The sequence below is a fragment of the Saimiri boliviensis genome, chromosome 18 (genome assembly GCF_048565385.1).
Source record: "Saimiri boliviensis isolate mSaiBol1 chromosome 18, mSaiBol1.pri, whole genome shotgun sequence".
NCBI lineage: Eukaryota > Metazoa > Chordata > Mammalia > Primates > Cebidae > Saimiri > Saimiri boliviensis.
The window spans coordinates 13,228,455-13,350,350 of NC_133466.1; the positions used below are offsets into that span (position 1 = coordinate 13,228,455).

Sequence of the window (121,896 nt, forward strand, 5' to 3'; positions counted from 1 at the left end):
CACTGGGTCTTCAGGAGGGGACTTCCCACTGGCTAGCATGGGACACCAGCCAGGCCCTGTGGTGAGGGAAGCAGAGCTCCCGCCTTGGGACATGGAAGCCAGTGGAATTTAAGGGCCTCAGAATTAAGGAGGTATGCAAACTTGGTCTGAGAACTTGCATTTTAATTTCAACTATCCTCTCTAACTGAAAGCGAGCATTTTTTTGAATGACCCACATAGGCCGTACAGTTCAGTAGTATTAATAGTGCCTGTGACTTTGAAACCGATAGAAACTAAAGGCATATTTTGTATCACATTACAGTGAAGACAGGCATCTCAAACTATTTCTTGAGCTCATCACCATGTTAAAAGTACAGTAATTATGAGGCCTGCATATGACAGTTTAAAATCTTTCTGGTAATTGTCTTTCAGTAGAATGGTGCATTTTGTAACCCTCTGTGTTTTAGTTTATGAATTTTATTTCTTTATTTAAATTTGTTTAAACGGATTTAGGGTTACATGTGCAGTTGTGTTATATGGATGCGCTGTGTGCTGGAGAAGTCTGGGCTTTTAGTGCGGCTGTCACCCAAATAGTGTGCGTTGAACCTAATAGATGGTATTTCATCCCTCACCCCCTCCCAGTCTCCCACCTTTGGAGTTTCCAGTGAGTGTTTTTCCACTCTGTATGTCTGTGTGTACCCATTGTTTAGCTCCCACTTATAAGTGACAAGTTGCGGGTTTTGACTTTCTGTTTATTCGAAGTCATTGCTCTAGGAATAATGACTTTCTGTTCCACCCATGTTGTTGCAAGACATGATTCCATTCTTTTTTATGTCTGAGTAGTATTCCATGGCATCCATATCTATATCTACTACCTACTATATATATATATATATATCTCATATATATGGAATATATATATGATATATATATTCTCTCCACCCAATATATATCATATCTATAGGTGATATATATATGATATATATGTGATATATATCATATGATATATATATTGGCCAGAGAGAATATATACACACATATACTGGCTGGAGAGAATATATATATATATATTTTCTCTCCAGCCAATATATGTATATACATATTGGCTGGAGAGTGGGATCATGAGAAAAGTGGGGTCATGGAATCCATAGCGCCTGGCCTAGATTTATTTTCTTAAAATTATGCAATTCCAGAGCTGGTTATAGTTTTAGCATGATCAGATCTATCCATCTATCCACGTATCTTTTCTATCATCTATCGTCAATTTATTATATCAAGCACAAATTGCTTGAACTTTGGTAAAACAGAACGAGGTAATTTCTCTTTGGGCTGAAGCATGTGAGTTTCTGTTTACACTGCTGGCTCAGGATCTAGCCGTGCATTTCTGATTGTAATTGCCACGGCAGGAAGTACCTACGGACACAGTCCTTTGTCCATGAACTCTTCAGGATTCGGGAAGCCTTTTCTCCTTACAGTTAAGGACAGGACTGTCCCTGGGAAACAGCACCAGGAGCCCAGGGCCTGCCCTCCTCATGCCCTTGCCTCTTGCTGCCCTGCCTGTCCCTGGCAGTGGCTCAGGGGACAGAGCATCGAGGTAATTGCTTCAGCTCATGTTAAAATAAAACACAACAAAATGAAAATGTGAGGCAGATTCTGGGCATGGAAGCTTTGCTGTCTTCCCTCATTTTTCATGATCAAGAAATGAAAGTGTTGACCCTCTGTTTTCTCATGCGCCCACAGGCAGCCTTTGATGTTGATTTTAATCTGATTTAATCAGGCAAACAAGAGATGGGGATAACGGTTAACCTCAAGCTGGGGACGCAGTTATCTGCTCAGTGACATCTCATAGCTCCTAGAGGCAGCCGTCGCAAAGACCGCCAGAGCTCCTTAGGTGGGCCACGTGGGTGACTGCTCCCACCTTGCAAGGGGTTGCTCCTATGAGTGGATTGTTCAGCGGAGCTTGGGTGTTTGGCTAAAAGAGGAAAGAGTTTGGAGGCACCTGAGATGGAGTGGGGCAGCGGGGGGAAGTGAAGCATTGATATTCCTGCTGTGATTCCCCTCTGCTCCCTGCGGATGGACAGCCTGATGCCTCTTGGAGGGCAGGGCCAGGGCAAGAGGCTGAGGGAGATGAATCCACAAGCGGCCACGTGAGACTGTAGCACAACCAGATGCTGGAGTTGGAAAGGGGGCTAGTCTCTGACCTCCCTGCTACGACGTCAGTGTGGCTTTATGGCCTGGGGGTCCTGGGCTCTCCAGCAGAATTTGCCAAGCTCCTGGAGTGTGGGGGGTAGGGGACAGATGGAAAGGAGGACTCATGTGGAATCCAGGAGGGAGACCTGAGTGACATCGTTCCTAAGCAGAGGGGAGACGCAGCCACCCGAGGAGACCCCAGGGCAGGGTTGGGGTGGGGCTGTGGTTCTGCAGCCGGGCTGGAGGGCCTGGCATGAAGGTCCCTATTACGGCATTTGCACAGATATCCACAGGGCAAATGCCAGACTGTTCGTCCAGTCCTGGGGCTACCTCTGGGAACAGAGGGGACTCCACTGGAGTGTGTGCCTCCTAAGATGGGGGCAGTGGTGGGGGAAGGCGTGCATGACACATCTGGCTCCTTTTTGCATATTCAGTATGACTGACAGTGGCAGACAAACATCGAGGTGTCCAGGAGCAGAAGGAGGTAGAATTAATGAATGCAGACTTCCCAGGTTGGGCTGAACTGGAACAGAGAGTGGGGTGCATCTGGGCTCATGAGTCCACTGAGTCCAGAAAGCAGGATACAAGCCCAATTCAGTCAGCACCATGACTGATGGCATCAGCATTTGGTGAGATACCTTCCCTTCCTTCCAGTGGGTTTTATTCTACTCCATCTTCAAACATTTGTGCCACCTTAGAATGAAGGAGAAAGAGCATGGGTAAAAGGGGGTAAGGGGAGATCGTTTTTTTGTAATCTTTTTGTAGAAATGGGGTCTTGCTATGTTTCCTAGGCTAGTCTTGAACTCTTGGGCTCAAGCAATCCTCCCACCTCAGCCTCCCAAGTGGTTGGGATTACAGGTGTGAGCTACCTTGCCCAGCCAAGGGCAGGAGTTTTTTTTTTTTTTTTTTTTTTTGGAGTTTTGCTCTTGTCGCCCAGGCTGGAGTGTAGTGGCACGATCTTGGCTCACTGCATCTCACTGCAACCTTCGCCTCCTGCCGATTCTCCTACCTCAGCCTCCTGAGTAGCTGTTATTACAGGTGCTCGCCACTGCACCCGGCTAATTTTTTGTATTTTTAGTAGAGATGGGGTTTTGCCATGTTGGGCAGACTGGTCTCAGGGCAGGACTTTTATGCTGAAAATTTGAGGTGGATTTTGGGCTGTGGGATACAGTAAATTTCTGTACTTTCATAGAGAAAATATATTGTAGGGGCACTGGGAATTTATAGTGCACTTTAAGGTGTTCATTCTTGCATTATCCTCTGGGCATTTATTTGATGAGCACTTACTATATGCCAGGTGCTGGCTGGAATGCAGCCGTGAACAAGAGATAGTTCCTGCCCTCCAAGAGCCGAGAGCCTGCTGGGCCAAACTCAGGTTACACATCCAAAATATAATCCGCCCTGTTCCTTCTTTCTGCACATCTTCTGCTTCACTTTCAGGGAAAGCTGTGTGCCTCCTAGGATGGGGGCAGAGGTGGGGGAAGGTATGTATGACACATCTGACTCCGTTTTGCATATTCAATATGACTGGCAGTGACAGACAGACATCGAGGTGTCCAGGAGCAGGAGGAGGCAGAATTAATGAATGCAGACTTCCCAGGTTGGGCTGAACTGTCGTCAGTCTAAAGATTATTGAAAACTCTTCTCATAGCTTCTCTGCCTACTTGTCTTCCACATGCAGAGAAGCCACAGTCGTCAAACAGTCACATGCCATCTGCTCCTTAGTCCCCTTTGTTAGGTCCCATGGTTAGCTCACTTGACAGGAGCGGCAGGACCCCACCCTCTTCTGAGACAGTGTGCTTCATTGCTATGGAAGTTTAGGTTCTAGAAAAATGGGACATATGGGGGTTTAATACGTGGGCATCTTGTGTTTGGTGTTTTTTAAAAAAAATGTGTCCTTATAGCTGGAGACCACAGGCTTGTCCTAGCTCCCATCAATTGCCTGTGAAATTTTGTGGGTAGGTGGGCGTATGCATTTGAGGGAACTGTGTACTGCATCAGATTCTCGGGGTGTCTGTCAGGAATGCTCACTACCACTTCTCAAAACACAAAGGTTTGGAACTATCTAATCATTGAGCATCTTCCATTTCTTATTTTTCTCTGTAGAACAGAGGTGGGTGGCACCTTTAGCTCCAGAAAGCTTGTGCAATACCCTTGCATGCAACTGGTATGATCATGCCATGATAAGGGAAGCAGGAATAAGAGGGAGAGAAAGAGAGAGAGATTGAGAGAGAGAGAGAGAGAGAGAGAGAGAGAGAGAGAGAGAGGGGAGAGAGAGAGGATGCTGCAGTTGCTGTTTGCATCTCAGGAGAGGAAGAAAGTGAAAATAAAGTAGTGGGAAAAATCAATTTCACTATCTCACGACCCTTGGGGGCTATTTGAAAACAACTGAGTTTTCTGTGGCACATGGTTATGTTCTGTAATTTTCACATTTGCTGGTGGATCCTTAGACCTTTGTAGACCAAGACTCAAGGGCTGGGTGGAGGAGAAAGCGAGGGTGGTTCCTTGTGTATTTGTTGGGTAACTGCTCAGGGCTGGGTCCTGGGCTGGGAGCACAAAGAGGAAAAGACGTCTCTCCAGGTATCCCAGAGTTGGTGCGGAGAGAAATACACACAGATAACTAAGAATGATGTGGAAGGCAGTGACCTGCTGGAGGCAGAGGATGACAGGAAGCTCCTGCAGCCTGTGGTGATCTAGGAGGACCACCTGCAGGTGGCAGTATTGAATATTGGAGCTGCATCCTAAAGGACACCTGTGAGCCAAGGGAACTGTTTCCGGGTGGGAAAGACAGAGAACACTGCATGACAAAAGGTAAAGGGATGGGAGAAACAGCAAGGTGCGGAACCTAGATCATAGCGAAGTATAAAGCATGAAGCATGGCGGGGAGTAGTGGTGCACACCTGTAATCCCAGCACCTTGACAGACCAAGGCAGGTGGATGGCTTGAGCCCACAAGTTTGAGACCAGCCTGGGCAACATGGTCACAAAAATCATAAAAATCAACCAGGCGTGGTGGTGCCTACCTACCCCAACAAAGTCCCAGCTACTTTGGAGGCTGTTGTGGGAGGATCATCTGAGGCCAGGAGGTCAAGGCTGCAGTGAGCCATGATCATGCCACTGCACTCCAGCCTGAGTGACAGAGTGAGACTCTTTTTCAAAAATTAAATAAAGAAAATAAAAAATAAAATGAAATATGAGGCAGGGACTTCCCAGGCACAAGGCAGGGGAGTTGAGCAAGGACCACGTCGCCAAGGGGCTTGAATGCCTCTTCTTGTCTCCATTCTGGCACTCCTGCACACAGAGGCATGGTGGTGGCATTCCGCACACAGTCTGCTTCGCCATGGCCGCTTCCACTCTTCCATGAGGTGACAGATGGGGGAGTTTATCCAGAAGTGCCACTGTGGGTGGTATTTTAAGGGGGTCTTACAGACAGCCCAACCACAGAGAAACACGACCTTGAGAAAATTTCTGCTTCCTTCTTTGAACACATCTTGACCTTTATAAAAATCCTTTGATTGGGAACTGAGATCCATGGATTTGGTGGCCTCTGCTGGAAGACAGTTCTCCACGAGTCTCTTGCTTTTGCACATCAGTGAACAAAGGCACTCACTGCCTTGTTCTACACTCTCTTTTCATGGGCGTGTGTCCAGTGGACACCCCATCTCTGATCATCTCAGGCTACAGGAGACACCTTTCTTTGTGCTTCCTGCCATCCTCTGTGCCTACCCTGTCATTGCCCTTCCACACTGTTCTTAGTTATCTGCATGCATTTCTCTCCACATCCGTCTCTGGGACACCTGGAGTAATGTATTTTCCTCTTTCTTCTCCCAGCATAGGGCCCAGCCTTGAGCACTTACCATCAAGTATTCACTAAGGGAACAACCCTCACTTTCTCTTCCACCCAGCGCTTGATGTCATGAGTCTGAGTTTATAAAGAACTAAAGACAGAGTTAGTGTCTTTCTCCAGGGCAAAATCCAGGCATGTTCACTACCCACTAGGAAAGATTTGGGTTTCCTAGATCCAGGTTTCCTCTCTTTCAATGTAACTGGCTGTGTGTACAGGTGTCATCTGACCTTCTTTGTGTCACTCTGTGGGAACTGAGCTTGGAGAATCCGTACAAAAGCTGATATTCTGGCTATTGCCAATGCTGTGAGTAATAAAGTCCTTTGTCTCTGACCCTGGTGTCTTGTGTCTTCTGCCAACACGCATGAAACTGTGGCTGGCTCTCTTAGTTTGTGCTGCAATGCAGAATACCACAGACTGGGTGGCTTAAACAACAGACATGTATTTGTCTCAGCTCTGGAGGCTGCAAGTCCAAGATCAAGGTGGCGGCATGGTTGGTTCCTGGTGAGGGCCCTTTTCCTGGCTTGCAGATGGCCACTTTCTTGCTGTGTCTTTGCATAATGGAGTGAGAGAGAGAAAGGGAGAGAGAGAGAGAGAGAGAGAGAGAGAGAGAGAGAGAGAGAGAGAGGGAGAGGGAGAGAGAGGGAGAGACAGAAAGGGAGCTCTTTGGTTTCTCTTCTTGTGAAGACCCTGATCCCATCGTGGGGGCCCAACCCTCACGACTTCATCTAAACCTAATCACTTCCCAAGTGCCCCATGTCCGAATACCACCATGCTGGGATTGGGACTTCCACATATGAATTTTGTGGCATTCAGTCCATAATGCCGGCTAACCTGTTAGCATACAAATAAGGTAAAACCTCAGATCCTTTATAATTCTGGACAACTTCCTCTGTTCCTCCGAGGAAGAAGGGATTTCCTCATCATCTCCCACCGTCTACCACTTTATGCTTCTTCCTGTTAGAGTTCAGATCCTATTATGTAGATTTATCATGTGAGAGTCTCATCTTACGGTCTGTCAGCTTTGGCCTTAAAGGGATGGACTTATGTTCCCAGAACACGTCCTATTATGGGGCACGTAGTGGATGCTCAGTAAATATGTGTCCAATCCATCGAGACAGAAAGCATGCATATTGTTTCTAGAAAGAGATGGTAACCAAGAGGTGAATTCCCCCATCCCTCTGGACCCAAGATGACTAACTGGCTTCATGCAGGTGAACCCCAAACCCAAGGTCACCTGCTAAAAACGCTATTCACTCCACTTTCTGCAGACCTTGGTGCTGAATCATCCACAATCAGCCTGCCACCCTCCTGGCCCTTGAATTGATTTCAAAATACGACTCTGGCAGAAGGCAAATGTCCCAAGTTCAAGCTCCAGGAAAATAAAAATAAGTAAATAAGAATTCAACACCAGATGGCCCGAAAGGACAGAGCTGGAGTGGAGGATTAACTGGCTGGTAATAAAAGCTGTCATTACAGAGTGTCATCGTTGGCGGGTTATTTATTAGCCGTTCCCTTTAGATACCAAATGTCAAATGTGTTAACGTGCAGAAACCAAGCCTTCCCCTCCCGGCTGCACTGGTGTCAGGCTACCAGCTCCATTGTCCCCTTAACAGGAACTGCCAGGAGTTTAGCATGTTATGCAGACCATATTGCACTTAAAAAAGGCCAGATGAGGCCAACTCAGCCTAATAATAATCTGCCTGTCAATCATGCAGCTGCATTGTGCAGGAAACTACTTTTCCCCGAACCTTTGTTCTCAGTTAGAATGGGCTCTCTCTGAGCTCTCTGCACCAGCCAGGAGCATATGGTTTACTTCGCCAACCATTGCCTTGAATCAGAGGTATTTCTACCCATTCAGTGCTCATGGAGGCTTAGGGAGGGCAAAACAGCTGTAATGAGAACCATTTTGCTCGCGTGAATGGTACTTTGTTTAAAGACTGGCCTTCTTGCTCTTCATTTCTTTCTCTCTCTCACTCTTGCTCTCTCTCTTTCACCACCCCCGCCCCCAGTTAGTTATAGATGTGTCCCTCTCTTCTTTATTTTACCTGCAACTAAAGCATAAAGTTGAACCTCAAGTAACAAAATACCATATTACATAATTAAAAGCAAAGCTGAATCTGATGTCAGAGTTTGGAGCTCTTTCCCACTGTTAAATAAGTCGAGCTAACAAGTGTTTCCTGAGCACCTACCTTGGACACAGCACCATGCTACTAGGGAGAAGAAAAGAACATAAGGACTATCCTCAAGGAGCTGGCAAGCTCATGGAACATGTGAAGCTAGCAGGCCTGTGTTCTGTGTCTGCCGTCTTCTTCTATTTCACTCATGAGTCAAGGCAAAGTTATTTGGCACAGGATAGACACGTTGTCAGAGAACAGAGTCTCTGAAAATCTCTCGAGTCATTGTGAACATTTCCCCATTTGTCAGATAGCGTTCAAAATGTCAGGAGTTAAAAAGGACCATGCCAGTGTGGCCTTGTGCCACAATTCGGACCTTCACATGGTCTGGGGTTGAGATGAGAAGGTGGGAAGCCTCCTGAGCATTGTCAGGAGCAGATTCAACAGCCACCCAGAGCTTACCTTGAGAAAGACCCTGGGCAGGTGCTGCAGAGGGTAAGCGTGATAATGAGGCTGAAGGGAATGCACCTGTCCTCAGGTGCAACTTACCAGGGAAACAAAACATAAACAGGTGAGACTGCTGCACCAGAATGCAGAATGAAGTTACTGGAAGTAGGATGTGGCGGTGCACGGTTGCCAAGTGGTGAGTAGAGCCAGGAACTGTGAGTTCAGAGGGAGGGGAGGTGGCAGGGGCCCAGGGAGGATTCAGGTGATATCAGACTTTAGGAGGGTATTGAAGGTGGGTGAGAACTAGACAGCACGAGAGGTGAAGGCTGGGAGGGAGGAATGAGAGGAGCAAGACCCAGAGGCAGCAAAGTTCCAGGGATGTTGGTGTGTGAAAGGGCACCATCAGGAGTTCTTCTCCCTGGGGTTCTACACTAATTGAGAATGAATCAAAAGGAATGTCGCACATGGGAGTCCAAAACTACGATCACTTTTATTACTGAGAAATCTGATATTGGAGGATGCATGCCACAGTGACAGGGAAGGGGGTCCCAACAGCATCCCAGGTAGTCTGGGAGCACCACAGACCTCCCCATTGGAGCATCACAAGCCTCCCTGTGGGAGCACTCCCTCTGAAAACATGGCCTGGAGAGCCCCATGGGTTGCTCAGCTCCCAAGGTAAAGAGGGAAGAGAAAAATGCTGGGTCGGGAGTGCCCTGTTCCTTCTCCCAAACTAACCCGTCAGATAAGTCCCTCCTGGGGAGAAGTAAGTGAAGGGGAGGGGGACCAGGTGTTTATGAAAACTGCCCCAGGTGGAAACCAGCTGTAGGTGAGATGGGATCGCCTTTAGTAAGCATGCAGGGAGCAGCGGAGAGGCCCCATCTGAATGGGTAAGGTTAAATGGGGACTACGTGAAGAGTCTCCTGATTGACAGAGAGGGGCTAGGGTGCTGGAGGCAATGGGAGCCATGGAAAATATTCAGAAATGCTTTAAGCAGCCTTTGAGGGAGATGAATCTATGACAGACGTGAAGTGGATTTCCCCAGAGAAGGGACAGTATGAGAAAGACTGTTGGGAGCCGGCCCTGAGCTAAGGCTGTAAGTGCCCTAGTTCGGGACTTGGCTGTGGTGGCCGAGAGCCACAGAGGAGGCAGAATCACCAGGACCTTGCGGCTGGTTGTGAGGGACAAGGAGAGAGTGGCAATGAGCAGTCGAGGTTTCGTGCCCAGAGGACTCAGAGCAGGATGCGACAGAAACAGCAACTAAGGTGTCAGCAGAGGGAGCCCAACTTGTGGTGGGCGGGGACGAGCGCGCATTTGTGCATTTCAAGCACAGAGAGCAAGTGGGACATCTGTTGGTCGTAAGGGACTGGGACACAGGAGGGTGCTGTGCAAGTGAAAAGGGGCACAGGAACCAGAAGGAGGTGGGTAGGTGTCACATGTCAGGGACATTGGGTCAGAGGAGGACAGATTGGAAACCATTAAGGGTGATAATTGGGATGTCTCAGGTGACCTTTCCACAGCCCATGTAAGAAAGAACAGAGATTGTGAAAAAGTTTCAAATGTCCTATTTCCTAAAGAAGAGTCCATGTAACCTGGGTCTGGCATTTTCTATTCAGTTTGGTGGCAGAATTATAAGTGAGTCAGAAGATGACATTTGGACATTTCGTTTGTCGCTTCCTCTTTTATCTTCTCAGTATGGAAGCGAGATCCCGGTTTGTCGCTTCTCCTGAGGATGTCTTTGAAAATGCCCTGCCTCGAGCCTCAGCCTGTGAATAGGCGGCTAAACAAGCAAATCCTGTCTGGAGGGCAGGAGCAGAATCTGCAGAATTTCTTGACCCGGGATGATAAACAGATGACATCCCAGTCATGCTCAGGTGGCAGCTGTGATGCTGGGGGCTTTCTGAAGTGGCTATTTTGACACAGTCACTATAATGGGAGTCAGGGAGAGGGTAAGGCTGAATGGGTGGAGACAGAGTGGGGGTTTAGAGACCTCCGTGGAAATCCCTGAGACATATATAATTTGGTCATTTGAAAAACCCAAATGAATGTCCTTCCCTTAAATACAACCTCCTTAGGCAGGGCGCAGTGGCTCACACCTGTAATCCCAGCACTTTGGAAGTCCAAGGCCAGTGGATCACCTGAAGTCAGGAGTTTGAGATGAGCCTGGCCAACCTGGTGAAACCCCACCTCTACTAAAAATACAAAAAGTAGCTGGGCGTGGTTGTGGCCACCTGTAATCCCTGCTACTCGGGAGGCTGAGGCAGGAGAATTGCTTGAACATGTGAGGTGGAGGTCGCAGTGAGCTGAGATGGCGCCATTGCACTCCAGCCTGGGTGACAAGAGTGAAATTCTTTCTCCAAAAAAAAAAAAAAAAAAAAAAAAAAAAAAAAAAAAAAATCAACCCCTTTAAGGATGATATCAACAGATCCTGTGTGCGCTGCCCAAGTCTAAAACATCTTTGATACTGCCCATGAGGAGCTGCCTTCAGACATGGTGCACTTTCTCTGGTAACCTGAGTGGTGGACCACTTTCTTCCATAAAGGGTAGATTTGGGTTCTGGACAACAGCAAAGAGCATTCAGAGGCAAATCTCTATAAATGGTTTTTGAGACTTGAAGTGAAGCGAACTCTGTCATCCTGATGGATCTGGAAATACTGTTTTGGATCTAAAACAAGGCGTGTTAGCAGCTGGGATCCAATTTCCTTCTGAGACTCCTTCACTGGCTCTGAAAAGCAGTTTCTAAGGAGAAGGGCCGGAAGTGATCACAGGGTGTCAGTGAGGACAGCCACTCCTGAGAAGGAGGTTGTTTTGGAAAGGGACACGTCTCACGTGAGAGGAGCTGGATGGTTCTGAAAAGTCATTCATACGAGTTTGTGCTCATAAATCATTATATATTATACTTGTTGCATGAGGGAAAAGACACGTGCAAAATCTACTATGGTTTTGGGAAATTAGCATGATATTTTCAGTATAGCTGTTGGCAAAAGAAATCGCACATTTGCTTGATGTATTACTAAAACAGACTACGTAGCTGTTGTTGTCTGGGTACTTCATGTATGTGTATTCAGTGGATGCTTACCTCATGGTGAGGACTTTAACAGTTGTAGTGTTAATATCAGAAGTCCATGATAGGCACTAATTTATACCTTTGTTGAAATATGACATTGGTTCAATGGACTAGGAAGTTGGTGTGTGTGAGTACAGGTGTGTGGGTCAGGGTGGATGGGGGAAGAGATACTAAGACAGGAGCAGCTTCTGCTCCTGAATCAGTTTTTCTAATTCTTGCTTTCCTTTAATATCATCTTTCAAACTGATAAACCCTTTGATCATTGTGAGAAACTACTCCCCAGGAGAAATGGGGCCGGAGTACTGGTATTTCTGAAGGATCAAATTTTGCTTCATTGATATTCAGTTGTTATACTTTTGTCTTCTATGTTGTTAATTTTTGCTTTTGTCTTTATTATTGCCTTCCTTCCACTTTCTTTTGCTTTATTTTCCTGCTGTTTTACAAATTCTTGAAATGGATCTTTAGACAGCTGATTTTTCAATCTTTCTTATTTGCTAAGATATATATACTTTTAAAGCTATAAATTTCCCCTCTGAGGACAGCCTTAGCTATAACTCGCAAGTTTTGATAGGTCATGCTTACATGATCATTCATTTAAAAATGGAATTTAAAAAAATAAACAATACAGATTACAAATATTTGTAGATTTCCTAATGATTTTTAACGATAGTTGTACACCACATAATAACACTTTGCTCAATGATGGTTTGCATATACAGTGGTGGTTCCATAAGATTATAATGGAACTGAAAAAATTATATCACTTAGTGATGTCATAGCCATTGTAACATCATAGCTCAATGAAAGACATACTGGTGTAAACAAACCTGTTGGCTGCCAGTTGTATAGAAGTACAGCACATACAATTACACATAGTACATAATACTCGATAATGATAATAAATGACTGCTATTAGTTTATGTATTTACTATATTGTACTTTTTAGTTACTTTAGAGTGTACTTGTTCTACTCATTTTAAAAAGTTAACTGTAAAACAGCCTCAGGCAGGTCTTTCAGGCGGTATTCCAGAAGACAGCATTGTTATCACAGGACATGACAGCTCCAGGCATGTTATTGTGTGGAGACTTGCTGTTGGGAGGAGATGTGGAGGTGGAAGACGGGGGTTAATGATCCTGCTCTGTGTGGACCTAGGCTAATGGGTGTGCTTGTGTCTTAGTTTTTAACAAAGAAGTTTAAAAATAATTTAAAATAGAAAGGCATACGAAACAAGAATGCAAAGAAAGAAATCTCAACCCATGCAGATCCCCCTCCACTATTAGCATCCCCCACCACAATCTCATTTGTTGAAATTTGTGACACTTCATTAACACATCATTATCAGCCCAAATCCATAGTTTATATTGGGTTCTCTCTGTGTATTGTACATTCTATGGGTTTTTTATAAACTGTATTTATTTAGGTAGAAGGAATGAGGTCTAGTGTTTGGTAGCACAACAGGGTGACTCTAGTTAATAACTTTGCAGTTTTCTGGGGCTGTGTTTTTTACCTCCCCCACCCCCTTGTTTTTTAATGGAGTATGCTGGATGTCTCTATAGTTTTGTTCAGATGACTACAGAACCTGGAAAAGCTGTTGCTGCTATTGATGTATAGCATACTGCTATTATTGGTCTTTTTGCATATATATGTATACAGGCACACACACACACACACACACACACACGCACAATTTGAATTTTTAGAAACTTTAGCTGTGCTATCACCTTCGGAAAAAGTTTCCCAGTTTACTGTGTTGAGTTGGCATTGTACAGAAATTAATAGCCATATTTGTTACTGGTCTAGAAACATTAAACTTATTTTTTTTTCCATTTGTACAGGGTAACACACTGTATTATCTACATAGGTAGATAGTACCCATGGTCTTATCTACATGGGTTTGATTACAGAAACTAATACAGAATTCTGTAAATAATGAAAAAAAAGTGTGCTTCTTGAAAGGTTTGAGAATTCCTGAGTATGCTAACGCCAGTCATTGAAGATAGCTGCAGGGTGGACTGGCTACACTAATACTAGCTCTGCAATTCTCTCTATCCCCCATCTCCCAGCTTCCCAGCACCTGATTAAAATCTGTGCAGGATGCTTCATATTCCCTACCTTGTTGACCATTGCTACGATTTGGATATGGTTTGTTTGGCCTCACCAAATCTCATGTTAAAATTTGACCCCAATGTTAGATGTGGGGCCTAGTGGGAGATGTTTGTGTCATGGGGGTGGATCCCTCAAGAATGGCTTGGTGCAGTTCTCACATGGTAATGAATGAGTTCTTACTCTTAGTTCTCACAAGTACTTGTTGTTGAAAAGAGCCTGGCTCCCTCCCACTCTTTCTTGCCTCTTCTCTCATCATATAATGACTTCATCTTCCACCATGAGTGGAAGCTTCCTGAGGCCTCACCAGGAACAAATGCTGACCCCATGTTTCTTGCACACCTCTTTCCACCCAGCCTCAGGTATCCCTTTATAGCAACACAAACAAATGAAGACAACTACCATGTTACTTCAATTACAAAAAAAATTGCCTCCTTTAGACCTCTAGATTTTAATCCAGAAATCTTTTTTTTTGTTTGTTTTGATCTAGAAATGTCCTGCCACTTAATTTTCCGTCAATGCAATAGTGGCCAACAAGAATCTTGGGGAAGCAATAGATGTAGCTTCTCCAGTCATGCAAATGCTGAGATGAAACAATCTGAGAGGAAGGACATCAGTTCCTCCAGTCACATCTAGTATGTAACCTGTAGGAGGGGATTTCCCACTTTTCTTGGCTCCTGTGTCAGAGGAAAGGCAGAACAGTCACGTTGTGGATGCTGATGTAGAAAGGAAATGCAAGATCATAACCTTGTCCTGGGTTGACCTGCCAAACTCGAGGCCACCAGGCTCCTAAGCACTAGGTGTCAGGGTTAGTTTCCCAGTGCTGTGAGAATGACTCTTTCTCTGATTGTTTTCTAAAGTGATGGAAAAGAACCAGAAGGGGTAATGGAAGATGTGAGAATCACGATACAGGAGGATTCAGCAGGAAAATTGGGCAATTTGCTTATAAATGTATCTGTAGCCTCAGGGATGTATCTACCCAGCAAAATATGAAGTGGAAATTTGGCAAACATGATCATTAATTATCTAATTTGGCTGTTTATTCCAATCAAGCTAATTGGTTAACTGCCAGGTTTCCACTCCACTTTGAATTACTCAGGGACAGCAAAAGTGAAAGGGGGAGGAAATTAAACCATGCATCTGATTCTTCTATACATAGCTGATGAGAATGTCTTTGTGGAATAGATATTTGGCCTTTAAGATAGTTTACGATGGGACTTTTCCTGTATTTTCATTGCAAAATGACAGAAGAGGCTCCACTGGATTTCTGGCTCATTAACTCACTTAGATACTGAGATTAGGCCTGTTCTTCACTCTAAGGTCCTTGACGTTATTCGTTCATGGATCCAACAAGATACATTTAATAGCAAGATGGAAAACTCCTGGAGAGACTGGCCATGTGCCCCTGGCTTTGGAGGAGAAGGGAGTGTGGAGGCAGTATTCAGTTCATTTTCAGGAGCTTTATGTTCCTGCGTGGAAGATTGTTATATACTCTTCCGTATTTGTTCATTTACTTGTTCATTCTTTCACTCATTTACTGAACACTGGTGATGTGCTAGGCACTCTACTAGATATGGTAGATATAAAGGTGAATAGGAAAATGTCCTTTCCCAGAGAAGTTCCATGTCTGATTAGAGAGTGAGAGCTCTCCAAGAACAATGTCACTATGGTATGATCAGTACAATAATAGTAGCATGTACCGTGAACTAAGGTGTACAGAGTTGGGAGGATGAAGTCCACTTGTCTGGATCAGAGGTTTGTTTCATAGAATTAGGAGTTGAAACTGATGGGCGGAATATAAATAAGATCCCCTGTCTCCCACAGAGGGGTAAGAGATGAGAGAGGAAAGGTGTTCTAAGAATGACAACAGCATTTACAAAGATCAATGAAGCAGTGTGCCCATTAGGGGAGTGGCCAGGGGCTTACCATACCTGGAGTAGGAGCATAGCTAGGAAAGTGGGAGGTGAGGGTGACAAAGTTTCATTGGCAGTGTCGGAGAGGCTTTGGAGAGTTTCAATGGGGGAGGAATCACTTGGTCATCTTTGAGAGCTCACTGCAATGGTAATGGTATGGGCAGAAACTCTAGAGGCAGCCACAGTTGGTTCAAACCGCAGGCCACTTTTTCTCTGTGTAGCCTTGCAGGAGATGCCCTGGATAACTCTGAGCTTCATGAAAACAGGATAATAATATATTCCTTGAAATGTTGTTGAGAGAATTAGAAACAATGTATATTATGTTAACTAGGACAGTTATAGCTGTTGCTATAATTATTGTGAGGTTAATATAATCCGCTGGAAAGTAGAGAGTTTCTGAGTCAGAGTCCTGGGTTCTGATCCTAGTTTTGCCTCTAATGAGCAAGGTGTCTTTTGACACATTTCTTAAACTTTCCAAATTCATTTTCTTACAGGTAAATATTCATTTACTCAAAAAATGTTCATCAGAAACTTCCGGCTGGGTGTGGTAGCTCATGTCTATAATCCCAACACTTTGGGAGGCCGAGGTGGGCAAATCACCTGAGGTCAGGCATTCGAGACCAGCCTGGACAACATGGCAAAATCCCATCTCTACTAAAAGTACAAAAGTTAGCTGGGTGTGCTAGTGGGCACCTGCAGTTCCAGCTACTTGGGAGGCTGAGACAGGAGAATCTCTTGAACCTGGGAGGTAGAGGTTGCAGTGAGCTGAGATCAAGCCACTGTACTCTAGCCTGGGTGACAGATCAAGATTCTGTCTCAAAAAAAAAAAAAAAAAAAAAAAGGAAAGAAAGAAAGTAATGACAAAAACTGCAAATACTTTTGCACCAACCTAATAAGACATTAAGTTCAGGAATTAGACCTTATGTAATGATGAGAGGGATTGGGGAGGTGAAGGTAGTTAAGGAGAGTTAGAGGGCTAGAGATGAAGTCATTAACCAGTCTTCCTGAAGCACTGGTGTTAAGTGGATAAGTTGGAGCTTTGAGGAGAAATCTGATAGACCAGTACATCCAGCCACCAAGTAGGACCATGCAGTGGGGACATGTTGATGGGAGGCCGCTGCCTGAGCACAACCACCACTCTGTGGGTCCGCCACCAAGAGTCTGCTGGTGGCCCCACAGCTGCTGTTGGTCTGTGGATCTATAGTCAGGAGGATGTGCTGGGCGTGGAGCAGCGGGGAGCAAGGCCAAGCTGGGATCCCTGGCACCTTCATGTCACTGTTTCTGCATGTGACCATGATGCCCTGCAAATATGATGTTGCTTCACTTCTGCCTCCAGATCTTTTCTAGTTCCCCATTCGGCCGATTTTAACCCAGAACCATACAGAGAAGAGGATTCTGGGAGTGAAATTTCCAACTCAACCAAGTTGTCAATAGGACAACCTAACAGTCTATACCAAGCTTGCCCAACCTGTGGCCTGAGGTCTGCATGTCGCTCAGGACTGCTTTGAATGTGGCCCAACACAAATTTGTAAACGTTCTTAAAATATCATGAGATGTTTTTCTGCAATTTTTACTTATTTATTTATTTTGAGATGGAGTCTTGCTCTGTCTCCCAAGCTGGAGGGCAGTGGCACGATCTCGGCTCACTGCAACCTTCGCCTCCCGGGTTCAAGTGATTCTCCTGCCTCAGTCTCCCGAGTAGCTGGGATTACAGGCATCCGCAACCACACCCGGCTAATTTTTAGTTGAGATGGGATTTCACTACGTTGGCCAGACTGGTCTCGAACTCCTGACCTCATGATCCGCCCACTTTGGCCTTGCAAAGTGCTGGGATTACAGGTGTGAGCCACTGTGCCTGGCCTGCAATTGTTTTTAAAGCTCATCAGATATCATTAGTGTTAATGTATTATATGTGTGGCCTAAGACGATAGAGAAGCTAAAAGATTGGACACCGCTGGACTCTATGTCAACTTGGTATTCACACACACCTTTTTGAACCATTACCTCCAAATAAGGGCAATACAAAAATAATGCCTCCACCTAGCATGATGCACAGCTATCCTTGAGCACCAAAACATGTCATCCTCTTCCCAAAAGAGGATACACCAAGTTTCCTCTTACCCGCTTTTGTGTGATGCTCATTTCTCTTCTAGCTGAGTCCCTTTTTGAAATTACTAATCATCATGACAGTCTTTGTTTTCTTCAGCTGGCCACATGGTCATGGCTGACACTTACTACTTACTTCTTCCCCTACCCAGTCCATGTTCTCTTTGTTCTTAGCAAGCTCCTCAGCAGTCATGCTTTTCATCATTCCTGAAAGTTCTATGCCACTGGCAGTCCCATCTGAACTGGCTTGTTGTAGTTTCCTGCTAACCTTTATCACAGGACATGGGAGTGCTGAGAGGTGTCCAGAGGTTCCGCTATGGTTCAGACATATATTCATCTGCCCTCATGTGAGGTCACCTTCCAGTTTCCACTTGAGAGTCAGGATTGAGCACCCTAGTCAGTGCAATAACCTCTTTCTCCTTCTGTTTGTTCATGGCAAGAGAAATACAAAGGAGCCAGGTGGCAGGCTCAGCTTCCAGTTTAATAGAACCACTGTCACGTCCTCTATCAGAATCAAAGACCTCTAGACAAGCAGAACCTGAAATCATGGGGACAAAAGGTAAAAACTTTGCTTATGAATTATTAAGGGAATGGTAAGAGAAATGCCTCTCTTTTCCACTCCTTGATTCCCAGACATTTTAATTTGGGCTTTGAGAGAAACATCACCCTATATGAAGTTAGAGCAAGTATCACATCCTGGAGGCCCATAAATATTGCTACCCAGCTGACACTACAACTGAATTTTCAAAAGGCGGTGCCATCGTTCTTCCAGGCCAGCTGCTTTAGGATGATTGTCAGACTTGGGCATTCTGTGAGTATGAGTCCATTGTGACACTTCGTATGCTGTGATGAGCCCTCCCATCAGCAGCAATGCTACATGGAGTACCGTGGCACCAAATAAAGCACTCTGTGAGCCTAGAGATGGTTTTAGCAGAAAGTTTGCAGGCAAGAAAGATAAATCCGTATACAGAATAAGTGTCTATTTTGGTGGGACCAAAGTGCTATCTCTGCCATATGGAAGTGATAGAATGTAAAAAATATGCTACCATGTGCCTGGCTGATTCCCTTGGGAATGATGACTTATCAGGAGCTCATTGCTGATCTCTGCAGGTGGCTGGTTGGGCACCCAGCAGTGGCTGTAAGTGGATCAGCCTTGATAAGCAAAAGCCCATACTGTTGAGCCCATGTATAGTCTCTAACCCTGCTACCATGTTCACTTTGTTCATTAGTCCATTGGACAAAGACAGGGAAAGGTGGCAAAGAGACTGATGTCTACAGAACGGGGCATCTTGTCTATTAAGATCTTCCCAGGTAAGTTTGCTCTTTTGCAAGCGTTCATGTGGCACACAAATATCTTTGTCCTCTGTGACTATTCAGAGGAGCCCATCCACATATCCACATATCTCTTCCCCAGATCTTCTTGTCACTAATTTCCCAATTGCATTTCAAGTCCCTGACCATCTGGCCAAAGCGTTCTCCATTGCCCATAAGCCAGTATGCATAAGTATCTCTGACCACTTCTCCTTCCAGGCAAAATGAACAACAGGTACATTGCTGGAATTCTTGCCAACTGAGAGAATTTCTGTTCACCCCTGTCCTTCAGTGGCAATGAGTGTTGCAGCTGGCCTTTTCTGGTATACTGTGTAGAAGCATCTGTAAATTAAACCAAGCCCAGGTTGTTTCTTCTTCAGTCACCACATCTGACTCTAAGCCTTCAGGGAGTAATGGTTACTGCTTCCTTTCCATGCCAGAAATACCATGGACTTCCCTTTCGTGTTCAACTTTAAATGGAACTCACATAGGGAAGGAGTGATGTAGTTCCCAGTTATGGGGTTGATAATATTTAGACAGATATTTGTCATTGCTGACAGTTTATTCCTTCTTAAGGATCTGATTTTCCAGCTTTTCTTATTTCTCCTCAACTTATACTTTTTCTTTTATTTCTGGTAGTGCCATTCTGTTAGCATATTCTGTTTTCTTTTTATCTAAAAATAGCTTTATTTCACCTTCATTTTCGAAGAAGCGTTTCCCTGAATAGTTGGCAGGTGAATTTTCTTTCAGCATTGTAAAGATGTTATTCCACTGTCTTCTGTCCTCCAGAGTTTTTAATAAGAAGTCAAAAATCATTCAAATCTTTGTCTCCTGCATGTATTATATCATCTGTCTTTGGCTTCTTTTAAGGTTTTTCCCTTTTATTTTTATTTTCGACACTTAGCTATGATGTCCCTAAGCATGGTTTTCTTCTTATATATTCACATTTACCTTTCTTGGGGTTTTCTGAGTTTCTTCAATTTGTAAATTGATGTCTTTCACAGAATCTGGGAAAATTTCATCCATTATTTATTACAATTTTTTTTCTGTCCCAATCTCTCTTATCTCCTTTTGAGGCTCCAAATGCATATATGTTAAACTTTTTAAACTGGTTCCTGAGACTATTATTTTTGTCTCCCTTTTTTTTAAAGATTAAATAATTTCTATGAATCTATCTTCGAGTTTACTGACTCTTTCCTGTATCGTTCCCATTTTGCTCTCAAGCATATCCAGTAAATTTTCAATTTGAGATGTTGTTTTTTTCAGTTCTAGAATTTATATTTGGGTCTTTTTGTAGATTATATTTCTCTGCTTAGATTTCCTATTTTTTCATTCATTGCAAGCATATTTTCCTTAAGTCAGTGAATATGGCTCAAAGGTGCTTTAAAACCCAAGTCTGCAAATTTCAGCTTCTGGTTTTGAGCTTTATTGATTGTCTTTTCTCTCAAGAATGGGTAATATTTCCTTGGCTCTTCATATGTTGAATAGTTTTTTATTGTACCCTGCACATTACAAAGTTTATGTTGTAGAATTCTGGATTCTGTTATGTTCTTTCACAGAGAGGTTATTTATGTTTGCTTTCTTTGGTGTAGCATTAATTAATTCAATTGAACTAAAACTGCAAACTAAACTTGAATGCTTCCAAGCCCAGGAATTGTCGTTCCCGACATAGCTGTTAAATTACGTGGCAATAATAGGTTTAAGTGTGGATCTTGCTCCTGCTGTAAGCTTCTCAAAGGCAGTGACTGGGTCTTATTTTTGTGCCCTCCAAATCTTACTTATTCTCAGCACACAGTGTACCTGCCATCGTGCTGAATGCACAAATAAGCTAATGAGCCATGTAATTCAGGAAACATCCTCCAAACAAGATTCAGGCACCAGGAGGGAAAAGATGGAAGTCTAGTGTATATAACAGCTTCCACCTTCCTTTACTTTGGTATAATTTTTACTTGGTACTCCACTAACAAGAATCTGGGCCTCAACCACATTTAACTGTTAATATTTGCGCCCTGATATATTATTTCCATCAGAGTACACCTTATAGCAAAATCCCACTAAAATAAAATAACTAAAATAGCAGATGATGATTGTTCCAATGGTTACGTCAGCTGCATTTCTATAACATGAAAGTAATTCAAAAGGTATAAAGCTGAAGCAAATGGAAGTCTATAAGATAATCCTACTTTATTTATTCATTCAATAAACGTTTGAGCACCTCTGCTGTCATAGGTTCCAGATTCCAGAAGTATGGAAATCAATACAATAAGCAGATGGACAAATCTCTGCCCTTAAGGAACTCAGAATTTCTCCAGAAAACATTACCTCTAGGAGAGTTTTTCCTGTGTTGTAGTCATCTCAAGTACGGCTCTCCCTTTTCTTTTTGGCCTTGGCCTCTGCAATACGTGCCACCAATTCATATTTTATGTGTCCCGCTCTTTAAAAGATTAAATCAATTTAATTTAAAAGGAAAGATTATATCACAGATTGGATAAGCTAGTTATGTTCTTCAATCACATTAAAATAAATGCATAATTATTAAAGTGCAAAACGACAAAATGTAAAATATCAAGTATTACATGTCCTGTGCTTGGACATACACTGCTTAAGCATGTTAAATGTTATAAAAGAGGTGTTCGTAAACTGCAAATAGTATAATGGGAATCTAAAAGGAGTTCTTAATCCTGTTTGTGTTTTTAATGAAGGCTTTGCAAAAATGTCTCCTTAGGGGGAATGACAGTATTCCCTTTATCAATGGGTCCTCTGTGGTGGACAGAATAACGCATCCCCACAAGATGTCCGGTCCATGTCCTAATCATGGGAATGTGTTACATTACATGGCAAAGGGAAATTAAGATTGCAGATGGAATGAAAATTGCTACTCATCTGGCTTTAAAGAGATCATGCTGGATTATCTAGGTGGACCGAATGCTTTTAGACAAGGGTTTGGACAAGGGTTTTTAGAAGTAGAAGAGGGAGGCAGTGAGAGAGTGATGTGGTATGTGAAGGCCCCTATTGCTGTTACTGGCTTTGAAGATGGAGGATGAGGCCAGGAGCCAAGGAAATTATGGTCTCTAGAAGCTGGAAAAGGCAAGAAAACCAGTTCTCCCCTAGAGCCTCCGGGAAGTTATGCAGTCCTGCTGACACTCTGATTTTAGCCTGGACTCATGCTGGACTACAGAAAGATAAGCTAATAAATTTGTGTGTTTTTTTTTAAACCATTAAGTTTGTTATAGTATCCATAGGAAACCAAAACACCCCTGCAGTGCCCAATAACTCGTAGTCACTGGTTAAAAACAAACCAAACTGAATGAGTGCTCCCATCTAGGTTCTCTGAGGCCAAAGACCCTGACTTTTCCTCCCCTGTAGCTCTAGTGTCTACCGCAGCCACAGCCACAGCCGTAGTATCTTTTCCTCACCCACCAAGGGGGTGCTTGGCTGACACCCTCATAACAAAAGACAAATTAACAAGATAAAAGCATAGCAAATTTACTTACGCATGCTTTTCGGTGACATGAGAGCCTTCAGAAGTGAACAGTTATGCCAGGTGGGGTGGTTCAAACCTATAATCCCAACACTCTGGGAAGATCGCTTGAGGCCAGGAGTTTGAGACCAGCCAGGGCAACACATCGAGATCCCATCTCTAAAAAAAAATTTTTTTATTAGCTGGGTGAGACAGCACGTACCTATAGTCTCAGCTATTTGGGAGGTTCAGGCAGGAGAATTGCTTGAGTCCAGGAGTCGAGGCTGCAGTGACCTATGATCACACCACTGCACTCCGGCCTGGGTGACAGAGTAAAACCCTGTTTCCTAAAGGCTTAAAAAAAAAAAAAAGAGGCTGGGCGTGGTGGCTCAAGCCTGTAATCCCAGCACTTTGGGAGGCTGAGGCGGGCGGATCACGAGGTCAAGAGATCGAGACCATCCTGGCCAACATGGTGAAACCCCATCTCTACTAAAAATACAAAAAACATTAGCTGGACGTGGTGGCATGTGCCTGTAGTTCCAGCTACGTGGTAGGCTGAGGCAGGAGAATTGCTTGAACCCGGGAGGTGGAGGTTGCAGTGAGCCGAGGTCGCCACTGCACTCCAGCCTGGTGCCTGGTGACAGAACAAGACTCTGTCTCAAAAAAAAAAAAGAGTAAGTAAAGACCTAGGGAAAACTATATTTTTATGCTATGTTTCATGAAGAATGGACAGTTACGTAGAAGTACGAACAGACAAAAGAGTTATGACCTAATAATAATACATTGAGGGGAATTAGTGCGGCCTGTTTGTTCAAATTCTTCTTCTGTAGCATTCCTCTCCTCCGGGTATAGGGCAGGACACCTGTCACATAGGGCCTTGTGACCTACTTTCAGAAGAGGTAGGTGAGAGGATTCCTTTACGGCCAGCTCTCACACAGAAAGGTGGATAAAGGCCAGAGAATGACCTTTCTACTTCCGCTGTTTTCTTAACTTCCAAGATGCCATGTTTTGGGGTATTACATTTCTGAGCCCCAACCCCACCATCACACTGAGCATGGAGTTCAATAATTATTTTGAGTGCATTTTGAATGAAGGCACTATCTGAACTGTGTTACCAGGCACGGGCAGAGGCATAGAAATGGGTCAAGGAAGGGCTTTCGATCTGGGAGCTGTTTGGGCAAGGACAAGGCTGTTGATGGTTTGTTTAGAGAAATGAATTATCATCTGGGAGAGGATAGTGTGCTCAGGGAGCACGATGATAACGATTCCGGGGCAGCGACAGGGAGCAGACCACACAACGAAGGGCCTTGTGTGCCATGCCAAGGAGTTTGGGTTTGGGTCCCAAGGTCCCCAGGAGTCATGTGTCAATCTTCTGTGTGGCATGAAAGGGGAGACCACCTTGGCTTTTTCGTAAGTTGAGTTCTCCAATCATCCGCTGGAACCTTGGATTCCCGGAACCAGGATCCTTGCCATCCACACAGATGTTTCAGGAGAAGGCCTGACCTTGTTGGGCTGGGTTCTTGGGCTGGGGTCAAGTGTTGCACATTATGAACAGCCAGACAGAGGGAGCCAGCGTCCCGAGCAGCCTGGTGACTTGCAGACTCCCTTGAGCTCGCTCCTTCCTTGCAAGAGTCGGCAAGCTGTCAAGATTTCCGTCATAAACCCCACGCTCCATGTGTTTGCAATATGGCCACAGAGATGCACAGGGGAGTGGGGTCTGGGGTGTGAGGGCTTAGTTCTGGAGTCATTGCTTCCTCTCTTTTCCTGTGCATTTGTGAGAGTGCTTATTTTGCTTTCTTAAAGTTATGGCGTGGAATAAAGGGACAGTAATGAGTTCCAGATGCTTTTATTTTTCTCTTTCTATAATTGGAAACAAAAATATAGCATGGCTTTTAAATTGAAAGTGCCAGAGAGGGGTGATGCTTTTAGCTCTGGGGTTTTAGCCGTGATTTAGAGCACAGCAAGAGGCTGTGGCCGTCACCACCACATGCTAACTGGCTCACACTGCTTCCTGCAGATCCAGCTCAAGGCTTTATCTTGGAGCCCGAAGGAGGTTCAAAAGTGAGTCTTACATTAAGAAACTCTTAATACATGAAACCCAAACGTACAAAGCAGACAGATTGGGGCAGGGTGAGCAGCCGCGTAGTCAAAGGATGATTGTTTTGCAGAAGGTCTCGGAGCAGGCCTCTTTTAATTAGAGCTCCCCTGGTGCATCTAAAAGTTTCCCCACACATCATTAATTTCTGAGGGAGGGGACAAAGAAATTCCAGCTGATGTGTTCCAAGTATGAAGTGCCAAGTGAAGATCAATTAAAAAGTCAAGAGGCCAGAACCTTGAAGTCTAAAGCATCTAAGGGAGAAAGGCTGCTTGCGTTACCACGGACTTATCAGGAGACCTTAAAAGCAGTGATGTGACGACCTCCGACCTGGGATTGGGTTAGCTTCCTTGTGAATTACACAAGCAGGTCATCCTAAACCTGCAGGAGGAGACACCTATTCAATTTAGACTGAAAGCTTTCAGCCTGTCTCAGAATCCTTCATTCTCTTCCCCTTGGCCGATGGCTGTTACTAAACAGAATGGTGAGGAAGCAGGATTCAGATTTAGACTGTGGGAAGGAAGTTGGCCTCCACCTACAAGACGTATTAATAGCAGATTACATTCCCTCTAGGGAGATAATCTTTAACACAAAGCAGACCCCAGCCCTCCAGTCCAACAGCAGGCCAGGAAGGGAAGATAAAGGTAAATGGTCACTCAATCCTTAAATCATTTGCACAGCACACCGGTACAAATAGGAATTCTGGATTCCAGGGCCAACATTTAAGGCTAGCCCTGCACCTTCTGTTTGCTACAAAACAAATAGCTCCAGTTCTCTTCTGATGCCAAGACTCTCAGGTCAGATTTGACAAGCAAGAGTGACTATGCCATACTCTTCCACCACCTGTTCTTCCATTCTCTTTTATATTTCCTCTTGTGGCCATGCAAGAAATCAATTCTCATCATGTTAAGTTGCTGTTTGAGTACCTACTGTGTGGAAGCCACTGTGTAGAGGTATACTACTGTCCAGTTTTATTCCTATTATCCAGGCCCTCAGATCGATCAGTCAATTCCTAAGCCCACTGTCCTTCCTTTACACCATTCCTTGTCATCTAAAGCAATTACTCAGTGGTTTCAAAGCCTTTTGAAGTCTTACCAACATTGACGTCCTACCCTGGGCCTGTTAAGTCAGAACTGCTGGAATCTAAACACCTGTGTCTTTGCTCACTGTGATCCGGATGCATGGTGAAGCTGAGAACCTCTGTAGGAGCATCTTAGGTGATGGAGAGTTTTGGGTTCGATGTGGAGAGCCAGCCCCTTTTCCGGGAGCTCCTCCCTCTGCCATGGCTGCTACAGCCTACCTGCCACATCTCCTTGAGTCTGAAAGAACAGCTAGGAAGACAGAAGCCAAAGGCATGTTCCTTACTCCTGGCAGGGCTTCTGCCCTGAGTCCAGCTCTTTCCTGACCAGCTGACTTGGGCTGGATGGTCCAGAAGGAAGTCCTAGGGTTCACCACCTTCCTCCATGGAGCCCAGAGCCAGGCCCTTGCCCCGCTCCTAGACCCCTGCTCCAGTGAGTTCTGAATAACTGAGGGGACCCCAATAAGCCATTTCTGATGGAAAGGGAACCTTGACAAGCTCTGATGCCAGTTTAAACCAGTTTAAAAATGGCAAAAAGAAGGAGAAAACTTCAGACTCCCCACTTCTTGCAGTGCAGAGAGAGGGAACGTTGGGGGTATTCTCACCTCACCTTCTTCTAATGGCGAACTCACCTAGTCTCTTGATCTTTCCGTTTTTCTGGTCTATCCATTGCAATGGACAAGGTCCGTCTCTCCGGGGAGATGGAGGCAGAGACTCCACACTACTGTACTCTTCTGGCAGGTCCGGGATTCTTCCAAGGTGGGGCTCTATCTAACTCCATAGCCCACAGCAGTTGTCTAGAAATTGCTGGAACCAACATGTAAGCACAGCCGAGCCTGCTCTTCCTCTGTAGAGAACTTAAGCCTACTTCAAGTCAAGGCCCCCTTAGAAGGACGAAGTGTTCTACAATCATGCTTGTCTTCTTGGAATTCAGTTTAAGCTAATAATTCAAAATGCGCTCCCAGAACTAGCTATAAGAATGCTCACCGTAGCACTGTTTTTACTGGGAAAACTTGGAAACTAGCTAAGTGGCCAATCACAGTGGATTGGGTAAATGAATCGTGTAATAAAACTCACGGTGTATGCTCTTCTCTGGAACAGGGAAGGGTATTTATTATATTTTAGACGCCAAAAGTAGACCACAAAACAACGTGGACAGTATGATCTCATTTTTGCATCTGGAAAAATGCATTGCGAACCGTTATTAATAGCTATCTCTGGGTGGAGATTAAAGGTGGTTTTTATTTTCTCCTTTGCTTGTCTGATTTTGTAATAATAATAAAGCATGTGTAGTCCTTGGGTAATTGCTGCAAACCTAATGATGTGTTTGAGTGAGGGTGGGCATCTGAAAGCGAGACAGACTCGAGAGGGATCTTAGCCCCCACCCCCACCCGCTAGAATCTCCAAGGCCTTCAAGGTCGCGTCCTCATTTGCATCTCTCCCCAGCTCCACCTCTAGACCACTGTTCACATCAACGTGCATTACACGTATTACTTGGCAACCAGGCTGTCGTGTGTTTTCATTTGGCAGAAGCGAGAATAGATGCTCCTGGCCTCGACTGTGACTTCAGTATGTATGAAGCTGCCTGAAAGAGTCGTAGGTCACCAACAAACAGATCCAACCCCAAAAACAGCAGAACTGAGAAACGGATCCTTCCTTTACTGTTGGGGTTGGCCGGGGCTGTGGCCAATGTCCCTAGTCCACCCGTCCCAGTTTGGAGCAGAAATGTGCAGATGGAGTCACAATATCACTTCCATTTCTGACAAAACTAGGATTGCAGGCCATAGTTAGTGCTCTCAGCCAAGTGGGATTGCTAATACCTCACCCCAATCAGGCTGGATCGTAGATCTGTTTCTGCCAGCACTGAACAGCTTTCTGCCCCTTGTAGAAGTCCCACACCCTTTGACTTCCAGCGTCATGGAGCACTCTGCATTCAGGCAGAGCTTCCCAAAGAGGGGTTGGTCTAACCTCTCCAGTAGAACCTGTCAGTACCAACACCCTGATCCCCTTCCCACCTCCCCTAGGGAGGAATAAGGAAGGGAGAGGCCCAGAGTGTTATTCCTTTTTTTTTTTTTTGTAGACGGAGTTTAGCTCTGTCACCCAGGCTGGAGTGCAATGGCGCTATCTTGGCTTACTGCAACCTCTGCCTCCCAGGTTCAAATGATTCTCCTGCCTCAGCCTCCTGAGTAGCTGGAACTGCAGGCACCCACCACCATGCCCAGCTAATTTTTGTATTTTTAGTAGAAACAGGTTTTCAATGTGTTGACCAGGATGGTCTGGAACTCCTGATCTCATCATCCACCCTCCTTGGCCTCCCAGAGTGCTGGGATTACAAGTGTGAGCTACCGTGCCCGGCCCGGAGTGTTATTCTAAAGTGAGGTCTGCCAGCTACTCCCTGTGGGTGAAATGTATCTCATGCCTGTTTTTATAAATGAAGTTTTCTTGGAACATAGCCACACTGGTTGATTTACACATTGCCTAAAACTATTCCAATGGCATAGTTGGATATTAGTGACTGGATATTATTCGTCTGTTTTCACGCTGCTAATAAAGACATACCCAAGAATGGGCAATTTACAAAAGAAAGAGGTTTAATTGGACTTACAGTTCCATGTGGCTGGGGAAGCCAAACAATTGTAGTGGAAGGCAAGGAGGAGCAAGTCCTGTCTTACATGAGTGGCAGCAGGCAAAGAGATACTGAGGAAAACGCAGAAGTAGAAACCCCTGATAAAACCATAAGATCTGGTGAGACTTATTCACTACCGTGAGAACAGTTTGGGAGAAACAGCTGCCATGATTCAATTATCTCTCACTGGGTCCCTCCTACAACACATGCGATTATGGAAGTACAATTCAAGATGAGATTTGGGTGGGGACACAGAGCCAAACCATATCAGCAACCAACACCATTTGGCCTGGGAAGCAAAATAATGTTCATTTGGCCTTTTACAGAAAAAGTCTTCTGGCCTCTGATCTAAAGGATGCCTCTCTAGGAAAACTAGAAGACAGGGCATGCATCTCCCATAACATTGCTGGCCTCCTCTCTCTCCGACCTGGCCTGTCGACAACTTTTGCCCGTGCTTGGATATTGAAGTTCAGGAGGCTTCACTCCTGGACTCCTCCTCTTTTCATTCTAGATTCTCAAAATCTTCTCTCATATGTCTCAAAGTCCTTTCAAATCACATAAGTCTTAGCCTACAGTGACTGTTTAATGCAGGGGTCCCCAAACTTTTTACACAGGGGGCCACTTCACTGTCCATCAGACCGTTGGAGGGCTGGCCTATGCAAGGTGTGACACCCTTCACAGCCAGCGCTGCTGCCTCCACTGTCCCAGACAGCGGTATACAGTGTCACAGGCCCAGCACCGCCTCCAGTGCTGTATACAGGGATGGCGGTGATCAGCCCGTGACACTGTGTATACAGCGTCCTGGACATCTGCAGCGGCAGTGGGCCTCTTCTATGGGAAGCCCACTGCTGCATGTTTCCCCTATTATAAGACACCTCCTAAAAATAAGACAGCCCTCATCTTTTGGGGATAAAATTAATATAAGACAGGGTCTTATAATAGGGGAAACACAGTGTGTAGTAATGTGGGGGGAGACTTTTGGGCAAAGGGAGGTTATAGGGGCCATTATGTTGTTGTACATTTGGGGGAGTATGGGGGCCATTGTACTGTGTAGTAATGGTTATAGTGCTTTGCCTTTCTTCCTACTTCTGCTGTTATTTCACACTGCTTCCGGTGATGTGGGGCGCCACAGCCACAGATCGAATGTGCGTCATATGACGTGCTTCCAGAGCCGTGAGGCGTGCATCCCGCGTCACCGGAAGTAGTACCGTACTCGAGCAACGCTGCGCTTTGTGGAGCCGCCACATACAATACTCCAGGAGCACAGGATGTGGATGCATCACTGACCACCCATGAAAGAGGTGCTCCTTCCTGAAGTGCGGCGGGGGCCGGATAAATGGCCTCAGGGGGCTGCATGCAGCCTGCAGGCCATAGTTTGGGGACACCTGGTTTAATGTATTGGTTTAAACCAGGGCATTTTTGAGAATAACAAATTTTAAACAAAACCAGACCAGACTTTGCGATGACAGGGGATTGTCCCTGGAAAACTGAGATCCATCATTATTCCAGATGAAAATACTAGTTTTGTTTTCTTTGCCCAAATCTGAGTCCTTCTTGAGTATTCTCAGTGGCTCCAGCACTTCTGTCCTGGCTGTGGTACAACTGAGAAACCCAGTTTATATCCTTCCTACCACCCACTGCCAACCCATCACCAACTCCTTTGGAATCCACCCACTTCCCATCTCAGCAGTTCCCATCCTAGTACAAACTGAAATGGGAAGAGTTCCCTTATCCCCTTCACAGGGCGTGTGACAGGGCTGTGGCTCACTTCTTTGGTGCCCTGCTGCTCAAACCCCTAGGGGAGCATGCGGATGGGTGGGGCAGGTTGTGGGGAGTGTTTTTGGGCTCCGGCCCCATGGCAGTGTCTAGGGGTGAATGTTTACAGCTCCCAAAGCCCCAGTGGGTATATGTTACAGTGGGCTCTTTCAGTTTAGCCATCCATAGGCAGCTTGGGTTAATCAACTCAATTAGACCTTCTGCCTTACTGCAAGGACAGAGGGCTTTCTGTATCCTGGGATTCTTGCCTGAGTGAACTGGAAAAATCAGATTGCACGTGGGCTTGAAGGATTAGTGCTAGGTTTTATTGAGTGGTGGAAGTAGCCCCCGGCAGATGGACAGGGAGCCAGAAGGGGACTGGAGTGGGAAGGTGGTCTTCCCCTCGAGTGGGCCGCTCAGCAGCTGGACCCTCCTCTGATTGCCCCTGACTGAATTCCATGTTGTCCTGGTGTCGTTGGATTGCCAGCGTCTGCTCCTGTTGGCATGCTCTTCTGTTCCTCTTGATGTCCAGCTGTTTGTGTCTATGGCCACTAGGGTCTCAGGGTTTTTATGGGCACAGGATGGGAGGTGTGGTAGATCAGAATAGCCTTGGACAATGCAACATTTGAGTGTGAAAACAGGAGTGCCTGTTCTCACTTAGGTCCATGGGCACAAGACAGAGGATGGAGCCCTTGCCAGGGGCCCTGCCCTCCTCTACCCAGCACTTCCCTGCCCTCCTCCCATATCAAAACCACCACCATCTCTTGCCTGGGCTTCTCAAGAGCCTCCTCACTGGTCTCGGCCCACTCCCATCTCCTCCACAGCCAGACGGAGCTGCTGGAAACTTTCATCTCATTGGGTCACCCCTCTGCATAAAACACTTGGCTTCCCCATGTCCTAAGGAAAGACACTGAAATTCCTCAAGAGAGGGAGATGCATCATAGTTACTTCTTCCCAAAGGAGCCATTGGAATGGTTTTGTTGTCTTTTTTCCAGTGTCTTGGGAAAATAGTGTTGATATAAAGCATCATTCTATTTACCAAGTAAGTTCCCTGCAAGAACTTTGCCTTCTTACAGCTGCGGAGTCTCCAGCTGCCTTTCAAAATAACAACAAAATCCTCCCCAGACCTCTCGATCACCATGCACCTGTGTCTCTGCACTTCTCAAGTTCTTTCCTTTTCTGATTTTCCCTTTCACTGCACCGGAGGCCACCGGCTATTTTAAACCACACTTAGAAACTGGTCCTTTGTGCCAAGTACTGTAGAGAGTGTCTTTAAAAAGGCACAGGTTTCTAAAAAAATAAAATAAAATAGAAAGTACACAAACACGGAGGCTGGGCCAGAAATAAATGCTACTGTATTTTTAGAAGCTGAATTCTTTCATTCTTAGGTAATGAGTCTAATTCAGTTTCTATAAACCGCAGTCGTGCTTCTGTGGTCTCAGTTCCACTGAGCATCTCGGGCTTCGAAGCAGCCTTCTGAAATGGCAAGGCTACTTATGAGGGAGCATCGGTGTGAGTTTCTGTTTTTGGCAAAGGGTAAAAATAAGGAATGTTCTTCTGAGTGGGCTGCTCTGAGAATCCAGCCCGGCCGCTTGGTTGGCTCTGGGCACATGTGCGCAACATATGTCAGTCTTGCCTCTGAATAGAGGGCATGAATCACTCTGCCTGGCTCTACTCAGTAGGGATTTTTAGATCATGCTGCTTCTCCAACATGCAAAGCAGTGTTTGATTTTCTGAGAGGGGAGTGATGAATATTTTTCTCAGTAAAATATGAACAGTGAATGTAGTCAGTACCCACTGTGAGGGCTTACAGAAAACAAACTAAAAGATGACCATTAGACAACTTACCCTCTGCAGGGAGCTTCCAGATTCCTTTCCTGTGGGCTGCAGGAGGGTGGCAGCCTCGTGAGAGGGTGAGATCATTTCTTCAATCAACAAACGTTTTTGGGAAGCCCCCTATGGGCCAGGTACTCCTGCAGGCACTGAGAAAATGCTGGGGTCATGTAGCAACCAGAGCAAGCTGGGATACATAGTGTGTGCTTGCTTCTAATGAAGTGAGCCACTCCTAGCTCCTTGAAAATCAGAATTCTAGCAGCAAACTGGTTGGTGATGACCCAGTTCAAGTCCAGCAGCAGTGTCTGGGCCATTGCAGGCACCTCACTCCCTCTCCAGAGGGCCAGGTGACACTTTGGGAACCCCAGGTCTTTTCTAGAGGGGTGAACAGTTAAGTTAGACTGAATTCCTGGAACCCCATTCTCCAGAAATCCTCCAAGTTTGAGCTCGAAGCTATTTCATCCTCTGGGGGTGACTATGGGGTGTCTGAAGTCTCAGTGGACATCTGAGGTGCTGAAGCTTCAACCTGCTGTAGAACTCTGAGTGATTTTGAGCGGTTAGATCGTTGGGCACTGGGGTAAAGAAAAAAGTGGGTTGGTCTGAACAGAGTCACAAAACAAAAGGCAGGAGGAGGTCTCGGACAGATGTGCCATGGCCTGTCCCCTCCCTCAGAGATCTGAAACGTGGGAAGCTTTTGGAGTTGTACTTGCAGGGCGTGCAGAGCGAGATGTCACCAGCTGCCCACACAGACAATGCCAGAGGGAGATTGGATGCTGGAGAGGAGGTGGGGAGAGGAGAAGAGGCCAGGAGACTCCTCCTGTGTTTATGTGATAATTTTGCTCCATTACACTGAGATCACAAAAGAGGAATAATGTATGTAGACAAGGACTGGGCAGACAGAAGTGCCTGTTCAGGGAGGGGGTGTAGAGGGAAGGGAGAGGCTGGGAGGGTGGGAGGGAGCTAAGTGAGGAGGAGCCCCGGGAGGAGCTGAGGCTGCTGCCACTGTCCCCAGGGATCCTGCAAGTACGGGGGCCATGGCGGCCGGTGGGAAGGGAGATTCCAGGGAGATGCTATTAGAGACACTGGTCCACAAACCGGCACCTCCTGTTGTGCTGTAATCCCAGATGTTTGTTTGTTTCGAGATGGAGTCTTGCTCTATTACCCAGAATGGAGTGCAGTGGCGCGATCTTGGCTCACTGCAAACTCTGCCTCCCGAGTTCAAGCTACTGTCCTGCCTCCACCTCCCCAGGAGCTGGGATCACAAGCATGTGCCACCATACCTGGCTAATTTTTGTGTTTTTAGTAGAGACGGGGGTTTCACCATGTTGCTCAGGCTGGTCTTGAACTCCTGACCTCAGGTGATCTACCCACCTTGGCCTTCCAAAGTTCTGCCATTATAGGCATGAGCCACTGTGCCCAGCCACTCACAGATGGCTTTAACACAGCCCTGCCACCTACTCCCTAGTGCTCGTTCTTCTACATTCTGGTCTCAACTGCTATCTTCACTATAACCCAAGCTCACTAAAGCAATGAAAAATCAAAGATGTTTCATGAAAAAGGTAATCAGCTAAGTTTTTCCATCTTTGGAATGGGTCACAAGCAGAGGCCCGGCCTGAGGGTGGGAAGCCCGAGCTCTCTTCCCAGGGAGGGTGGCTCTGCACCCCTCTGTCCCCATGAGATCCCTGCCAGGATCCCTCATCTCTGCCATCACATCGTGTTTTTTAACTCCCTCCCAGAATGGCCAGGAGTTCAAGACCAGCCTGGCCAATGTGGCAAAACCCCATCTCTACTAAAAATACAAAAATTAGCAGGATGTGGTGGCAGGTGCCTTAGGCTCCTGTGAAATTTTCTAGAACGTAACAGGCAGACGAATGAGACCTAAGTGGACATTTCTCCAAGCATAGACTAGAAGGGCCCCATGCCAGCATGTCTTCTTTCTCTATTCAGGCATTTAGTTAGATCTGATTCAGGTCCGAGCTGCCTTCCCAAGGACACCTTCCAGAGCAGGCATTTTCCTGCTGGATTCCTCGCTCCTTCATGTCCTTCTAGAACCCACCAATGCTGCCTCAAGAAAGGTACAGATAGGCTCAGGATCAAGGGGTCATCCTCTTGCTGCCTGCAGGCTGGACTGACTCTGAGTAGGGGTTTCTGGACTGGTCCCTTCCCTCTCTCCTGGGCATCCAGGGAATTGGTGCTGTTTGTTTGTTTGCTTGCTTTTAACGGAGTCTTGTTCTGTTGCCCAGGCTGCAGTACAGTGGCATGATCTCGGCTCACTGCAACCTCTGCATCCTGGGTTCAAGCAATTCTCCTGCCTCAGCCTCCCTAGTGGCTGGGATTAAAGGCACCTGCCACCACATCCTGCTAATTTTTGTATTTTTAGTAGAGATGGGGTTTTGCCACATTGGCCAGGCTGGTCTTGAACTCCTGGCCTCAAGTGATCTGCCCTTATTGGTCTCCCAGAGTGCTGGGATTACAGGCATAAGCAGTGCTGCTTTTAGACCAACTGTCCAGCTGGGAATTTAGGGGTGACAGGAGAATCAAACTGTGAAGGTTCTCCCAGTGAAACCCTACCTTTGTTTACACACAGCTTCCCATAAATATGTCCACATTTGTTTAAGACAGGAAGTAGTTAATTCTCTTTACTGACAAGATATTAAACATGAAAATAGAAAAGAATAGAAATGTAAGCACCAGGCACACACTGTCTTCTCTGGTTTCATTTGTATTATTAGTGGTATAGCATACGGTATATTCTTAGCTTAAATGTATTCTTAAATGCCCACTGTTAATTTCATGATAAATTCGCTTCATGAAGAAGGTCTGGGTGCCTGGGTCTGCCTCTTCCATGACAGCCAGTCTTCTCTTTCTGGAAGAGTCTGGAATAATTTTTCTCATGAAGCAAATCCTTCAGAGGCAACACAGTGCATTCAAGGAAAGAGCCCTGTTTTGGGAGTCAGAAAGATTTAGGCATGAATCTTAGTTCAATTCTGTGTTCTTTGGCAAGTTTTTTTCTTCTCTGCACAGTGGTCCCACCTAACTCCATTGGCTACTAGCTGTGTGACTTTGGGATAGTTACTTAACCTCTCTGGGGCTTAGTTTTCTTTTATCTGTGAGATGGGAGACACAGTGACACCTATCTTGGAGTTGTTGCTGATATTAACTAAGTTACTTGCATAAAGTGATTAGCACAGCCCTGGCACACAGCATAGGGTGATGATTTGCAATGAGACTGATGATGGGTTGTGTGAAGCCTGGGGGACATGGACCTGGTGCATGGTAGGTACTTGTCTAACCCTCACCCCTCCCCACTCCTCCCAGCACCCTCAATTTCCCTTTGTGGTTCTCACCTGGGAAAGGTTATCAGGTGCCTCTTCAGAGCAGGCCTCACACGTCTGGTCTTTGTCTTTGCCAGCCTGTCCTGTGCACTGCCCCCAAACCGTGTGTCTGCGCTGACCTCAATATCTCCTGTCAGCTTGGAGTGCTGTCTTTGGGCCGAAGCTGAGTGGATGACTCAGTATTACTCTTAAAGAGGTCAGTCCCCCTCTTCAGCCTAAGTAATAGTCAATAACAACAATTCTCCTTGAATACAAGCATGGAAGGTTCAATATTGCCCTAAGTGTTCAGCAGCTCAAGAAGCAGAGTCTATTTTCTCACTCTTGGAAACGTGTGACTTTCTTTAACAAGTTGAATGTGGTAAAAGTGACATTCTCTGAATTCCAAAGTTGGAACGTTGTCTTGTGGATGTCACATCAGGAAGCTAGCGTCACCTACTAGAAGATGAGAGGCCACACAGGGATGAACTGAAGTGCCACAGGAGAAGCCACACAGGGATGAGTTGAGGTGCCACAGGGGAAGCTGGTGCCAACAGCCACACTGTGAAACCTCTACCAAATCCTCGACACTCACAGGGTCCGTGTCCCTTACTAAACCCCACCAGTACCATAGAATGTGCAAGTTCAGTAGATGTCTTCAGAGAGAATTCTTTTTGGAAAAGGTATTCCATTCAGCGTACTTACCTTGAGGTCATCTCAACGGAGTTTTGGGTGACAGGAATTGGCATATGCAGGCCTTGGTACCGGGAGAGTTCATCCAGGGTTGCAAAGCCCTTTCAGGCTTCAGCTGTGACAAGAACACCCCGAATGCAAAATGTTCCTACTTTAATTGCAGAAGGGATTGGCATTGGAGAGGTACACACACATTTTATTATTAGGTGAATGAAATGCTCTCTGGGAATAGGTCCAGCTCCGTGACTTCACCTTGACTCAGTTCTGCACATGTGTGGAAAACATTGGAGCCGGGAGAATGGAGATCAGAGCAAGGTTGCACCTGAGTTTCAGGTGAGATCAGAGTTTCAGTTGCCACCGGATGTTCTTTGTTTTGGGGCAGGAACTCTCTCAACTTAGAGTCCAGAGCTCAGAGTACAAAGGAAAAGCCACCAACATGGGAAAGAGATTTTACAGAATCTGAACAGGAAATCCAAGACTTTCCTTAAGCCTGGAGGAAGTGTCAGATAAAACATGTAAAACAAGAGTATGGTGGTGGGGGATAGGATAGGGGTTATAAACGTGGCCCTTGGTGGCAAACAGATCTAAATTCAAGTTCTGCTTTTGCGATTTATTAGCTAGGTGTAGCAGTTATGCTATTGTGTAACCACCTCCATGCTTAGTGGCTTGAATTAACAACCATGTATTTGTTCAAAAATTCTGCACTTGGGAGGGATGGGACTCAGCTGGGAGGCTCCTCTGCTGATCTTTGCAAGGGTTACTTGTGTGCCTGCAGTGAGGGCTGGTGGGTCCCAGCAGGAATGTCTAGAATGATTGGGACAGGTAGGCCTCTTTCTCCATGTGGTCTTTTCTCATCCTGGTCTCTCACGTGAAGGACTTGTGAAGACGAAGTTTCTTCTCATGGTGGAGGGGGGGACTATTTCAAAAAGAGAAGCCCCTTTGTAAGTGCACATGCATTTATAAAGCCTTTGTTTGCATTACATTTGTTGATGTCTCATTGGCCAAAGCAAATCACATGGTCAAGGTCTGTGTTAATAGGAAAGGGAGGGTGAATTACAGAAGGATATAGATGCTGGGAGGTAGACTTCATCAGAGATCGTTAACATAATAATGTACTACACTGGCAGCCCTGGCCAAGCTCTTAATCTCTGGGTGTTGGTCTTCTGATCTGTAAAATGAGAATAATCTTTAACGCATTACTTGGGAATAGGCTGGATTCACATAATTTAAAAACCTCAACAAAGTATGGTATGAATAACTGAGGATTTTTCCCCCCTCATACAACATGATATCTGGGTTTGGCATTTCGTAGTGCTTAGTTCAGAGTCTAAATAACATCAGGGTTTAAGTCTCTGCAAGTCCCTTGACTTTTCTCCCATGGTAGAAAGATGGCTACAATAGCTCCAGCCTTTTCATTTGTTTGTTTGTTTGTTTGAGACAGAGTCTCACTCTGTTGCCCAGGCTGGAGTGCAGTGGCACAACCTCAACTCACTGCAACCTCTGCCTCCCAGGTTCAAGCAATTCTCATGCCTCAGCCTCCTGAGTAGCTGGGATTACCACGCCCGGCTAATTTTTGTATTTTTAATAAAGACGGAGTTTCGCCATGTTGGTCAGGCTGGTCTTGAACTCCTGACCTCGTGATCCGCTGGCCTTGGCCTCCCAAAGTGCTGGGATTACAGACATGAGCCACTGTGGGCCCAGCTCCAGCCCTTTCAGTGCCTTATTTATTTATTTATTTATTTATTTTTTGAGATGCGGTCTCGCTCTGTTACCCAGACTAGAGTGCAGTGGTATGATCTTGGCTCACTGCAGCCTTTGCCTTCTAGCAATTCTCCTGTCTCAGTCTCCCACATAACTGGGATTACAGGCACACACCACCATGCCCAGCTAATTTTTTGTATTTTTAGTAGAGACGGGGTTTCACTATGTTAGCCAGGCTGGTCTCGATCTCCTGACCTCGTGATCCACCCGCCTTGGCCTCCCAAAGTGCTGGGATTACAGGCATGAGCCACCCTACCCGGCCTAGTACTTTCTTTCTTTCTTTATTTGAACATTTCCTTTATGCCTTCTATACATTAGTTACTGTGTTAGATACAGGGGATTAAACAAAATTAACAAAATATGGTCTTTGTCCTCATGAAGACAGACCTTTTAACAAACACTTTGACAATCCCAACAATAAAGTACAGTTAAAGTATGATGAATTACCCATTGGTTAGGGCAGTAGGACGCTATAGGAGCCCAGAGTAAAAGCAGCTACTATACATTTTTTAGTGTTCGAAGATGCTGTTAGAACACATTATGCTGGGATAACTAGGCCATTACCTGGGGCTTACAAATATTTTGGTTACACATCACTTGGATTTTGACGGTAACCAGATTTGACTTGTATTTAGTGGCTGCATTTTCTCGGGGTTGAAAAAGAGGTCACATCTTTCAGAAATGCGACTTGACAGCGAGTAGCATTTCTCTTCTGTGAACCACTTGCGATAGGAGGGAGGACCATCACATGCCACTGGGTATAACTTGGCTTGTTGTAGCTCGGCTGATGGGCCAAGTTGTTACAGTAATGGAGTTAAAGAAATTAATCTACATTTCTATCAGAAATATATATGGACCTAGTTTAAAAAGCCAAACAGTATTAAAAGGCTGATACTGAAATAAGAGTCCTCTGACCCACTCCTCCTCCAGCTAATTCCTCCTTTACTGAGGCAAACACTTCCAAGTCTTTTTTTTTTTTTTTTTTTGAGATAGAATCTTGCCTGTTGCCCCAGGCTGGAATGCAGTGGTGCGATCACAGCTCACTGCAGCCTCAGCTTCCTGGACTTGAGTGATCCTCCAACCTCAGCCTCCCAAGTAGCTGGCACTTCAGGCATGTGCCACCTGGGTAATTTTTTTTTAAATTTTATTTATTTTATTTTTTTTTTGTAGAGACAGGGTTTCACCATGTTGCCAGTCTGGTCTCAATCTCCTGGGCTTAAACAATTCTCCCGCTTTGGCCTCCCAAAATTCTGAGATTACAGGCATAAGCCACTGTGCCCAGCCCCAAGTCTTTTTAGATGCTTCTTATGGTTTTTACCTCTGGGTTTCTCAATGACACATGTATACTATCATTTCTTGATTTCTTGATGCTGGACACTTTTATACCAGACTCACTCCCCTAATGCTCACCCATACTTCCTCTACCTTCGTAGCCTTCTGATATTGTCATATAACAATGTTTGGTCAAATCAACATTCAGCATACAAGAAATAGAATGAAAAAGACCTGCTATTTGATAGCACACAGGGTGACTCTGGTCAATAATAAATTACTTGTACATTTAAAAATAACTTAAAGAGTATAATTGGATGTTTGTAATACAAAGGATAATGCTTGAGGGAATGGATACCCCCATTCTCCATGATGGGATCATTATGCATTCCAGGCCTGTATCAAAACATTTCATGTATCCCATTAATCTCTACACCTACTATGTACCCACAAAAATTAAAAATTAGAAAAATGAGTATCCAGGTGTTGTACTGTTTTCACCATGTAAATACATTTTTACCATGTAGTTGACCATGTTTCTTTCTCACGCAAAGCTTTTGTTTTTCTAGAATTAGTAATAGCCTCATTTTTCTATTTAGTTAATTTTCTTTGTATTTACACTAATTCATTGCCTTTACCAGATCTTAAAATTCCTTTGAATACCAGCATGTCAAGTTCCATTTTTGTCTTAGATACATATCTCCTGGACCATTTTTGGATTTGCCTCCAGAAAGACTCCAGATTGCAATTCTGTCACTTCCCTTTACTCATCTTAGGATTCCCCTTCATTACCCTAGAAACTCTAGGGATTCCTTTTAACTCTTCCCCATGTTGAATCCTTTTTATTTTTTAGTGTGGAGTCTCGTTCTGTTGCCCAGGTTGGAATGCAGTGGTGTGATCTCAGCTCATTGCAGCCTCCATCTCGGGGTTCAAGCAATTCTCATGCCTCAGCCTCCCAGGTAGCTGGGACTACAGGTGTGCACCACTGTGACTGGCTAATTTTTGTATTTTTAGTAGAGATGGGTTTTCATCATGTTGGCCAGGCTGATCTCAAACTCCTGGCCTCAGGGGATCCATCTGTCTCTGCCTCCTAAAGTGCTGGGATTACAGGTGTGAGCCACTGCACCAAGCCCCATGTTGAATCCTTTATTTCCTTAACTTCATATCATCTTGTTTTACAAATTTGCTTCCTTGTTTTGATGGAGCATATTAATTAATGGAGTTCATAAGTGTCTGAAAATAACTTTATTCTACCACCATGACTGATTACTAGATTGGCTGGTGTAAATTTTAGTTTAGACATCATTTTCACTCAAAGTTTCAAAAGCACTGTTCCATTGTTTTCCAGATTCCATTCTTACTATTGAGAAGTTTGTTGTCATTCTGATTTCAAATCCTCAATACATGACCTATGTTTTTTTCCTCCAGGAAATTTTAAGATATTTTCCTATGCCAGCTCTTCTAAAATCTTACAGTGAGTCTTGGTGTGAGTCTCTTTTTCATTCTTTGTGCTGGAAAATCAGGCATCCCTTTCAGTGCAGAGACCAATGTCTTCAGTTTAGGAAGTTTTTCTCGTATTTGTTCTTTAATAGCATCTTTCTATGTTCTCTCTTCCCTCCCTCCCTCCCTCCCTTCCTTTCTTCCTTCTTTCCTTCCTTCCTTTCTCTTTCTTTCTTTCTTTCCTTCTTTCTTCTCCTGTTATTCAATGTTGACACTTTTAGACTGACTCATAGATTCGAATTGTCTTGTCTTTTCTTTCCTATTTACATTCTTTGTCTACTTTCTGGGTGATCTTCTCAACTTCTAACTCTTACATTTAAAAACAATCTTTCCTGTAAGATTTTTAAAATTTTCACTCATATACTTTGAATTTTAAGAGCTCTTTTCCATTCTATACATTTTACAAATATATACCCCCAACACTTTTGAAGCATTGGTTTTTTATTTCAAATATGCATGCAATGACTTCTCATCTTTCTGAGGAGACTTTTCAGAAGTTTTGCTTTTTAATTTTTCTTCTGCTCTTCTCACTCTCTGTTTCCTTTGGGTTCTTCCTGTGTGTTGTCTTTTTCTGTTTGTTGCTCATGTCAGAAGCTTTTCCTCCGATGTTTGGTGACTGCTGGTTTCTCACAGTGAGAGGTGAAGCACAGAGGTTTCCTTCTAGAGTGATGAAATGTTTGGACCTAGATAGAGGTGGTTGCTGCACAGCATTGAGAATGTGCTAAATACCACTGATTGTTCACTTTAAAATGATTGCATTTATGTTATGTGAATTTCACCTCAATACAAATAATTTTTTTTAAAGCAAAGTGTAAAACTGCATTGAGAGTAAAATCTCCATCGTGTATGGAATGCCCACCCATTGACTGGTATACCTGGTCCTGGGAGATTGCCCAGGAACCCTGTTATTTCACTACAGATAGCTAAGTGTCAGTACCTATAGGCCTTTCCCACTAGGCAAGACAGTTTAGTCTTGCTGGCAAAGGGTATTCTTCTGACTAGGTTAGTGTATAAGTCTGGATCCAGTGTTTGGGAGCTCAAGAATGTACAAAAAGCATGCCAACCTTCACCTACTTCCCCTATTCTTAGTACAGCATCTCATGCCTCTCGAAGTACTCGTAATGTCTCTGAGGTCAAAGGCACTTGGGTTCAGCCTCTCCAGGAAGTAAACTCTGCTGCAGTTTTCTAGCAGGTTAGGGAGGAACAGTCTCCTGGCTGCATAGATCTGGGAGCTCTAGGTTAGGGAGGGATACAGTCCCTGCACTGCATAGATCTGGGAAGATGTAGCTATTCCTTGCACCGATCCTATTTTTAGTTCCACCCACCTCCCTGCTGTCCTGGGTTCTTGGACCTCCAAATCCTGAGACTGCAAATTTCCACTTTGTTCCTGATACTCAGTTCCTATTCTTACCCTGAGACACTTAGGTTTCATCACTCCACTGAGCAGATTGTGTATTGCTTCTTTCAAGCACTAAGATGCCATCTTTTGACTGAAGATGTTCCTCTGGGAGGTTGCTTCTGCAGTACCATCCCCTGATGGAGGGCAGTGTGGTAGGACACATAAACACAGGTCTGCCAACTTCTGTGCCCAAAGAGCCTCAGCATCTAATCTTCACCATGGCATGGACTGGCTGTTTGGGCATGAATATGTTATAGAATCTCTCTGTGCTCCTGATTTGTACATGTTTCCTGATCTGTAAAATGATGGGTTGAAGGCAGATACCCTTTCCAGTCCTCAAATCCATTGCTTGGGCAGAAGCCTTTCAAAGATCAGGTGTCGGCCCCTTTGGGAGTGGAGAATTACTGGGAGCCCTTTGAAACCTCTTGTGGTCATTTAATCCTGCCCGCATCTTTGCAGCAACATTTTCAGCCAAAGGTATAAAACCCATGAAAAGTAAGCAAATACTTGAAACACAAGATAGTCCCTAGGGGATAGAACTATTGAATAGAGCAGGTGACTAGAGCTTAGACTGTTGGCTGAACTTGATATACTTTAAATTTTCATGCATAAAGCATGGCTAAGTGCTCACCCTTATCCTCCTCCACTCAGTGACCCCTTGCCTTCCTCAGATCAGCTTCTGATGCCTAGCATTTCAAATTGTGGTTGAAACTAGAGTATTGGCAGAACTCATTCAGCAGTGGCTCATCAGCACTTTAGGAAAGCCAAAACAAACCAAAGGAGCAAAACAAATACTAACATTGTAAAAGAACAGAAAAGGCAGCCTCTTTTGCAAATGGAAGCTGCTATTGGAGAGAGGAAGAGAGAGGCAGTTTTGCCTCTCTCCAGATCCCCTTTGGACCTTAAGGAAATGAAGATTCCTTTAAAACTGCATTCAGAATCTAGGCTACTTCTGAAGCTCTGCTGTTAATTTTAGAAAATAAGAATTGAAGACAAGTTTGTGTGGTTTTGGTTTCAGAGCTCTTGAGAGAAACTTCTCTTTTATTTGTGATTCTCAAGTGATTCCTTTCTCCTCCCTCTTCCGTCTCTTATTTCCCCCTTGTCTTTCTGTACCTGTCTGTTTCATCTCTCTCCCCTCCCTTTCTTCTCTCCACAACCCTCGTCCCATCTCTCTCCCTTTCCCCAGTGCCTCTGAGCCCATTCTCCACACTGTTGGCAGACCTGGGGGTAGCAGGAGGTGGGAGACCTCCATCATCTGCCCTTTCTATAACCACCCAAGGGGTTCACCTTGCCTGCTGCCTAGACAGATCTGATTTGTCAAGACAGGGGAATTGCAATAGAGAAGAAGTAATTCATGCAGAGCTGTGCAGGAGACCAGAGTTTTATTATTACTCAAATCAGTCTCCCTGAGCATTCGAGGAGCAGACTTTTTAAGGACAACTTGGTGAGTGAAGGAAGCCAGTGAGCCAGGAGTGCTGATTGGTCAGAGATGAAATCGCAGGGAGTGGAAGCTGTCCTCTTGCACTGAGTCAGTTCCTGGGCAGGGTCCACAAGATCAGATGAGTCAGTTTATCAATCTGGATGGTGCCAGCTGATCCCTCAAGTGCAGGGTCTGCAAAATATCTCAAGCGCTGATCTTAGGAGCAGGTTAGGGAGGGTCAGAATCTTGTAGCCTCCAGCTACATGACTCCTAAACCATAATTTCTAATCTTCTGGCTAATGTTAGTCCTATAAAGGCAATTCTTGTCTAATCCCCAGGCAAGAAGGAGGTCAGCTGTGGGAAAGGGCTGTTGTTGTCTTTGTTTTAAACATCTTCGTTTTAAACTATAAACTAAGTTTTTCCTAAAGTTTGTTCAGCCTATGCCCAGGAATGAACAAGGACAGCTTGGAGGTTAGAAGCAAGATGGAGTTGGTTAAGTCAGATCTCTTTCAGTGTCTCAGTTTTAATTTTGCAAAGGTGGTTTCACTTCCCTACAGCCCCTGACCTCGTCTGCTTGCTCCAGGCTCCCAGAATCAATCCCTTTGGGTCCCGGTGTTTATCTTCCCATTCCAGGTTGAAAGGAATGCAGCCCAGAGTGAGGCTGTGAAGCTGCTCAGGGGAAGTCCCAGGTGATGACTTCCCCTAGGCCTGCCAGACACCATCCACTGCCCGTGGAAGGGCTGTGACCCTGGGCTCAGCACTCAGAGGCCAGGCCTCCAGTGTTTAACAAGCCCGTGAGAGCAGAGGGCTTGCTCTGCATGGGCTGCCCTGGTTTGCTCACGTTTTCTCTAAAAAATCTAATTTCCCTTCAGTCCGTTTTTGCTTGATTCTGTCTCTTGTCTCTTTGGGACGAAGTCTTAAATCCCACGTGTCTGTTTTGACTGAGAAGGGGCTTGGGGAGGACAGATGGTGAGATGATGAGAAAGAAGCTCATAAGGTGAAATTGCGTTGTTCTGCGGCATTCTAGAAAAACCTCTGTGGTTTTAGTCTGATATGTTTTAAGTTGCCTGAAAGGTGGGAGGGGAAACTCTGTTTCTTTCGATATGTTAAATAAAGTCAGCTTTTTTTTTTTTTTTTTGCCATTCTAGATAAATGATTGGATGCATAAGCTCACTTTTGAAAAGGAGTGCGTTTTACAATGTACCTGCGCTCAAAAGGACGCTGGAGTGCGTGTTAAAAGTGACACAAAATCCTGAGCCCTGGGACAAATGGAAATCCAACAGGTCTACCAGGAAAGATCACATGTCATCCTGAAGCCCTGAGATTTCAGGTGGGAAAGCACCAGGGAGGCGGGCAGGTGCACATATGTTTCCCAGCTGATTTGCTGTGCAATTTTGAGCCATTAGTCCCTGCTCCACTATTTCCTTATGTGCAAAATCTGAAAGCACAAAATAAATCCTGAAGTGAACTTTTATGGCATCTGAGGTCTGACGGAGAAGTGTTTTGCAGTCGATACAGATCATGCGGAGACAAGGCGGAATCAGCTGGAAAGTCAGTCTTGGGGCTGGCTCCTCAAGATCTGGGTGCCTTGTTTTCTCCATTTGCTCATCTTTTGTGATCAACCTTTCCCAACAAGCAAGTTGGAAGACATCTAACATTTTTATTTTTGATTTAAATTATTCCTTTGCTACATGTAATATCAGCCTGTGACATAGCTGTTATTATTACAATTGCTGTTTCCCAGCTGAAGAATCTGAAACTCAATTAAGTTGGGTGACTCACCCAACATCACAGAGCTGGGGACTGGGAAAGTTTTCCCACCATCTGGGTTTTCTAATTCCCAAATCCAAGCGCTTGCTTTTCTCCAGACACAAAAATGAGGTGTGTCTCTAGCTTTAAGAATTATTGGAGCAAAAAAATGTTACTGTCAGGGCTGAGTAGGAAAGTAATTTTGATAAATTCTTATTTTTACCTTTAACGAACAGGGAAGATTTTATCTGCTAAAGCAGGAAGGCACCAACCCTTATTATGTAATAGTGGCTGCATTTCCCAAGATCACTATCTTAGCAAAATCTCAGCTTTGAGAAGTACACTGGGAATGGTCTGTTAGATATTTTGGGCCAGATCTATACCAAGGGAAATAATCTGAGTGACTTGGAAGAGCTTTTTTAAGCCCACCAAGCACTGTGATAAGGTCATGCGTCATCAGAAATGTTACTTGCTTCTCTCAGAGGCTCTCCAAGGCTCCCATTCTCATCAGCAGGTCTCAAACTCATTGGCCATGGGGCCAAAACAGGAGCTAAAGATCTAAGAGCCAAGAGATCCTATCATTAAGCCAATGTGTGCACACACGCACGCGTGCATGCGCATGCACACACACACACACATACGCACGGCACGAAAGAGAATTTGAAGTGCTCAGGGATGTTCCTCTTGGATTGCCAGAAAGTTTCACTAGAGGTTAATGACAGTGTATTTGAGATGATTGCTGTTCTTTAAGAAATGATTCAGGGCTGGGTGCGGTGGCTCACGCCTGTAATCCCAGCACTCTGGGAGGCTGAGGCTGGCAGATCTCTTGAGGTCAGGAGTTTGAGACCAGCCTGGTCAACAAGGTGAAACCCCATCTCTACTAAAAATATAAAAATTAGTTGGGCGCAGTGGCACATGCCTGTAGTCCCAGCTACTCGGGAGGCTGAGGCAGGAGAATTACTTGAACCAGGGAGGCAGAGGTTGCAGTGAGCCAAGATTGCACCACTGCACTCCAGGCTGGGCAACAGAGCGAGACTCCATCTGAAAGAAAGAAGAAAAGAAAGAGTGGCACATATACACCATGGAATACTATGCAGCCATCAAAAACGATGAGTTCGTGTCCTTTGTAGGGACATGGATGAACCTGGAAACCATAATTCTCAGCAAACTGACACAAGAGCAGAAAATCAAATACCACATGTTCTCACTCATAGGTGGGTATTGAACAATGATATGACACATATGACACATGTCATATCACTGTTGCTTGCCTTTCTTGGCAAGAGCAAGTCACTATGTCAAATCTGATGTCAGTGGCGGGCAGGGGGTAGGAAACTGTCCTCTCCTTCAGGAAGGGCCAGAAAATGTTTTTGAATGATGATACCATCTATGACAGTCTCAAAGCATTAAGCCCTTGAGGACAGACAAAAATTCCACCCCTAGCACCATGACCCCCCCCAAAATGTCCTTGCCCTTCATTAGAATGCATCCTAGGGGGTGGAGGGAAAGATAGGGAAGTGGGAGCAGAGGGGAGCCCGCTGGAGGCCAGCAGCATAAATTAGAGATGAAAGGAAAAGGGGACAGCTTAAGCTGGTGACAAGGGAAAGTGCCCTTGGCCTAGGGAGGAGGGCAGGTGCAAAGGAGGTCTGTCCACTCCCAGCAGGCGGGACTTGCTCAGTGGCTCCCTAAAGAGGGCAGAGAGGAGGGGAACTCTGGCACTGCCTGAAGCCATTGTCTGGTTAGAAAATGGAACAACTATGTCTCTATGACCCAGTTTTAACACTGTGAGTTTGTAAGGAAGCTGGGGGAAACCAACTTTAATCTCTAAAGAAGCTTAACTTCTCCAAAAAGGAAAAAAAAAAATCTTCTCTACAAATGAGTGCAGTTCAGTTCAGTCCTAGAATAGAAAAAGCTCGTCAGAGAGGGGGCCACAGGGAGCATCTTGGAGGAAGCAGTCCCCCATCCCCTGAGTTTAGACCTTCCTGAGTTGGCAGGCAGAAGACCAGAGGGCAAAATGACACGAAGGGATGACAATCAGCTGAGGAGCCCATAGGGACTGCGACCACATTTCTCAACAAAAACCATGGCACACACACTTACAAATACATTTATGGGATCTGGGCCACAATAGTTTAAATTAGAATTGTCCTAAAAATCTGAGATATAAGGTCATAGAGCCCACAGGGCTTCTAACAACTCCCCAAAACAAGGTTCTCTCTGAGGGTCCCTCTCTGAAGGCAAATCACTCTGAATTGACTTTGCTATTAGCTGTTTGAGAATATGAACATTTTAAAAGGGTTCTGGGTTAACTCCCTGTATCTAAGAAGCCCTTTATGAGAAAGTGGTGTATGGTGTTTATAGGCTGGAAAAAACAGTTACCATGTGAGCAAACCTTTGATGAAATTTAGCATTCAAGTTTTTTGAAGACCAATATACATGCAGGATAATAAGCAAAGTCACAGTGCAAAGTAATTATTGATCCAGTTTGTGTATGTTGGTTCCGTTGTTTTAGCAGAGATAAAAATAAGAATGACTTAAACAAGATTGAATGTTGATTTTTCTCCTTTAAAGTTTGAGCTGTACCAGGCAGTTTTGGGAGAGAGGATAGGGGGCAGCTGTTCTGATCTGGCAGGCATACAGGGACCCAACTTCCTTTCATTTCACTGTTGCACTATTCCGTTTGGCTACATCCTCATTAGGACTGGTTCATTACCCCAAGTCCACCTTCCAGCATTGGTAAGAGATGTGGAGGGTAAGCGGCTTCCTTGGCAGCTATACACACATCACTTCCACAGCATCCCATTTGCTGGAATGTAGTCACATGGCCATTGCTAGGCGTGAAGGGAGCTGGGAAATGTAGTCTGAGTGGTTCTAGGAAAGAAGCATGAGAGAGAAGTTCTCAGAGGAGCACCACAGTCAGCAAACAGTAAATCATCTATGTTCCTACAAATTCATAAACAAAAATTGTCTTAAAAGGCCCTAAACAGGGTGCTATAACTGATAACTGCCCTCGTGAGTTTTTTTCAAAGCTAAAAGGGTTTATGCATGGTCTTCAGCCCTGGGGCATCTCTGTGGCACCTCCGAAGGCTTCATAACCGTTTACTCACACAGCAGAGCGAGATGGAAGGTGCCCTTTGTGAATCTGCCCATAGGCCATGTGCTGACTGGTCCAAAAGTCTTCCACTGAGGGCAGCCAAAGCCTTCAGAGGCCCTGAGCTGCACCATGACCCAGGGAAGAATTGAGGAGAAGAGCAATCTGAGATTGGCTTCCTCCACTGTGGCATCATCTGGGCCCCTGGGATGGCCGAATCTAAAATGCTCCTTATTAAAACCAAGCTTCCTGCTGCTTCTTGTACCTCTCTTCACATTAAGGAATCAGGCCCCATCCCCTCCTCCATCTTTCCATCCCTCTTCCTACAGCTATCTCTATGGACAGCAAAAGAAAGCCCCATGCAACTGAAAGGTAATCCCTTTAAATGTTAGTTTGCGTTTGTGCTGCTTCTATCTCCTCTTATCCTCATTTCGGGCAGGTGGCCAGGCTTGGCAATTTCTCACTGGAGAAGCAAGCTGAGGCCCAGAGAGGGCCCCTTGCTGCAGAGTGAGTGACGTCACTCAGATCACAGATCAGAGAGACCTCACTCAGGTGGTTGACCACCATTCCTAGCCTCTTGACAGCTCTCCCAGAACCTGCCCAATGGTGGGTCAGAGTCCCCACTGGAGTCCTTACAGGCCCTCAGGTTTCCACGGAAACTGCAGCATTGTCCTCAGCTGTCCAAGCATGTGTCTCACAATGTCAAAAAAGCAGGCTGGCGATCAGCGGGTGGTGAGTGTCCTGTGACAGCAGGGAGGGAGCGCCTAGGCACTGCCTGCAGCTCTTGAACGGCAGCCGAGGACCAGGGCAGTGTCCCTGCAAGTTAGACTGCTGCTAAAAATGGCAGCAGAGACAAGGCTCACAAAGCAGAAGGGCATTCAGATGGAGGAGGCTGGCCTCCTCCCTTCCCTAGGGCCCATGGAGCTGCTTGCAAGCAGCCAGCTGGCTGGTGCCATCCTATGCAGCCTGGCATTCCTCATCTGTGCACCTCACTGGGGGCCTCCTAAGGGGAGGACATATGGAGGGGAAGAGGACATGTGGGCAGGAGTAATGAAAAGAAGGAAGAGAGGGGACAGGAGAGAGGGAAGGAAAAAAGGAAGGGAAAGAATAGGAAGGGATAAGGGAAGAAAAGAAGGGAAGGAAGGAAGGAAGGAAAGAAGGAAAGGAGGGAGGGAGGGAACCGAGGAAAGGAGGGAGGGAAAGGAAGGAGAAGAGGAGGGGCAGGACAGAGGGAGGGATTGTCTCCTTAGCCCAGTTTAGGGGGCTCAGGCATTTCCAGTTCACATTCCTCATCATCCCAAGTGTTCTGGATTAAATTGTGCCTTCCTCTAATATGGTTTGGCTGTGTCCCCACCCGAATCTCATCGTGAATTCGCACATGTTATGGGAGGGAACTGGTGGGAGGTAATTGAATCATGCAGTGGGGCAGGTCTTTCCCATGCTGTTCTCATGATAGTGAATAAATCTCACGAGATCTGATGGCTTTAAAAGGGGTAGTTTCCCTGCACAAGTTCTCTCTCTTTGCCTGCTGCCATCCACATCAGACATTTCTTTTCCCTCCTCGCCTTCCGCCATGATTGTGAGACCTCCCCAGCCATATGGAAGTGTATGTCCATTAAACCTCTTTCTTTTGTGAATCGCCCAGTCTCAGGTATGTCTTTATCAGCAGTGTGAAAACAGACTAATACATCCTCCCTGCCAAAAAAATAAAGAGCCCTAACCCTCAATATCTTAGAAAGTGACCTTATTTGGAAATTGGGTCACTGCAAATATAATTAGTTAAGGTGAGGTCATTCTGGAGCAGAGTGGGATCCTCATCCAATATGACTGTTTTCCTTGTTGAAAGTCAGGGTTGCAGGGAGAAAGCCATGTGAGGATGGAGACAGACATTAGGGTGAGGCTACCACAAGCCAAACAATGTCCAGAGCTACCAAAAGCTGAAAGAGGCCCTTCCCCTACAGGTTTCAGAAAGCCCGTGGTATAGAGACAATTGCTTCTTGACATGTACAATAAACTTGACTGAGGAAGCAGCTAAGGTTTCTTCTTCAGTTTGGAAACCGAGGTTACCCTAAAAACTCAACTCCAAACCAGAGCTGTTGGTCTTGCAGAACTCCTGAATGCTCAGATGATCACAAACCTCATTGATCTTGAGCAGGATTGCCTATCTTGCTAGCAACAGGACTGCAGTTAAAATGTGAGACTCATGAGAGAGTAGTGCAAATCCTACTCTTAGGGAGATGGCAAGAAGAGATAAAAGCACTGAAGAGTCAAAGAGTAGTATGGTGCAGATTGGAGAAAGAAGTGCATCTGTGTGTGCTCAAGTTCCTGTGACGCCTCTGCCTGGTGAGCTAGCTGCCCCTGCCGTCTTCACCCAGAGTTATTCATAATGACAATGGCTACCACTATGGAGGCCCACCGTATGCCAGGGACTAAGTGCAGACTTTCACAAATAGATTGTAAAATGCAAATCTAATTACATCACTCCCCTGCTTAAATCCTTTTGATGACTCTTCACTGCCTATAGGATCAAATCCAATCCACTTAGCAAAGCATCAGTATCTTCGTCAGTTTTTAACTCTCATCTTTGTCTTTCTGGTGAGTGAATTTCTCAACTCTTCAGAGTAGCACCACCATTTCCCCGTTCTATAGAAGGAAACACAGAAACAGCAACAACAGAAAACCCACAGGTCCAGAGAGGTTAAATAACATACTGGAGGCCATGTAGCCACTGGCACACTGCTGTTCAAGTCTGATCTTTCTGACTCTCAGGAAAGCTATTCTTGCCACAGAGTCTCCTACCATATCTTACACTCAGGGAGCCATCCAGGTCGGAACCTGCATGAGAGATTCCATCTCCTGTACTACTTCGAAGAATTTTATTGCTACACATTGGACTTCTGTAACAAAATTCTTCCGTAATACAATGGCTTAAATGAGATAAAGGTATCTTCCTTTTGAAAGTCCTGGCAGGCAGCCCAAGGTCACAGGTGAACTCTGTGTGGACCCAGGCTCTTATCATCTTGTTGCTTTATCATCTGTATAGGCTTCTCCTGGAGCAAATGATCAAAGATGGCTCTCCACCACCTCCACATTCCAGCCCATGAGAGAGGGAAGAGGAAGGAATGGAGTGCACACCGCTTTCCTTTTATAGGAACACCCTAGAAGTTGCACACACTGTTTCTGCTCACATCCCAGTGGGCTTGAACCTGGCCATGCAATTAGACATATTTAGCCTCAAGAGAGGCTGGATAACTTAGGTTTTGGCTGGATCAATCAAGCTGAAACTTTTGTTACTATAGAAGGCAGTGAAGGATATTGTGGGAGACAATAGCAGTCCCCACCACACAATAAATGGAAAAGATTTCTTTTTCTTTCTTTTTTTTTTTTTTTTTTTGAGACAGAGTCTCACTCTGTCACCCAGGCTGGAGTGCAGTGGCGTGATCTCGGCTCACTGCAACCTCCACCTCCCAGGTTCAAGCGATTCATTGCCTCAGCCTCCTGAGTAGCTGGGACTGCAGGTGCATGCCACACGCTTCACTAACTTTTGTATTTTTAGTAGAGATGGGATTTTGCCATATTGGCCAGGCTGGTCTCGAACTCCTGACCTCGTGATCTGCCTGCCTCGGCCTCCCAAAGTGCTATGATTACAGGCGTGAACCACTGCACCCTGCCTTTAAAGATTTCTTAACTAGAGCACATACTGAAAAGATGGAAGCTTGTCCTGGAAGTGGGAATCACCAGCTGACCTGTCTTCCAGCTTGTGCTCATGGTCTCCATAGTAACTGTTCTATTTGGATCTTCAAGCCAAAGGACTACTTCATCTATTTCATCACTGGTCTCCTTAGCCCCCGTCTCTTTCCCATGCCATTTTCTGCATCAACAGCATACTAAGCCTCATTGTAAAATGCAAATCTAATTACATCACTCCCCTGCTTAAATCCTTTTGATGACTCTTCACTGCCTATAGGATCAAATCCAATCCACTTAGCAAAGTATTAGTATCTTGGTCAGTTTTTAACTCTCGTCTTCTGCTGCCCCTACATTATTACCCTAAGCTTGAAGCAGATGGAGACATCAGCAATTGTCCAGTGCTACAATCTCACCCTCCTTTCCTTTGACTGTTTCTTCTGCATGGAGGGCCCTTCCCTGCTTTGTCCTTCTGGTGAGTGAATTCAGCTCAATCTTCCAGGGTTGGGGCTTGAGATGCAGCTGAAATATCCTTCCTTTGTGCAGCTAAGCTCCCCCCGAAGCCCTCATTCAGGGTCAGTCAAAGAGAGAAGAGGAAAGATGCCAGGTCTTACAATCAGTGGCATCTAGATGCAGAGCCCATCTCTGCCACTTACTAGCTGAATGAACCTGGACAATTTCTTAAAGCTCATTTTTTCTTATCAGTAGAACAGAGCTAACGATACCTACACCATGACTTTATTGTGAAAATTAAATAAAATATGCATTATATAACCCCTGGCACATAAAAGATGTTCAGCTCTTCTACCTATTATTAAAATTATGACTCTGTATATGATTTAAGGTAGAGCTAAGCTGCTGTAACAGAAATACCCTAACAGAACTTCTGGGGAAATTGAATGATCTTGATCTTGTTAGTGGTTTGGATTGTGTGGGTGTAATATTTGCCAAAGCTCAACAACTACACACTTAAGATTTGTTTATTACATTGTAAGTTTTTTCATCAGAAGAACAAGTCTAGTTAATAATTGCATGACAAAGTATTTAGGTTGAAATGTAGAGATGTCTGCAATATACTTTGAATTTTTTTCAAAAAGTAAAAAGGACTGTTGAGTGGATAGACAGGTGGAAAAATTGTAGGTCTGTAACATTAAAAAGGAAAGCACAGTGAAATTTTAATGGTATAATTTATGCTGTGGATATATGAATGTCTAGTGCAGAGATTTTTTTAGCTTTTCTATATGTGTGAACATTTTCATAATAAGAGTGAATAAAAAGATTCCATCATAAAGTGGTTTTAAAATTATAGCTGTTTCTCCTCCCCCTCAAGTAACAGTTCAGAAGTGAGTGGGCTAGGTTTGTGGGCAGTTCTGCTCCATCTGCCTATTGAAGGGTTCCAGGCATGTGGGCAGGGACTCGATTTCTTCCAGGTTGTCAATTCTCTGCTCCATCATCTTCCAGACCCAATGGCATTGACCTCAACTATTATCAAAGTGGGACTATTCTGCCTGTTACAAGACGAAAAGAGGCAGAAGGTATGTCCATTTCCCAATCCTAGACCCAGCAGAGATAGACATGACTTCTGTCTATGTGACATTGGGAAGAGTGAGTCATATGGCCACATGTGACCTCAGAGGAAGCTGGGAAATATCAAACTCAATGCTCAGGAAGAAGGGGAGTGTCCTTCACTCTGTGCTCTCTGAGAACCCACCAGGAGACTGTTTGCCACACTGAATTGTTACCATTTGAAGAGTCCTAGTGGACTGCAAATGCCTTGAGGGCAGAAATAATGTTTTGTATATCTTTGATCACCAAAACCAAATATGGGGCCTGAAATAAGTCTTAAAGAAATGTTTGCTGAACAACCCCATCAAAAAGTGGGCAAAGGATATGAACAGACACTCCTCAAAAGAAGATATTTATGCGGCCAACAAACACATTTTTAAAATCTCATCAGCACTGGTTATTAGAGAAATGCAAATCAAAACCACTAGATACTGTCTCACCCCAGTTAGAAGGGCAACCATTAAAAAGTCAGAAAACAACAGATGCTGGGAAGGATGTGGAGAATTAGGAACACTTTTACACTGTTGATGGGAAAAAAATTAGTTCAACCACTGTGGAAGACAGTTTGGTAATTTCTCAAGGATCTAGAAACAGAAATACCATTTGATCCAGCAATCCCATTACTGGGCATATACCCAAAGGATTATAAATCATTCTACTATAAAGACACATGCACATGTATGTTTATTGCAGCACTGTTCACAATAGCAAAGACTTGGAACCAACCCAAATGCCCATCAATGATAGACTGGATAAATAAAATGTGGCACATATACAACATGGAATACCATGCAGCCATAAAAAAGGATGAGTTCATGTCCTTTGCAGGGACATGGATGAAGCTGGAAACCATCATTCTCAGCAAAGTAACACAGGAACAGAAAACCAAACACTGCATGTTCTCACTCATAAGTGGAAGTTGAACAATGAGAACACATGGACATAGGAAGGGGAACATCACACATGAGGGCCTGTTGGAGGGTGAGGGGGTAGGGGAGGGATAGCATTAGGAGAAATACCTAATGTAGATGATGGGTTGATGGTACATCAAACCACCATGGCACATGTATACCTATGTAACAAGCCTGCACATTCTGCACATATATCCCAGCGCTTAAAGTATAAAAAAAGAAAAAAGAAAAAAAGAAATGTTTGCCCAACAAATGAATGTGTGAATGAATACATAAGTAAATGAAATTAAGTAATAATAGTACTTTCTTGGACCCCACATTTGTTAGTATGAATCTACTTTTATCCGTGAAAAACAAGCCCTTTCTTGATTTTATAGATCTGTAATATGCCAATTCATTCCAATCAAGTAATTCTTTATTAACTTAGGCCTTCCTCCCATCTCTCCTGCTCCCTCAAATTTGCCTTCATGAGAGATGAGAATTACTATTTATACAGATTTACTAAACACCATCTTAGATGCCTTGGGAAAAAATATTTGATCTGATTAAGAATGGAAACTATTTTTCACATTATTAAAGCACTTGAGTAACATCAATTGGATTAAAATAATGTGAACTGGCACATGAAAATTGTCTACTTATTACAATCAACCCATAAGACTTCTACGTGGTTAACTGTTTTTTTTTTTTAATCTATGGAAGTATTTAGAAGTAATTTTATTGTGTTTCTTCCATTATATTCTGCAATTCTAACTTTCATTAACTCATATCGAGCTCTTTACCAATTGATCCAAATTACTGTGTTTTTATTGTACTTCCCCAACATTTAATCTGGGATTTAAAGAAACCTGATATTGTTGCAGATGGTATTTAGCTCAAGTATTATTTTGATCACTATTGAAAAAACAGAATAGGAAATCTAATTTTCTCTCTTGTGTTTGATGGATTTTTCTTATGAAAGCTGCAGGACTGTCCTTCCTAATTCTCAGGTTATTTCTTTCTGTGCAATTCCAGGGCCTCCTGATTTTCTGCATTTACATGAAGACCTCTGTTTGTCATTCTGTAATAAATAGTGAATTTACTGGGCTTCTTTTAGCTGTATCTCCTTGTGTCTGTATGTTGGAACTTATTTTCAGCAGACTGATATGATATGGAAATGCCAGCTCAGAAGATGTGGTGAGCTCTGGTGATTCAGGTACTGACTGACAGAAGGAGGGCCTCATTTGGACAGGTAGGAGCCTGGAATATGTGCCTGATAAGAGAAGGCAATAATACAGGAAAGGGAGATGTCTTTAGAAGAAGATACACAGAAAGTGTGAGGGTTTAACCTGGTTTGGGGATGAGGTAGGAAAGGCTCCAGTGGGAAACTAGGAGTTCAGACTGTTCTAAGTGTGCAGTGGCTGAGAAGAGACCAGCTGACCCAGAAAGGAGGGAAAACAGAATGTCCCCGAGTTCTGCAATGAAGTTTCCTAATTGCTTCTCATGGGAGTTGTGGCCAGGTGAGTTGGTGCTAGAGTTCTACTTTAAGGTTTAAAAGTTCAGGCGTCCTCAAGACCATCCTCACTTCTGACATCAACAACAAGTTGAAGGTCCCCAGGACCATCTCAGATTCAGTAATTTGCTAGCAAGATGCACAGAACTCAGAGAAGTCATTATACTCATTGTTAGGGTTTATCACCATGAGAGGATACAGATTAAAATCCTCCAAAGCAAGAGGGTATAGCTCAGAGTTTAGAAGTTGCTAAACATGACTTGTGCAGAGAGCCTCTCAGATGCAATATTTGACATCACGCACAGAGTATTATTACCCAGGAAAAACTCACCGGAGTCTTGGTGTGCACCGTTTTTATCGGGACTTGTTCATGTAGACATGATTGACCATCTGCTGGGTTGACCTTGGTCACCAACCCTTCCAGAGGTCAGGTTGGCACTGTCTGGTTCAAAGTTCCCACCATAAGTCACATTGATAACATAGACCCTTTGGCGTAGCCCAAGCTCTCCACATAAACAAAGGCATTCTTCTCAGCCAAAACAGTTCAAGGGCTTAGAAGTTACCTCCCATGTGCTGAGGGCAAAAGTCAAACCTCTTTTGGAAAAGGTTAATTCTTTACTGCACAGGAGTCCTTCTTGATCAGGGGGATCTATTCCCAGTGCAGATCAGAGGATCAAATCTGTGGCAGATTAGACCGAAATGAAACTGTCCTTGTATCCAAGGGGCAATCTCAGGACCATAACAGGATAAATCCTCAAAGCCTGGACAGGGAAGATGAACAGTAATAAGAAAAGAGCTGCAGATACCAGGAGCTTGTTCTGATTTGGGTGCCTATCCTATGATTCTTGGATGGGTCTTTCTGCTTAAAATACCCAGGACTGGGATGGTAAGACTGAAAACACTTTTTAAAAAATACAACCAGATAGACGGTTGAATCACATTGGTTGTGATTACTATTAGAGCACCTAAAACTTTCTGTCTATAGCTTGACCTGGTCATAGAGAAGATAGTTATATCCAGAATGACTGACACTCCTAATGTGCTGGTGTCTCTCCAAGTGAGGATGGCCTTGAAGACAACATTGGACAGTCACAGGGGCCTGTGGGTGGGAGTAGGCTGAAGGCTCCCAACAGCGTCCAAGGGGACAAGCTTCTCTTCTCCTTGGGTTGGGGAGAGGGAATGACCACAGGTCAATTCAAGATGTCTCAAAATTATTCCTAAGCTCATGAATAGCAAGGTCTGCTCTCATGCCTGCCTTGCCAGAAGAATCCAATCCAGAACTAAGCTCTTCCTCGATTCCTCAGAGTAGGCTGTATTGGATTGGGATGAGATTACTGAGTATTGACTGTCTACTGTCTCTAGGACAAAAATAAGGTGAAGAATCCTTCTAGAAAGACTTCGGGGCTGGGCATGGTGGCTCAAGCCTGTAATCCCAGCACTTTGGGAGGCAGAGGTGGGTGGATCACTTGAGGCCGGGAGTTTGAGACCAGCCTGGCCACATGGCGAAACCCCATCTCTACAAAAAGTACAAAAGAATTATCTGTACACTGTAGCTCACACCTGTAATCCTGGCTACTTCGGAGGCTGAAGCAGGAAAATCGCTTGAACCTGGGAGGTGGAGGTTGCAGTGAGCAGATTGTACCACTGGGAGACAGAGCAAGATCCTGTCAAGGAAGGAAGGAAGGAGGGAAGGAAGGAGGAAAGGAAGGAGGGAAGGAAGGAAGAAGGAAGAAGGAAGAAGGAAGAAGGAAGACTTCAGCAGAGACTGTAGACAGCACAGCCTCTGTAATAAAATAGTAATAAATAGTGAATTAGTAGTTAGGATCCAGTTGCCTCTCCACCTCCTAATCCGAACAGATTCCAACCACGACTTTCATACCAGGTGTGCTTCCAGTTTTCTCAGCCCTGTTCCTGATCACTTTCTCTTGGTCACGCAGGGTTCTAGACTTCTCTGAAGCTTTGAAACCTGTCAGGTTCTGATTGGTCAGGTTCATCCCATGCAAGTGGTTAAATATTTTGAGTATTTCTTCTAGCTGGATCCTTTCTTTATCTTCCCCGTTAAAGGCTTTCTCTTCTCAAAGAGGAATCCTCGGTTTTTCTGATAGGCAAGGATTGTTCCAGAAGTACTTTATGAAATCTGCCACTCCACTCCTTGGATGGTGATCCCCCCGCCTCCTGCCCTAGAACTTCACAAACCCTGAGGATTCATCTGTGGACAAGGAGCAGATCTTCCCTGGCTTCACTTTACCTCAGCACCCAATGCAGTGTTTGGTTCTGAAAAGGCTCCTTTGTGTGAGAGAAACTGTTCTGAAATCTCCCAATAAGAAACTGAGTCAGGTTATGTTGCATCGTTTGGGGAATCCATACCATCTCTCTCCCTACCAGTAAGGCTAATCGCTGCCAATTCATGGTGCCGTTGTGAAAATGAGCCATTTGGGAGGATGCCAAAATAGGCAAAGAAAAGGGGAAAGCGAAGTGGCCTGATGAATTTGGTGGCATTAAATGACACAGATGGAAACAGAGCAGCACACTTGGTAGTATCATGTTTTCAATCCTTGCTCAGAATGTTGATTAAAGAGAGAAATGACTTAGCTTTGTGACATTTGGTGATATGATTATATTGCCCTTAGAATTTTTAATTTTTGACTAGATAATACATGCACATGTTTTGAAACTCAAAATGATAGGAAAATAAAGTCTGGCTCCTAATCTCCTCCCACCCTGCAAGTAACTGCTTTTATTAGTTCCTTTTATATCGTTTCATGCTTTTTTTTTTAAATGCAACTACAAACAATACATTTTCTGCTTCGATTTGAGACTGCCACACTAGAAGCCAGAACTTATCTTCAGTCTATAAGCTCAAATTAACAGATACATTCCCAGCCTCCCCTGCACCTAGGGCAAAGGCAAAATCTCTAGGCTCAAGAAATGCAAAACACCCTCCTCAGACTTTGAATTGAAAGGTGGTGACAAATCAAAGCAGACATAGTGAAGAATCTTTTCTAGGGCAGCAGCAGCCATATCTGATTTCCAGAGACAGTAGTGCTAGTGTGTCAAGCTGCAGCATCTTGGGTTCACGGTCAAGGGGGTCTGCAGCATACACTAAGGCATTTGCCGGGCCAGATGAATGGTTAATCTAATGACTTCTATTTGGAAGTGCCTTACTAGAACAAGCCTCTTCTGAGGTCTAGGAGGGAGTTCCAGCAATGTGTTCACATGTTTTTATACAAGCTGCAAAAGCAAGATATTTGAACCGTGATTTGTTAAGGGTGATCATTGTCTTCTTCCACTCCAGCGTACCATTTGTCGCAGTTCCTTTCAGGCCACGTGGTGTTGGAGTGGCTCCAGCATTTTGGGGGACAAGCTAAGGGGAAGATGCCTTAGGATACATTTCATTTGAGTTCAGTGTGGCCTTATCTTTATGTGATTCCTAATTACTTCTGTAGTCTTTGCTGCCTCCCTGGGGTGAGAATGGCTGCCAGGAAATTTCTACTGTCCACTGTGTGCCAAATTAACAAAGTTCACGATAGGAAGGTTCTGGGACAGAAATTGCATTGCAATATAAATATGTCCTGAACACCAGGCTATGGAATTATATGGGGAGTGGAGGGGAAACAAGATCCAAAATGCACGATCTAGAAGCTAGTCTGTAGGAAACCCTTCTAGACCGTCAGATCCCGGATGAAACTTGATAGAGGTTGTTCCACATTTAACAACAATCCTACGACTTTACGTGACATTGCCAATAGTAGGTATGAAATTGAAAGAGACCTTTCTAAATTATAAGTGTTGTAAAACAAATTTGGATCTCAGACAGATGATCAAGATCAACATTATCAATGACAGCATGTCATATGATGGGGTGAAAATGGCACTTGGCCTCTGGGGCCTTCCTCCCAAAGGCCCATAACCCCAGTCTAACCATCAGAAAAATATCATACAAACCCAAATGGAGGGACATTCTACAAAATACCTCGCCAGCACACCTCAAAATGGTCAAGGTGATTAAAAACACAGAAAATCTGAGAAACTGTCATATGTGGATGAGGCTAAGTGGACAGGGTGATTACATGTAATATGTTATGTTGGATGAGATCCTGGGACAGAAAAGGAGATGAGAAAACACCTAAGGAAATGTAAATAAAATATGGAATTTGGTTACTAATAATTCATCAACATTGGTTCATTCATTGTAACAAACATACAATAGAGGAAACCAGGTAAGAAACATAAAGGAACTCTGTACTATCTTCACAACTTTCTGTAAGTATAAAACTATTCTACATTACAAAGATTACTTAAAAACAAAATTTGGATCAAGCATGCTAAAAGAAAGACCAAATTATTCTTTCTACAGAAAATATTATAAGATTACATTTTATAACCATGTGTTTTTCTTTGAGACAGAGTCTCACTCTGTTGCCCAGGCTGGAGTGCACTGGCGCAATCATGGCTCACTGCAACCTCTGCCCCCCCAGGTTCGAGCAATTCTCCTGCCTCAGCTTCTGAGTAGCTGAGATTACAAATGCATGCACACCACCATGGCTGGCTAATTTTTTTTTGTATTTTTAGTAGAGACGGGTTTCACCTCATTGGCCAGACTAGTCTCAAGCTCCTGACCTTGTGATCCACCCGCCTTGGCCTCCCAAAGTGCTGGGATTACAGGTGTGAGCCACTGCACCCAGCAGACCGTATTCTTACATAGCCTATTATTGACTGAATGTGTCTCCTCCCCAGATTTCTAATTCGAAGCCCTAATTCCCTGTTGTGACTATATTTGTAAGTGAGGATTCGAGAAGTAATTAGGTTTAGGTGAGGTCATGAGGGGCAAAGCTTGGGCAAACTCATACCCCAATTTCAACTCCCAACCTCCAGAATTGGGAGAAATCAATGTTTGTTGCTTTATCCACCTGGTCTATGACATTTTGTTATAGCAGCCCAAGCTGACTAAGCCACAGCCAAAGTGAAATTTAAAAATACATTGAGGCTGGGCGCGGTGGCTCATGCCTATAATCTCAGCACTTTGGGAGGCTGAAGTGGGTGGTCACCTGAAGTCAGGAGTTAGAGAGCAGCCTGATCAATATGGATTGCGCCACTGCACTCAAGCCTGGGCAACAGACTGAGACTCTGTCTAAGAAAGAAAGAAAGAGGGAGAGAGAGAGAAGGAAGGAGGGAGGGAAGGAAGGAAGGAAGGAAGGAAGGAAAAAGAAAGGGAGAGAGAAGGAAGGATGAAAAGAAAGAAGGAAGGAAGAGAAAGAAAGAAAAGAAAGAAAGAAAAATACATTGTAGAGTGGTGTCAGGCAAATAATTAAAATATTATGTAATATTTCTAAATTTTATGATGCTTATATGGGGCATTTGGGGGATAATTTGGTTTAGAAGAGGTCTAAATATTTAGCCTTAATGATATTAAATATTTAAATTTAAAACAGTTACAAGTTGTGATCTTTTTTCTCATTATGAGTATTTACTTTGGTGCCTAATTTTCTGTTTATGATTTTGTATTTTTTCGTCAGAATGGCTCCCAAATCCTGGTGTGTCTCTGGGCACGTATGCACAGCAGTGGGCAGTAGCATCATCACTGTGTCAGTTCTATGGTGTGATGTGGAGAACTGGGACTGGAATGCAGACTTCAAGGCTGGTTCTTCGGCTCTCCCAAAGGCCAAAGGTATCTATTTAAGTATCATTTAAATAAGCCCCTGTATTGCTTAAATCATCCATAATTTGTTTCTGTTGTGTATAAATAAGTATTTGATGAATCAGTTGGGCACTACTTAAAGAAGTGGGTCTTAGCCCTGGCTGCACATCAGAATCAAATTCCAAGCTAGTGGAGAGGGCCAGGGGTTGAAATACACTGATGCCCAATCCCAGACAGACTAACAGCATCTCCAAGGGTAGGACCTACGCATTGGTAGTATTTAAAATTTCCAAAGACGATTCTAATATGCAGCCAGGGTTGAGAACTGCTGAGTGAGTATGGTTTCCTGGTGGTCCAAACCAGGTATTATTTTATAGAGTCTGAATTTTGTGACCCTTGTTACAGAATCCTCAGCAGCCAATATGCATGCTCAGAAGCGTAAAACAGACCATTGGGGAGCTTTCAGTCTGAGCATCCTAGAGTGGGGTTGGGGTGTCTGGATCTTCCTTTAAGGAAAAACTAAAGAGAAGTGAGCGCCAACTGTCTGCACTGGGAAATGAGTGAAGGATACTTAGGACAGCTGTGTTTTGCTGTCACATCTAGGGGTATTGAGAGATTCTGAGGGGGTGTCCTCCAAATTCCCAGAAGCTTCAGACATATTGAGTCTATAAAAAACCTTCTATCAAAACTCTTAGTTTTGACATTAATGGGGAAAAAGATGATCTTATATGGCCTATAGGCCTGAGTCCCTGCCCTCATGTAGGAGAGAAACAACAGACTAGCAACACTGGTGTGGCTGTTAAGAAAACAGAAAGAAAAGATTCTGCTCACAAAAATATAAAGTATTGAGGGGTTAAAAAAAAAAGTGTGCAGGATTTAGAACCAGAGATCTACAAACTTAATTGAATAATAAATTTTTTAAATCCACTTTATAAAGTAGACGCAATAGAGTTGGGCAAGTTTAACATTGTAAACAGGTTTATTGAACCCAAACTAACCATATATATCCATTACAATTACAGCCTCTATCCCAATACAATTATTTCTGGAACTTGATAATGATTTTAAAGTTAATTTGGCAGAATTATGTGAAACTGATCAGTTTTTTTTTTAAAGAAAAAAATAAAGAGGGTATTTGTTTTTCCAGATATTAAAACATATTTTAAAGGAAAATATAAGTAGAATGACACTATCTTAGAAACAAATAGATAAGGTATAAAAAGCATAGCTATGGCCGGGCACTGTGGCTCACGCCTTTAATCCCAGTACTCTGGGAGGCTGAGGTGGGCGGATCACCTGAGGTCGGAGTTCAGAATGAACTGATCATAATGCTGTTGGGTGTGGTGGCGGGCACCTGTAATCCCAGCTACTTGGGAGGCTGAGGCAGGAGAATTGCTTGAACCTGGGAGGCAGAGGTTGCAGTGAGCTGAGATCACACCACTGCACTCCAGCCTAGGTGACCGAGTGAGACTCCATCTCAAAAAAGAAAAAAAAAAAAGCATAGCTACATCCCTGATTGTGTAAAAGTAATCAGGATGAGCTAAAGATGCTGTTCCAATTCAGTGAAGAAGAATGAACCATTTGATATATGGATTTGGAATAAGGCTTTTTATAAAAAAAAATAAAGTGAGATTCCCTCCTCATAACATGAGTGGTAATATTTTGCGTGTGATTTACATGTATTTTAAAAACATAAGAGTACTTAGAGGAAAAAGAAGTAAAATTTAATGTAAACTTGTGGTAAGAAAAACTTTTTAAGCATAACACCAAAGGAAAAATCAATAAAGTAAAATATTGGGAAATAGGATTATAAAAAATATTTTACCCGTAAATTTTTAAAAAACAAGAATAAAAGCACAAAATGTAAGTTACATCCGGGAAGCTAGCTCTGACAAATTAAAAGACAGGGTGTAATATCCTTAAAATACAGAGAACAGTGACAGACAACAAGAAAAAGACAGCCCTGTAAAAAGAACAAATGGGAGGCTGGACATGGTGGCTCACACCTGTAATCTCAGCACTTTGGGAGGCTGGAGTGGGTGGATCACTTGAGGCCAGGAGTTCGAGACCAGCCTGGCCAACCTGACAAAACCCCATCTCTACTAGAAATACAAAAAATTAGCCAGGCGTGGTGATGGGCACCTGTGATCCCAGTGACTCAGGAGGCTGAGAAGAGAGAATCACTTGAACTTGGGAGGTGGGGGCCGCAGTGAGCCAAGATCATACCACTGCACTCCAGCTTGGGCAATAGGAGAGAAACTCCATCTCAAAAATAAAATAAAATAAATAAATGGGAAAAAATCCTTATTAGTGAATAGAATGCACATGAAACAAAGAGGAGACACTTTCTGCCTAATGGGTTGGCAAAGAGGGTGTGGAAAAGTCAGTTCACCTCCAAGAAATATAAACTGATACGTTGTTTCTGGAAGACAGTTTGGCACTGTGTCTTCAAAGTCATACAAAGATGCATGTCCTTTGACCCAGCACTGTCCTTTTGTGGAAGACAGTCTAAGAAATAATGACATGAAAGCACAGAAATAAAGATGTTTAGATATCTGCAAAGTGAGGGAATCAGTTTTTTTAAAAGAATTCTATTTTCGACATTTCAAAAATGGAATGAACTAGGCATCATAGACAACTAGAATTTTGTTGAACTTTCTTTACGGTTTGCTATGGTTTTCCTTTTTTCATCTGAGTGAGGCAAGGGAATTAAGTGACTAAGAAACTGTGGTGTTTCCACCGTTATCTTCAGGTCTGCTGACACTCTGTTTAAGGATGTTCAATCGAATGTTAATACTGTCAGTAGTGAAAAATTAGAAAAACCCAATACATGAAATAATGAATGATTAATTTTAAAGTGTATGGCACGGTCTTAGAATAAGATACCTGGAGCTACTAAAAATTGTTATTGCAAATTTGTTTTCATGGTTATATTAACTGATACTGTAAGATACTTACCACTCAATTACATAAAGCATAAAGTTGGAAAACAATAACCAGGTAAGATCCCACATTTGTTAAGTAAATATTTTGAAGTGTATTGAGGCACAGAAAAGAAGCCCAGAAGAATAAACATTGGAAATGTCCAATATTTAGCTGTGCAGCAGAGTTGGGAAGATGATGAGTGGGTTGATTTTTTTTTTTTTTAATTATCTGTATTTTTAAAATTTTCTACAACAAAAGTGAATTACTTCGGTAATAAAGAAAAGATGTTACTAGAAATTTTTGGCTGCCTGGTTTTAATAATTTCTACAACAAGGCAGAGTCCAAATTAATTATATAATTAAAAGGAAAATAGAACAGTCGGCTCCCTCCCCCAATCCTGTCTGGGAATAATGAGGCGCTGTGGGCAGTGCCATGTGTGTTAGAAAGCCATCTATTCTGCACCTCCTGTCATTCTCGGGCGTCTGTCGCGTCTGTCATCTTGGCTTTCCCTGCTGCCCTGAAGGTGCCTGGGGACACCCACACATTGCTAAAGAGAGGAGAGCAGAATCCCAGACAGGTGGAGTGACTGGCCCAAGGTCACAAGCTCCCACATCCACACCGGCCTTGAACCCGGGCCCTTGGGCTGTCGCTTTTCGCACAGCACGGGCCTCAGGGCTGCCACAGAAGAGTCAGGTGCCACCCAGTGCTGTGTGCTCTGTGCAGGTAACTCCTTTGACCGTGGGGCTCCAGACTTTCCCTCTCCTCCTTGACTGCTTTATTGCCATACAAGGGATGGAGGCAGGGAGGATGCCTTATGCATTCAAGGCTGTGGAGCAGGTTCAGGACCTCAGCACCATGGAGAACGCACCGAAGCCCACAGGAGCCCACCGTCCCGTGGCAGGAAGAAAAGACTAACGGATCATACTGCTGTCTCTGAGGGAGATCACCAAGGGCCGAATGTGGCCCTTTGGGAAGGACCTGTGGCCTTGGGGAGCTGAGAGTTTCCCAGACAGGGTGACATTGGAGTGATGGAAGGGAGCAGCCTACAGACCCCAGAGCTAGGGAGCTGGAGACACAACAGGACCCTCACGCCTCCTTTGGACCCTGGAGCCCAATGTATCCCTGGGGCCTCGCTGGCCTCTCAGGGAGGTTTCACAAGGACTGTCCCCAAGCCCCTCTCCTGGTGGCCTGTGATCACAGTCTGGGCAGCCCACGTGTCTGCTCTTCTCTGCCTCCTCCAGCATCTCCCGCCATCAGCTCCCAGCCCAAAGCTTTCCAGAATGGAAGTGGGCTTAGCTCAAGCGGCCTGGAGCATGGAGCCCATGATGGGAGAGAAGCCACCTAAAGTCCTGGCTGTGATGTGCTCATGGCTGGATACACAGAGCAAGGCCCAGGGAATCTGCTGCACCTGAGTTCTTAGAATCTCAGCTTCTAAAGTGAAACATTCTCACACCGCCCCTCTAAAGTGGGGGCACTAAAGCCTCGGTGCAGAGCTGTTGAACTAAATGAGCAAGTTCACGTAAAAGGCCTGGAAGGCAGGAGGCTCTCAATAAATGGCAGCTGCCACTGAGACCACGGTCTCTTCATCAGATGAGTTAGTAGGGCGGCTTTGGTGGTCCCAGCCAGCTTGGCTCTGAGTGAGCGAAAAGCATGAGAGCCTCTCTCCCTCCCCTCACAAAGCTAGCCCAGTTTTCAAACAAAAGAACGGCTCTTCATCTCATCATTGATTTTCCTGAAAATATTTTCTTGTATCCATTAGCTATACACTATAAATAGATTGGGATCTTTTGTTTTTCTAGAAAAAAATCATTTTAGCCTTGTATTCTGGTACATTAGATTGTTCTTTTATCCTTGCTTTTTAAAAAAACCTTGCAAATGGCTTACCTTCCATGGAAGAACAAATAGTCTGTCATTTCTGGAGGGACCTTGTAAACTAATATCGTAGTTTAAAACCAGTGTAGTGTAATAGACGGCTGCCAAGCTAATATTGACTTTTCTGCTGCGTGGCCTCTCTCAGCTGCTCTGACAGCACCTTCTTCTTTCCCCTCAACTCTGTCTCACTGCAGAGAGCTCAACTAAGAAACCAAAGTATGGCTGGGCGCAGTGGCTCATGCCTGTAATCCCAGCACTTTGGGAGGCCTAGGTGGGCAGATCAGTGAGGTCAGGAGTTCAAGACCAGCCTGGCCAACATGGTGAAACCCTGTCTCTACTAAAAATACGAAAATTAGCTGGGCATGGTGGCACATGCCTATAGTCCCAGCTACTCAGCAGGCTGAGGCAGGAGAATTGCTTGAACCTGGGAGGTGGAGGTTACAGTGAGCTGAGATCAAGCCACTGCACTCTAGCGTGGTGACAGAGTGAGATTCTGTCTCAAAAAAAAAAAAAAAAAAAAAAAAAAAGCAATTCTCCATTAAAGAGCTGCCCAAGGAGAAGGGAATTAGTCAGTTTGCTCTTGCTAGAGATATGCAAACTTCGCATGGGGGCCAGAGATACAGTCAGCCAGTGGAGAACGGATCACCTTGACCTTCCAGCTGCTTTCTGCCCAGAGGCCTAGGAAACTCCTCGTGATGCCTCTCACAAGCGTAGAGACACAGACACAGGTGGACTCAATATTACCCCTCCTTGAGGCCGGACACTGTGGCTCACACCTGCAAATCCAGCACTTTGGTAGGCGGAGGTGGGCAGATCACTTGAGGTCAGGAGTTCTAGACCAGCCTAACCAACATGGTGAAACCCCGTCTCTACTAAAAATACAAGAAGTACCCAGGCGTGGTGGTGGTGTGTGCCTGTAATACCAGCTACTCGGGAGGTTGAGCCAGGAGAATCGCTTGAACTGAGGAGGCAGAGGTTGCAGTGAGCTGAGATCATGCCCCTCCATTCCAGCCTGGGTGACAGAGCCAGAGTCCATCTCAAAAAAAAAAAAAAGAAAGAAAAAAGAAAAAATACTGCTTTTCCTTTACAGAAAAGCCAAATGCTATGGGTTGAATTTGGCCCCCACCATGTGCCCCAAATCGTATGTTGAAGTCCTAACCCCCAGTATTCCAGAATGTGACCTTATTTGCAAATCGGGTAATTGCAGATATAATTAATTAAGACGAGGTCACACTGGTGTAAGGTGGGCCCTAAGTCCAATATGATTGGTATCCTTATAAAAGGGGGAGATTTGGGCACAGACAGGCACACAGGGAGAATCCATGTGAAGATAACACCGGAAATCACGGTGATGCATTTATAAACCAAGGAAGGCCAAAGGTTGCCGGAAGTCCCCAGAAGCTAGGACAGAGTCCCCCTCGCAGCCTCGGGAGGAGCCAGTTCTGCCGACACCTCCTTCTTAGATTTCCACCCTCCTGAATGAAGACGACCCATGTCTGCCATTTCTGCCCCCAGCCTGTGGTGCTGTCACCGCAGCCCCCGCAGACTGAAAGGCTAGCTGAGCACTCCTTTCTCAGCGTCAGCGGGACGGCTGCATTTCCTTCCTCCCTCTGTGGGTGGAGGGACCCCTTTGCTGCCTTGTTGCTCAAAGGTGCACAGGAGTCCAGCAGCCAAAGGGTTGCTGGCTGGAGATAACGCCACTTTCAAAATGTCCCTATGGGGAGCAGCCGCCTCCTCCAAGCCCACCCTGTGCTAAAGGAGCCTCCTGGGCCCAGAGCTCTGGCTCTGATGCAGTTCTGAATAATTGCCATGCGGGAGGAGGGCAGCCATTTCCCCATCAGGGGTCAGAGCCCCTCTGCTCAGATAAAAGCAGCCACAGGATCATAAGAACAAAGAGAAAATAGAGAAAGGGGCATTCAGGCAGCCCAGAGAGCTGGGAGCAACCCCTCCTCTATGTGGGCTCCCCTTTTACCCAGACAATGGTTTAATTCAAGCCCCTGGGGCTCCCCATCCTTGGCCTAGGCACACACCAGGAGTGTGGAGGCTGAACGTGCCTTTAAGAACCAGGACCTGCAGATCTAAGAGTCCTGGGGTTGAGGCAGCTCTCAGGGAGGTCTCAAAGGATGAGAGGCCAGAAACAGCGGCTTCTGCCGTCAGTCTCTCATAAACCCCGCAATCACGACTCCCACCTCTCCAGCACTTCCTCTGCATTTGGCACCAGGATAAGCACTTTCTGTGCATTTTATCCTTTCGTTGTCTCACTGTCCTAGCTTGTGCATCAAGAAACTGAGGCACAGAGAGGTTAAGAAACTTGCCCAAGGCCACAGAGTGAGTAGATGACAGAGCCAAGCTCCATGCTGGTAACCACTGTCGGCTGTGCTCTCCTCTCCGTGGGAAGTCTGTGGGTAGACCGCAGGGCCAAGCAGGAGGATTGGAGAGAAGCGCCTCTGAAGTCAGTCATGCAGTGGTGAGTTGGGGTCTTGGAGCCTGCCGGCCCTGCAGAACAGAAAATCCTGCCTTGCAGAGCCAATCAGGGCCTTGAAATCATTCAGTCCTCATTTTTCTCACAAAGAGGCTAAGAGCTAGGGAAGTGAAGTGGCTGGCCCCAAATCCCAGAACAAATTAGTGGCAGAACCAGGCCAAGAGCAGACATTCTGGTTTCCAACCCAGCGATCTTTGCTAAATACCATGCTCCATCTTAACAAGAGGTAGTAATTTTCTTCCACAGCTTGAGAGATTTGTAAAGAATGCTGAGAAACCCTTCCTGATCACGAGGCTGTGTTGTATCTGGTTGGCTTTGCCATGACAGTTCTTCTATAGGAGTTGAAAGGGTGGGACAGACTCTGTGATTCCAGCTGGGATAAGCATCCAACAGGCCACAGGCAGACTTCCCTGGAGAAGGCCAACTGCAGGTCAGAATCTCCTAAGATCATATTTTAGGTGTGGAGTTGAGTGAATTAACCTTTTGCTAGAAGTCCATCAGTCCTCCTATGCTCATTGTACCAATCGCTGATAAATGTCAGCTGAAGAGCAGGGAATCATTTTAGCACAGTATTTAGGGACATTTAGAAACTGGGTATCAACTGTTTATGGTTCTTGAGATGTGCCTACAAAATTATCCATCCATTCAGCCACTTAATCATCCATCCATCCATCCATCCATCCATCCATCCATCCATCATCTTTCATCCATTCACCCATCCATTCACCCACCCCACCATTTATTTACTGGGTCCTAACTCTGTGTAAAGCATTTTGCTAGACCCTAGGATTTGTGAGAGAACATGATCTAGCTCCTGATATTAGAAGAACTTGGATTCAAGTGATGGAATCAGGATGGAAAACTATCAATACAACTCTATGCATTCAGTAAAGGAAATAGCCAGAAGCCTAAGGAGGCTGAAGAGGGATTCTTAGAGGGAGGGATACTTAACTGGATGTTCAGTAGGAAATTTTTAAGCAGAAAATGGGGGAAAAGGAGGGTATTCCAGATATAGAGGCAAAGAAGAACAAAAGCGAGATGGAGGTTAGGGGGGTAATTGTGATGATCTTGGCATCAGTATGGAGATTGAATCACATTTACAAGGTATGTTCATGACCCATATTGCAATCAATTCTCCAACAGCCCTATAAGTTAGGGAGGGAGATGCCAGGAAAGGACAGGTGGCACTTACAAGATGAAGTCATCACAAGGGAAAAGAGTGAGTCCAAAGAGCTACATCTTTTGAGCTCTCATTGTGTGTCAGATCTTCACAAACATTCCTGGAGGTATTACCTCTATTTTCCAGATGAGAAAACCAAGACTTAAAGAGCTTGGCCTTGGACTCACCTAAGGTCACTGATATGGTTTGGCTGTGTCCCCACCAAAATCTCATCTTGAATTGTAGTCCCATAAGCCCCACATGTCATTGGATGGACCCAGTGGGAGGTAATTGAATCATGGGGGCGGGTCTTGCCCATGCTGTTCTTGTGGTAGTGAATAAGTCTCATAAGATCTGATGGTCTTATAAATGGGAGTTTCCCCTGCACAAGCTTCTCTCTTGCCTGCAGCCATGTAAGACATGCCTTTCGCCTTCCGTGATTATGAGGCCTTCCAGACACATGGGACTGTGAGTCCATTAAACCTCTTTTTCTTTATGAATTACACAGTCTTGGGTATATCTTTATCAGCAGCGTGAAAACAGACCAATACAATCACACAGCCAGCAGGCGCCAGAGACCTGGATTGGGTCTTCAGTGCCCTAGTCCAGATTAGGTACAGCCAACTTCTCTTCCTTTGATGAGAGAGGATGAGCTCAAATGACAGGGTTAATAGCAGCCTCAATCCTGGAGTTCAGCTCTGAGTTTCAACTTCCTCTTCTGCAAAATGCTCAAACAAGCAGCTGGACCGACGAGAGGAGAAGCTGTGAGCAATGGAATTGGCAAAGCCCAGCCCCAGACCCAGAAGAGACACCTCATCTGCCAGAAGCCAACCTACTCTTATAGCAGCCTGAAGTGATTTGCTCCCCACCCCACTTTTTTTCCCTTCTCTTCCCATATGGATTTTATAAACAAGATAAAATCAGAACCCGAAAACTAAACAGACTCTGTAAGGCCTCTGTTACCAGCCAGGGCAGCCCAGCACTGTTTTTGCAGATGTTTTGCAGGGCAGTGTCTAGAAGAGGCCAGAGGCAGGAGGCAAGGACAGGTCAGCAAGTGTGGAAGGTAGGGGAGATCAGTTACTGGAAGGCCATCGAGGGTGGAAGCCCATCAAATGAACAAACACAGCAAGAGGCCTCTGCTTCCTTAAGTTTTTTGAGCACCGTTACCCCCGCTCTCCTCCTTGCTCTGCCTCTGGTGACCTTCGTAGTATACTGTTAGCTCTCTTCCTGGTGAAGACTTCGATAAAGATCCAGTCACATGTTATGTCAGCCCCATTCTTCTTCATTCTCAAACACAGACAAACAGGCTCACGTCAGCTAATGGGAATGTACCTTGATGGAGGGCAGGGATGGACCAGCTTTCTTTGTTGGAGGAGGAACGGAGCTACTCTATGTATACCCAGGGAAGCTTTTCGGGAGGGAAGGAAAGCCCCAAAGCTGGGGGCTGCTGTAGGACGAGTACCTGGAGTGTGTCTTGAGTTTCTTCTGATCCTACTGACTCGATGAGGTTTGTACTATAAAAGGAAGCTGCAGATCAGTATCAAACTGTGAAGCCACCAGGGTATTAAGACCAACATAATCATATTTTACTGTTAAAACCTGATATTATGGGAAGAGGTAAAATCAAATCTGCTATTGGATTGGCAAGTGGAGCGAGTCCACCACATGTCCTGTCAGAAGACGGTGCCACAATTGCAGGAGGAAAGAAATAATGTGACATGCAGTTGTAAGAACAGTCAATAAAAGGCCAAGCTGGGATTTGAGCGCTACACAGTCTGGTTAAAGAATCCATCAGCTTAGCCACTACACCATGGGAGCTAGAAGGCCTCGCGGGTACCTTTCCTGGCATTAAGTGTTTGGACTTCAAGAGGTACAGTGAGGCCAGGTCACCAACCTTGTCGAGAGACCCAGGGGTAAAAACTGGCCACCTGCTCTTAGCATCAGGACTTGAGGGACCTGATGGGAAAACTCTGGACACAGAGAATGGACTTGGGCCTGGTCTGCTGGCTGGGGGACCATCCTGTAAGCTGTATTTCCCAAAGGGCAGCCTGCAGTAGAATCACTCTGGGAGATTGTTAAGATGCAGACTTCTGGGCCTGGACCCATGCATTCAGAACTTTGGAGGATAGAACTCTGAGAGGCTGCATTTTTAACAAACTCTTCCTACCCCATACCTCCCACACCCCTACAGTGACACTGATCTGATACATACTAAAGCTGGGAAGTACCAAGTCGACTGCCTGCTCCCAGCTCACCGTTCGGACTTCAGTCTCTCCTTCCAGAGGTCAGGAGCTCTGAGCAGGGGAAATGGGTAATCAAGTGACATTTGATAGCATGCAGCTCTTTTATTTATTGTGGAGCAGTTGTCATCCACATAGATGACTGGGCTCTTTGGGATGCATATTAGTTAAGGTTCTTCAGGGAAACAGAACAAACAGGAGATACATATGTACAGATAGATGCTAGGTAGATATAGATAGAAAGGTAGGTAGGTAGGTAAATATATATATATGTACACAGATCTCTATCTATCTATCTATCTATTGTCTATCTAAAGAGGTTTATTTTAAGGACTAGGCTTCTGCAATTGTGGAGGCTATCAAGTCTAAAACCTGTAGGTTAAGCCAGCAGGCTAGAACTTCAGGCAAGAGTGTGATGCTCTAGTCTCTAGGCAGAATTTCTTCTCTGGGAAATGTCAGCCTTTGCTCATGAGGCCTCTTCCAACTGATTGGGAGTGGGCCATCCACAGTATTGAGAATACTCTGCTGTACTTAAAGTCTCCTGATCGTAGATGTTAACCACATTTACAAAATACTTTCGCGGCAACATCTAGATCAGTGTGTGATTGAATAACTGGGTACTAGTCTCACCCAATCGACACAGAAAACTAACTGTCACAGGGTGTTTCTTAATTGTTTAACCTACTTACCAAGGTAGAACTGTGGGGAAAGAACATTTGTTGAATAACACACAGGAAGGTAACTCTACAGTTTATGGTAAAAACTGGCTTCAAAGAAAATGCAGAAAATCCACGTCTGCTGCCAGAGAGAAGCTTTAAGCTACCTACGGCAGAGGGTCACTTCAGTAATGAGAATCCCAGGTTCAATGAACAGTGACCTCTCATAATCCTAAGGGGTTTTCTGTCTTATCCCGTCTCCTGGCAGCCCCAAGCACTGGCCTCATAATGAACACTTTAATTAAGATGGATGTTTGTAAGTACCAAAGGGAAGGAAAGTTGTGCCTTAATTACTTTGACTCCAAGCAAATACTTTTCCTAGGTGTGCTTTCCTTCTTACTGAGAATTTTAAGAGACAAGGACATGAAGGGTGGAGGGAAACTCAGAAGGAAGTTCATGTATTCATGTAGGTCAGGGTTCTCAGCATGGCATCCGTGGATGTCCTGGGAATTCTTGCTACTACATGATAAATGCGAATAGGTGTCTTTTGTTATGTGGACAGGATCCATACTTTTATTGGATTGTCAAAGAGGTCACTGACTCCCAAATAGGCTAAAAACCTTACTGACTTTGGGAAGATAATACATTCACTGGGCAGCAAGGTGCCTGCCCCAAGGTCATAGGAATTTTAGAGATGAACAATATTTGCTTTCAGCTGATGACTTCCAAGTGTACACAATTAGCCCAGTAGGTTGAAAGCCATTCCTGAGAATAGATAGGCTTTTCAGTCTGAAACAGGAGGTTCCCAAGCTGGCCTGGCAGAGGGCTCTGCAGCCACTCAGCTGAGTTCAGATACCAGTTCTTGGGAGCTATGTGACCAGGGTGCGTTCCTAGCCCTCGCTGCACCAGTTTCCTCATTGTTCCCATTTTACAGTGGGAACAATACAGTTAACACCCACCACGCAGGTGTTAACTCTAAGTGAGTTAACATATAGAAAGTGAGTTGAGCAGTATTGGGCACAGAGTGGGAGTTTTGACTAGGTTTGAGGGTACATAGGGGTAGTCCCAGGAATTTGTATTATAACAAGCTCAGGTGGCGCGCGGTGGCTCAAGCCTGTAATCTCAGCACTTTGGGAGGCTGAGGCAGGTGAATCACGAGGTCAAGATATCGAGACCATCCTGGTCAACATGGTGAAACCCTGTCTCTACTGAAAATACAAAAAACTAGCTGGGCATGATGGCGCGTGCCTGTAATCCCAGCTACTCAGGAGGCTGAGGCAGGAGAATTGCCTGAACCCAGGAGGCGGAGGTTGCGGTGAGCCGAGATCGCGCCATTGCACTCCAGCCTGGGTAACAAGAGCAAAACTCCATCTCAAAAAAAAAAAAAAAAAAAAAAACAAGCTCCTCTGGAGATTCCATCTGCAGGTGTTATTTAACCACACTGTGTCAAGTGCAGGGCCCTGCTTTTTAAGTTACCACTTGCCATGCAAAGAAGTACTTGGCGAGCTCCTGATCTCTGCTGCTGGTGCCCTCTGGAGAACCAGCTGGGCACAGCCCCCTGTGAGCAGGAGACAGCCATGCCCTGCCCCTGCCTGGCGCTCTTGGCAGGGCTTCATCGATGATAGGATGCAATCCAAATGTTTCCTGGCCACACGGTGTCAACAGAGGCGATGGGTGGAGCATTCTGGCTGGGATACAGAGCACGGAGGAGCCACCTGTAGGGGCCGCTCCCCCCACCCACCACCCTCCTGCTGCAGGAACAGCTGACTCCAGGTGCCTCTTCTCGCCCTCTCCCCACCTGCTCCCCTTCCTGATCCTGATTTCTCTTCCTTCAGCTTTTTACTGAGGTTTCCCCCTCTGCCCAAATTACAGTGGCTTCAGGGAGCATTTAGATTCCAAGTTGTCCCAGAGGCTTGATGGACTCTGACTCTGACTCTGGTTTATGGCGGCCTGTAGGCAGATGACACTTCCCGACACCACAAGTCAGCCAGAGCCAGGCCCCCACAAAAAAACGATTTGCAGAAGAGCCCAAAGCAGGCAGCCAGGTACACGGGGAGCAGCATCGGTTCCGGGCAGACAGGAGTGTGGCCCCACGTCTGGGAAAGGTGGAAGTTGAGAACTACAACGAAGGTGGGCCCCGACGGGAAGAACAGAGGCAAGGAGACAGAAAGAGGGAGGAGAGGGTCCTTGTGAGAAGGAATCAGGGGCGCGATCCATCTGGAGAGACTCAATTATCCCTTGCCCTCAGCTCAGCATCACTTGTGAAAATGGGGACTGCCCCTCGTGTGGACATCAAGTGGCTGCAACTGCTAGAAGGAGGTAACAGAGAGGGGTCAGGACCCCATTAGGACATAGCCCAGGGACAGCTGGGGTTGTTTTGCTTTTCTGTTTTGTTTCTGTTTTTTTTTTTTTTTTTTTTTTTTTTTTTTTGAGACGGAGTTTCGCCCTTGTTACCCAGGCTGGAGTGCAATGGCGCGATCTCGGCTCACCGCAACTTCCGCCTCCTGGGCTCAGGCAATTCTCCTGCCTCAGCCTCCTTGTTTTTAAGAGACAGAGTCGTACTTCGTCACCCAGGCTGGAGTGCAGCGGAACAATCTCGGCTGACTGCAACCTCTGCCTCCTGGGTTCAAGCAATTCTCATGTCTCAGCCTCTCGAGTAGCTGGAATTACAGGCACCCGCCACTATGCCCAGCTCACTTCTGTATTTTTAGTAGAGACAAGGTTTTGACATGTTGGCCAGGCTGGTCTAAAATTCCTGGCCTCAAATGATCCACCTGCCTCAGCCTCCCAAAGTGCTGGGATTTCAAGCCTGAGCCACCACTCCTGGCGAAGGACAGCTGTTTCACAAGCAAGTCATAAATTCTATCAATGGCAACTACCGCCATTACATTTGGGGGCACTTAGCAGGTGTCAGACATGCCACTAGACCCTCCTAACCCCGTAAACTAAGCATCAATGTCAGAAGCAGAATAGCTCCAATAGCTAGGAGTGACGACTCTGGAGCCAAAAACTCAGAGTTCAAATCCCAGCTCTGCCACTTTCTAGCTTTGTGATTTTTGGGTGCGTTTCTTAATTTCTCTGATCCTCAGTTGCCTGTCTGTAAAATGGGTTCTGACAAAAGGAGCTCCTGCCTTGGCTGTTGTGAAGGTAGATGAGATGACTGATATACAGCAGCAAGCATGGTGGCCGGCACCAAGGAAGGAAGCAGACGATGCTGACGTCACAGTGTCATTGTTGTTATTCCGTTTGCTTGGGTTCTCAAGGCTGATCTCACATGGCCGTGTCGAGGGAGGAAGAGGAGCAGAGAGGTAGACAAATTGATGCTCCTTGAACCAGCGGGATCTGAGTGCACAGAAAAGAAACTGCTTTAAAAAATATCTTATGTCCGTTTCCCTCGGTCCACACTTCAGAGACATCAGGAACACACTGCAAAGCACCTTTCACTTTTCATACCTCCAGGCAATAGATATAACTGGACTTTTCTTGAATATTCTTCCAGGAAGACTGCAGAAGATGAGGGTCTTTCTCTGGGAAAGAATAATACTACTTCACTCAGAAAGTCAATAATAATGAAGCCTGGGGTGTATAGGGAAGAAATAAAAGCAACATCCCTGAAAGCTTATATTACTTCTAATGTGCAAATCTTTGCGTATGTGACCTCTCTGTCCTGGTGTGCTATCAATTTACACCCATCAAGGCTTAAGGTAAAGAACCACCACACCCGATTATATGTGGAACGTGGCTGCACGCTTCTTGACTGAGGGCTAAAAGCATCTTATGCAAATATCATCATTGCACAGAAGTAAATGTAAATGTATAGGGAGAAGGCACTCTCAGGGGATGCGCAGTCGTACTAGTGGATGTGAAGGTGCAGCAAAATAACTGAAAGGAGAGAGAAGACATCTGAACGAGGTCTTTAGAATTAGGGCAAGCAGAGGCTGACGCCTGGTGCGTGATGATGGATGCGTTAAAGGGTGGGATGAAAGGGGGAATGATGACGGGTCAGATGCAACTGATCCATCATGAGGAAGGACCCTGAACCTGGGAGATTTAGGCCTGACTCCCAGGGCTACTGTTTCTCAGGGCGACTTTGAGCAGGTACCTACTTAACTTGGCAATACAATTAGAAACCTAGCCCAGAAGGACTTTCTACACAATTCTGTTTATCTATACACAAAATAAGAACAAGTATAATTGTAATGATATTTATAAATAAACATATGTATAAAGCATAGACCCTCATTTGTTCCCAATGCCTCATGCCCAGGTGCGTCATAGGTACTCGGGAAATGCTGGTTGAGTCTATGTTCCTAGGTTTAGCAGGTGGGTCCAGCGTTGCAGTCCCAAGCAGGCAGTCCTCACAGTTCCTTGCCTCTTGCATAGGGTATGAGTAAAACGTCTATTGGCCACAAACAATTTTAGACTAAATTCCTGGAGGGCAGAGAGGGGCTGTGTGTCATGGTTGAGATCCCATATCATCCACACAGTAAATATTTAAACGAATAACATGGCAGAGTGGAAACCAGCAAGGGGAGCTCATAGCCAGCCAGGGCAGTGGCCAAGGCTCTGGTCTCTTGGAGACAGATAATAAGACATGTCTCTGAAAATTCCTGGGTAAAGGGATCTGTTTACACACATACGGAAGAGGTGGCTGACGGGGACATCATTGGCTAGAAGGTCCAGTGCCATTCTTCAACAAAGCACTCTGGACTTTACGTGAGTGCCGGAGAGACAAAAACAATTGCCACCTCCCCCCAAACTGGCTTGATAATTCAGCTTAAGTATGAGTTGTGTCAGAGGACTTGGGGTTGGGGTCAGAAATGGCCTTGGTCAATTGATTGATGCTCCACTAAGCATCGAAGTTCTAGGATCAGCAGTGTCCCTGAGATTTTCAGTGCATTGTGGTGATCACATAGGGACAAAAGTCTCTGCAGCACCTACAGCTGTGCGATTTGGTGGGTGGCTAAAGAATCTCTCCCCTTTCTACCCCTCCTCCTCTCTCCCTCCCTCCCCCTCCCCCAGTCCAATAGCGCAGAGTGGGAGAAGGTCATGCACATTAGGAGTTTGGAAAGGATTAGCCAATAGAGTCAGATCAGATTGTTAGCTTTGGGGGGGGCTGAGGGATAAAGCTAGATCCTTCACTTCAACCTAGACTCAGATTAATTCCAGATGGCTTAAAGAATTAAACGTAAAACATGAAGCCATTAAAAAAGAAACTTCAAAGGTGCTATGGGTTAGGGGATGATCCCACAGATGAACTTCCCAAACATAAAAGCAAGAAAAGGAGTCAAAAAGAAAAAGCTTTCTTGCTTTGGGTACATAAAAATACAAAACTTCTCCATGCCAGAAAGACATTCAAAGCTAAATTAAAAGGCAAATTACAAGATGTTTGCAACATTGTTTATACCATATACAGTAGGGACATATGCAATATGGCTGTTATTAATATTTACAGAATTCTTACAAAACAATAAGCAAAATGGAAAAAGAATCTGATTACATGTTTCACAAAAGAAATTCAAATAAATAAAACACATAAGAAAATAGTTTTTAAAAAGCTAGAGATTAAGTCAATATTATTTAAGCCAACAATAAAATATCACTCGACCAATCAAAACTAGCAAATATTTTAAAAATTATCCTAAGGATGTGATTATGATCACACTAGTACACTGCTATAAATTACACTAGTAAATTACACAGTAGTACACTGCCTTTCTGGGAAAACAAAGTAAAGTAGAAATATGTATGAAAGACATTAGGTACACTCCTACTCTTTGAGCTGTAACCCCCACTTTTGGAATCTATTCAAAGGAAATAATAAAAGATATAAAAACATGGATGAAGACTTGCATTTAAAGATATTCCCTGTAGCTTGTTTATAACACTGGAAGACTAGTAAATGTCCAAATGCTCATCAGCTGGGAATTCACTTGAAAAGGCTGGTTCCTTATGATAGGATATCATCAGCCAATGACTTTCATAACTAATGCTAAGTGAATAAACTGATGCCACACTATATACAAATATGATGTCTGTTTTGGAGTCTCTCTCTTTCTCTCTATGTCTCTCTATATATCTCTCTTTTTCTATCACACAGACACTGACAGGGAAATTAACCGAAATATTAATAGAGGTTCTCTCAACAGGGTGAGTGTGTTAACACTCTTTGTACTTTTTACAAGTATGTAGTACTTCTTCAATAAGAAAAAAACAATGTTTATATCATGAAATACGCAAAGTCTTACATGAGCCCCCATCTCCTAACAGCGAGCTAACAAGCACAGGGTCTCCGTGAGCTGGATGCAGCATAGCTGTGAATATTAGCATGACTCTTCCTGCACACCACCACCGCAAATACCTGTGCCATGGTTGGAATATTCTTTAATAGATCATACAAAATAAAGTTCACGAAATGATGCAACCTAGGATTTCAGTAAATTTTTTCACAGGGAACTTCTGTGGAAAGTGTTACCGAACATGGACTCACTATCCTGACTTCTGAAAATTATCCAATGAAGTGCCTGAAGTGGGAAGAGCAACCATTTATAGCAGCAGTCAGTGAGCTATGGCTGGTGGGGGGAACCCCAGTTTTTGTACAGTTAGGAGCTAAGAAGTTAAGTCCTAATAAAATAAAGACTTACGTTTGGGGCATGTTTGGTTTGAAATAACTGTGAGGCATCTAGGTGCTTTACATTTTTGCATTCTTATATAAACACCTACATAATATTCTCAGTTGTGCCTCTTGGACCTCAAAATCTAAAATGCTTACTAGATGCATGCCCTGTACTCACAACCACTCCGACTTGGCGTTTGGTTATTTGGAGTTGAAACATGCGTACCTTAGCCAAACACTCATAACAATTTTCAAGCAGTAATGCCTTCTTTGAAAAACAAAACAACAAAAAAAGTAATATTACCTACATATAAGACCATGTAAGGCCCAAATGCCCACCAGCTGGGAATTCACTTGAAAAAGCTAAGAGGGAGAAAGTGATTCTCTTATATTACCAAGAAGGCTGATCACTGTTGAGAGTGATTTGAGATTTCGTATTGAAAAGCCTTCACTGTATGCAAACTTATTTACTAAGCAATTCCACCTTGTGGAATTAATTCTAAAGAGACAATTCTGTGTGTACATGAGGATTTAGCTACAAGGATGTTCACTGAAGCATTCACTGTGGAGTTGAAAAATTGGAACCAGCCTCAATGTCCAGCAGTAAGGAATTTGTTGAACAAATTAATGGAACCATCTATTTGATGTGATATTACACATTCATAACACATGTATATTGATGGACATGCAAAGTTGTTTGTGATAGGGTGTCAAGTAAAACAAAACGGGTTACAACAATTGTACAATACGAGCCCGTTTTACAATTATTATTAATCTATGGAAAAACCATGAAAGGATATAAACAAAAACGCTAACAGTGGTTATCTCTACATGATGAGATTGTGGATAATTTTTATTTTTCTCCTTTTTTGTTCATCTGGACTTTTGAATTTTTATGCAATGAACATACGTTATTTATTCCCCCACTCCCTTTCCACTTCTAAATCCTCAGCAAAATAAACTGAAAGCTGATGAAAATTCACTCTTGCTAACATGTCTTACAGCGTTTTACGGAAGTGTTGTACAAATATTATTTGGAATTAATTTTCATCTAGATAGAAATGAAAGATCTAACTTTATCCCTCCCTTCCCCACTCAAGGCTAACCAACTGATCCAGCTCCATGGACTAATCCTTTCCAAACATTTCATGTGCACGACTGTCTCCCATTCTGCATATCTCGAATGCACCAAATGCTGGGCTCATACCTATAGTTTTAGCTACTCAGGAAGCTGTGGCAGGAGGATTGCCTGAGGCCAGGAGTTCAAAACCAGCCTGGGCAACATAGTGAGACCCCATCTTAACAAACAAACAAACAAAATGTGCCAGAAATCGTCATGTTTCTGTTACCTATTGCTACAAAACAATATACTCAAGCGTAATACTCATGCCTAAACATAATATTCATATCTAGTACTTATAATACCCATACTTATACTCAATATACTCATATCGAATGCTCATAATACCCATACTCAAACAATATACTCATACTCAAACAATATAATCATACTCATAATACCCATACTCATACTCAAACAATATCCTCATACTTATTGCTGCAAAACATACTCTAACGATAGACTCAAAATTAAATGGCTTAAGTCAGTCATCGTTTTATTATTTGCTCCAGATGTTGCAATCTGGGAAGAGTTCAGTGGGGAGAGCTTGTCTTGCTTCACGCTGGTAGTTTGACCAGCTAGGGCTGGCTGGAATGGCTCAACCCGGTAACCAGCTGGGACCTCAGCTGCCTCTGTTGCACAGTAGGAAGTGTGCAGTGCCTTTCTTCTCCTGCTGTGGCCTCTTCACATGGTTAGTGTGGGCTTCCTCCTGGCATGACATCTCAGGGTAGCTGAACTTTATGGCAGCTAGATTCCCCCAGAGGATAAAAGCAGATGCTATTGGGCCTTTGAAAGGCATTGGGTTGGGCAGAGTGGCTCATATCTATAATCCCTGCACTTTGGGAGGCTGTGGAGGGAGGATCACTTGAGCCCAGGAGTTCAAGACCAGCATAGGCAACATGGCAAAATCCCATCTCTACAAAAAATATAAAGGTTAGCCAGCAGGGGTGTGGGGGTGGTGATGGCATGAGCCTATAGTCCCAATTACTCGATGGGCTAAGGTGGGAGGATCACTTGAGCTCAGGAAGGGGAGGCTGCAGTGAGCCCTCATCATGCCACGGCACACCTGCCTGGACAACAGAGCAAGATCCTGTCTCTAAAAAAGAAAATGAAAAAAAAAAAGATGTAAATCTAGAATTGGCCCAGGATCACTTCTACCACACTTGACTCATTAAATTAGGCTCAGGCCAGGCCAAATTTAAAGGCAGTGAGTACTGGGAGGTGTGGTTCATGGGAATCACCAGAAGAACATTCTCCCACACTTGACAAGAATATGTTAGAAGATTCCCTGGATATGCAGACTGATGGACTACCAATATATCAGTCACAGTAATTTATATTCCCTTTATTGGATTTCTCAAATTTGGCAATACCCATAAAAGGACAGTTGCTTATACATTTTACTGCTAATTTGCACTTCTCATTTGACACAGTGTATGATTGATCTGTTGAAACATCTTAAAATGACTACTTTTATGTATGCCAATCAGTGACATAACTGTCATTAAAATATCAACATCTACTTATCATTCCCTTAGAAGGAGCTAATAGCAGTAATAAATTTGAGTTCAAATATTGCTTCGGAGCCAGACTTCTCCGATGAGATTCAAATTAGGCTATGTATTTTGGATGCAAGTTGAAAAAACCGTTTCCAGCCAGATCAGTGTCTGTCCCAAATTGGCAGGAAGGACTAGAAGAGACCACAGACATCCAGCTGAAGTCACTCTGGCTATGGAGGGCAGGTGGGGTGCTGCCAGATGCAGAAAGGAGAATGTGGGAACCGGGGTTGGGGGACAGCAGTGAAACCTCTTGACCTCCCCACTCCCCCCACCCCAGCACCTGCCTACACCATCTCCCATAGAGCCAAAATTTTGTTCCTCAGTTCTCTCTTCTCTCTTCTCTCTCTCTCTCTCTCTCTCTCTCTCTCTCTCTCTCTCTCTCTCTCTCTCTCTCTCTTTTGAGATGGAGTCTTGTTCTCTCACCCAGGCTGGAGTGCAGTAGCATGATCTCAGCTTACTGCAGCCTCCGCCTCTGGGGTTCAAGCAATTCTCCTGCCTCAGCCTCCCGAGTACCAGGGGTTACAGATGCCTGCCACCACATCTTTGCATTGTTAGTAGAGACAGGGTTTCACCATGTTGGTCAAGCTGGTCTTGAACTCCTCACCTCGTGATCCATTCACCTCAGCCTCCCAAAGTGCTGGGATTACAGGTGTGAGCCACCATGCCCAGCCTTCTCTTCTGTCTTTTCCACCTTTCCTTGCCTGCTGGTGATAAGGTTTGGCTGTGTCCCCTCCCAAATCTCATCTTGAATTGCAACTCCCACAATTCCCACATGTCACAGAGGAACCTGATGGGAGGTGATTGAGTTATGAGGGTGGGTCTTTTCTGCAAAGCTGTCAAAGTCGTGAATGACTTTTATGAGATCCAATGGTTTTAAAAACAGATGTTGCCCTGCACGAGCTCTCTCTTTTTGCCTGCTGTCATCCATGTAAGACAGGATTTGCTCCTCCTTGCTTTCTGCCATGATTGTGAGGCCTCCCGAGCCACGTGGAACTGGGAGTCCAGTTAAACCTTTTTCTTTTATAAATTGCCCAGTCTCAGGTATGTCTTTATCAGTAGCATGAAAACGGACTAATACAGCTGGTAACTAATAAAATATTATGCAACACAAGTATTTCTGGGATTAAGACAATACAAGCTGTATACTCTAACTGTCCGTGCCTCAGCTCCTTGCACCCCTTCCACTACTCCTGCTGGAGTGATTCCTCTTTTCTCACACCCAGACCGTGAAAGAAGAGCCTGCACACATGTCTCTTCCACCTCACTTCCCGCTGAGTTGTTAGCTCTACCCTGTCTCCACCTCCCCCTTCCTCAGAGAGGTTCAGGCAAAGCTTACCCGTGACCACCACCCTTAAATCCCCAGTAGACTCTCATCAGCCCGTGTGGCTTAACTTCTCTGCAGCCAGAACACCACCAATCCTTCCATCCATTCTTGGCACATGCTTTTCTTTGCTTGGTTTTTAGAGCAGTCTGTTCTCTTCCTCTTTCCATCCTGCCCCTCTCGGTCTCCTGCATGGGCTCCCTCCCTCTGCCCACGCCTTGCATGTGGATGTGCCTTTCTGCCTGTGCTTGGCCTTTCTTTGACTCATCAATTCATCCTAGGCCTGAAGTTCTTAATCTTGAGTCCGGGACTCCGTGAAACCCATGATTCTAGAACCAGAAGCCATATGAAGATTTTTGAGTGTGTTACTGTTCTCAGGAAAAAGCCAAAGCTTTTAAAAGATTCCCCTAGGGTGCTGTTACCCACATAAGGACATCCCATTGCCTTAGGCCATGTCACCTGCTGTCCTGGCTTCATTTAAACCCCACATACTGAAGATTTGTTAATATTCATTTCCAACCTGTATGTCTTCCCTAAGCCCCAGTCCCAGGTGTGGGTTAGGCCTGTGAATGCTTTTCTAAAACTTCTTCTGAGCCGCTGAAGTCTCAGCCTGCTGGTGACTCGGAGGTGCTCAAAAACTCTGCTGCAAAAAGCAGGTATCATAATATTATTCTCTAGCCTGGGTTAATTATAGAAATTTTTCTATTTGAGGCAGCTAGAAAATCCTCTGTGGAATGCAAGAATTCAGGCTGCTGGGATCCGGGTATATCTTGCATTTATTGTCTTCCCGCTAGCTTTGGTTTTCCTTTCATAGGTTGGCCTCATCATCTCACAGTTACTTCAAACTCAGCATGTCCAAAACCTAAATCTTTATTGTATTTTATTATGTTTGTTTGTTTGCTTTTGTTTTGAGATGGAGTCTCACTGTGTTGCCCAGGCTAGAGTGCAGTGGTGCCATCTCAGCTCACTGCAACCACTGCTTCTCCAGTTCAAACAATTCTCCTGCCTCAGTTCCCTGAATAGCTGGGACTACAGGTGCACACTGCCATGCCCAGCTAATTTTTTATATTTTAGTAGGGCCGGGGTTTCACTACGTTGACTAGACTGGTCTCAAACTCCTGAGCTCAAGCAATCCACTCACCTCAGCCTCCCAAAGTGCTAGGATTACAGGCATGAGCCACAGTGCCTGGCCTGTATTTTTTTGACAGAGTCTTGCTCTGCCACCTGGGTAGAAGTGCAATGGCACGACCACATCTCACTGCAGCCTCAACTTCCTGCGCTCAAGTGATCCTCCTGCCTCAGCCTCCCAAGTAGCTGGGACTACAAGCATGTGCCACCACATCCAGCTGATTTTTGTATTTTTTTGTGAAGACCAGGTCTCTCCATGTTGCTCGGGGCAGGTCCCAAACTCCTGGGCTCAAGTGATCTACTTGCCTCAGCCTCTCAAAGTGCTGAGACTACAGGCATGAGCCACTTCACCTCGCCAACCAGTCTTTAAATAAAACTTGACTCTTTTTTTGTCTTACCAAAGCTCCCAAGCTAGAAAATGATCTTTCCTCACACCGTAATCAATCAGTGGCCAAGTCCATTAATGCTACTCCTCTTATGTCACTCCTGGACCTGTATCTTTCTGTCATCTTCAACTCTGTTGCCTTGGTTTAAGTCAGGAGCTGACCAACTTTCTCTATAAAGAGCCAAATAGTAAATATTTTAGGCTTTACAGGTTATGCGGTCTCTGTTGAAACTACCCAGTTCTATCGTTGTAATGCAAAACAGCTCTAAATAATGTGTAAATAAATAAAAGTGGCTGGGTTCCAATAAAACTATGTATGGACATTGAAAGTTGACTTTTATGTAATTTTTACATATCACGACACATTATTCTTCTTCTGATTTTTTTCGACCACCAAAAAATGTAAAATGCACTCTTAGCTTGTAGACCCACAAAAACAGATGACAAACCAGATTTGGACCACAGGTCACAGTTGGGCAACTCCTACCTTGAGGCATGACAACTGCCTAAAACGATCTTCATTCTGCCAGGGTTTTCCCCTCTGATCATGTTCTGTGGTGCTACTATGGTCATATTCCTAAGAAAGAAGCTGGGAGTGCAACTTCCCAGCTTAAAACCCCCCCAACAGTCGCCATTACTCTGAGAGTAAGTTATATGGATTGGCCATGTCCCCACCCAAATCTCACCTTAAATTTTTAATAATCCCTATGTGTCGAGTGCGGGACCAGGTGGAGATAATTGAGTCATGCCCACACTGTTATCGAAGCAGTGAGTAAGTTTCATGAGATCTGATGGTTTTATAAATGAGAGTTCCCCTGCAAAATCTCTCTTGCCCACTGCCATGGAAGAAGCCCCTTAACTGTTCCTTCACCTTCTGCCATCATTGTGAGGCCTCGCCAGCCATGTGTAACTGTGAGTCCATTACATCTCTTTCCTTTATAAATTACACGGTCTCAGGTTTGTCTTTATTAGCAGCATGAGAACAGGCTAATACAGTAAGGTTCTCAACCTTGGCACAACTGATATAGGGGCTGGATAAGTCTTTGTTTTAGGGGTTGTTCTGTGCATTTAGAATGCTTAGCAGAATCCCTGGCCTTCACCTAATAGATGCCAGTAGCATCCCCAACTTTCTGGGAGTGATGGACAAAGACATAGCTGGGCAAAATCACCCCGATTGACAGCCTCTGCCCTAAGATTAGAGTCCCAGTCCCCTGGCCCGACCCTGCCTCCCTTCCCACATTGCCTGTTGTGCTGCTTGCTCCAGCCATGCTAAGTTTCCTGTAGCTTCCCAGGCCTGCCAGGCTCTTCACAGTTCTGTGTCTCTGTTCAATTGTCCCTTCCAGGAATGCCCTTCCCTCCTATCACTGGATGAATGCCCACTTGCCTTTCAACATCATTGCACCCCTGTCTTGCATGTCTCCCCAGCCAGGGAGAATTGAGTTTTCCTCCACTGCTTTCATGGTCACCCCTATGTACATTTTTTTTTTTTTTTTGAGATGGAGTCTTGCTCTGTCACCCAGGCTAGAGTGCAGTGATGCTCACTGCAACCTCCGTCTCCCAGGTTCAAGCAATTCCCTGCCTCAACCTCCTGAGTAGCTGGGATTACAGGCGTCCATCATACCCAGCTAATTTTTGTATTTTTAGTAGAGATAGGCTTTTGGCATCTTGGCCAGGCTGGTCTTGAACTCCTGACCTCAGGACCCATGTGCGTCAGCCTACCAAAGTGCTGGGATTACAGACGTGAGCCACTGCACCCAGCCACCCCTATGTATTTCTGTTAAAGCGCCTAAAATGCCTTTGAACCCTTGTGTGAGTGTTTGTCTCCTGTCCTAGTCTGTAAGCCTTTTGAGAGCTTGGGCTGTTCCTGATTCCCCTCAGCGTGTGCTTGAATAATTATATAGGTAAACTGAGGCTCAGAAAGTCAACGTCTGTATTGGTGGAGCCTAAGACCAAGAACTTTCATGCTGAGCCCAGGATAGAAGGTAAATAAATCTCCTGACCCCAGGCTGTCTGCCACGTGTACCCCCCAAGCCTTAGCTGATGGTTTTGAGGTCTGAAAACTTTGCTCTTACAAATAAAAAAGAACCATTTCCAGGTGAGAAAGACAAGCTGGGGAAGACACTTCGGACATATGTTGCTGCATCCTATGTTGATCAGTCCCCTATCAAAGCTACGGAATTTGCTAGCTATGTCAGTGGGTGAGGTTAGAGTGGTTTACAGTGAGATGACAGACTTCTGCACAGACCTAGCCCAAGGTAACCTAAAGGCATAAAGACAGCAGCCTCTCCCTGGAGGCTGAGAAAACCAAAGCCAGTGGGAAGGCAATAAATCCAAGATGCACCCAGTCCCAGCAACCTGGATCCTTGCATGCCACAGAGGATTTTCTAGCTGCCTCAGATAGAGAAAAATCACTATAATTAACTCAAGCTAGAGAATAATATTATGACACTTGCTTTTTGCAGCAGATTTTTTGAGCACCTCCGAGTCACTAGCAGCCTGAAACTTCAGCAGCTCAGAAGGAGTTTTAGAAAAGCATTCACAGGCCTAAGGCATCAAGCATCTGGTTTTTATTTTAGAAACCTTAGTAAGTCATGGAGGTCGCCGAGAGGATTATGAAAGCAAAGACAAGAAGTTGAAAAGCAAAACAGACCTTGTGAAGGCTGGAGACAGTGCTACTTTGCCTCTCAGAGGAGGCAATGCTGCAGGCAGCGGACATCTGGACACTTGCTCCATCTAACACCCAAGCCCTTGGTTTGGACATGGCCGTTGGTGCCTGAGCGTTCAGCCATCTGGACCTCATTCAGGAAGCTTTCTCGGCCCTCTTCTCTGGCTTTTGTCAAATGAATCAAGATCCTCTGCCTCTTCCCACACTTCCCTCCCACACATGCAAACTACCAACTATCTGTGCCCCTGTCAGGGAGCAGGGGAGGTCAGGGCCACCCTCTCCTATCCTCTAGACCCTCATTGAAAACTTACAGGAAGAGTCATTTGGAAGGAATAGACCCAAATGCCTGGCAGCCGGAAGGCAGGCTGTGATCATTTCCCCAACCATCCACTTTACAGAGGATGAGCCTGGAGACAAACACTGAAGCACCTGCCCAGGGAAGGCCACTGGCCTGAATTTGGCTGGATAGGCACTCAGGCTCTGCTGTCTCCTGAATTTCCAGCAATAGAGTATGGGTCCCCTAAAATGTGATATCCCCCTCCCTGCCTCGTGCAATACTGTGCAGCCCTTGAGAGAATGCAGGACTCCTGACAGGATACTATAGAACAATCTTGGAGGCACATTGCTAAGTGAACAAAAGCAAGGTATGGAAGAGTATTACAGTAATAGGGTAAGTTCCAAGAATAAGTCTTTGTTTTTGTTCTTCAAGGTTGTCTTGACTATTCTTAAACTTCTGAACTTCTGTACACATTTTATAATCAGCTTATCAATTTTCACAAATATCTACCTAGATTTTGATTTTTGGTTGCACTTAATCTACACTTTAATTGCATTAATTCATTTGGGGAAAATGAGTATCTTTACACTATTGAATCTTCCAATCTACAACGTAACATATACCTTCATTTATTTAGACCTTCTTAATAATATTTTGTGTTCTTCTATGTAGTCACTTGGGTGAAGAATGGAGCAAACATATATATGAGCTTGAATGCTATTGTGTGTTGAATTGTATCTCTTGAAAAGATACGCCCAAGTTCCAACCACCAGTAGCTGTGAATGTGGCCTTGTTTGGAAATGGTATCTTTGCTGAGGTAAGCAAGTTGTGGATCTCAAAATGAGATCATCCTGGATGTAGGATGGGCCTAAACCCACTGATGAGTATCCTTGTAAGAGAAGGGAGGGGGATGTCTGAGGCACAGAGGTGCATGAAAGCAGCCATGTGAAAACAGGCAGAGATAGGAGTGAGACTGCCACAGCCAAGGAAATCTTGAGGCCACAAGAAGCTGGAAGAGGCAAGGAAGGATGTTCCCAGACCCCTCAGAGGGAGTGTGGCTCTGCCACCACCGGGTTTTGTGGCTTCCGACCTCTACAACTGCTAGAGAATAAATTTATGTTGTTAAGCCACCAAGTTTGTGATACTTTGTTGTAACAGCGTAGGAAACTCATCCAGATTCCCAGAATATTTTTGGAAATAAATTTAGATTTTACTGAATACCAAATCACTATTTAAAAAATGAATCATCCATTGTACTTATATACTAGTAATAAATAATTAGAAAATAAATGTTTTAAACTATACCATTGATGATAGAATCAAATCTATTAAATACACAGGAATAAATATAACAAAAGATATATAAGACCTCCACATAGAAAAACACAGAATATTATTAAGAAGGTCTAAATATATGAAGGTGTATGTTACGTTGTAGATTGGAAGATTCAATAGTGTAAAGATACCCATTCTCCCCAAATGAATTAATGCAATTAAAGTGTAGATTAAATGCAACCAAAAATCAAAATTTAGGTAGATATTTGTGAAAATTGATAAGCTGATTATAAAATGTGTACAGAAGTTCAGAAGTTTAAGAATAGTCAAGACGACCTTGAAGAGCAAAAACAAAGACTTACTCTTGGAACTTACACTACTGTCAATCAAGATTTATTATTAAGCTACGGTAATTAAGGTAGCATGTTACTGGCACAGAGACAAATTGAATGGTGGAACATCCAGGAACAGAATCACATATCTATATAAACACTTGTTTTTTATTTATAACCAAATAGCCACTTCTCAGAACAGAGGAGAAATGGGAGCTTCTCCATGAATGATTCTGAGTCAACTGGCTATTCCTAAGGAAAAATATTTCTCTTACCAGTTACCTCACATCATACACAGAAGTCAATTCCATGTCAATTATAGACCTAAACGTGAGCACCAAAACAGTAACAATCCTAGAAATACAACAGAGAAATGTCTTCTTGAGCTAAGAATAAGCAAAATTTTCTTAAACAAGACACCTAAAACAATAACCACTGATTTACTGGATTTCACAAAGTAAGTTTCCATTCATAAATAAACACTATTAAGAGTGGAAAAGAGGCTGAGGTAGGAGGATTGCTTGAGCTTAGGAGTTCAAAACCAGCCTGGGAATTATAGTGAGACAAAAGAGAGAGAGTGGAAAGCCACAGAGCGGGATAAGATGTAAGGAAGGACTTATATAAAGAACCCTTCAAATTAAACTAAAGCAAAAAGACAATCCAAAGGAAAATGATGGGTAAGAAAATGGATCAGGCACTTCATAAAAGAGGCTACCCTGATGAACAGTAAAAACAAACAAGAAGGTGTCAAGCCCCGTTATTCAGCAGACAAATGTAAATTAAAACCATAAGAAAAACCATCCTTACCCATCAGAAAAGCTAAAGTTAAAAAGATTGACAATATCATTTTTTCAAAGATATGGAGCAACTGGAACTCTCATCTGCCACTAGAAGGGAAAAACGGTACACCCCTTTTGAAAACTGTTTGGTAATATCTACTAAAGTCACACCTGTATATAGATCTACTGAAAGACATGAGCGAGAATATTCATAGCTGCATTATTAGTGAAAGCTCAAAGATGAAACAACTCAAATATCCATTAGCAAGTGAATGAATCAACAAATTGTGATATATTCATATATGAAATACTTAAGTAACTGAATGAATCACTGCTCTAAGACAGGACATAAAGGGAAGGATGCCAGGCTCAAAACAAGACAAATACCTTATGTTCAGACACTAATCTGTGGTGTTAGAAGTCATGGGATAAGGAAGGCATAGATATCACAGAGTGGACGTGAGGAGGAAGGCTGAAGATAGTGATAAGGTTCCACTTCTTGACCCAAGTCATGGTTACATGAGTGTATTGATTTTATGGCAATTCATTGAATTGTACCTTTATAATATGCTCTGGTCTGAATGTTTGTTGCCCCCAAAATTTATGTGGTAAAGCCTAAGCCTAATCCCCAGTGTGAAGGAATTAACAAGTAGAACCTTTGGGAAGTAAGTAGGTCATAAGGATGGGGCCCTCATGAATGGGATTAGTGCCCTTAAAAAGACTAAAGAGAACAGAGTTTTTCCCTTCCACCACATGAGGAAACAACTAGAAAGCACCATCTATGAACCAGGAAGCAGGCCCTCACCAGACACAGAATCTGTTGGCACCTTGATCTTGGACTCCTCAGTCTCCAAAACCATGAGAAATAAATTCTGTTATTTATAAGTATTCCGTTTTCACACTGCTATAAAGAATACCTAAGACTGGGTAATTTATAAAGAAAGGAGGTTTAATTAACTCATAGTTCTGCACAGCTGGAGAGGCCTCAGGGAACTTACAATCATGGTGGAAGGTGAAGGAGAAGCAAGTACCTTCTTCACAAGGTGGCAGGAAAACAGAGCAAAGGAGGAACTGCCAAACACTTACAAAACCATCAGATCTTGTGAGAACTCACTCATCGTCACAAGAACAGCATGTTGGAAACTGCCCCCATGATCCAGTCACCTCCCACCAGGTCCCTCCCTTGACACACGGGGATTACAATTCAAGATGAGATTTGAGTGGGAATACAGAGTGAAGCCATATTGATAAGCCACTCCAGCTATCTGGGTATTATGTTATAGCTACCAGGACATGATGAATATGTGTATAAGGTGCATAAGAAATGTGTATATTGCTTCACTATTCCCAGCATCTACCTATTTGGGTTGGGTCACTGTGCCTCTGTATCTATTTGTTTATAGAAATGTGTGTTGGGTCACTATACCTAACAGAGGGGGAGTTGAGGTTAGAAATTGGGGGAAACTCAGTCTGGTTTTCCTCTGATCTCATATCACAACAATCAACACAGAAGATTTCTGTGATCAAATGCGTGTGGGTTTTTCCCCCACACACCAGGGAAGCAATCCCTTCTACCTCAGACCCCAGCTGGGTGTCCTCTAGTTCATTTTAATGCCATCTACCTGGAGCTAACACAAGATCCCGCAGAGTGAGGGCTCAGTTCCACAAGGCTGCCCTCCACTTCTGGGGCCATCACAAGCCCCAGGTTCGTTTGCCCATGCTTCTGATCCACCAGCTATAAATGGGGGTTCCATAACTACCCACCTTCTCCGTGGGTTTGATTAATTTGCTAGAGCTGCTCACAGAACTCACAAAAACACTTACCTTTACCATTTTATTACAAAGGATATTTTAAAATATATAAATAGACAGATGAAGGATACATAGGGCAAGATCTGGAAAGATCCCAAGCACAGCCGCTTCTGTCCCAGTGGACCTGGCTGCGCTACATTCCCAGCACATGCTCCTGTGGGCTGTCAGCCACTTAAGTACAAATCCATCAGTTTAGCTTCACCCAAGGCCCAGCTGATGAGTATCCAGGAATAGGGCCTTGTGAGGGGAAGGAGCAGGAGAAAGTGCTATTTTTAAACATGCCCAGGAGGGAGAAGTCAGGCTCAAATGGATGATCAATCAGAGGCCTGTGGCCAGCCGAGGGGTGTCATGGAAGCTCTGGGCACATGGGGACAAAGGAAAAGGAATATCCAAGAGCCTAGAAGATAGGATCAGCCAGCTTCCTGGTACTGCCAAGTGTCTGCCCAACCTGGGGGTGTTTCAGTCTCACCCCTCCTGATCCCATCTGCGAAGGTCACTAGAGGCTTTATTGAAAATCCCACCTGAGCTGGTGGTGCCTGTCTCTATAGGTGAACAGCATGACACCCAGCTCTATAGGTGACCGCATGACACCCAGCTCAGCTTAGCCCAAGAGGAGGAGCATTTAACCTGCAGCTCAGCCCTGCCCCACCCTTGAGCACCAGAGGAAGGGCTAGTCAAGGGGTTCCTATGGTTCAGAGAATAATGGTAGCCTGGGACCTGGATTCCAGTCTCCAGCCCACACCAGCTTCCCAATAGCTGTCATTACCTCTTGCAGACCTGCTGAGCCCCTGAGTGCCCCATCTACCTTTTGTCTCTCATTACACTCTGCTTAGCCAGCCTGTGCCAGCCTGGCTGTGCTTCCTGCCTGCCCATGAGCTGGGCTGGATCTCCAGGTACCTGCCTCACTCTTTGATTTTTAGGCATGGCTTTTTTTTTTTTTTTTTTTTTTGAGAGATGGATTCTCACTCTGTTGCTCAGGCTAGAGTGCAGTTGCACTGTCGCAGCTCACTGCAACCTCTACCTCCCAGGTTGTTCAAGTGATTCTCCTGCCTCAGCCTCTGAGTAGCTGGGATTACAGGCATGTGCCACCACACTTGGCTAATTTTTGTATTTTTAGTAGAGACAGGGGTTCACCGTGTTAGCCAGGCTGGTCTTGAACTCCTGACCTTAAGTGATTTGCCCACCTCGGCCTCCAAAAGTGCTGGCTGGGATTACAGGCATGAGCCACTGTGCCTAGCTCTAGGCATGTCTCTACACCAGAGCTTCGTATGGTCAAGAGGAAAATTGCTTCTGGCAAGCATGTACCTAGGTTCTGCTGTGAGCCAGGCACTGTTGTAAGCACTTTACCTGTGTGATCTCATGGCCTCACAACAAACATATGTGGCATGTGCCACATATTAGCATTCCTATTTTACAGATAAGAAACTGAGACACAGAGAGGGTAAGAAGCTTGTTCAAGGGCATACAGCTAGTACGTGTAGCACCAGAATTCACATTCTAAACCCTGTGCTATGCTGAATCAGCCAAGGAGGCCGAGTAGTTCAGCACAGTGAGACACTTGCAGGACAGGGGAGTGATCACACACAGCAAGAAAGACAAAAACTTCCAGTGGTGAAGCAGGCATGATACTTCCATCCTGGCCATTCCTGCCAGCCAGTGTGAACACAGCATGAGCATCACCTCCCTGCATCAGGCTGGGACTCCAGTGCGTGGCAGGAAAAAGAGAAGCCTCTGTTGAGGAAAGAAGCCTTGTTATCAGAGCCGACTGGCTGCATGCTGGGCTTTGAAGCTGCTTCCCAGCAAAGTTCTGTCGTGGGTCAGGCCCTGCAGAGACCACAGCCAAAGGTCCCTGCAGAGGTAGGAGGGAGCCAGCCCCACTACAGTCCAAAGCCAGCCTTGTTATCTTTTTGTCTCCTCCTCTTCCTCCTCCTTTTCCACCATCACCACCTTCTGCTTCCTTTTCGTTACCTGACCTTGCCCCTCACTAGAATTTTCTAAGTGCTGGGGGTCCGTAGGCTTCATCAGGTTGTTTTTCCTTTGTTGCATCCCAAGCACCTGGAGCCATGGTAAGGTCCAGCAGAAGTGCAATAGACATTTACTAGATATACACATGGGAATGAATGAATGCAATAACACACACTCTTTCAATAGAATAGAGTCAAGTAAACCCATCATTCTCCAGATTTGTTTTGCAGCCTTGTGGGGCTGCTCTGTGCCTAGAAGGCCAGCTCCTCTGGCCGGCATTGCTCAGGCCCTGTGGCTGGTGGCTGCCTGTACACCAGCAGTCAACAGGAAGACAAGAGCAGAGAGGGTGGGGACCAGTTCTACCTGTCCCTTAAAAGCTTCTCACTGGGCTTAGATGACACCACTTCCTCCTTCCTTCCTTAGGGCCAAGGAGGGACAGGGCAGTCATCCCCCTGGTGCTGGCCCTGGGAGTCTCACCATCCCATCGGTCCCTTACCCGCACCCACTGCTCGAGAAACCGCTTTCATCAACATCTCTTCATCTGCACCGTTGGTGCACTGGTCCTTGTTCAAATCCTGTTCGATACTCCAGCAACCCTCCTTTCGCGTGTATTCATTTTAGATCTCCTTTCTGTATATACAAACTGGGTGTGCACTCAATTTTTTATTTCTTCACTTATTTATTTAAAAGCATGTTTTTAATTGTGGCTCTTTTTATTTTTATATTTTCCTCAAGTACGGACGTAACAATTGAAAGTACCTTATATCTGTATTGTGGATTGTGTGTGGGGTGTGTGTGTGTGTGTGTATACAGGTGCACATGACACTAAGGAAAAACTTTATTTTTTATTATTTTCTATTTTACTTGAAGTTCTGGGATACATGGGCAGAATGTGCAGGTTTGTTACGTAGGTATACACGTGCCATGGTGGTTTGTTGCACCCATCAACACGTCATCTAGGTTTTAAGCCCCGCATACAAGGGAAAACTTTTGACTGTATGAAATTTAGAAATGTTTAAACAACAAACAGTATCTTATTATTATTGTTGTTGTTGTTATTATTATTATTATACTTTAAGTTGTGGGGTACACATGCAGATCTTGCAGGATTGTTACATAGGTGCACACATCCCATGGTGGTTCGCTGCCTCCATCCCCCCAGTCACCTACATTAGGTATTTCTCCTAATGTTATCCCTCCCCAACCTGCCCATTCCTTGCTATCCCTCCCTGAGCACCCCCACCCTCCAACAGACCCCATTGTGTGATGTTCCCCTCCCTGTGTCCATGTGTTCTTATTGTTCAACACCCACTTATGAGTGAGAACATATGGTGTTTGGTTTTCTGTTCTTATGTCAGTTTGCTGAGAATGATGGTTTCCAGATTCATTCATGTCCCTGCAAAGGACACGAACTCATCCTTTTTTATGACTGCATAGTATTCCCTAGTGTATACTTGCCACATTTTCTTTATCCAGTCTATCCTTGATGGGCATTTGGGTTGGCTCCAAGTCTTTGCTATTGTAAACAGTGCCACAATGAACATACGTGTGCATGTGTCCTTATAATAGAATGATTTACAACCCTTTGGATATATACCCTGTAATGGGATTGCTGGGCTGAATGGTATTTCTATTTCCAGATCCTTGAGGAATCGCCACACTGTCTTCCACAATGGTTGAACTAATTTACACTCCCACCAACAGTGTAAAAGTGTTCCTATTTCTCCACATACTCTCCAGCATCTGTTGTATCCAATTTTTTAATGATCACCATTCTAACTGGTGTGAGATGGTATCTCAATATGGTTTTGATTTGCATTTCTCTAATGACCAGTAATGATGAGCATTTTTTCATATGTTTGTTGGTCACATGAATGTCTTCTTTTGAAAAAATGTCTTCATATCCTTCACCCACTTTTTGACTTTTTTTTTTTTTCTCATAAATTTGTTTCAGTTCTTTGTAGATTCTGGATCTTAGCCCTTTGTCAGATGGATAGCTTGAGAAACTTTTTTCCCATTCTGTTGGTTGCTGATTCACTCTAATGATAGTTTCTTCTGCTGTGCGGAAGCTCTTAAGTTTAATGAGATCCCATTTGTCTATTTTGGCTTTTGTTTCCATTGCTTTTGGTGTTTTGGTCATGAAGTCCTTGCCTATGGCTATGTCCTAAAGGGTATTGCCTAGGTTTTCTTCTAGGGTTTTTATAGTGTTAGGTCTTATGTTTAAATCTTTAATCCATCTGGAGTTAATTTTAGTGTAAGGTGTAGGGAAGGGGTCCAATTTCTGCACATGGCTAGCCAGTTTTCCAACACCATTTATTAAACAGGGAATAGTTTCCCCATTGCTTGTTTTCGTCAGGTTTGTCAAAGATCAGATGGTCTTTAAAAATTACAAAATAAGAAAAAAAGTGGTTGGAAAAGATCAACTCCCCTAAGTCAATCTATGAATTTAGGGCTTATCTAATAATAACATTATGATGTTTGAGTGGGGTATCGTTGTTTAGGGTTTATTTCCCTCAACTTCTTAAAATCAATCAAAATGGATTCTGGTAAATATGAAATTACTTGAACAAATGTCTAATAGCAGTCCCTAGCATACAGAAATGGTCATTGTTGTTCTAATCATCTTTATTCAATGACGGTTTAAGTCATTGTGAACCTTCCATTTAAAGTAAAATACAATATTTTTCTGGGCATGGTGGCTCATGCCTGTAATCCTAGCACTTTGGGAGGTCAATGTGGGTGGATTGCTTGAGGTCAGGAGTTTGATACCAGCCTGGGTAACATGGTAAAACCCCATATCTACTAAAAATGCAGAAATAAGCCAGGCGTAGTAGTGCACACCTGTAGTCCCAGCTACTCAGGAGGCTGAAGCCCGAGAATCTCTGGAACCCAGATGGCAGAGGTTGCAGTGAGCCGAGATTGCACCTTGTACTCCAGCCTAGGCAACAGAGAGAGACTGTCTCAAAATCACAAAACAAAACAAAACAAAACAAAGCAAAACAAAACAAGATTTATCTGACCTCATTGTAGAGAGTTCAACAACATGAAAAATAACATATTCGTAAGTATAATATAAAATGAACCTTTATTTGAAAAATGCTATCTTCAAATTATAATGCTATCTCTACTTGAGTAAGAGCAATGGTAGCATCAATTAAATAACAGTAGCTGAACTAAAAAGAGGTATATCAAAATCACTTTAAAAAGCCAGCACAGGCGGATGTCCTGCTGTGGTTGTGGGTGTTCAGGGCCCCCTGCTGCGAGAGCTGAGTGAAATCTGCAGGAGACCCCAGATCCCTTAGCCTCATGGCACCATCCTCCTCCTTCCTGGAGAACCTGATGATTCCGGGGATCCCCTGGTACTTCTGAGCCTCTGTTCTATGCTTGGAACAGCAGGAACAAAAAGACCTCATGGGAAAGATGAGACTTGAACTTGACATTAGCCAGGATTTTCCTGCTGCGATCATTTTTGTTTTTTCTTAGCTCGTTGAGTTTTCTCTCAGTCAGCAGAACTGCCATCCAGTTTTCTTGTACTGTTTCCTCATAGAAGAGAATCTCCTTTTGATAGAAGAAAGTGGTTCTTTCTCATTCTTCGTCCACGTCTTGGCCCATCTTCTTGAAGAGGTTGTGAATCTGATGTGTGTAATTCACATTTCTATACATGCTGGGAAGTTTCTTCTTAATTTCCAAGCAGGGTGTTTCCTCCTCAGCCATTTTCTCTGCCATTGCACTGCATGTCCTTGATGTAATTTAGGCAGTATTTGAAGCTTCAGCTAAAATTCTATAGCTCATTTTCAAGCTGTGAATTTTCACACTGCCAAAATTCTTCAGTTTGGGGCCTTTTCATTTGTCCTGCAAGCTCTTCATTCATTTTTATTTTCCTCCCACTATTTTCTGCATAGCTCTTTTTCCTTTCCTTCGGGCCTTTCAAAGGACACATTTAAGTCAAATCATCAATGTGACTCTTCAGATTAACTTCTGACCCGTAGATGGGGTGATCTCTATCAACGTCAGGCAAATAGATGGTTTTCAGCATGGTTCAGCCAAGGATTCCAACAGGTTCATTTGATCATTCATGGCTGGTTTCATTTGTGTGTTCGAGGGCTCCAGCATTTGATCCTTTTTATCTCAAATTCTTTGCTTCCATGCTACAGTTTCTTGCTCGAGAAGTTCTGGATTTCACTGCAGACGAGTGTTTTTATTCAAACCGTCCAGTATCCCCTTTGAAGTTGTCCTTTATGTATGTAGTGCTGAATTTCTGACACATATCATTTTCCTTCTCTCTTAAGAAATACAATTCTTTCAAGGCAAGTCCGCTTGAAACAAATTTCCTCAATCTTTATTTGTCTTTAGTCTGAGAAAGTCTTTCTTCCTCCTTCACTTTTGAAGGATAATTTTACTGGGTACAGAAGTCTGAGTTGGTGATTTATTTTTCTTCTTTCAACTCTTTGAATAACTCTCTTCTTGCTTACATGGTTTCTGAAGAGACGTCTGATGTAATTTTTATCTTTCTTCCTCTACAGGTAAGGTGCTCCCCAGAGCCGAGTCTGGCTTGCTTCAGGATTTTCTCTGTGCCTTTAATTTTCTGTAGTTTAAGCAAGAGACGGCTGGGTGGAGAGCTGTGATCTTCTGTACACAGTTTTATGACTACCAGATTTCTGTGGTCTTAAAGTGGGAATTTTCCCACATACACCAAATCATGTCAGGAAATTCTAAATCAGAAAAATAAGAGGTTCCCTCAGCATCTATAAATATTCCCATTTATGTGAACAAGTTCCCAGACCTTTATTTATTTATTTATTTTTTACTGGAAACCTGAGCCAAGGCACTCCACAGCTGTTTTGTCTATCCTTGGGCCCCACAAATAAACGCCTTGAATTATGTGGTGCTTTGGGTTTCAGCGGCACGTTTCACCCAAACGAAACATGTGTGTGCACACATGCTTCTCAAGTGTCCTTCCCCAGGGAGAGGAGGCCATGGAGAGAAGGTCGATGGTGCTGCCTGCGTCAGGGCAAAGGTCAACGTGGCCATGGGGATGGCCGCTTGCAGTCTCTGGACACGTGGGGATGTGCTGCATGCTCCAGCTGTGTGTCAAAGGGACCAAATATCAAGCAAGTTCATGTCTTCATGTCTCACACATCATGGGGGAAGGGGTGGGGTGTGCAGCTCAAACACACAAAGTGAAAGGGCCGGGAAGGGAGTAACACACTGGGCTAGAGTGGTGTTTTCATTGACACCTCCTGTGTGGGGTCCAGGTCCCACCATAGAAGATGTGGAGAGTCCTTGGCCTTGGAGCGACCCTACTCACTTGGCCAGGGTCGACCCAGGCTGCATCTGTCAGCTTCCCTGCCACAGCGGAATTCCGCCTTTCTCACTCCTTGACCCCCCACCGTGTGGAAGGGAAACCTTGGGCTGTGTCCACCCACCATCCTCTGAGGGGCCTGGCAGGCTCCTGAGCCAGGCCAGGGGGTACTTATTTCAACATCTGGACGGGCCTTCTGTAGTTGAGTCCTGTGAACAATGGCAGGATGTTCTTTCAAGGTACCCAGTGACAAGGGCCTCCACCCTCTGGAAAGTCCTGCAAGGAATTAAATCCAGACAAGTCTGTCAAGGGGAGGGGAGCCAGGCCCCTGCCTGTTCCTCTGGACTGCTCCACGAGCACACACACTCACGTGTGTACATGCTCACACACTCATATGTGTACACTCACACACACGTACAGTCACACATATGTGTACACTCATACATGTACATACACTCACATGTGTACATTCACACATGTATACACGGTTGTACAGATGTGTACATTCACACATACACTCACACTTGTGTATGCTCTCATGTACACTCACACATGTATGTTCACACACGTATGCTCACACTCGTGTATACTCTCATGTATGCTCACACTCACATGTATACAGCTGCACACTCACCTGTACAGTCACACACATGCATGCACACTCACATGTATACATGTGCATACCCACACACGTATATGCACAGATGTGTGTGTTCACAAACTCACATGTACACTCACACGTATGTGCATGTTCACACACACGTGTGTATGCTCACACACGTATTTGCACATGCGTATACTCACACACTCACATGTGCCCACACACATGTGGTCAACACACTCATGTGTATGCTCACTCACATACGCTTACACACACATGTGAATTCACTCAACACTCAGAACTCACCTAGACTTATACTTTTGCACATTTTCACACATATGTAGGCACACACATATATACTTACGCATTCATGAACATACACACATGTGCACTGTCGTGTTCACACACACATGCACATAATGCTGAAACACACACACTGTCACATATGTGCATGCTCTCATGCTCACACACATTCACTCACACACACTCACCTCCCTTCCCCGCTGGAGACAGAGCCCCACCTAAAGAGGTCATTGACTCATCTTGAACAAATCCCTGAAAGTCAAACCTCTCCCTCTGCCCTGGCGGGACATAGCAAACAGGTCAATCCCCAGAATGTGAGTCAGGGGAGACCCCCCCCAGGGAGACCACTCTAATTTTCTTGAAGCCACACAAGGGGCTGTCTTGCAGGTGGGCTGTGGAATACCATCTGCTGTTTGGAATGGGCTTCAGCACCAGCTCTGCCCAGCCAGGTCCCATGGGTTGGGGGGCTCCTAGTCTACTGTAAGCCATTGTGAAGGGGGGTTTTCAGGGCAGCCCTGAAATAGTCGCCCCAACCACCCCCTGCTCCCTGCCCCAGTCCTCTTGCGTGTCTCTTGGCCACTCACCAAGGTGATCAGCTTTTTTCCCTCAAAACCCACGTTCCTGGGATCCCAGACTTTCCCACACTTTTCCTGCCTATTCCAGCATCTCAGCTGTGGCTCGCTGTTGTTTGGGAGATCTCAGAGGATGAATTAAACCATTCGTGGCTCCTTTGTTCATTCTCTCATTCAGTAAACACTCACCTAGATGCCTAGGATCCAGGTTCTGCTCTGGGAGCTGAGAATACAGCAGTGAACAAAGCAGAGAGGGCTCTGCTGCCGTGGAGTGGATGTTCCAATTGTAGGGCTGAGTGGAGGAGTAAAACATCAATAAAAGAAGCAGAGATGCCCATTCAGCATGATATTGGCTATGGGCTTGTCATAAATAGCTCTTATTATGTTGAGATATGTTCCATCAATGCCTCTTATTGAGAGTTTTTAGTATGAAGGGATGTTGAATTTTATAGAAGCCCTTTTCTGCATCTGTTAAGATAATCATGTGGTTTTTGTCATTGGTTCTGTTTATGTGATGGATTACGTTTATTGATTTGCATACGTTGAACCAGGCTTGCATCCTAGGGGTAAAGCCGACTTCATCGTGGTGGTTAAGCTTTTTGATGTGCTACTGGATTTGGTTTGCTAGTATTTTATTGAGGATTGTGACATTGATGTTCATCATGGATATTGGCCTGAAATTTTTTTTGTTATTTCTCTGCCAGGTTTTGGTATCAGGATGATGCTGGCCTCTTAAAATGAGTTAGAGAGGAGTCCCTCTTTTTCTATTGTTTGGAATAGTTTCAGAAGGAATGGTACCAGCTTGTCTTTGTACCTCTGGTAGAATTCAGCTGTGAATCTGTCTGGTCCTGGGCTTTTTTTGGTTGGTAGGCTATTAATTACTGCCTGAATTTCAGAATTCGTTATTGGTCTATTTAGGGATTTTACTTCTTCCTGGTTTAGTCTTGGGAGGATGTATGTGTCCAGGAATTTATCCATTTCTTCTAGATTTTCTAGTTTATTTGCATAGGGGTGTTTATAGTATTTTCTGATGGTGGTTGGTATTTCTGTGGGATCAGTGGTGATATCTCCTTTATCATTTTTTATTGTGTCTGTTTGATTCTTCTCTCTTTTCTTCTTTATTAGTCTAGCTAGTGGTCCATCTATTTTGTTAATCTTTTCAATAAATAGCTCATGGATTCATTGTTTTTTTGAAGGTTTTTTTGTGTCTCTATCTCCTTCAGTTCTGTTCTTATCTTAGTTATTTCTTGTCTTCTGCTAGCTTTTAAATTCATTTGCTCTTGTTTCTCTAGTTCTTTCAGTTGTTATGTTAGGGTGTTAATTCTGATTTTTTCCTCACTTTCTCATGTAGGCATTCAGTGCTATAAATTTCCCTCTTAACCCTGCTTTATCTGTGTCCCAGAGATTCTGGTATGTTGTGTCTTTGTTCTCATTGGTTTTCAAAGAACTTATTTATGTCTGCCCTAATTCCGTTATTTACCCAGTAGACATTCAGGAAAAGTTGTTCAGTTTCCATATAGTTGTGTGATTTTGAGTGAGTTTCTTAATCCTGAGTCTTAATTTGACTGCACTGTGGTCTGAGAGAAGGTTTTTTATGATTTCTGTTATTTTGTATTTGCTGAGGAGTGTTTTACTTCCAATTATGTGGTCGATTTTAGAATACGTGCTATGTGGCGCTGAGAATAATGTATATTCTGTTGATTTGGGGTGGAGAATTCCATAAATGTCTATTAGATCCACTTGGTCCAGAGCTAAGTTCAAGTCCTGAATATCCCTGTTAATTTTCTGTCTCATTGATCTGTCTAATATTGACAGCATGGTGTTAAAGTTTTCCACTATTATTGTGTGGGAGTCTAAGTCTCTTTGTAGTCTCTTGTTTTATGAATCTGGGTGCTACTGTATTGGGTGCATATATATTTAGGATAGTTAGCTCTTCTTGTTGCATTGATTCCTTTACCTTTGAAAACTGACACAAGACAAGGATACCCTCTCTCACCACTCCTATTCAACATAGTATTGGGAGTTCTGACCAGGACAATCAGGCAAGAAAAAGAAATAAAGTGTATTCAGATAGGAAGAGAGGAAGTCAAATTGTCTCTATTTGCAGGTGACATGGCTATATATTTAGAATACCGCATCATCTCAGCCCAAAAACTCCTTAAGCTGATAAGCAACTTCAGCAAAGTCTCAGGATATAAAATCAAAGTATAAAAATCACAAGCATTCCTATACACCAACAATAGACAAGCAGAGAGCCAAATCATGAGTGAACTCCCATTCATAATTGCTACAAAGAGAATAAAATACCTAAGAATACAACTAACAAGGGATGCAAAGACCTCTTCAAGGAAAACTACAAACCACTGCTCGAGGAAATAAGAGACAACACAAACAAATGGCGAAACATTCCGTGCTCATGGATAGGAAGAATCAATGTGAAAATGTCCATACTGCCTAAAGTAATTTATATGTTCAATGCTATCCCCATTAAGCTACCAGTGACTTTCTTCGCAGAATTAGAAAAAAGTACTTAAATTGTGTATGGAACCAAAAAAGAGCCCATATAGCCAAGACAATCCTAAACAAAAAGAACAAAATGGAGGCATCATGCTACCAGCCTCCAAACTATACTATAAGGCTACAGTAACCAAATCAGCATGGTACGGGTACCAAAACAGATATATAGACCAATGAAACAGAACAGAGAACTCAGAAACAATACCACACATCTACAATCATCTCATCTTCAACAAACCTTACAAAAACAAGAATGGGGAAAGGATTCCCTATTTAATAAATGATGCTGGGAAAACTGGCTAGCCCTATGCAGAAAACAGAAACTGTACCCTTTCCTTACACCTTATACAAAAATTAACTCAAGATGAATTAAAGACTGAAATGTAAAACACAAAGCCATAAAAACCCTAAAAGAAAATCTAAGCAATACCATTCAGGACATAGGCATGGGCAAAGACTTCATGACTAAAATTCTAAAAGCAATTGCAACAAAAGGCAAAATTGACAGATGGGATCTAATTGAACTAAAGAGCTTTTGCACAGCAAAAGAAACTGTCATCAGAATGAACAAGCAACCTACAGAATGAGATAAAATTTTTGTAGGCTGCCCATCTAGCAAAGATCTAATACACAGAATCTAAAAGGAGCTTAAACAGATTTACAGGAAAAAAACCGACCCCATCAAAAAGTGGGTGAAGGATATGAACAGACATTTCTCAAAAGAAGACATTTATTTGGCCAACAAACATAAAAAAAAAAAAAAGCTCATCAGCACTGGTCATTAGAAAAATGGAAATCCAAACCACAATGAGATATCATCTCATGCCAGTTAGAATGGGGATCATTAAAAAGTCAGGAAACAATAGATGTTAGAGAGGCTGTGGAGAACTAGGAATGCATTTACACTGTTGGTGGGAGTGTAAAGTAGTTCAACTATTGTGGAAGACAGTTTGGTGATTCCTCAAGGATCTGGAACCAGAAATACCATTTGATCCAGCAATCCCGTTACTGAGTATATACCCAGAGGATTATACATCACACTACTATAAAGACACATGCACACATATGTTTATTGTAGCACTATTTACAATAGCAAAGAATTGGAACCAACTCAAATGTCCATCAATGATAGACTGGATAAATAAAATGAGGCACATATGTACACCATGTAATACTATGCAGTCATTAAAAGGAATTAGTTCATGTTTTTTGCAGGCACCTAGATGAAGCTGGAAGCCATCAGTCTCAGCAAATTAACACAGGAACAGAAAACCAAACACTGTATGTTCTCACTTATAAGTGGGAGTCGAACAATGAGAACATATGGGCACAGGGAGGGGAACATCACACACCGGGGCCTGTCAGGAAGTGAGTGGCAAGGGGAGGGAGAGCATTAGGACAAATAACGAATGTGTGCAGGGCCTAAAACCTAGATGACGGGTTGATAGGTGCAGCAAACCACCATGGTACATATATACCTATGTAACAAAACTGTATGTTCTGCACATGTATCCCAGAACTTAAAGTAAAATAAAAATTAAAAAAAAAAAGAAGTGGAGATGAAGCTGAGTGCTGTGGACAGACATAAGTCCCGGAGGAGGCACTGTGCATTGGGGCAGGGGCTTTGGTGAGGGCAGCAGGGCAGGACCTTGGTTTCCTCCCTGCTGAGGTGGGAATCTGCAGAACAGTGCCAGCCTTGTGCTCCCAAGGGACCACTCTGGCTAAATATGTGGCTAATGGCCAGACAAAAGTGGAAGCAGAGAGAACAGCCCAGGAAGAGGATGGCGGTGGCTTGGACCAGGTATTTGGGGCAGAGCTGGTAAGCAAGGGTTGGGCCGTCTGCCCAAGCACTTGACACAGAGGGGCATTGCCTGCCCCAGCCACACGGCTCCTCATGGTCAGGCGTGGACTGCTCCATTTCAGTTCCCAACCTCCCCCTGACATCAGCCCTTTCTCCTGATGTTGTCATTGAGCTGGCTCAGGCTCTTGACTTTGCTGCTCAAGAGATTTTGAAAGTGAGTCAAAAGTGGAAGTAAGTAGTTGATTGCAAAGTGAAAAGTACACTCTGATAGCTGAGTCAAGAGTGGGCTACTTGAGATAATGAGACAGCCCCCCAGTGACACTGGGAGTGCTCCCTTTACGGGAGTCTTACACGATTATTCATGAAGGGCGGGAATGAGCATTGTTGTAAGCATGCTATGAGAGGTCTCCTGGATGCCCTTGCACTATTGCTGTACACGCTAGCACGTACATCCGATGTCTCATTAGCATCTTAAATCTCTACCCAAGGGTGTGTTTTTTAGCATTAAAATAGTCATGGTTCAGCTTAAGGACATTGCTCATGGACTTGCATGCCTGCGCGGGCTTGGGGATTTTTCCCTTTTGCCCCTGCTCCTCTCTGCTCCAGGATGTCCTAACCACGAGCCCCAGATGCAGTTCGTGCACTGTCGGGTGGTTTCTTCTCTCCATCAATTTGGCAAGTTTCCTGTTTCTTCTCAAAGGAGGCTATGACTACCCTCTCCAGCCTACCTCACTGACACTCTGTCTTCTAGCCGCCCTAGTCACTAGGAGAGCAAAGCCTTCCCTCTAAACCCAACTGGATGCGTCTCCCATACCCCAGTCCTTGCCCTGTGGGCCTATGAACTCCAGCCAGACACCAGGGAGGTCTGGTCACTTTTCCACTTCTGTTGCCCAATGGCAGGCCCAGAATTTGTATAGAGGAGAGTCTTGGGGACAACGTCTCATTGGGAGCTGACCTTGAAGCCACTGCGTCTCTATGATGGAGAAAATGCTGGTGGTTCATATCAAAGAAAGGTGGGGGAAGGGTAAAGATGGGTGCCAAAGCCCTTTCCCAAGCTGCCCTGTGGTGCTGTTATTATGAACTCTGCTGCTCACCACCCCTAGACAGAGCAACTTAGGGCTGTGATGTGGCATCACTTTGGAAACCCCAGCCCCTAACTCAGGCCAGGCTCCCAGTAAGCAAAGACATAAAGGATGATTGGACCTCAGAACTGGATTGGCCCTCAGACAAATGTGAAGAGAAGGAAATTGTCCTCATATTCAGACACTACCTTGTATTCCAAACTATAGTCCATCCTCGAGCTCTGAGGTTCATTGCAGTAGAACCCAATTCTAGCCCCTGGGGTCCACTAGGTCTCCCTGTCTTCTCAGACAATATTTTACGTCACGTTAATCTACTGCATGTGCAAAAGCACATCAATCACTCCCATTGCAGCTAGACAGGAATGGTTCTCAAGCCACTAATATCTCCTTCCACAGAGAACCTTTTCTGAAGCTTTCTTTATAAAATAAGATTTAAACTCTCATATGTCTTTGGGGTATATGTGTAGGGGGAGAATGGGAAGGCACACAAGAAATAGTCTGACTGATAAGAGCGTGATTTGACCAGGAATACTTCAGTGATGACCGTCATGTTTCAGAGGATCAGGCCTGAGTTATTTCAGTATGCGTTCAGCTTCTCTGAGCTGAGAGTAAATTTGCAAGACAGATCCAGTCAAAAGCCCAGAGTAAGGTGCAGACACTTAAAATGTGAGCAAGATATATTTAGCTGCTGCTTTTTTTTTTTTTTTTTTTTGAGACAGAGCCTTGCTGTGTCACCCAGGTTGGAGTACTGTGGCTCAGTCTTGGCTCACTGAAACCTCCACCTCCCAGGTTCAAGCGATTCTCCTACCTCAGCCTCCCAAGTAGTTGGGACTACAGTTGCGTGCCACCACACCCAGCTAATTTTTTTTTTTTTTTTTTTTTTTGAGACACTCTCCCTCAGTCACCAGGCGCCAGGCTGGAGTGCAGTGGCATGACCTCGGCTCACTGCAACCTCCACCTCCTGGGTTCAAGCAATTCTCCTGCCTCAGCCTCCCGAGTAGCTGGGACCACAGGCGCACACCACCACGCCCAGCTAATTTTTTTGTATTTTTAGTAGAGACGGAGTTTCACCATGTTGGCCAGGATGGTCTCGATCTCTTGACCTCGTGATCCGCCCGCCTTGGCCTCCCCAAGTGCTGGGATTACAGGCGTGAGCCACTGCACCTGGCCCCAGCTAATTTTTTGTATTTTTAGTAGAGACAGGTGTTTCACCACATTAGCCAGGATGGTCTCAATCTCCTAACTTCATGATCCACCCTCTTTAGCCTCCCAAAGTGCTGGGAGTATAGGTGCAAGCCACCACGCCCAGCCCACATTTGGCTTCTTTATGAAGGCTATTGCTGAAGCTCGATCACGTCAAGCAATCAGTTTTGAATTATACACTTTAATCCAATTAAACTTACATAGCTTGCAAGATACCCTGTTAGGTGCTAGAGAGGGATGGTGAAGTCCCCACCCTTGAAGGATTAGTAATTGGGTTGAGAGTCAGATGCCCCACAGCAAGCTCTAATGCAAGACAAATTAAGCAACAAAAGGGCACCCCTCGAAATGACTAGAAGCATACAGAGGACCCAGGTGGACCTCATGGAGGTGGTGGCACTTGAGCTGGCCTTTGAAGGAAGATGAGATCATGCTCAGGTAAAGGTGCGGTGGAGGTCACTGCAGATGGAACCAGCCTGTGAAGTCAGAACCTATGCTGATGGATGTTCCACTGTGAAGGCTCAAAAGGGGGGGCCAATTGTTTGGGGAGGGAGGGTGGAAAAGAAAGGCATTATCAGGTGATGTTAAGGGGATATCTGCAGAAAGGCAGGCATGGGTGGCTCAAAGGGGTCCAGCAATTTTTTTGTGTCGTGTGGACCCTGGAGAAGATGAGAGACAACTCTGATCCTCCAACCTCCAAGGTGGATGTAACAGCCTTCAGCATCTCACATCTGTGCTCACTTTCCTTTCTCTATTACTTCACTTAACAGAGGGCCCCTCTTTTATCTTCCCAAGCCCATTTAGCATCTGATGTTCCGAGTTTAATAAGAAAAACCCAGAATCATATAGAAAAACCTTCCCCGAACTAGGAGGGAGCCAAGAGACCACAGAATGACTCGGACAAGTCCAGCTTAGTGAGTAGATAGATGAGTTTATTAGAACTTACCTGTGAGGCTCTCCTGGATGGCAGCACAATAGCTTTAGAGATCTGCACTGCCTCCCATCCTTAAACTAATTTTCTGGCTTTTTGCCTGCTGTGTGTTTGATGGGACTGTTTTCCTTGATGGGTTCTCAGATACTCTACAGGATGTGGAGGCTATCAGGGAAGTCTGCTCTTCGGCTGGGCACAATGACTTTGGCTCATCGCTAGGCCTTCAGGGTTCAGGCAGTGGACCTATACCCTTAAGCAACCTGGTGGGGGGCCTGCCATACTACACAGACAAATATGGGGTAACCTGGTTGTTGGCTTTGCCCAGTCCTGTCTGGGTGGCACTAGGAACCCACTGTCTCTGTCGGGGTTAACTTCCTCATGTGTCTGTCAGTGATGGCAATATCTGCTTCCAGGGACTGTTGTGAGTGTTAAATGAAGCAATGCATATAAAGAGACAAATAGTATATACACAATAATTGGTGGCTGCCATTGTATCAGCCTGCACATACACCAGCCACGGGCAGAACAACCTAACAACCAGCCAGGCAAGGGACTGTCACTCAACAGCTCTGTATCAATGCAGGCTTCCATGGTGGTTGATCACAAGCACTTGAAGCATAACCAGTGGTTTCTCTGTGTGGTCTGGCTGTTGCTAATAACAACCAGTTTATTAACAAGGCTGATGCTGGCCTCTGGGCTTTGGCAAACCCTTTTGGTCAAAGCATGAATCAACTCGGCAACCATAACAAACTACTCATATACTGAGAGAACCCACTCATCCCTTTATCACTCTGTTCTTGACACAGTGTACTTTACTACGACGTTATCAAAAGCAGCCTCAACTTGGCTTTCTCATAGAAAGCAACTCCCCACCCCCGAAAAAGGCAATTTCTGTGACGGCAAAAGAGCAGAGTGTATTTTATGGGTGGCACGAAATGGATAGAAGAGGGTCAGGAAGACCTAATCTTGGGACACGGTGTGGCAGATACCATTGGCTGAATCATCAGCAGTCATTCCATTTAATTTCCTGCAAAAGTAAAAAAATTAAAAATGTATTTTGCAGGAAAGTGGGTGGGCATATAAAAACACTGTGCCCTAGAGAATGAGTCATAATTGGCCAAGCCTATCTTGCAATCACCTTCCCTTTGGTTAGTGATTGGCCTAGAAGTGAGCATGTGACACACCGCCGGCCAATGAGAAATACGGGGCATCTGCTGCGGCCCTTCTGGGAAAGATACTTCATTCCCAATCAAGAGTGAGGCTGAGTAAGGACCCCTTTTAGGCACCTACTTTCTGTCTTTTATCTAGTCATTTGCGGGAGATTCCTGGTCCCATATTGCAAGCTCACAAAGAACAGGGATAATGTCTTAGTCACGCTTTTTTCCTTCCAGTTCCTGGTTCAGGTAAGATGTTTAAATATTGAATTACGCACAGGTATTTGATACGTATTTGTTGTTTGAATAAAATTGCTTCACAGTAATGGTTCTCAACCATGGGTGGTTCCCCACCTCCACCGCCCCAGGGACATCTGACAATGTCTGGAGACATTTTTGGTTGTCATGAGTGGCTGGGTGGAGTGGGTGCTACTGGCACCTAGTAGGTAGAGGCCAGGGATGCAGCTTAGCATCTTACAAGTCATAGAATAGCCCCACTCCAAAGAATTATCAAATCCAGAATGTCAATGTACCAACGTTGAAAATCCCCCCTCCAGACAACCAAATAGGAATGCATTCTCTAGATTCTTTGTGCTAAGGCTGAAAGAAATGTTTGAACATTTTTTAAGGGTTGAATTGTAAGACACTAAACCCAGGATCACCTTAGCTGATTAACAAACATACATCAGCTGTTCTCTGTCAATAGGGAAAACCCTGCGTAGCTAGTCTATGCTTCCTCAGCGCACTGGGAGCAGCTCACGGTAAGAAGCTCCAAAGTGATTCTTCAATAAAGAGGTGGGGAGAGCCTCCCAGCCTCAGGGTCACGTTCTGTAGCTTACAGGTGCAGTGAGTCCTGGTAGCCACACTTCCAGATCACATGGGGGGATATTCACTGAGGGCTATGGTGGGAACTAAAATCCTTCCCTCTGTTTCTCAGAAGAATGACCTCGTAACCGATGAAGGGCAGCCTGTGAGGAACACACCTCGTGTGACTTTGGAGGCAGGGAGGGCCCAGAAGAACACATTGGGGTGACTGTCTCTGGCCAAGGCTGTTGGGCAGTGACTTGGGGGCTGCTTGAAGATGATCAGAAGATGGCTGGTCTGGTCATGCTGAACAGGATGGAGGCCCAGCCCCCGCCAATGGACAGAGTCCTCCCTGGGCCTTGAAGATGACGGGTCTGGTTGCCTGCCCCTCCCAGCCTCTCACCCCAGCCACCTTGTAGGGCATTTTGTTTTCTTTTCACCTCCAGAAAAGCAGCCCTTGCTGTTTCTTCTGCGTGATTTCACAGTCTCGCTTGATTAGCGAGCCTCTATCTCGGCCCTTCTGGAAAATGCAAACCTGCTTGTACAATACGAGCACAATTCCTTCTGGAAGCACGGTTTCTGTGGGCTGCCTCCTTCCTCTCCCACCAGTTGGCCAGTACAAGTCTAGCTCACAAGCAGGGTGTTTGCACGCATCATGAGCATGGTGGGGCTGTCTCTTCCCCACCCCTCCCCCACCCGCCCCCGTGTTGAATCCTCACTTTTAGTTCCAGGAGCACTTTGGCCAACAAAGATTGTCTCTGGTTTGTCATTTTCCAAACTAAGTCCGGGACCTCCCTGGATGATGATGAGATGCAGGAGGAAGAGGGTGCAGGGGTGCTCACCCTGCACAAGCGGACAGGAAAACTCATGTGCCCTCTAGAGAAGGCCCTGGAGGTTTCTGGGCTGTCTGGTGAGTTTTCATTTAGGATTTTAGAAACAGATGCTGAGCTCGGGTAAAAGTCTGGAATAGCAGACGTCCATCTTAACAGCCTTCACCTCTCCATGTCTTATCCAAAGTCTGGGGCCCACTGCTTCCATGCTACAAGCCCTGCTCAGTCTGAGACACAGGAGACCTAATAAATGCGTGCAAACTGAGGCACTAATGACATCATGCTACTTTTCAAAGATTTTAAAAGCAGCAAGGGGCCTGTAAAAATGCTATCCTAGACTCTGCCATCAGAGTGGAAACAGTTCTGTTTAGGGTCTTGGGAAATGTTCCCCAACTATCATTCTCTGGGTTCTCTGTTCATCAAACCTCCAGCTTCCTTTCACACATCCTAACTTCTCACACACAAAATTGGAAACTCCAACATCTGTAGCATCAGACAGGACAAGGTCTTCCTTGTACATTTTGGGGGTGAGGGGAGCAGGGAAACAATTGTTAGGAGTATCTTTTGAACAATTCTGCTTCAGCTGCACATGACACTGAGCAGTGCTTACCCCTGCAAGGAGGAAAGTGCATGAGAGAGAAAACTCTTTATTTCCTGGGGCTCAGTGGCCACCACCAGCAGCAGCAGCTTTGGCCACATGCTGGAGCCCATCAGCTCCAGAAGGACCAGTTAGTGAAAGCTCTGTGGCTATCATCCAAGCACTACGGACCAAGGATACACATGTATGCGTGCATACCTCACAGGGGGCTAGCACTACAAGCAATACAGCAGAATGGGAAGAAAAGGGTAATCTGAGTGAATGACCCAGAAGAACCTCATGCAAATTTAGCAGTCTATCTCCAGAGATTACTCTAGGTCATCCACAGAAAGAATAAGAAGGAGCAAGTTCTCTGTAGCTACAAGGGGCTTAGTTGTACAGCCAATGGAGGGGAGCGTGTTTGGGCTCATGAAGGCCTGGGTGTTCAGAACTCTTTCCCTGGGAATATGGGCCTCTGGATATGCTATGATACATGGTCATGCAGGTGATTTCCATCTGCCTTCCTGCCTTTGGCACTAAGCCCTGCAGGGTGGGCCTGACCCACATAAACTTCATCACCAGCCTCCCTCTATGCTGGCTTCCAGTGGAAGGCACCAGCACAGTAGGGGAAGCAGATGAAGGATAAAGGAGAGAGCTCCAGATATTTATTTTCCAAGCTCCTTTTCTGTTGAGTTGCTTAAAGTTGGCTGTGTCAAGCCAGCAGATGACACAGCCCCTTTCAGGTAGCCCTTGCTATTCCGCTGCCCTCTTTGATTGGGTGACCACTTCTGCTCTTTACTTCCCCAGGAAAGGGGTGTATACTAGTCCATTTGCCTTGCTACAAAGAAATACCTGAGTCTGGGTCATTTATAAAGAAAAGAAGTGTATTTGGCTCATGGTTCTGGAGACTGTAGAGGAAGTAGTGCTGGCATCTGCTTATGGTGAGGGGCTCAGGAAGATTGCAATCATAACAGAAGGTGAAGGGGAGCCGGCCTGTCTCATGGTGAGAGAGGGAGCAAGAGAGGGGGAGGAGGTGCCATGCTGTTTTAAATGACCAGATCTCTCATGAACTCATAGATTAAGTACTCACTCATTACTGCTGTAAAGACAGCACCAAACTACTTGTGACCCAAATACCCACCAACAGACACCACCTCCAACATTGGAGATCACATTTCAACATGAGATTTGGAGGGGACAAACACCCACCCATATCAGGCTGGTAACAACACTGTGCTGTTGCTGGCCCCTGGCCTCTGCACTGTCTTTCATGGTTTTTCTAAACCAGCCCACATCTTTGTCAATAGAAAAAAAAAAATCCCTCAGTTTGAGTATGCCTGTACCAGGACCTAGACAGAGTGGACCAGGATGGAGTGGACCTGGATAGAGTGGACCTGGATAGAGTGGACCTGGATAGAGTGGACCTGGATGGAGTGGGCCTGGATGGAGTGGGCCTGGATGGAGGAAATGAGCCTCTGGAATTCTAGCTGGGTCTATGGAGCCTGATGTGAACCATCAAGGTTATTAAATTAACATGGTATTTTCATACTTCTGGCTCATTTCCACCCATCACCTGACACTGAACTAGCCAGCAAGACCTCATCTCATTCATTCTTGTTTTGCCCCAAGAATTAACAAGCCACGCCTATTTCAGAAACTGCCCCAGTGTGTATCCTCTCTAACAGCCAGAGGGTAGAACTTCGACTTCTTCCATGTGAAGCAGGAATCTTCTGTCTCTTATTGTAGAGGAAGGGGAAAGATTTTTCAAGAGAGAATGACGGAGTCTGTTAAAATATTGTATTTCATTCCTGGGAGAGTATATTCCTAACAGTTATGTGTCCTTGAAGTTATCACTACCCCAGAAGACATTGTCTTTCTGTACTCACTGGAATGGAGGCTCCCTAAGGGCAGAGATGTTTGTGTTGTTCATTTCTATATCAAAAGTGCTTAGTACAGCGCCTGGTGCATAGTGGCTGTTTTCTGTGTGTATGTATGTATGTATGTATCTGTGTGTGTGTGTGTGTGTGTGTATGTGTGTGTGTGTGTGTGTGTGTGACAGAGAGAGAGAGAGAGAGAGAGAGGGAAAGAGAGAGGAGGAGCAGGAAGAAAGGGAGAGAGACAGATGGGTGGATGAATGGATAGAAAGATAATTCAGTTGGAATAATGCAGGGGTTAGGAGCACTGACCATCAGTCAGTGAAAAACCCCAGTATAACTTTTGACTCCCCTCCCCAAAACTTAACTTCTAATAGCCTACTGTTGACTGAAAGCCCTGCCAATAACACATCTTATATTATATGCATTATATCCTATATTCTTACAATAAATAAACTATTGAAAGGAAAATGTTATTAATACAATCATGAGAAAGAGAAAATATATTTACCATTGATTCAGTGGAAGTGGAGCATCATAAAGGTCTTCATCATCATTGTCTTCTGGTTATGTGGGCTGAGGAGGAGGAGGAAGAGGAGGGGTTGGTCTTGCTGCCTCAGGGGTGGCAAAGGCAGAAGAAAATTCATGTAGAACTGGACCTGCACAGTTCAAATCGTGTCATTCAAGGGTCAACTGTGCATGTAATCAGGCCTGTCCCTTAGTCTGAGAAGAGGTTTGAGGTATTTCGGGGCCCCAACATCTCACAAGATGTAAGAGTCAGAGCACACCTGATAAATGGAAATCCAGAGGGATGTGGCCAGTGCTGCCAGGGACACCAGCCTGCTCCATATGGCCCCTGGTCAGTGATGGTGGTGACCAGCCTGGGCTGAGAGATGTGAGAATAGGGAGGTCACTGACCCTGTGCTCGGGCAGCCAGGTTGAATTCCTTGGCGGTTCTCAAATTCTGGGTGCATAGCAGACACCTTAGGGAGAGGGTCTTATTTAAAATGTTGACTCCCATGATCTACCCACAAAGAGCCTGAACTGGTCTAGGGTTTGCCCAGGACCTACATTGAAACAATCATCCTTGTGTTGTTTAGAAGCAGGTGGTCCCTGGACCATATCTTGAGAAACGTGGCCCTAGAGGACAGAGAAAACTGTTCTTTGAGGTAGGGACCCCAGAAAAAGTGCTGTCCTCCAAGTAGTTGCAAAGAGCTAAGAGGGGTCTGCAGGCAAGCCCACCTGAGAAAACCACCCAGCCCCAAGGGCACCTGAAGATGGGCACTGTCACTCGGTGGCATAAGCCCAGGTACAGCTGTGCAGAGCAGTGAGCATGGAGGGAAAGGAAGCAGAGTAGCTATGAGTTAAGGGAGCAGTGCTCCCTACTGTCCCAGGATCTCATCAGTGTCTGCCTCATGGTCAGCCCCCGGTAAACATCTGTTAAATGACTGTGACCCATGAGGAGGGATGACTGATGATTTAGTAAAAAACACATATTTTAATTTGTTTTAGAAATTCACAGCCTTGACTGCCTCTTGAAACCTCCTGGGGAGTGTTAAAAATCTTGTTGCATGAGTTCCAACCCTAGAGATTTCAATTTAATTGGTCTAGGGCATGGCCTGGGCATGGTTTTTGTTTTGTTTTGTATCGTTTTGTTTTAAAACTCCCCAGTGTATCTTATGTGTAGTCAAACTGAGAACCACAGCTTTAGCTGTTGGTGAACTTGTATATATTAAGTTGGGCTGTATAAAATTGGCCTACAAAAACGGCAGTTTTATATGGTTAGACTTGATACTGCCTTTGAAAGGTTGGCTTTTCTTCTCTTTAATTCATTTCTGTGTTCAGTTGTTGAAGTAAAAACACCTGAAACCAAACAAAGCCCAGGTGGTTCTGGTTTGTGAGGCTGAATGAGATACATCTGAAGATGAGCTGGTCCCAGCTCAGGCAGGGCAGGGAAACTCTCCCTCCTGGGAGGAGTGACCCTTGTCATTGGAGACTCTGAGATGCTTGCTCTTCACTGGGTCCAAGTCACGAACCTATTCTGTGCCTGAGAGCAGACAAAAGGTGTTAGTATGAACCTGCTTTCCTAATTCACCTTCTAACGTAGGAAAGGTTTAACTGCATGCATGTGCAAGATGCTCTGAAATACATGATGGTAAGTGCTCTGCCAAACATTTTCACTTCTTCATTGACAACTGAAAATCTGGCCCCAGTGGGGATCCATGCAAGCAAATGAGGGAAGGGAAGGGGATGATGGAGAATTAGTCATAAGGGAAACACTAAGCTTTATCGTTTTCTTCCCTTTCCTATTTGTCTCTTGCTTTGGAACATGCAGCGTGGGAGCTATTCATCCACAGGACTCTCACTTCCGACACCAACTGCAAAGTTCAAGGGATCATAATACCCATCCTGAGGCTCCATAATTCATGAGGACTCACAGAGTCCACTGAAAGCTGTTATCCTCACAGTTATGGTTTATTCTAAGAAAAGGACGCAGAGTCAGCCAAGGGAAGAGGAGTATAGGGTGAAGCCTAGGAGAGTTCCCAGTGTGCAGCTTCCATTAACCTCTCCCATGGAGCTGAGAGTGTCACTCTCCCAGCATGGGTGTGTGACAAAGTGTTGCCAACCAGGGAGGCTTTCCTGAGCCTTGATCTCTAGAGCCATCACTTAAACTTGGTTGGCTGCCCACATGGCTGACCTCAGTCTACAGCCCCTCCAGAAATCAACAAATATCACATGGCCCGAAGCTCCCACCCTATGGAACATTTTTGATGTTGCTCAAAACTTCCAGGCAAACAAAGACACACCATGACATGAAATCCCAAGAGCTTAGACATCATCTCCCAGGAGCTGATGGCAAAGGCCAGATCTCTCTTTGAGCTAGGTTCAAGATTTTACTACACGAAAGGTGAGATTTCTCTTTCTCCCTTCAGAGGAGTCTCATCCAGTTCTCTTCACTGAGCCTTACTCATCTGGATGTACTCAATTCCTCAGCCTATTTGTCTTTTTTAGATCAGATCCCACCTCCAAACCCTAATCTAGGTAAGCCCTGGGTCTTTGGGACCTACCAGTGATGTGGGCAGAGGCTGAGGAGAACTGTAATGTGTGCACTCTGACAAAACCTTCAGTGCAGGTGATGTCTAGATGTCTTAAGTATAAGCCAATTCTGATTCACTTTTTTTTTTTTTGGTAAATCTTGGAAATTTGTCACCTTCACTAAAGTGAAGTTACAACATGAATTTGTCATATTAATTGAGGATATTCAATTCTACAATAGGAGACAGGAAAACAAATGGGTTGTATAAAACTGAAAAGGCGAAGTGCAGAGAATGAGTAAAAAAGTAGCTTGTAAGGTGAGCACAAGCCACAGAACATTTCAAGTACAGATAAGAAGTTAGTGACATGTAAGGGATGTGTGTGATTTAAAAAAAAAAAAAATGGAGTAGCAAGAGCAATTATAGATGGAAAAGGATGGAAAGACCAAGTTACAAGGCAAGGGGTCATGCAATCTCTAAGCTGATGGTTTTGTCATCTTTTACTGGTCACCCATTGGTAATGCTCAGTATGTCCCACTCAAGATCTCACATGCTCTGTCCAAGGAATACAGATAAGATCCATAACTGTTCAGTGAGCTAGTTGGCAAACTCCAGGAGTGCCCCTTTATCCGCAAGAGATATGTTTCCAGGCCCCCAGTGGATGCCTAACCCTCAGAGAGTACCCCATTGCCATCGGTCAAGACACATGTCTGTTCATGTCTTCCCCCCACAAATTTAATATATTTCCCATCTTAACTGAGCATTGTCATCATGCACTGTGACCACGACTTTTGCAGTTTAAGGTGAAAGAGCAAGGCTAGCACACACTTTTCCTTTCTTCACAATTTCATGGATAGAAGATTTATCTTTACCACAGATCTTAGCAATCTCAGCCTGTGATCTTTTTTTATGAAGTCAAGAACTTTCACTTTCTCACTTGTAGGTAGCATTTGACGGCTTCTCTTTGGCATATCTGAACTGCCAGCCACTACGCTTATGCTTTGGGGCATTATGAAGTCAAATAAAGGTGACCTGAAGACAAGCACTGCAATACCTCAGTGGATCTGATCATCGAGATGACTCCCAAGCATCTACAGTGCGAAGATGCAGGCCAAAGGGAGGATTCACATCTCAGGTGGGATGGAGCTGAACAGTGCAAGATTTCATCACGCCAGTCAGAATGGCACATGATTTAAAACCTATATATTGTTTATTTCTGGAATTTTCCATTAAGTATTTCATTTCCATTCAATATTTACAGACCATAGGTAAATGGAACTGCCAAGAAGGAAAACCTGAGATAAGGGGGAAACTGCTATGCTGCTGTGACCACGTGTAATTGCTCCTGCATCTCTCATGTAAAACAAGCAAGTGATGATGCCAAGCACCTCTGCCTGCTGAGTCGCTGTTCAACATTCCTTGGGGGAGGTAGACGCAGACAACAGAGAAGTAGGATGCATGAGCATCACCTAACTCCAGATGCAGGTGGATGGTCTTTCCACCCCACCTCTGCACTGTACTAAGTGTGGCTACCTGTGATGGTTAATATTGAGTGTCAACTTGACTGGACTGAAGGATGCAAAGTATTGATCCTGGGTGTGTCTGTGAGGGTGTTGCCAAAGGAGATTAATGTTTGAGTCAGTGGGCTGGGAAAGGCAGGCTCACCCTTAATCTGGGTGGGCACCATCTAATCAGCAGCTAACGTGGCCAGGATAAAAAGCAGGCAGAAGAAAGCTAAAAGACTAGACTGGCTTAGTGTCCCAGCCTGTATCTTTCTCCTGTGCTGAATGCTTCCTGCCCTTGAACAACAAACTCCAAGTTCTTCAGCTTTGGGACATGGACTGGCTTTCTTGCTCCTCAGCTTGCAGATGGCCTATTTTGGGACCTTCTGATTGTGTGAGTTAATACTCCTTAATAAACTCCCCTTTATATATATCTCTATCCTATTAATTCTGTCCCTCTAGAGAACCCTGACTAATGCACTACCTAACCCATCCCTGTCCCCTTGCTTCTTGTGGTGTGTTTCATGTTGATGTAATAAACCATGAGATTTGAGCATCTTAATTGGGTCTGTGTACTTTCTGTTTTGGGACCACCAGAATTGTTTTCAGGGTAGTATACTTGGAGGCTTCCACTGGATCATGGTATTTCCTGTGGGATGGCAGCAAGAATTAAGTGTTACAATCTATTTTAAAAGCAAACTTGACATCCAACTCAGGGATGAACCCAGCTATCGTAACCTTTAAGAAGGAAAGAGGAAAGTGGGCGAGGCTCCCGCGGTAGCATCTGCTCCCTCACAGACCCGAAAGGAGACTGAATGTTCATGCAAATGTCAAACCAGAGACAACCCTTGGCCTTAGCAATTCCTAAGCAAAAGGAAGATTCAGAATGCCAGCGTCTGATTAGTTTGCTTATCCCAAACTATACTACCAATACTTTACTTTTTAAATGAGACAGGGACGCTGGAACCATGTATGCTTTGTCTTTAGAGGAAGTTTCACCTGAGAGGAGGTCTTCGCCCTTTACCTGGAATGATTAACTGGAATGATTAAAGGCAAGACAAATTATTAGAGGAACCGTTTCTCAGCCTTTTGACTAAGATCAAGTATAGTAAATTATTATAGGAGAAGAGGGACTTATCCTAAGAAACTTGACATGGCCTTTGAGGGGAAACAGGAGTGGGGTGGAGGGAATCTTGGGAAAGAAAAGTGATGGGGGCTGGAGCAGGACTTGAGAACAGTGCTCCCCACCTAGCTTCACCTCTCCCCTTCCTTCCCTGCTATGTACTTCTTCTCTTTCCATGAATAATTCTCCATAATTCTAAAATGATTCTAGGAGAGAGTTAAGAAAACAGATGTGGGTTGAAGGCCCTGGAAGAATTACAAATGGCTAAAAAACATACAATGTTCAACCTCACAAGTAACTCCAGATATAGAAATGGAAAACATGATTCCTTCCTTGGGAGTGTTTTGAACAACAGAGGGATATGGTTTTCGCTGTTACCAAATAAGGAGACCCTTAAGCCTAGAGTTTGCTGGGTCTGCCTCCAGATGTAAACGATTCTGATTTGGGGATGTTTTAATGATAGCGAAATAATATGATACCAAGAAAAGTTGCAGGTATTTGGGAATTCAATAAAAGCACAGTAGCTGGGATCTATGGAAATCATAATTCATGGCAATTTTGCGAGACAACTGTGCTTTCTCTTTGCCATTGGTCATTTGGAGATTTTATTTGGTGAAATCAAAGCTGACAACAGCACTGAATTTTGTAGGAGGAAATTATCCAGCCTCTGTGTTGCTCAGCCTCTCCCGCTCTCTACTGGCCCAGGCAGCCCTGAGCCTGAGTCTGAATAACAGAACTAATAAGCTGTCAAAACCTACGTACCTTCCTTGTTAGCAGCTCTTCCTCCGTCCCTGTACAAAGAAAATTGGGATCTGGAGGTACAGCGAAGAGGCTGGGTTTCCTCTGAAATGACAGCTTAGCATCATCTAAGAACAAGAATATGCAAGATGAAATGTCCTCATGTCCCTTTCACCCTTCATTTGTTGAAGGACAGATTTTATTCCATATGCTGGAATGAATTTTCTATTCCTGTTTTTTCTCGACTTCCTCGGATTCCACTAAGAAAGAGGAAGTGGTTAAGAAAAGAAGTTTTTGTGTTGCAGAAACACCATAAGGCATTGTTCTTGGGCTTTGATCTATCCACATCCTACCTCCCAAAGCGGCAGTTCTACAAAATATCAGGGTTGCAGGATAAGAGAGGGCCACCTCTCCCCAGGGAATCAGGCCAATCCCTTGGAAAGTTTCGCAATAGTTCCAAATGGTGAAGAGGAGAAAATTACTGTGTTGTGATCATTAAGGATTCTCCAACCCTGTTCTGGGCAGAATGCATGCAGGAAGGTTTGGTAGGATTTCACTGGCCACCAGCATCGTGACCATCAGGGCAGTTCACCAAAACAGTTAAATCAAAGAGCAAGACGATGTGAAACAGAAATACCGCAAAACCTCCTAGCTTGGGCCTCTTTTATAAACTGGTCTAACTTGTTACAGTGGTACGTTTGGCCTCAAGCCTTTGAAACTAGCAAGCGGGGGTTTACAGCCAGCAGGAAGGACCGCAAATACAGGCTTTGCCTTAAAATTCCTGGTTGTGTCCACCCAGGAGCTGTTGGCACCACATGGATGGGGCCGGCTGGGAGCCAGAGCGTCATGCCTGTTCCCAGTTGCAGATTATAATGTCTATGCAGCTGCCTTTCATTCACAGCTTCCCTGAGTGGTGCCAAAGTAAATTCCTCCAGGAATAGCCCCACAGTCACAATGAAGAGGGGCAAGGCCCAGGATGCCCCCAACACTCTTACTCCTGGCTGCGAACGTGCTGCCATCAGCAGCCAGAGAGAGAGGTCAGGCAGTAGAAAATCTCGGAGGCCCTGGAAACTCCCTAAGCTTCTCCACAGCAGTGCTGGGCTCATCTGTTGCAGCCAAGGTGAGGGTCCCACGTCATCCATATGGGCATAGAAGCATTAACCTGATTCCAGGGGCAGGATGATCACTCAGAAAAGCTGCCTTCTAGGCTCCTGTGACTTGATAGTGTGTCTCTGACTCACCTTCTTGGGGATTTCAGTGCTAAAACTGGGAAAGGCCTGGGTAAACTGGGATGTGGTGGTCACCCTACCTACAGGACCCCTTGCCCTGTATCTCCCTATAAAACCTCAGGTGGGAACCCTGCAAGCCCGTATTCCACCCTGGGAAGACCAGCATGCTGTGCATTGCCTCCAAGGAGCATCACACAGCCTGGGCACTTCCAACTCTATGTCTTTTGCAGATGAAGCAGCTCTATCAGCAGGTGTCTGAAGAAGGTCGCAGGTGCAAGCAGGTAGAAGGAAAACACGCAGAAGCTGGGGGGTGCACACACCAAAGAGGTTAAAGGGATCCCCGGAGGTCTGTGCAGAGCACCAGGAGTGTCCTGGGGTGCTCTTATCGTCCCATCATCCAGATGAGCAAAGTGAGGTACAGGGAGATTAAGTAACTTGTCCAACATTAAAGAGTTTTGAGCCGGGCACAGTGGCTCACGCCTGAAATCCCAGCACTTTGGGAGGCCAAGGCAGGTGGATCATGAGGTTAGGAGTTTGAGACCAGCCTGGCCAACACGGTGAAACCCCGCTTCTACTAAAAATACAAAAATTAGCCGGGTGTGGTGGTGTGCACCTGTAATCCCAGCTACTCAGGAGGCTGAGGCAGGAAAATTGCTTGAATCCGGGAGGTGGAGGTTGCAGTGAGCCAAGATCGTGCCACTGCACTCCAGCCTGGGCGGCAGGGTAAGACTTTGTCTCAAAA

The 121,896-nt window shown here is 44.7% G+C and overlaps 1 long non-coding RNA gene across 1 annotated transcript; it reads left to right on the top strand.

The window, feature by feature from the left end:
• The first annotated feature begins 51,494 nt into the window (after positions 1-51,494).
• On the top strand, positions 51,495-118,626 carry LOC141582029 (uncharacterized). Its single transcript, XR_012514868.1, has 2 exons — positions 51,495-61,441; positions 117,506-118,626. It is a non-coding gene; the product is annotated as an uncharacterized LOC141582029 (long non-coding RNA).
• Positions 118,627-121,896: the final 3,270 nt, after the last annotated feature.